The sequence below is a fragment of the Haemorhous mexicanus genome, chromosome 1 (genome assembly GCF_027477595.1).
Source record: "Haemorhous mexicanus isolate bHaeMex1 chromosome 1, bHaeMex1.pri, whole genome shotgun sequence".
In the NCBI taxonomy this organism is placed as follows: domain Eukaryota; kingdom Metazoa; phylum Chordata; class Aves; order Passeriformes; family Fringillidae; genus Haemorhous; species Haemorhous mexicanus.
This window is the reverse complement of record NC_082341.1, coordinates 107,223,846-107,351,798: the sequence shown is the minus strand read 5'-3', so window position 1 is coordinate 107,351,798 and position 127,953 is coordinate 107,223,846. Positions and strand designations below refer to the sequence as shown.

Below are 127,953 nucleotides of genomic sequence, written 5' to 3'. Positions count from 1 at the left end.
TATAGGAAGAGAATCTAAATGCCAAAAGTGAACCTCCCCTTTTATCGTCTTTTTGTGTTTCATACAGTCACATCAGCACAATAGATTTTCATCTGGACCACAGGATCCATTGATAACTTTTTCATCTCTTCATGGGTCTGTTAAAATAGTGCATGGCTTTGCCTCCTGAAATAGTGAACTCTTGTCTTAAATGGAAAAAGGATGGTGTACTGACCCCAAAATTAAAGCAACTAAAGGGAGCTTTAAAGTTACAAAATGTGATAAACTTAAAAATAATCAGCAACAATTACAGGTTTAATAGGTATTGCAAATCCTTCTTGGCCTTTAGTGAAGAACAGGGGTTTTATAAAAACAGATAAACATCTCTGGAATGTGGAGAAAACAGCTTTTTAGTACAAAAGTCCAAAAGAAATGAGAAGGCAACCTGTTGTGTGGCTTACAGAGGCACTGCCACATCCAAATGAATTGCTGTTGACAGGCAGCAAAAAGGATGAGTCAGGTGTGTATTCTTCGTTCAGGTGATGGCTGTCATGCCATAATGTTTTACATTATTCTTCACTGTTTATTGCTAAAGGGAATTGTCCCAGTTTTAATACCAGCACTTTGCCTGAATAAATCCCACATGCCTGTTTTTTGGGAAAAGTAATATTGATTCATGTAGAGCAGGTGCCTAAGAGCAAAGCAGAATATCAGGGAAAAAAGATAAAAATAATGAATCCATAGTGTTCCTTTGCAGGAAAGGCTCTAGTTATGATGCAAATGATACAAAATTAATGTATTCATGAATTAGAAATGAGAGGTGGCACAAACACGAACTCATTGTTGTTGAAATGGAATTGCACTGCCATGTTCCTCATGAATTGCCACGTTATGCTGCGACTCCTTGGAGCAAAGCTGCTCCCCCTCAGAGGGGTGAAAGGCCTCTGCATGGCTGAACCCAGAAAACAGAGGGACATCCTCCTGCAAGGAAGGTCTGTGGGGTGGATTTGTTGGAGGGAGGCACAGCCAGCGGGTGTTGTACACAGCCACAGTGTCTCATGGAGCCTCCACCAGTCCCTTCCTCCTCCCTACCCTCCATATTCTTCATCCACTTGGAAAGGGTGTGTGACACGTGGAACAGAGGGAGGTACAAGCCATTGTCAGGCTGCACTGGGATGGTTTTCCAAATATGCTGTAACAGGAAGTATGTCTTAGACCTAGGGGTATTTTATTAATCATTGGGAGGTAATTTTATCTGTAACTTTGCTTTTCTTTTTCTCCTCACCCATATTTTGTCTCCTCCCCCCCCAAATTTTCCACTATGCTTTGTGATGATGATAAATTTTCAGAATTCCAGGTGTGCAATGTAACTTACAATCTGATGCTAGTTATCTGTGAGGTGTGCCAAAACAGGCTCAGCACAGATCTTCTTAAAATGATGAAAGGTTCATCCAGTTCTCATCTCTGAGTTGTTCTCAGCACACACAGCTACAATGCCCACTGGCTGGGGCTTCAGATAATGTTGACCAACACATTTCTTACTTTTAACCCACAGAGTAAATCCTTTTCAAAGCAAACTAAAGTTATGTTTTTAACTTTAGTTTAAATATTTCTTGACTGTCCTAATAAAGAGAAAACTTTAGAGATGTTCCTGTGATAATCAAGTGATCATTTTGAGTCTACAAACTCTCCGAGCTTCTCTACTGACCTTCTATCATTTTCCCCCATTCTGTATTTACTCCTGTTGTTATCCCAAACTTCATTTTATATTTGTTAGCTTAGTTTTTCTTATTGCTGATAAGCTATGATGCAGAATATGTGTTTTTGCTTATATTTTAAAAATCCTGTAGAGTTCCCTCTTATACAAAACTGGTGAAGAAAAGCTCATCCCCATTCTGGGTTCCACTGTCACATTTCAACTCTAATGTACATTTCTTTTTCATGTCACTCAATTAAGTGGATTCTAAACTTTTGGAAACCTCTCTTTATCATATTCACATAAATGTCTTCAGCATTTCTCAAACACATACAAAACCTATATATGCTGAATTCGTCTTAGAAAGAATTATTTGCTCATCTCAAGTTCCCAGTCTTGCATGGGTCTAAATTTAGTTGACCATAAAATTTTCTATTATGTAATTTAATTAAGGTTTTCCTAGAGTCTGTCACAGTCTTGAGACACCAGAATAGTGTTTTGCTATGTGCAAATTGCTAATAAACAGGTTGAAAATGCCAATTGTATTGTGATATTCCTTGTCAAGCTCAATGATTAACAGCTTTCCATCTTTTCCAGTTATCCCTACATACTTTCCACATTGCAGCAAACTGTTTGCTCATTACAAGATGAACCATCAAGAACCCCCAAAGTCAGATTTTATCAAAACTCTTCAGAAATTTTTTAACTAAATGGTTTATTGTGCACTTCATAAGGCACTTGGTGTTTAGAAGACTCTTAGATTTACTACAGAATGGCTTCATTTTATTATTTTTAATTAATGTCTATGCTGCATCCAATGCTGAATCATCTTCCGCACTCACACAGAGCGGCAGCTGGTTTGTGATTTCACTTCTGTGCTGACATCCCCTTTTGGAAGGCACATCTTCCTACTCTTTTTTTTTCCTCTGGGCTTAATCTAGTCTTACACAAGCAGTCACAAGCTGTGCTGCCATAGTCAGTGGATTTAGCTTTCTCCAGGGAAACGAGCAGCAGAGGCAGCACGTGCAGGGCTCCAGCCCACGCCCCAAACCACGCAGCTCCCAGCCTCTCCCTGGGGATGAAGAACACGAGCCCTTGGGACAGAGAGCCAAGCCCATGGCAGCACAGATGGGAGAAAGGCTGGAAAACCAAACCCAGGTCCCATCTCCTCTCAGCACAGGGCTGAGGGGCTGGGGTCAGATGTGAGCAACACTCCAGGGACACTCACTGCTGTGGCACCCCTCCAACAAGTGCCTGTTCTGAACAAGGGGCAGGATCAAATTAATTTAGGAAGCTGCAGCATCAGTGTAAGGACAGCAGTGTGAACTTGTAATCACTCCCAGACCAAGACACATATCCAGTAAGCAGAGGTTTTGGGTTATCTTTTCTTTAATGTAAAAAGATCTTCATATGACTGTTTGACTAATTTTTACACAGGTGAGGCATTTAAATACATTTAAAATCACAGGACTGGTCAGTGCTAGCACCATGATGTCATTTCACAATTTTAAATAAATAAATAAAGATTAGCAGAGCTGTAGTTTCATTGCCAGGTAAGAAGTTGACAAAGAAATATTTCTTCCCTCAGAAACTGGAGTACAGACTCTAAGCTTTTTTACACAATAAGATAGCTAGAAAACTTTACCTCTTCCTTGTTTCTCCTACCCTGTCAAGAAACTTCAACTCCTTTCAGGGCTCCACTCTACAAGCTGAATTGCAGTAAATCAATTAGTTATCAGGTTGAATGTTATTCTTTATAAATACCATCATTTCTGATACTAAATTATATGAACTGCTTTCATCTAGCTTCAAAAAGAAAAACCCCTAAAGTGTCTTAAAGATGCATGTCAAAATTTTTATCCTCTTTTGAAATTTAGTAATTCAGTGCTAAGGACACCTCTTCAATGTGCTACAAGTGTCTGCTGATCTAAAAATATTTTTCTGTGAATATTAACTCCCTGAATCAGGGAACATCTTTATTGTTGAACCTTCTGTTACAGATGGAGGGAACCACCAGTCTCCGTTCTGCTGCTGATAAGAAACAAACTGTAATACCCTATAAGACAAGAAAGTAAGCAAAGCTGCTTCTTTGACTTCTGAATAAGAGGTGCTAGCATATTTAAATTCAAAAATTAAAGTCAATGACTTACACACTTAAAGAACATTGAACCCCAAACATACCCTAATACCATTCTTGGTGAGTTATATTGTGCTGAGGTTGTAGGTATTGTATTCTTCCATGTTTCCCACCATCAATGGTCCGTCTTCCAAACATTCCTCCAGTGAATGGAAATCAGTCTTACTTGCTAATACTTCTCCTTATGTCAGAACAATGCATTCCTGCTCATTGGCTCTGCTTCTTCTGAGCCTTTAATTTTGGTCCTTAAACACTGTTTGCATGTTCCTTGAAAATCCCTGATTCCTCAACTCATTGTGGAACCTTCTCAGCTGAGTCTAAACTGCAGGAGCTGTGTTCTTGCCTCAAAGGCGCTGCAAAACTGAGAGTTTGTGTGTCACGTGGGAAAGCAATGACATGCCCCAAATTTGGATGGGAGCGTCGGAGGGGAAATTCCATGTGGAAACACAGGAATTGTGAAGCAGACTTTGGCAATCAGCTTTTCTGAAACCTAAGAGAACAGCAGATGCACTGAGGACAAAGGAACTCCTAAACCATCACAGTCAGAGTATTTGTAAGAAGCAATTGTTTGGGATCTTCAGAGACAGGGAAAAAACTAAGAAGCAGCTCTCTCAAAAAACAGTCTTAGATCAAAATGGCTACAGCTTTGAAAGGAACTGGCACTAAAGCCAGTGGTCCTAAATGTTTGGGATAAAATGGAGGTAGATTTATAGAAATTACTGAAAAGGGGTAAAACAAAAAATACAGTATGTCTGCCCTGCATCTTAAGAGGAAATCGAAGGGTCAATGAATGAAAATTTGGGGATTGTTTTCTTCTGGGAACTTAGTCATGGTCAAAAGTCACTTAGTCTCCTTAGTTATGGTCAAAAAAAAATTGTTGAAGAGGTGGTAAGGGTAGGAGGAAATAATACAGTGGGAATGAAGCACTGTGGAAAAATACTGACTCTAATTGCTAAATTTGGCACAGATATATCTAGGAAGTTGATCCTACTGAATGTTTGCTATTTTGGGGTATCGGTTACTTATCAGAGGTATGTGTGTGTGCAGAATTATATTTTCTGTAGCTTTCTTTGGCCAACTGTACCATTAGAAATGGATAATTTCTAATATTCTAAGACTGATGTTTTGCTCAGTGTAAGGTGACACTTTCCTTGCCAGATATCCAAACTAATACTGCCAACCAACAGGCATCTTATTAGTCTGGCTCCTTGGCTTTTAAAATGTCTCATCTCATAATACTGTGAAATATTTCTGGTGTTGAGATTCTATCAAACTGTATCTCACAAACAATGTATCCTGTAATGCATATCAATTTCAATAACCAGAAACTGTGAAAAGCATCCATCTTCAGTAAGTAACAAGGATATGACCCATCTTTCTTTTTTCTCATTGAACACCTGATAAATTAATGCTACCTTTCTGTGCCAGCTGCACCCTGTCTATGGAGGAAGACCCAAAATGAGCTGTTCCTCTTCTGGTGCCTATGAGTAGAGACAGCCTTTGATTCTCAGTGATTCTTATTTGGTCTCTCCCTGTTGCATCTCATCAAACATAAGTGATCCTTTGGAAGTTAAGGAGCTGGAAAATGAGTGGCACACATTGGTGTGCTGCAGACAATAGCAGATCCCAAGTCCTTGTGCCCACAATGAGAAGCAGATGATAAACTTTTAAGTGTGCATGTGGGTGTTTATTGATATCACAGGTGGTTTGTAAGGATAAAAAGTACCAATTCATTAATACTGGAAACCACATTTTCTTTGTTTAGTTCTAAAAGAGGCAATAGCTCTAACAGCAAGGTGTATGCTCCTTGGTACAATAGCTTGATGTATAATTTTGGAGGTGACTTTCCCACTGGAAATGACACTGGCTGTACTCTGCAGAGATGGGACCGTGGGTAACAGACCAAGTCAGTCCTCAGCATGAACTTTGTGACTCTCAAGCAGGCACCAGACTGGAAAACTGCTTTTGTGGTGCTGAACATAAAGGACTTTACATTCTGGCTCTTTGACATTTCCTTGGATATTGAAAGAGGAACAGCGCACACTTGGGAACACCCACCTGTAACATAGTTGTAGATTTCAGCCTGGGCAGCAGTGACTAACCCAGAGCAGGAGGAACTGTGAGAGGTAGATCCTTCTTTGGGAAGAGTAAGAATGGCTTCACTTCACATGGCAACCACCTGCTGCTTGGAGAGGGAGGCACAAGCTCCTCTCCAGCAAGGGTGCAGGAACCATGTTTGCTTCCCAGCCTGATCCCAGGATGTTTCTCACATGCACAAACAAAGGCTCAGCACCAGCAGGAATTACTGACAGCAGCCAGCAAGCCCCATCAGCCTCTTGGTGTTTAAGGGTTTGGTCTTTAATTCCTGCAGTCTGAGGAAGCTTCAAAGTCAGACTTCTCCCTTGCTGCCCTGACACATGGCCACTTCTGCAAGAGGTGAGGTGCTGCTGTTCTCTCATCCAAGCTGGTTGCCTCTGTGTTTAGTGTGGACCCCAAAAATCCCCTTAGAAAACATTGGTGATAACTGCACAATGTCCAGGAGCTCTATTGCTGGCTCTGAATGAGCAGACATGGATAAGGAAAAAGCTCTGGTTATGCATGGAGTTTTATGGCCAAAATGAAGTTTAGCACTGGAGTTAGGAGACTGTGAGTTTGGCTGAATGGGTTTTGGGAATCACAGTTTTGGATGAAAGTGCCTAACATCTGCTCATGTTCTTCTTGTACTGCTAAAGTCCCTTACAGGAGCTGGCCATGCAATTATTTCCATTCCCTGATTGAGCTATGGCAATTAGTAATATCATTACTGTAGTAGAGAAGCTCCAGTGAAGAACTGAGACCTCTAATAATCAGATTTTGTACAAATAAAGAGCAAGAAGTGACAATCTAGATATGACTCCTGGGAGCAGGAGTAAATCTTTAGAAAAAGGTCTTTGGGGCTTTGAATCAATCCCTCAGGGAGAGAGAGCAGTTGAGGGAGAGCTTGCAAAAATAAAAAAAAAAAAAAGATTTGTGAATTTGTGAACTTGAAAACGTCACACATTTTTCTGTTGAAGCTATGCCTCATTGCTGTTGTTAACATGTCACTGTAACACCTGCTGGCCCTGATTAGGATTCCTCTGGGATGGTATAATCACAGAGCACAATGTGGCCACAAAGAAATTACAGCTCATGATCTGCAACATATAAAGGGGGAATAATAATAGACTCAACCAGATTTATGCTGGGTTATCCATACATATGGCCTGTATGGGTGCTTTTGTGTCTTCATTTACTATTTTGATTTAGCTCTGTAAACACTAGTGCTCCCTCATAACTCTGAGCCTGGCCATTAGAAGGTGGCTGCTCTTGTGGTGTCATGGAAGAAGATCTCAAATAGGGATTTGAAATAGGAGAAAATAACAGCTTAGATTTAGGCTACTGTAAACTGGGCTGGCTGAGGGGCAAATTTACATTTAGATTGAGCCTCTTCACATCTTCTCTAAGTAATTGTAAACTCTCTTGTGCCTCAGCCCAAGAAAAGAATTTAGGCAGTCCTACACTGCCAAAAACTGTCTTATGCTTAGTAAGATGTCTGATAGCTAATCTAAGTAGTCAGGCTTAGCATCTACTTTTCATAATTATTTGTGCAAATACAGCTCAGTTATCAAATGTCAGCATTAATCAGACAAAGGATATCAGCATTGCCAAAATAAACATGTTGTAAAAGTGTTGTGTCTGATTATTTGTATTATTCAACAAACACCCAGATGTCCTATTATGTTAAGAGCTACACAAGCATATAAGCAACCATTCCACCAGGAGGGAGTGCATGACTAATTTACGATAAGAGAAAACAATTGGACATTACAAGCAAATAAAAAGAAAGAGAGAGGAGAATTAAGGGCTCATGGTTGCCTGTGACTGTGTTTTCCTATAAGACCCAATAATGAGTCTTAAGTAAAGGAAAAAAAATGGTTTGATATAAATAAATAAGTAATATAATACCAGTAATTCTTACCAGGCATTTGCCTAGCCCAGTGGAGATTTCTGTGGTATGTACTTAGCTTTCATATTAGGGTCTTATCCTCATCCAAGCCACGCCTGTTTACACCATCCTCATAAGGGTCTCCAATAGGCATTGCACGACAGCAGAGGACAGAGGAACACAGCCAAAATCTTACAGCTGGCCTCATACCACACACATCTGCCATCTGCACCCAGCCAGGCACATGCCCAGGGAGGGCTACAGGGGCTGCATTTCTTTGTTATTAAACGCCTTATACTGCCAGCCCAGCATAAAGGGATCTCGATGTGACTGATCATTCGTCTCCCTCTAACGTGTTCTGCTGCAGCCCGTTTCCAGTGCCACAGCCCCACTTTGTTTGAGCATTAATGCAAATAAATCACTTTATTAAGGTGCCTGGTTGAACTGGTGCTGCCCAGGACAGAGAACATCACTGTATGCTTCAATGAGAAGGTGCACAGAATGCAAAGATACACAGAGTTTACAGAGATATCTGCTCTCCAGTCTCCTTTCCGATCTGAGGTCACCCTGCCTTGTCATGGGCTTTTCATTACTCTCAGTCTCTGTTTGTCAAGGGCACCTCCTCAGAAGTCAGGATGAGTTTTAGTCCTCTTTGCCTGCAGGAGCTTGTGGTCGGTGATGCACAGCGATACGAAAGACAATCTTAAAGGTAAAACATTTAGCAGTTGAAACAAAGTGTTTAGTGGGGGAGAAAAAGATAAGTAAGACAGAAAAAAAAATATATTTATTCAGGTATTTGCAATGTAAAATTTACACGGTAACCACAGGAAAGTGGGCTCTGTCAGGCACTTCAGTGTCTCAGATTAATTCTCCCAGAAAATTCCCAGCCTTTTGTGAATGTGCTCCTTTTTTCACATCCCTAATTCTTTTCCCCTCCAGTGCAAAGAAGCCTGGCAGTGTCCCTCAGCTATTGTTTGCAGAAAAGTGGCTTATCTTGAGCCATACTTTTCCTTTCATTTTCTTTTTGAATTGAACCATTCTGTTCATGGGGCAAAGTCAAAACAGGCTACTCATAAATTATCACAGAGCAGTTCCTCTTTCATCATAGGCATAAACACTTTGCAAATCTAGTTGGTGAAGCTGGAATTCCCATCTATTCTTGGAATTTATAGCCAAAACCAAGTGAGAGGGGTGACATAGTAGTGATAAACAACCATTCTGATATCTCCTATGTAGGGCAACATCTATAATATTTAATGTTTCCATAATAATTACTATTTCTCATTATGAAATACAGCACTTGCCATCTCTTCCACTCTCTTTCACATTCCCATAAAAAAGAATTCCGTGAACTGCTCAGCAGTGTACTGACCAAAAAAAAATTAAAATAAAAATTTTAAAAAACCCAACACCAGCTCCGTAGGGAACACTGATAATATGTGATGGCCTGACAGAAATGCAATGTTATTAAAATGTAACAGTAGTTTGTATTTTATAAGCCATTTTTCTAGATCAACTGAGCCACTTCATGTTGCTTCCATACACTGATTGTCTCACCCAAACAAGTAAATTACTAATGTTTTACACCGAGGGAGAATAAGGGGACTTACACCTGCGAGTGGGTTTGTTGTGTTTGACTCTCCCCAAACTGTTTTCTATGTTTTTTTAAGGACTCGGCCCCACGAAGCCCTGCCGGCTATAGTAGATGGACATACCAGCCGCAGCCAGTGCCATCTTTGCCACAATAGGTACTTTGCCGTGTGACCTGGAAGGCACATTTGGATGATGGAACACAGCCGTCTGGCAGCGAGGCCAACGGGTGGAAAAAAAAGGGCACCAACAGAAGTGGAATTTTCAAGAGATTAAAAAAAACCATCCAACACAGCTTGGCATCACCTCTGGGTGCCCCGGAGCAGAGCTTTCATCGCCTGCCCACTCGCGGAAGGACCGCACCGCCCTGTCGAGAGGACCTGGCCTCCTCTCCCCCTCTGCTGCCGCTCCAAGTCCCGGCTGTCTCCCGGGGCTGGAGCCGCCCGCCCTCGCCCCCTGCCCCGCCGGCATCCCGCCCATCACCGCTCTCCCGGCTGGCGCTGCCCACGCCGCCTGCCCAGGGCGCTGTCGTGGAGCTGCTCCCAATTCCTGGAGACCTGTAAATACAGCTCTGATTTGAATGATTTTTTTTTGTTGTTTCACCTTCACAGCTTTTACAAAGTAAGGACTACCTGTTGCATACTCATGCGGCAGCGCTATTCCTCAGGATATGTCAGTGTTCCCCTCATTTATCAGGAGAAAGGACCGGGGATGCCCGAGCGGTCCCCTCTCTTCCCCGGGCAACGTGGCCTGGCCCCGGCCCCGGCCTGGCACTGCCAGAAGCGGCTGTCCGGTCTCGCCTTGGCCACCCGCCCCATTGTGCCCGCTGCCCTCAGGCTCCAGCAAACCTTGGGACTTTTGCCTTTAGGGATAATGCCTTGAGCCCAGAGGAGCGTGGCGGGGGACCTGGAGCGCCGCAGGGTGATGCCCACGCTCCCATGCCCCCCAAAACTTCCGGGACTGTCCTCTCCCGAGCGCGCTGCAGTCCCTGACATCCAGACGTGGGTGATCCGCGCCTCCCAAGGACTTCAGAAGCTAAGCACGCATATGCTTTCGTCTGACAGATAAGGCAGCCACCGCGGCTACTCCAAGGTCCGCTGTGTCCCAGCGGAATAATCGGAAACATCCCGGATGGTGCTGCTCTGCTCTCCCCATTAAGGCTGTGCCTATTTCCCACGCCCGAGCCCCTCCTCCCTTTCATTTACTCTCCGGGTGCTTTGCAAATGTAAAGGCTGCAATTTCATATCCCCGTACTCCAAAAGGACGGGTCCGTGCCTTTTGTAGTTCAGCCACAGCCAGGAAGTTGCTGATATCCTCGGATACTCGGCTCTGCCTCTAGGTGAACCTGTATCTGCCTTGAGCAGGGAGATAATGCGGTGGCTGTTGTTTTGCTGCTGCCAGTCCCTGGAGAGACCGTTTCCATGAAGTCTAAGCTCGGGGGGAAAAAACCAAAACAACCGAAACGGGCAACGCTATATAGCTCATGACTGGGAAATCAAAATTTCTCCCTAAATGAGGCTTTCTGATAGGACGAGGCTAGCAGAGGCGTCCCTATAATAAAGCGTGAGAGGAAAGTAGTTTGCCGGGCGGGAGGAGAGCTGCCTGGCTGGTTGTCAGAGGGGGCGGATCCTGCGCACGGGCGGGCAGCGCCGAGTCGGAGCGGCCCCGGCAGCCGCGGGGCTATTTCAGGAGCCGGGCGGAGGCGGCGGCTGGAGCCGGGGCTGTGATGGGGTTAGCGGTGCCGGTGGGCTGAGTGGGGGGCTTGCAAGCGGAGGCGAAGGCAGCCGGGAAAATACGCCTTTGCCTCGGATTGAGGGGAAAAAGATCGGGTTTTTGGGCTGCATCACAACTTAAGCAGCATCAAGCTGAGCTAGGCGGAGAGGGGAGCGGGAGGGGAAGAAGGAGGAGAAGAAGGAGGAGGAGGAGGAGGAGGAGACGGCTGCCACCGGGGGATTTGGGCTCGATTTATTGAAACAAATCAGTGCTCGGGAGAGAGCGGCGAGGAGGAGGAGGAGGAGAAGGTGGGGGTGGGGGGGTAGGAAGAGGGGGATCGAGAAAGAAAAGTGTGAGGACTGTGGCTGGGAGAAACAGAAGTGATGAGAGAGCGAGCAGGGAGGCTGGAGGAGGCTGCCCGTCCTGTCGCTGCGCCCCGCGGGGACCGCCGCTCCTGCCGCCGCCGGGTGCCCCCGCGGCCGCCGCTGCCGCCCCGCCGCCCCCGGCCCGCGCCATGGAGGCGCTGAACGGCCCCGGACCGGGGCCCGGCGACGCGCTGCGGCCGCAGCCGGCTTCGCCCGGCCACCACCACCCGCACGCCGAGAAGAAGCGGCTGCACCGCGCCCCGTCGCCCGCCAGACCCTTCCTCAAGGACCTGCACGCCCGCGCCGCCGCCAAGCCTCCGCCCGCGCCCCCCAAGTCCCCCGGCCTCCCCGCTCGGGCGCCCTCGTCGCCGCACCCGGGCGTCCACCAGCCCTCCGCGGGGCTCCTGGCGGCGCCGGGCCGCCTCTCCCGCCGCCCCGCCGCCCCGGGGAGCAAGGCGGCCGCCGCCGCCGTCACCGCCGTCGGCAGGGCGGGCGCCAAGGCCGCCCCCTGCGCTAAGCGGGCAGCCCGCGGTCCAGAGCCGGGGCCCGGCGGCCGGGGCGCGGGGCGGCAGCCCGGAGGGGAGGCGGCCCCGCCGCCCGGCAAGGGCAGGAAGGCGAAGCGGGGAGCCGCGGCGGGCAGCGGCCATGCGGCTGCGGCGCTGGCCCGCGTGGGCCACACGGACAGCAGCTCCGACCTCTCCGACTGCCCCTCCGAGCCGCTTTCCGACGAGCAGCGCCTGGCCCCGGCCGCCAGCAGCGACGCCGAGTCCGGCACCGGCTCAAGCGACCGGGAGCGTGAGCCGCTCGCCGCTCATGCCGCCGCTCATCCCGCCGCCGAGCAGCTCCGCGCCGGCCACGGCCCCGGCCCCGGGCGCGGAGCTCCGGCGGCCCTCGGCTCCCGCGGGGATGCGCTACCTGCGGCCACGGGCGGGGGGAGAGCCCCGAGCCGCGGGGAGCCGCCGCCGGCAGCCCCGGAGGAGCTGCAGCGGGAGGTGGAGGAGCTGCGCTCGGAGAACGAGTACCTCAAGGTGAGCATCGCCCTCGGCGGGGAAGGGAAGGGAAGGGCAGGAGGCGGCAGCGGTAGAAACGCGGCCCCCTCCTGCCCGGGAATGTGGGACCGCGCTTGGAAGGGGGGAAGAATATTCGCGCTGCCTGGAGTTACCTCCCATGGGACCCCGGCCCCCGCTGGACCAAATGCCAAATTTTACCCGCAGGAGAGAAATAGGGGCAGGGAGAGCCAGCCGGGCGCCTCCTCCCCCTCCTCCCCCGCCCCCACGAAGTGGGACCGCGGCGCGGCTTAAGGACAGTTAAGGGACCTGAGCGTATGATCGCGGCTCCCTGCAAAGCCCGATTTGTGGGCGCTGGATGAGCGTCAGTCCGATGCAACACGTACCGTGGCAATGTTGCGTTTGGTTGACGTGGCGGTAGCTCAGCAAACCCCGACTCTTTCTAAAGCACCGCAAACACTCTACTGGTTAGCAGAACTTTGCTTTCCAGGAACTGTTTTCCTCAGCATCACCCTTTAGGAAAAGCCAAAGGAACAGGTTCCCTCATTTGATGTGGAAAGTATGACAGCATTATATGCTCTGATTATTGTGTTACTTTTTCACTGGAAAGTGAAGCCACTCGCTGTGAAGTACTAAAAGAACAACAAGAGCAGCAAGAAAAGTGTCATTGCATCCTTGTACAGGTAGAAAAGTATATCAGTAGGAATCCATCCTCGGAGAAACAGGAAAGCTAAATTCAGGCGAGCTCTGAGCTGCGTTGACCTGTGGGAACCTTTAGTTGGACTTGTACTTACAATCTGATCTTTTGGCAGAGTAAAGAAGCTACATCCATAAAGATCTATAAATAAGATAAACTGAGATAATCCTGTAACCACAGCCACTGTTTGACTCTGCCTCTGGTGAAAACAATCTTTGTTCCCTGATATTTGGAACTCCCTGTTGTCAAGCAAAATAACCATGGAAATCCATGTAAATCTAGGATTCTTACTCAAATAAGAACTGCACTTTTGTGTGTAACCTTGGGAAACAAGAGTGATAAAGATATAGGCTAGGCTCGTTAAGGGGTTTTGGCTAAGGTACATGAACCAATATTCAGCATAGCAAAAGGGTAACAGCAGGGGTGCTGCAAGGTTCTTTGCCAGGTCTGGTGCTGCTTAGTGAACTGGAAAAAGGAATGAGCAATGATACAGCAAAATTTTCAGATGACATTAAGTTTTTCTAGCTTAAGTCAAGTCCAGCAAAGATCAGACAGAACTTAATCATAAAGTTAACCCCTGAGGAACGTGTGAAAAATGAAGGCAGAGGATGGTAAATAAATCTTAATATTCAAAATCTTAAGAACTTGGAGGGAATAATTATGCACTTTTCTGTTTAAGTGTGTTGTGTTAACTTGGGAGCGTCATGAGAGAAGGAGAAATGAAAATCTGCAAAAAATTGTTAGTCTCTGTTCAGTTCCCACTGTAATCTAACTCAAAGTGTGGCAATATTTTATAGAACTGTAGCTGTTACAAAGGTCAGTGAGTGTACCTGAAATACTGTGGGCACTGCTGGTCATCTAGAAAAGGATAATACAGAACCAGACCAATAAAAATTATTGGCTTGTAGCAAAGCTTTTATAGCACTCATTGCATGGGAAACTCGAGTGTGGTAGGGAAATGTAATAGTCTATAAAAAGATGAGCAGCACAGAGAACCTTTATCACAAGCTTCTGTTTTATTTGACAGCCTAGAAGCAAGAGGAGATGTAGTGAAATCAGAATTGATAATGAGAATTGCTTAAGGAGTAGCTAATTGGCACTGCCATTAGAAGTCATGAAGTCCAAGAGCATCCCTTTGCATTACAGGATTTGAACAAGTATATGAGTATTATATACTTAAACCCATTACAAAGTGTGCGTCAAGCTCTCTTTCTTTTAACTATGGGAAACTGGGGGGGGGAAGTGTGTTTGAATTGTCTAGGACATACCCTTGTTTGCGTGTCCCCCCTGTGACCATGGGACCTAGTTGACAATGGCAAGTCTTAGGTGAAGAACTCTATTCTGCTTCATTCCAAATTTTTCACCCTGCGCAACGTCTTCAGATCTTTCACCTTGATGTCTTCATCATCTACAGCAGTTGTTTCCTCTTTTTCCACTTTTTTTGATTCAGATTGTGACTTTATCATGTTGAAAGTATTTCTGAGTCTGGTAGGATAATACAGACTGGTTTCTTTGGTGGGCATGTCTTGGTGCCTGGAAAGCCATGAGCTAACACCATTGCCCCTTCTGAGAGAAATGAGTCCATTGTCTGCTTTGCTGGGCCACCTTGGGGTGTGAGGTCTTAGTTCTGGTCCTCTCTCAAAATGGCTGGAAACAGCCCAGTGGTGCAAAAATTATCAAGAGAATTCCCAAACCTCATTCGCCTTTCCTAGGAAAACCTATAAAAAAGTCTACAAATTAAAACCACATCACTGTCTGAGTTGTTTACTTGTGGGTTTGTTCCATGTGTTTTTTACAATGCAGTTCTCTTGGTTGGCATTGGAGTGAGCTGTGTTTCTCCAGAGGAGTCTAAGGGATAACAGGGATGCTGTCAACTGTAAATAGACAAATGATTAGATAAATCCCAGAAGAAACTGTTAATTTCCTGAGCATGGCCACAAGCCAAATTTTGTGGTTTTCACTCCTCCTTATCCCTCCCTGCAGCTGGAGTGCAGCCCTAAGTGCACATAATAAAGTCTTTTTCGGGGAATTTTAACTTTCAGGTTGGAAGGTCTTTCATGTATCTTTCATGTGTCTGTTACATGTTATAGAAGATACACACACAGAGAGAGACTTAGTGCTAAAGATTACTAGAGATTAAAGTGTTATCAGAAATAAAAAACAAAAACAAACACAATAATTTGTTTTGGTTTCTACACATTAAGTACTAGAAAGTCTCCCACAATGCAGAGCAAGCTGCTGCTTCTGCAAACATCTCAGACTTCTTATACCATGAGCCAGATTTTAACTTGGTATCAAGTTTCCACCTTATGTATTTTGCCCTAGATAAGAATTTGGCTCTAGCCATAGCTAACTAGCTGCAAAGCTAAGCCTGTAGGTGAAGTGCATGAGGAGATGTGTTTACACTGAGAAGCCTCTCATCTACTACCGCTTGTGAAATTTCACCATTGATTTCAGTTTCATGTATTCCTTGCATGACCTTATTTCAGCTACCTGTGGGGGAAGACTGTAATACTACAGCAGCATTTTGAAATATATAACTTAGTTGTTGATGTCTAAAAAGAGAAATTTTGTCATGGTGCCTGACTCTGCCGGACCAGGAAATCCTTGGTAACTGCTGGTAGTAGATAAAGTTTTAGTTATTGCTCATCAGTCCTGCTAGTAGTAGCAAAACACTGCCCACACAAGTGGTTGATTTTCAAGTTTTCTTTAAAGTGTCCAGCACATGGAGAAGTGTCATTCACCATGCAAGTCCTTGGGAAACTTGGAAAGAAACCCTTTGTGGTGTAGAGTCCTCTGAAGGGTGGGGAATCTTTAGGAAAGGGGCCCAAATTTTAGCAATTAGAGATGTTTTTTCTTTGTCTCAGCCAAACTTTAGTTGAGACTGTGTTAATTAAACGAATGTGCTAGCAGAAACAGCAGCGGTGTTTTAGTCACAACACACGCCCCTTTTCTCTTTGCACCCTTCATGGCCGTAATGTGAAAGCCGCCTCCTACATGAGGCGTGACACTTCCTACAGCCCTTAAAATAAACCTGGTGCTTGCTGTGCTTTTTTTTTACCTGCCCTTCTCTTTGTGCCTGTGTTGCTACAAGTTCAATATGCTGAAAATTCTGCTGCAGCGTGGATTAGCACAGACAATGTACTATCTTGGATTTATTAGATGACTGTCTTTTTTGTCTTGCTTTGTCTTTTTTTCTTTCTGCATTCATTTGTTACTGTGACATATTCTGGATATAAATTGACCAAGGGACCACTGCAGGCCCTGTATTCCACTCTGATCCATCTAAACTAGGTTCATTTTTGTTGAAAATCACAATGTGTGTCATAAGGGGCTACATTGTGTTTCTTTACTCACTTGAAAATGTAGCTCTTTGAGTTGCAGCCTTGCCCTGAACTCAGGGGAAGTAATTCCACCACTTCTTTTATTAACCTGCAGGGATTTGTGGATGTCAAAGGGTTTTGCAGAGCAAAAATGATGCACAGTGACGGCACCAGTTTTTTCCCGTTTAGTGAGGGTTGCCAGGGTTAGCAGGGTTAGCTCATCGCGCATCCCTGCTCGACGTGCTGCTTTTCCCACCGGAGAGTGGCGGCCGGAGCGAATGGAAGGTGACAACCCTGCCCGGGGCACGAACCCCAGGTGCTGGTCTCAGCCGGAGGGACGGTCAGCTGCAGGAGGATGTCACTTTGGGGGAAGAATAACGAGGCCATGTGCCTCGCTACTCCAGCTGAGTCCGGGCAGCCGCCACCCTGCCTGGAGGGGATGAGCTCTGTGATGCAGCGGGCAATAGTTTGCCCCGGTGGCCGTCAAGAAATGCTATCGATGTTGCCATTGATGAGTGCTCCAACAGCTTCAGCAGCCCCAGTCTGGGATATGTGTGGAAACAATACTGTGGCTAATGCCTGAATGAAGCAGAAAAGCTGCCAGATGCTGCTCTCAGATCCTGCAAAGTTAAACCAGCCCTGAAGTCAACAGGTGTTCACGGTCCTATGACTTTTCAGTTCACATCTTGGTTTGTGCACAAGCTGCAGACCCCGTTGGATTGGTGCATGACTTGTAAAGCAGTCTGATTTGAGAGCTAAATAATAACATCAGGGGCCCAGGGACTTTGGGTTCATTAACATATTTTGCAAGAGGCAGAAATAATGGTTGTTGCTTTCTTCCCAATCAAAGCCTTTCAGAGCATATTTATCCCTGCTGCAGTTCTGCTGTGAAGTGCTGTGGGGGATGTGTATATTCCTTAGCAGCAGCAGAAGCAGCATCTCCTACATATAGACAGTTTGAGATATTTAAAACATGAAAACAGAGATTATGTAAAATCTTAGTTCATGAATCTTAGATTTAGCAAGGATTTTCTAGAAGCTCTGGATTCACTAGTGCAACAGCAGCTACCCCCTGTAATTGCCACTCTTCCTTCCTTCCCCACTGTCCCCTCATTTGATTTAATTTATATTAAATAACATTCTACTTAGAAAATGGTACGGACAAAATCTATAAATATGACTTTTGGGTAAATTAATAAACATAATTTTTACATAGACAATTGGATTTCCTGATTCATTTGCATTTTCTTAAATACTACACAATTGATTGATTTTGTGTGGTTTTGTCTTTGTACTTTGCAGGTATTTTCAACTTAATATATCACTTCTGCATACTGATGTGTTTTAACTCACTGAAACCTAAAAACTTTGCCAGTGTGTATAGCTGTATTCACAGAGTAATTAATTCAGTATTTATGTGTCTTTTATGCAGGTTTTTTGCATGTAATTTCTCCCTAATAATAATTTTCAAGTTGTCTTTGACTCATGGTTGAGTTCCACCATTTAGTGGCTCTGAGATAAGAGCTTTTTTATTTTAGGCAGTAATTCATCTCAGTGAAGGTAGATCAGCAGGCTGACCTAAATGCAAGTGGTGAAGATAACCCTTCCTCTGTATTTATATGCAGTTTAGTGGTCTTGCTTTGGACTGCATTTAGTCTGGCCCCTTGCCCTTGAACAAAATATCCCCATCATGCATATGTTTTAAAGCTGTCCAGAGGACTGAAATAATGGAGTGCATTTGAGGCATGCTTGGAGCACATCTTGATGCACCTACAGAGTGTAGGTCTCTGTTTTATTTCAGAAAGAATCTGTTTCTTGCATGCTCTGTGGAGAGAATGAGTGTGCAGTTGGTGGAGATGATTGGAAAATTCATTTTCAAATCTTGTTACAGATCATAACCAGACTGGCTGGGTAGACAGAGCCCATAAGTTATGCAAGTATTCCTGGTCATTTCAGTGGAAATGACTCAGATGAGTATGGGTTACTCAGTGTAATAGCTGCATGGCCTGACCTTTTCTCTCTCTTTCTCTCTCTCTCTCTCTCTCCTTTTTTAAAGAATCATAAACAAGGCATATTCCTATAATTTGTTCTTAATTATACTTCATTGTAATTAAATCAATAATAAACAAGCATGACATCAGTAAAGGTATTAATGAGATAATGGCTTCTCTTCTGGCAGGCAAGTGTTTAATTTGCACAGTACAGACAGAAAATGACCTATCAGTATGTATTTGGGCTACACAGTGATGGAAGTTGCACACAAGGCTTTCCCCTTCTCAGCCAGGTCACACTGGCTTGGCACACTGACAGGCAAATGGGGAATCCTGGTTCTGTTGCTTTTGCACTGTGCTCTCGGGGACTCCTGCAAGCAGAGAGGCTGTTTGCATTGTTTTCATGTGGCCCTGTGTCCATACAGCCACCCTGTGACCCTCAGATGGCTGGTTCCTATTAGACCCCAAAGAGCTGCCTTTAGGAACTCATTTGGGCCAAGTGAAACCACGAGCTGAAAGGCTCAGGAGCTGGGACAACTTGGATTTCTACTGCAAGTTTGGAAAGAGCTGCCAGTTAGAAAACAGACTTCCATTTATTTTTTCTGATGACCAGAGCGACATAGGGAAAGAAAAGCAGTTAACTTTTCCTAAACAATATTCCTTCTTGCAGGACTCTGCCTCGTGCTTTTCTTGCTGAAAGTAATAGCATAATTACCATTAAATTAAAAGGGATGGAGAGGAGGCTTTCATCCCCTTCAGGAATGTAGAGCAAAGTGAAGCTTCTGATGCCAGCATTTAACCTCCCAACTTCAACTGCCACTTTGGAGTGCTGGAGCAGGTCCTCCCTGTTTAAGGAAGGGAGCAGCTCTCCATTTGTAGATGAACAAAGAGGGATGGCTGCTTTCTTGCCTGTTTGTTTTAATTACTTTCAAGTGCCTATTCTGATCTCTTTCTTCAGTTTTACAATATTAAAGTCTACAGTATGAAGCTCAATACTTCCTGAGAGAAAGAGCTTTAATTCTAACTCACAATAATAAGAGTGGTAAGAACAATAGATTTTAATAAAGTCAAGGGTTTGGATTATCTGTTATTTCCATCTGCCTTGCAGCCAGGGCATCCCTTTTTTGCAAACCACCACACTGAGAAGTTTGGCTTTGCTGCATTTACCTTTGATTTCACAAATGGTTGACATGTTTTCCTTCAAAGCAGTAGTTTGCCAGTTTAGTAAGTAGGACCATCATAGTTTCAGTTGTAATTTCCCCTTCCATGGGTCTTTAACTTAACTTCCTTCATTTTCTGTACATGGATCACTTTAGAGGAGGAGTTAAAGCTGTCCTGGTTTTCCAGGTGCAATTGTAACTTTTCTGACTTAGGATCTGTTACCATGCAGTTTCAGTGTCCACAGCAGAATCACAAGTACCTGCCAAAGAGAATAAACTGTTAAGAAATGAAAGCATCTACACCCTTGTCAGTGGCCTTGTGGCCAATATTGAAAGCAAGATTGTGTCTTTATTGTAACTAAAGTTAAACTTTTACGGTTTAGTAAAGGTTATCCCAGGATCTATAATTGTGTGCTGACTGACATAAAAAATCTGAGCCAGATTTTCCAGAGATGACATATTCCTCTCTATATATTTGTTATATAATGATAGGACTTCATGTTGCTATTCCAAAAGATTTAATCTGTCTGATTTAATCTGGTTCTTGTTCTCTCTGGGCTGGACAGACTACATGGGTTCAAGCCCCGAGCACTGCAACAATACAGCAGAATATGGGCTGAAGCTGCATGCAGCCTGTACAGTGAGGTTTCTGCTCCTTATACAGTCAAAACTGTTTGTGGCCTCACCTTGCCTTGTTTTAAGGCTCATCCAAAGGGTGCTGTATCTCTAAATATAAGAAGTCAGGATACAGTTTGATTTCTATGTGAAAATTTTGGGAGTAGAAAAGAAATTTTTTGTGGAAAAGAAACTGAGTCAGTCAAAAAATATCTGAGAGGAGAACTGTGTGAGATTTTAAAGTACAGCCTCCTTCATTGTATTCTAAATTTCAATTTATCTGCAAAATTACAATTACACTAGAGAAAAACAAACTTTGTATTTATAACCAAAACCAGAGGCAAGCATAGAGCCAAAAAAAAAAAAAAAACCCAAAACAAAAACACAAAAACAAACAAACCCCAAAAAAATACCGAAGCCCCCCAAAAAATCAAACCAGAAATACAACCAAAATAAAACACCTCAACACTGACTTGCAAAGTCGTAGTTGTGCTGGTAAGAGAGATTGAGAAAACTTTGGTTTACCAGGAGATTAAAGACAGTCCTATCTCCTAAAACATAACTCATGCCAATGCTTGCAACTCTTTGAGGAACTTCTTTGTTGTGAGGAAAGACATTGGATTGAAGTCTCCAGCATACACAGAGTGACTTTTACAGCTGGGAGAACTCCCATGCCCACAGATGTGATTTGGAAATATTCAGTTTCAGTGGGATGAGTGTTTCAGGGATTTGGTTGTTTAAAATTATGTGAGGTTCACTTTCCAAATTTGATTGCAATAAATGCTTTGAAATCAAATATTGTTTTTTATTTGCCTTTAGAAACCAACGAAATTTCCTACCAACAAAACCTGATAAAGATAAGAAGGAAGTTTAAGAGATGAGCAATGACATTATGATTGCAGGCTACTTTATGCATGAAAGCCATTGCTTAGTTCTTAAATGTAAACAGCAGATTATCAACCAGATCCCATTAATTTGTTGATGACAGTTGTTTTTCTTTATTGTGGATTTGTGTTTCAAAATTTTAATTTACAACCTAATTACTAATCTAATATTAGCATTCTGAAGATGACATTAAAAAGTTAATTGAACTTAAATCTAGTTGAGGTGAATTCAACACCTGAGTCTGCAGACAACCCTTAAGAAATAACTCTGGTCCTGTTCATTCCTTAGGGCTGTGTCAGCTCTGACTGGTAAAGACTCTACTTTTGGTATGAGTACCTTAGCCAAAATACCTCAATAATAAGCTGATAATGCACAAGTGTACTCCTTTTCTTAGGTTCAAAAGCCACTGCTACTCTCTAATCAGTTTCTGAAACCTTGATATTTTCTTCTGCATCTCCTATCTTCACTGGCTAAACTTTTACTTCACCTCTTCAAAGTGTCTATAAATGTGAAGTGTAGTGATAAGTGTGTACACAGAAAAGAAAAGCAGGTCTTGTTCCCACTCCAATCAAGCATGCATTGCTATGTTTTTCTTTTTAAAAATATACATCATGTATCAAAACTTCACCAGTACATCGGCAGTAAACTGGCCAGAGTATTTGGCTGTGTCCTGAGGAGGGGTAGATAGAGCCTGGATCCTAAATTGTTTGAAATACATCCTGCTGAGTTTGGTCTGCAGAGCTCATTTGCTTCGTTGAAGTCAGCTGTTTGTGCTTAATTAATGTATTTGGAACTAGAGAGGATGTTATTGCTGCAAGGGTAACCTCAATGACTGTGCTTACACTACTCCTTTTCAGACAGTGTATGGTGTGAGCAGGATCCAGCTCACTGGGGAGTAACCCTTGAGTTTATCCATCCACACAAATATTCTGATCCTGCCCCTGTCCCACAGAGGCTGTGGGACTGGATGCTCCTGCAGCAGAAATCTGAACATATTGGGAATGTACAGTGACATAGTGGGCTTGTGAGAAAACTCCTCTGTCGTTTCAGAGCATCCTGGGAGAAGGGTGTAGGGTCCTGAGTGGGCTGTGCTGGTGGAGCAAAGCCTCACTGTGAGCCCAGAGCTGTAATTTTGGAAAAAACAGGCCTTGTGTGTACCCAAAATTTATGCTGGCTCAACTAATCGAAATTAAACCATGGCTGTATAAATACTGGAGTATTTATACAGGGATGGGATTTTGGTAAGGATAATGCTGTAATTCTAACATAACTGACAAGGCTAAAGAACCCATCTACCCATCCTCATTTGGTCAGGACTGTGCTCAGGGACAAGATCTGCCCTGCACTGGTTATCAAAGCTCCAATGAAGCAAGATTAATATGTCAGTCTGGTTATGTCATGGGAGGGGTGAAAGGAGAGTATGGGCAGATGTGTTCTTGCAGGGACTGGACAGGGATAGTTCAGCCAGAGGCAGGAGGGCCTTTGTCAAGGGTACTGACTTCATAGCAGTGCCCTCTCCACCTGAGACAAGTGGGAAATATTCTCTGGCCACCTTTGGAATTTCAAGTGTGAAATAATCTCCAGCCATCCTTGGTATTTCAGGAGTGGTTTACAGATCTGAAGTGGGGTCACAGTGCAGCCAGCCCCAGTACAAGTTCTCCTGGAATCTTATTTAAGCAAAATTTTCCACAGAAAATTTTGTTTTTGTAACATCAAATACAATTTTATGGAAACCAATTAAAAATAATTAGTTAATTTCAAATATTCTCCTCCTGCCTCTTCTTCTTGATTCCCTTCCACCAACTTTGTTCAGTTTGTAGAATAATTTTTTTTCTCTCATGCAGTAGTTTAATACTTTGTACTCCTCTACCTGGAAGACCTTGACAACAGTTCTAGCTTTGGAGCTTCAGTCACACAGGCATTAAACAAATGACAGGGATAGAGCTTATCCTGTTCAACTGTAAATCTTTAATCTGACTTTAGAGAGCAAGTGCTACACACAGTACAACGTGGAACTGGGACAGTTCATCATGCCCAGAAAAGAACCAGCAGGTTATTCCCACGGGCACAGGTTTTGTTTTGTTCCTGTGGTCCTGTTATTGAGATGTGTGTGCACACAACAAAACCCCACTTTCTCCTGCACACGTCCATTAAGCCAGTGCACAGTGTTAGGCTCAGATGGGACAGCATTTCCATATGGAGCATTTCATCATTTCATTTAAGGGACTCTTTTTCTCCTAAGAATTTCATTTTTAGGAGATGTTGGTTGTTAAAAAGGCACACCACGCAGAGTTGTTGAGGTGCTTGGTTAAGTAGGTTTACTGCAGTCTAAGTAAAGCAAGGAATTGGTTCACATGGTGGTAAAGTATTGTGCAGTTTTAATTTTAACTTGAGATGGTAAAATGAAGGTTACCAGTTTCAAGAGATATGAGCATCTGGTTTGTTTTTAATTATCAAAGCAGTTGAAAGAAATATGACAAGTATTCATGAATTTAGTTCAGCATAATTACTCATTGTTGGGTTAGAACTTCTGTTCCTGTGGCTTCTGGAGCTGTGTGTTGCAATCTGTATCATTTCATTAATGTGGTATCCTAGTGAGCATGTTTCCTATTTTGCTCCCATGGGTGAGATTTAGAGGTATGATGGAGCACTGTTTTGACTTCTCACAGGATGAGCTGGATGAACTTCGGGCTGAAATGGAAGAAATGCGTGACAGCTATTTAGAGGAAGATGTTTACCAGCTGCAGGAGCTCCGGCGAGAGCTGGACCGGGCGAACAAGAATTGCCGCATTCTGCAATATCGTCTCAGGAAAGCAGAACAGAAAAGCTTGAAAGTTGCACAAACAGGCCATGTGGATGGAGAGCTCATTAGGAGCCTGGAACAAGATTTAAAGGTGGGTTGTGAGATTCATAATCACAGCAAAAGAGAGCAGACTGTGATGTGGCTCTCTGCAATGGAAGTGAGGGTGACACATGAAACAAGCAGTAGTTCTCCAAATGTCACAACCAATTTCCTTCTGCTGTGGTGGAGAGCAAATATTCTGCTCATTGCCATAAAAAGATGTGTCTGTGAGTAAAAAAACATGTGTTCAGATTCAAAATGAAAGAAATAAAGTCAAATTACATTTCTGCATTTGAAAGATTTAAAGGGTCTTGATTTACTGGTTTTACTGAAAACCTTAGCTTTGCAATACTGTGTAAACAAAACCTGATATGCCTTTTCCAGTTCATGCTGTTTCCTTCCTTTTCACTTCTTGCTTATGCAAAGTAACTGGAAAAAAAATAGTCTAAATCGCATTTCTTGGTGTCTAGTGAGTTACTTGTAACAGGAACAGAGTGTTATAATATTTTTGCAGGGCAGATAGAGAATCAGCATGCTGATTCCCTACAAACACAAATACCTGTCAAAATTGTATTCATACTGAAGCAGTTTTTGTATCTTTCAGAAATGCTTCCATCAAGACCAAGTAAAGCTTTATGTAGACATGATGTTATCTAGCTTTACTCATCTTTCTTCATATTGCTATCTTGTAGCTGTTTTTAGAATATCTTCTGTAGGGAGGACTGCTTCTAACTAGAATTATTAAGAATATTGTACTTATAAATGCAAAACATAAAACCTTCTGAAAGCAGAATGATTTGTTGTCAGCAGTGGAAATGAGAGTAACATATCAAGTCATCAAACCTTTTAAAATGTCAGATCTAATTTTTTCTTTTATGATGAAAACCAAATTATAACCTTATAACAATAGCAATGATACATTACTCTGTAAAGATCTTGTACCTAGATTTCAATGAAAGAGATACTGAGTGTTTTTATTACTGACTGCTTGTAATTCCACAATTCCTCATGTTGTATGATGAATCACCTTAACAAATGTTTTTGGAGTAAATATCTATTCTTGTTAGGCTGGACTCAGAAAACCTAAGCTAGTATATATTTCTTTGCTTTCATATCACTGTTGCCTAGTTGTGATTTCTGCTAGAGCAGCAAGTTTGTGTGGCTTTGATCGATAGCCCATCAGATTTACAGCACAATTCCTTTTCTTTGGCTTTATCTGTGTGATGTGCTGGGACTTTGATGGGCAGCTTTGGTGCCTGCTTGTTTCCTCCTGCTGTTCATGACATTGCCTTAGCATAATGTGGAGAGGGAGCTGGAGCTGGGTAATCAAATATATTTTCATTCTGGATTCCTTTATTAGAAATGAATATTCATTTTGGTACTTGGAAGGCTTGGAGTGTTCCATCAACAGTGTCATAATTGAATTAAAAATCTCTTGGCTATCTCAGGCTGTGATATGCTTCTTACTGTAGGAGACATACCGTAGCTGTTGCTCCTCATGGATGGTCCTCATGGATTTGTGCTCTTTTGACCAGGTAGCCAAAGATGTTTCTGTCAGACTGCACCATGAGCTGGAGAGCGTGGAGGAGAAGCGAGTTAAAGCAGAAGATGAAAATGAAGTCCTTCGGCAGCAAATCATTGAGGTGGAAGTATCCAAGCAGACGCTGCAAAATGAGCTGGACAAGTTAAAAGAGGTAAGCAACTGTCAGAAAAGCCATGCAGAGCAGTATTGCATGGGTTAGAATGGAAATTTGGCATGCAGGTGTCTTAGACTAATTCTTACATGAAGTGCTTGCTGATATTGCTTGTACAATTGCCCCAAAGGTCTCCTTTGTTGTATGTCCCAGATACGTCATCGGTAATTTAGAATCAATAGAGATGTAGATGAGTGATGCTCCACTTTTTGTCCGGGGCTTCTCACGGGGCTTCTGTGCCATTTTAAACTGTCTCCTTAAGAACTCTCTTCCTGCTGGAGCAAAACTCTTTCTGATTTGACTCCAGCTAGCTCTGGCTGTTCTTTACACAGACTGGGACTTCCACCTACTTGAAAGTCAAATGAAGTGTGCATGACTTGTCCCTGAGAGCAGGGCTCAGATAGGCAAGCCGCTGGTTTGGCTGGTACTCCTCAGTGGTGGTGGTGGAGCCATCAGCATGAGCTGGGCAGCCGGAATGTGGTCTGTAATGTATAAATAACATTGCACTTCAGGCACAGAAATGCTGTCTCTTGAGAAAAGGGATCATTTCAACTGGCGCTGACACACAGTCATACTGGGTGAAGTGATGATCCTTGGAAGCAAGTGAGCTGAGGAGCAGGGGACTGTAAAGGGAAGCCAAATACTAAGAACAGCTCTTTGCTGGAGCCTACATCCCAATCTGCAGTGGTATTTCTGTTCCCTTAACAGTACAGCAGATTGGCAGTTCACAGCCCCTGCTCTGTTTTAAACCAGATTGAGATAGAGCATTTAAAAGTAATGAGGTAAGACATTTATCCTCTGAGCTCTGGTCAGATTTAGAGAGCTGGTGCAATTATGTGTTATTTTAATCTTTCCAACATTACTTGTGAGTCAACTGGCACAAAGCCTGGCTCAGTTTTATAAGGACAGCCCTTATTTAATTTCTCTGTGCGTTTTGAGTTATGAGTAGCCCAGTTCAGGGGTTTTGGAGTGTTTGTACCTAACAGAGCAGATCATCAGCTGGTACACATATCAGTGTTGCTTAGATTACTTGTGAACCTGACACAAAATATAAAGTCTGCATGATGTTTTAGCTATTCTTCTCCTTTCTCAATGTTTTTGTGAATGCTGTTCTAAGTGGACATGATACAGTGGACGTGTTACAGGCTCTGCAGTCTCTGCTCTGTAAAAAAATGCCATCTCATCAACAGTACCTAATTTATTGTTTGTTGTAGATTAACATGCAGGTCCACTGGGTACTGCTTGATAGTCTTGGGGTTCAAGCAGAAACTAAATTGTGGGTGAGAAGCGAGGGAAAAATGGTCCAGCAGTGCTGAAGGCTCAAGCTCTAACCAGGCCGAATTTACCTTGCTACTTAGATTGCAGCAGCCCAGCTGTGCTGGGAAGTGCTGCTAAGTCAGCTGTCTCTCTGCTGGATTGCAAGATGAGGTGAATGCACCCTTACTTTGTATGCATTCCTTGCCAGTAAGAGGCAAAAGCTGGAGGGGAGCTAGGGAAAGGGAGAGATAGCAGGTAGAATGATGGGATGTATTCACGCTGATCTGGAGATAAAGCTGGGCATAAGAGGGATCATGAGATGTAGTAGTAGTAGTAGTAGTAGAAGAAGAGATAGTCTGGTTTTGCAAGCCATGAGTTGTGGTTTCTCTGGCAGTCACAATTTCACAAGGTCACTGGAGGTGAGAAGACAAGGTTGGAGTCCTTTGCAGGTCGCACAAGGACAGATGAGCCAAAAGCTGGAGAAACACAGCTACGCATGTGTCAGATAAGTGTGTTTGCAGTGTTGTTGACATTGCTAAAAAAAAAAAAAATATTCTTCACTCAAGATGTGTTCAAATAACTACCAGAAGTGGTGCCTCCTTAGGAACATTTAATGTGTGCAAAGAATGTATTATAGGCATGCCAGTGGAAAGCTAGTGCTTTATATATCAGGATAAAAGTGACCCCAAAGCCATGTAGCTTCTTCCCAATCCATCCTGACTCTGCATCTTGTCTCTATCTAAGGGCCAACAGTTACAAGGATCATTTTCCTATCTGGTCCTGGAGCGTTGCCTGAGACCCAGTTAGACAGTATTCACCCTCTGATATAGCTTCCTGCAACCATATGCTCATTCTCTGCAATATCTTTGACTATTCTCTATCACTGGATTAACAGAAAGGTTTTCTCCCATCTATGTTCATATTTATTGCTTAATTCAGTGCTCGCCCAGCTTTGGCGTGCCGTGCAATTCCCTCGGCTCCCATTTCTCACTGCAGTAGATGGCATATATGTTGATTAACTTTAATGTATTTTGCATGCTGAAATACCTTTAGGAATTGTACATGTCTCTGAAAGCACTCTTTCTTCAACGCCACCTTTGGTGTTTATCATAATCTTTTGAAGAATTTCTAACATTTATCATGTTTAGTGCTGGTTTTGGGGTTTTTTTTGCACCAATACCTGTTTTGATCTCCTGTGATATTTTCAATAGGACTACTTAGGTATATGGGCATGTTCTATTCAAATAAAAATTTTATTTCCTTAAGAAAGAAGCAGTACAGTTTTAACTGGCAATTTTTTTTGCCTCCTACTGACCATGTAATTTCAAGTTGTTTTATTAAGTACATATGAGAGGGACTTTCCTCTCTTGTCACTAAATAATATTTCTCAGTGTGTCTTATTGTGAAAATAATCCTTCACAGTCCTCTCCTCTCCTCTCCTCTCCTCTCCTCTCCTCTCCTCTCCTCTCCTCTCCTCTCCTCTCCTCTCCTCTCCTCTCCTCTCCTCTCCGAACCTCTCCGAACCTCTCCGAACCTCTCCTCTCCTCTCCGAACCTCTCCGAACCTCTCCGAACCTCTCCTCTCCGAACCTCTCCTCTCCGAACCTCTCCGAACCTCTCCGAACCTCTCCTCTCCTCTCCGAACCTCTCCGAACCTCTCCGAACCTCTCCTCTCCGAACCTCTCCTCTCCGAACCTCTCCTCTCCTCTCCGAACCTCTCCTCTCCTCTCCGAACCTCTCCGAACCTCTTCGAACCTCTCCAAACCTATCCGAACCTCTCCGAACCTCTCCAAACCTCCCCTCCCCTCCCCTCTCCTATCCGAACCTCCCCTCCCCTCCCCTCCCCTCCTCTCCCCTCCCCTCCCCTTCCCTCCCCTCCCTGTGAATTGCTACTAACTTCCCCCCTAGTCCCAGGTGCTTCTGGATTCCCATTCCATGACACAGTTTCTTTTGCATAATCAAAACAGCATCTAGGCCCTTGTTCTGTTCTAGTATCTGCCAAATGCTCCCCATCAAAAAAATATTCTGATTTTCACTGATTGTATCATTAAGGAGCTCTCAGATAACTGGTGAGTCACTTGCAGGTTTTTAGGATGCCACCTCCTTCTTTCCTTTTGTCTTTTTCTTTTTTTCATAAATGTGCTCCATCCCGCCAGCCTTTTGCTGCATTTCCTGTGTTTTCAGCTAAGATATGAGTTGATAAGGATATTTAATGAATGCCTGTGAATTTTGTCCAATTCCAATGTCTTCCAGTTAGACATCATTCTTTTCTGAATGTCTTCATCAGTATCCTGGCACTCACTTTGCTTACTCATGCCACTGTACTTCCTTTTTTGCTTTCAGTTCTCTTAGTCAAAAGATAATATAGTTCTTTCCCTTCCCATAATACTTCCTAAATTTTTCAGATTTTATTCGTTTATCACTGTTCATCATCTGCTACTCTTGCCTGAAATACTGTCACTGATTCTTTTGAAGATACTTCTTTCACAGGCTAAAAATGTTTTCTCGCTGAATGCTTTTTAACTTTACTGACGGTAGCAAGGTTTTTTTGTGTCAGTCTTCTCTATCTGCTGAAGCACTGTGGTTAGTTGATTTTTCCCATGATTACACTCACCTACTTTTTCAGTTTTCATTTCTCAAATCTTCCCTTTCTGTCCTTTTTACTGTGAACATTTCAACCGGTTTTGCAGCACCCTCTGATACATTTTTCTGTGGCATTCTCCATCAGAGCTGCAGAGTTTTCCTACTGCTGTGAACACTTCTTTGTAGCATATCCTGGGATGTTTGAGAGAACAGTCCCTTCTAGGAATTTGCAAGGATTTTCTCTGACTTAACAAAGCTGCTTCCTCCTTACAGCTTTGGAAGCAAAGGCAGTGTGCCCTCACAGATTTGATAAGAACACATATCCCTGCCAAGGCTTGCTTGCTTTTTCCTCGTGTTGTCTGGGTTATTAACATTGCCATTTGAGTCAGCAGGCTGCCAGGACAGAAAAAAAATGACTCCATCACTAACAAATTACCTCAGCAACATCCCTGCAGCTGTCATTTCCCCCTTCCTAATATCCTAATGCACCTCATGAGAAATATCGATGTGTATTAAGAATTTTTCTCAATCAATCAACCAGAAAGCATTCAGAACAGTTTTTTTCCAAAGTTTCCTTTCCTTTGCTGCAGCGCAAAGCCCTTACCAATTCTCTTCTGAGCATCTGCAAATCAGAACTTTTCTCAAAGGCTTGACAATAGCAAGTGGATTTTCTTTGAGAACTCAACATCTCCACTCGACATCTAATTCACCCCAAACTTCATTTCTTTGGAGCCACCAGGGCATCTTTAAGGAACTTCTTCCTTATACTTTCCCAGGAAAGATACTTCACAAAAGGATGATCTATTTTTATTCTAAGTGTAAACAACAAGGAAATCATGCTTGGCAAATGTTGGGTGTCTTTATGTACAGCAATCACTAATTCCCCTGCCAGCAGTACCTTTCAGAGCAATCCTGTCTCTGAAAGCTCCATACCTGGGGAAGAGCAAACCATTTTTGCTGCTTATTGAAGAAAAGCACTGAGATGGCATGGGACCAGCTCCCGGGTCCCCTGAGGAGAATGAGTTGGTTGCTTGTTTGCAGCTGCTAGATGTGTATTTTCCTGTGTCCTTTGTCTGGGTTTGGCGTGGTGAGCCAGGGTGGTGGATGAGGCAGAGCTGTGGCAGCACTGACACTGCTGGGGATGGGCAGCCCCATCAGAGCAGACAAAGAGAGGGGAGGAATAAGGTCAGGGGCAGCAGCTGCTGGGAGATTTGGTGTGAGTACTGTGAAATGGGCTAGCAAGAAGTGAATGAGAATTGTGTAACTGGGAGGAAAGGGGTTCACTGGGAAGAAATTGACTGATTGTGTTGGCCGTATTGAGCAGGTGACAGTCTTTCTTATGGCCACTGAAAGCAGAAGGAGCAGAGGGGGAGCAACCAGAGGTGTTCCTTTCTGTCTTGCAAGGACCTCTGCTGTAGCAGCAGTCTCGCATGCGACGCTGAAGTTTTCTTGGCCAGCTCCTAACTTCACTTGAAATGCTTCAAACCCTTCAGGTTGCTGGGACTATCAGAGATGCAGATGCTGTTCCCTGGGCATCTTCACTCAGAAAACCACTTCCAGGTGACAGAGGGCCATGGCTGCAGCTCAAGTTCAGCAGTGTTTTTACAAATAAGTAGAGGCAAAAGGCAAGAAATCCTATTTCCATTCATTTCTGCTTAAGGAAAGAAGTACAGGTCCTCTGGCCCATAGTAATGCCTCCAACATGTCTCTTCAGGACACAGGCTGAGATGAGAACCAGCACCTACTGTAAATGGGCTTTCCCAGGTCACCTGTGGGCTTTTTAGGACAGTGACTTCTATAAATTCTCTTTCATCCAAGAGCTTTTCTTGCTTTGGATGGTGTAATGCCTAAGCTTATTCTCTGCTCCTCCCCTGCAGCACCTTATTTTTGAGGCACTGTTCAAGAACTGCTGCGTGTAACAGTCAAAGCAAATTTTCCATTAAATATTTGCATAACAGAGTGAAAGCCTACATTCAGAACCTCATAAAAATGGTAGAAATGCACAAGATAAGTTGAAAAGTCTTTCAGACATATTATTTTGAGACAAGTTTTGCTCCAAAGTGCAAGTGCAATACTCTGTTTAACATCAATAGAAGTGGAGTGCATTTTGCTCACAGAAGAATTACCTCTATAAGTATAACATAGCAAATGAAATCTGGAGGCTGCTGTGTGTGAAATCTGGAGCTGAGTGTGACAGTGATTTTCATTGCCACGAACCTTGTGAGTAGGGCAAAACTCATGCTGCTACACATGTGTGTAAACTGTGATTATCTCAAGCTGAAATCAGATTTCCCTCTTTTTTGCTCTGATATAAATACAGATCTGGTGCAAAGTGGTACACAAGTGCTAAGGAAATTATTTTTGGTGAAAACACACTTGTTTGCATAAAACATTACCCCATGTTTTCATTAGCTAGGAATTTATACATATTTATTAAAGTGGCACATAATGTTTTTCAGACATTTTTCAAAGGAGATTTACTCACAGAAGTAGGGATATACTGTGAAAATTCCTTGATTTTTGTAATACATTACCTTTTTTAGCTATCAGTGAGTTTACCTGAAGGGAAATTTATGAGAAACAGGACAGGATTCAAGTAACACTAAAAGGACGAAGCAAGAACAATATATTGACTCAATAACCCTGTTTAGAATTTAGTGCTTGTGACAGTTTTAAGGAATAAAGTCCTATGCAATAATCATAACTAAACCCATTAACTGAATGAAAGTTTTACTGCAGAACCATTTTGTCTCCAATATCTTTTTTTTTTCACTGTGATAAATAATAAATTGGTACCTACCAACAGTGAATGATTTATACTTGTTATGGCATTTCAGGAACTGTAGAGAGAGTGAAATGTTCTGCTCCTTCTTAGGAGGAGGCCATGCATGGGAATGGATCTCTCTGGACTCAAAAAAACACAGTAGTTAGGAAGCAAACTCAGTAGCATGATTTTTTTTTTTTTAAGTTATTGCATTATACATCTTCTAATGCACTGTCCACATTTATTTTTAGAAATTTAAAAATATTTTTAAACCAAAGGACCTCTCACATTTTCCAAATATTTTGTGCCACTCTCTTATGTTATAAATGCCCTCCCTGAGCTGTATCTGCATCTGAAATTAAGATTTATGATTTAGCAAATAAGTTGCCACCAAGCTCTGATTTGTCTTTGTTCTCTAGTTATTTGCTATTTGTCCAGACTGGCCAGCAATCATCTGACATTACTTCCAAATCCTATTATAATTTTTGAAGTGAGTGATTTTGAGATAAAGTAACAGTGATTCTGTTGATCAGATCCAGAGATCTGTCTCCTGCAAAATCTCTTCTCTTCTGTTACTCAGCCTGAGTTTCTCATTCCAGGCAAGGGCTTCTGCTGACTCACCTCCTTCATTACTCCCAAATACTTAAAAGAACCACAACTGGCCTTTGCATATGGAGAAATTATGTTTAGGTGATGGCATTTACAGCAGGAAAAATGACCTTCCATAGCTGCATGACTGTCTAGATACCGGTTACTTATAAGGAAACCTTCTCTGTATGATAAAATAAATTTCTCTGTGCTCCATTGATAATTAATTTTTCTTACTACATAGCAGAAGTCTTTTAGTAACTTTTTCAATAGCAGAGGCTGGCATGGAAAAGTTCAAATAGTGTATCAGTCTCCCCATCCTCCACCCAGTTACCAAAAATAATCCTGCTGTCACATGGGCTTCAGCAGTGACAGTGCAAACAAACTGTAGTCCCTGTGACATTTTCATTTGAAAAATACCTTCTTTTCTTTTCATTCCTTCTCTTAATATATCCTAACATAATTAAAGGTTTTCTTCAGCAAGCCTTTGCAAAATATTGGTAGAAAATCCTTCAAGTGCTGTTCTGGGGGGAAAAATAAGTGCACGCTCTCCATATTCTAAATCGTGTTTCAATTGGGGCATAGGTCCTTGGTGAAGACAGTACCCTTTGTTTTCCTTGCCAAGGTGTGGACAAGACTTTGTTTCAGGAGAAGCAAACTGTCACAGCATGCTGCTGTTTCTGTGAACAGAAGCTGTGATTTAAAGCTGGAGTATCCACAGCTAAATGCATGCTGAAGTTGATTAGGCATATCCCTTGCCATTCCACTCTCCGGTGAAACTAAATCAGATCAGCAACCATCTGACAACTGTTCCTGTGGGAAGTGTCATGCGGTGTTTGGGGTGGAGGTGGATACCAGGGCATTGTAGTTTCAGAGATATCTCGTGCCCTGCCCTCCCTGCTTTCCTCCCAGGGCTCAGAGGACCCAGCACAGATCCCAAGTGAATGCAGCCTTGTGCAAATCAGGGAGTTCCAGCTGAAGGAGAAATGGTGTGCAAACCTGTAAAGAAGCTCCCTTCATTTGGTGCTCAGTGCAGAGCTGGCATCAGTGGGCAGCTCAGTGCCACCACTCCTGGGAGGCACAGCTTCCCTGCCCTTTGGCTGGCTCCAGGTGAGTGGGTGCCAACTGTTTTCCTCTCACATCACCGGTAATTTCATCCCAGCATCTGGAGCGCTGGGTAGCAGGATGGAAAAGAGGGAGAGACAGTCTGTCAGGGTGAGAAGAGCAGCTTTGTGAGATGCATAGATTCTAAACAAATTTTGCAGATTGCCTGTAGTTTTTGTCGTGATGATGCTGCACTTAGGAATATGTGTCACACCGGGGCATTGTCATCCATGGGGACGGTATTTTCCGGAAATGCTTAGCAAGGTGAAAAAAAGTCAGAGCTATTGATTTTTGTCCTTCTTTGAAAGGGTTGCTTGATTGTTTTTCTTCTGAAATTAATTATTTAGACTTGCTTCTCTAGCTCTATTTTTAAAAGGAGAACGTAACTTATTGCAGAGATAACTTATGAATTATTAACATTGCACTACTCAAGCTGTCAGAGGATGAATGAGGGGCAGAGATCTGACTGTCTTGGCAAGTTTTCCATTGCCACATGCCACAGCACTGGACTTTCCTCCTTCTCCATGCCTGGCACTGTGCAGGTAAGCCTGGCTCTACTGCTCAAAGCCTTGCTGGCTGAAAGGCAGCCCAGCTCGGCAGAGTGCCACACATTGCCTGGATCTGTCAAGAAGTTCTCCATTCCTCTGAAAGGGAAAAATGGAGTCAGCTGGTGCAAGTAGGTCAGGAAAAGGGTTTAGTGGTAAAGAGGTGGAATTACGCAGTTGTGGCTCTTCAAGCAATTTCTAATCAGCACGTTTTGCTGCTCTTGGTAAATAACCTGCTTCTTTGGGCCACAGATGAGGATATTTTCACCTATCTTGCTCTTTTTGCAAACCCAGTCCATGCTAAAGCCATGGTGTGTGCAGTATTTCAGGCTCTTTCTCATCCCTACAGGAGTGATCCCCACACCCCCATTGGTTTTGCCAGCAGTTATCTCAGCTGGGACCTTGCTGCAAGGTTAGGATGTTTTTTCACCCTGTTCCTATACTCAACCTGTTGAAAAATACCTGATGAGGAGACAGTATCTGTTCTGTGGGAGGAGGCATGGCAAAGCCTTCACTTGATTTGGGTTTGGATTTGATGTGACTTGATCTGAGAAAGTCTGAATTTTCTTTAAGTGCCCACCATGGTGGTTCATTCATTTTAGAAAAATGACACAGTCTGCCCTTAATGGGTACACGACTTGGGATTTCTCTGTTTCCTTTTCTCTTTACTGTGTATTTTGTCACAAGATGGAAGCTCTAGCCGAAATGAATACAAAAATTACAAGATATTCGTACCCAAATTTTAGGTCTTGCACCATCAATAGTAGCCAGAGCTGGGGAGGGTAAGCTGTGCTGATATTTAGGGACATCAGCATAATGCCTACGTGGGCAGAAGAAGCACAACGATCCATCTGAGACTGACAGATGTACGTATTGGTCTATTTAGGGCCTCTTTCTCAGGGATCACTCCAAAATAGTTACAGTCCAATCTCTTCAGCGTGCTCTTGCCTCAGTCAGCTGTGCCAAGAGAAAGTGGGTCTTGTGCAGAGATTGGTGAAGGCAGCTCACCTCATTGTTGCTGCATGAGGAGTTCAGGATAAATTCCCATCCTGAGTTCTGTGGTGTTAAATAAAAAAAGACTTTGAAGGGATGGAGGAGAGAATAAAGCTATTAAATGATATGATAAAACAGTTCTAAAGCAGATGCAAATCTGCAAACCTTTTAATTGTTTTCCTTGTTAATGTTTTTAATATATTTTTTTATTAAAAATAATTAGGGATTTGTTTTCTTCTTTCAGTTATCAAGAATCTGGTCCGTCATAGAATAGAGGGATCTTTAAATGTCAACTAGTCCAACCCACATTCAATAAACAGGGACATCTTCAACTAGATCAGGTTGTTCAGAGCCCCAGTCTGATCTTGAATGTTTCTAGGAATGGGGCATCTACCACCTCTGTGGGTGTCCTGGTTTAGGGCAAATTTGGGAGGAAACCTCCAAATGGGGTCCCTCTAGAAAGCAAACTCGAGCAGCCCCTCCCCCCCACCAGTTTGGGAAAGAGTTCCTTGGAGAAAATGCACAGGTTATCATTTTTGCAGGTTATAAACTGGGCTAACCCTTCCCTTGCCCACTTATGGAATCAGTGGAAGACCATCAGGATGCTCAGGCAGGACTTGCTCTTGGTGAAGCCGTGCTGGATATCTCAAATCACTTCCCTGTCCTCTGTGTGCCCTAGCATAGCTTCTGGGTGGATCTGTTCCATGGTCTTCCCAGGCACACAGGTGAGGCTGACAGGTTGGTCATTCCCAAAGTCCTCCTTTCTATAGGAATCCTTCTGCTTTTCCATTGCACGCTCATGTGTCTTTTATGATTAATTTACAAATTTGTTGATTATTCCCAAACCAGAAGTTGTAGTGCATACAGCCAAAGGTATCATAAACTATGGGCAATTATAGGGGAAGGTTCCCACAACAGCTTGGGGAGGAACTGAAATGTAGGCCCTACATAACTTATAAGGATGTGAAAGGGTGGGAATCACTTGTTGGATTGGTGGTTTTAATACACTGTTGACCATTGTATTAAAACCACCAATTGTTGTACCTTGACCATCATGAATTAAAATTACAGAATGATAGTTACTATGTTCTCCGCTGTGGCGGTGATCTGTCAGGGTATGTGACCACAGTTTCTGAATTACCTTCACAAGAGAAAGGAAAAAGAAATTAGGGTTGGTTTCCTTAAAAAAGGAAAAAAAAATCCCTCTTGGTGTCCTCCATCCCCTCCAATGGCAAACAGATCAGCTTTGCTCTCTCTCCTTCTACAGGGTCCTCCTTGGTGGGATTCTCTCACCTTCTGTTCCTTCCTTTTCTTCTTCACCTTAGGTTTTTCCTCAGCATTTTTCAGATACAGATGTTAAGTTGAACACAAAATTCTCCAGTATGTGCAAACCAGCCCTCGAGGTTAGGGGCAGCTGAGATGTGCAGGACTGCAGACACACCTTGGGACAGCAGTCTCTGCTGCTGAGGGCTGAGCTACACTGTTTGGAAAGTTACTTCACAGCTGCTGCCAAAAGCTGCTCCCCTAGGTCAGGACTTCAGGCAAGGAAAAAAAATCTTTAAACAGGAAGCTTTTTCTGCTATTTGTGGCTCCACCTGCTCCCAATCTCCCCGAAAATACTGTGAGAACATTCCCGTGGTGGGATAACTTGTCCACTTCCATTCTGGGCCTGACTGTATTGAGTGCAAAAAACAAAATGAAATGGAAAACAATATGTCAGTGAATATTAAAGGCAGGGTGGTTTTTATCCTACAGTGTTGATTTCACTCTGGGGTGAAGTTTTACATCTGTTCAGTTTTGTTTGAATGAATAGTCCACCAGTTCACACAGCCATAGAGGAGACTGTAAGTTAAATAACACAAATTCAGAGATGTCTCTTGCTTCTCTTGGACACAACTCTTACAAAAATAACCATATGTAAGAAATTGTGTATTCTTTTGGGGGGAGAATGTAAAAAATAGAAAGAGTTCTTGTGGTTCTGCACAGAAAGATGAGCCATTGGCACTCCTGCAGCTGCCTTTCATTGAACATGGTTTTGTGCTCTCAGGCTGTTGGGAAAAACAGAAACATTGCATGAATTGCTGTCCTTCTGAGCTGGCATGAATAAACACCGTGGACAACTTCAGCATTGTTGCTTCTGTGCTACAAGATGATCAGGAGAAAATTTGACAGTAATTTTCTTAGTCAAAAGGAAGGAAGAGGGAGCCTTTGGGGGTTGAGCAATTTGGATATGGACATTTCACACATGCTTTGTGTCTTCACGGATGCTTTCCTTAAAAGGAGGAGGAAGAGGAAGGATTTGGACACAATATACCACAGGTATCCACGATGTAACGCTCCACAAGAAGTACCACACCTCTTCAAAGAATCTGGTATTGAAAGAAAGGTCTTTGTAATGCTACTACATGATTTTTCACTGTGAATACAATTCAAGAGAGAGGGAAAAAAGAAAGCTTTCCTGAAGGCTTCAGTTTCCTCAAGCAACCAGCATGTAATTCTCAGTGTATAAAGAGTGACAGTGCTTTCCAAGGATTCGCTAAAACCAGTTACTAATAAAGGCATTTTCACAACTAAACCTGACAGTCTGTTAACTGGTTTTAAATGGGGGTGTTGATCGGATCCTGGCACCTTTACTCTGGGTCATCAGCCAGCACAACTGAAGGAGACAAGAGCACTAATTAAATGCACAGATTCTTGTCATGTTATAATCTGGGCTTTAAAATCTAAGCCATCTTTTCTTCCCTTTCCTGGTCTACAACTGATTTAGTTTCTTACTTGGACCCTCTAGCTCTTGCTCTGAGGTCCTGGAGATGGGTTTTTCTTGGCAGCTCAGTGAGGAGAAGGGGAAGAATATGAGATTTCCTCTTGGGCATTCAGGAGACGAAATAGTTTGGATAAATCGCCCACCACCAAAGGCTCATTTTACTTCTGTTTCACATGAAGACCTGCTGGGTGAGGAGGATGTGGCAGTAACCACTTGGAGCCTTATGATGGGGAATGAGGAACAGAAAGCCTTGGGATAATGTTGATTTAGCTTTAATTTTCTATTCAGGGGCTTCTTGTGTTGCAAGAATCTGCTGCTCATACCTGATTATCCATAATCAAGACATTTCAAACAAAGCCATTAACAGAAATATTTCTAGTCTACCTCTGAAATTCATAACAAAGGTTCAAAACCTTAAACCAGATTGGCAGGTTGACATTTCCAAGAATTGTTTTTGCCATGTAAAACTGCTAGCATAAAAGAGACTAGGCATCATTAAGGATTTATTGAGCTTCTATTTTCTCCGTTAAAGTACTGACTATTATTTTCAAATGGAAGATGTACCACAATGAAATCATTAGTGACTGTGCTGCATTTAGGGATTTTTTTGACAGCACTCCTAACTATTATAGCCAGGAAGTCAGCCTCTCCCAGTATGACATGGATAGCAGTGACAACTTATCTTTTCCTCTGTCACAGGAGATGGAGAATTTGACCAGAAGTGAGCAGATATCAAAATGTAATAATAATTATAGCTACCTGTGCTTCTTTTTTTTTTTTTTTTTTAACCTCATGGGGTAATAACTTTGGCTTTTTACTTTGTTTTCATTTTTTAATTAGAATTATTTTTTTTAATCATGGCTGAATGTGTGTTACAAATACAGCCTTGGGGAGTGAGACAATGAAACAAAAAGTAAAATATCCCATTACTGCCCAGGTAGGGAAAAATATGTCCATGTTAAGCTTTCTAGGAGTTTAGCATTCAGTTCATAGGAATTTTTAAATATGGGAGAAGCTGATGACAATTCTTACATATTTAAAAGGGAATTGGACCTTGAGAGGAATCAAAGCTCTGATTTCTGCATGTAGTTTTGAAAGAGAAGCTGGCTATGTGGTGAGGCCAAGTCAAGCCTTCACAGGTAACAGTGGCTATCTCCAGAGGCAAACTTCCAGGCAAATGGATTTTTTTCTGTCTCAAATCATTCTTGCAGACCTAATTAATCCTTTAGACTAATACGTATACATCAAAGCACCCAATATTTTGGTTTGATGTCCTCCAGCAAACAAGTGCCTGAGGTTTAATGAAGTGTTTTGGATACAGCCAAATAAAATTTGAAGGCTTCAGTGTCTTGCAACTGTGGATACTCTCAAAAGTTAGCTAAAAAACCTTTTGATTGGAGTCTTATGGTGCAGTGCCTACTCCTGCCCACAGGGTGTAGGATCCAGCAACCACGCTGTCCCTTTCCCCTTATGTGGTAGCATTTTGTCAGCTCCAGACTGTCAGTTCAGCACTGTGGCAGCAGGTAATGAACTAAAGTCTCAACTAGGTGAAGCTGAGAAGTTAAAAGTTTAAAAGGTATTTCTGTTCTTGCAAATGGTGTTTGAAGCAGCATCTGGGGCTTGCTGTTTGGTCAATCAAAGCTTCAACGTAAATCTGTTTAGTTTACCTTTTGATTGCCAGCGCTGAAATCTCAGCATGGAATGAGGTTTGTTTGTAAACAGCAGTAACAAAAATGATCTGCTGACAGACTTGGCATGGGTTGGCTGCTCTCTGTTATCATAAGCAGAGGTAGCCTCTTGCAGCTGCACATCTGAGGGCACCAGCCAACCCACCAGCTTCTGCCTTTTGTAGGGGATAATTCGTTCATCTTCCAGGAGGAATGGAAAAGAACATGTCTCCTTTCCTTTCTTTGCCAAGCTACATCTACAAATATTCCTCCTGCAGAGCAGTCACCTGATCTGCTGTGCACTTGGGGCAGCTGCTTGCCTACTTACAGATACACCAGCTGCAGGTAGCTGTCTCTCTTCTGCTCTTCTTTGGAGCATTTGCTGGATGAGGGACACTGGAGCTAAAGACTCAAAGTGGAATTTCACCTGTGGCAGTGAAAGTATCTCTTAATTCTCAGGGGATTTAATAGTTATCTGAGATTGTGTGCATGCTCTGTATTTTGTCTCACAATTGTCAGCAGAGTTTTCATGAAAGAGAAGCAGAAGGAGGAAGGAAATTATAATGCCCAAATTTTTAGAGAGTGATGGTACAAAGGCTAGGATTGTGGAAAGAGAACAGCTCTTTCAGACATCAAGCATGATAAATTGCTTCAGCATAATGATGCTCATCAGAAGCAAGTGAGTAGCAGAAAAAGAATGTCATTTCAATTATGCCGTAAATTCACTTTTGGCTGGCACAAACAGCTATCAGAGGGCCGACAGAATTTCCTTTCTAACCTTAATGAAATACAAGCACTCTGATTTTAATTTGCAATTGGGGTTTCTTTGGTGCAGCAGAGGTTGGAAAACACTGTCCCTCTTTTTTTATTTTGCATGAAGTCCATTTGCTTGGAAGTATTCCTCTGTTTGTCTTGTTAATTCCCTGGTTTTTTACCATGTGAATTTCCTGTGATGATCTCATTATGTTTACAGCATTTCTTGCAGTGTTGTAAACAGTGACTGATGCCTTGTTTTCGTGTTTGGGCGTGGCAGGGAGTAGCCACATGCAAACTGCAGGTGAGCCACATCCAGGGAGCCCTATCTAATGTCAGCCTGGGACTCGTTTCAGGCAAGGCAGATTCGCTGCTAATGCCATCGAGCTTGAGAACTGTTTCCACTGAATTCCAGGGGGATTTAAACAGTAGTGAGGAAATATAAATAAAGAAAAGACTATGCTAAAATTTAATTTAAAATATTACTGGTTACTATTACAGATACAAGAAAGAAAACCGTCCTTGACAAAAAAAATCATGAATGTGCACTGCTGTTGTATATGCAAGGATTTTGAGTAATCTTAAACAAATTTTTAGCCAATATAACTGCTTCAAGTTAGTAACTTTTCCATAATCACAAAAATGAAAAGAGTTAGTAGCCCCTTCATAATCACAAAAATTAAAAGAAGACATTTCAGAGTATTTACTGACATTTAGTAATGTGTTTGGGGCCATCTAAATGTTTTTAGCCTGAGACCCTCACTGTAATTTCAGAAAATTACATCATGGAGTTATTTTATCTGTGTGATTTACTCCAGGTCTACTGATGGGAGAAAGCAAGGTACAGGATAGTTTAAAACATATACTACCTTTTGTCTGTTTATTCCTGATCTCTTGAGTAGGATTGGCCATTGGGCCTCAAGGTCTAACTACTATGCAATGGATTCTTATTCTTTAACTGCTAGTACAGTAGTATCTTCAGGAATATGTTTGAAAGCAATTTTGTATTTTATTTTGTTTTTCTGATTAGAATTGTAATATATGCATGTGCCTAAAGAGTTACTGTCTGTGTTGGGTATCCTTTCACTGGCTGCTCTCCAAATCACAGCTCTTGACAGCAATCTTTAAACCCCCATCATTTCTCCTTGGTGTTTACTGTAGGAAAAATGTTTTGGCTGCTGACTTTGCTTCCCCAGTCTAAGACAAAGTGACTTTTATACTGGCACAGAGAGGTGCCGGAGGCAGAAGCTATTACAGAATAACTTGTTGGGTAGACAGCGTAAACAAGTTACCAGTCTGTGAATCTCACTGCTGCATGATTATCACTGAAGGGCAAGGATTTAGGAAGACTCAAAGGAGACTAGGCATGCATCTGTATAAAGTGAGCAACCAGACCTGTCATACAAGTGCAAATATTACCACCAGTTTTAGGAATGAAGGCAACACTTGATTTAGAATTTGAGAATGCATTTAATTTGAGATTTACTGGGGGTCCCATTAGCTTGAAGAGATTTTCTGCAGAACCTCCTTCTTTCAGGCACTGTCAATGATCAGCCTCAGCCTGCTTCCCGAAGGGAACATGCAGGTGTCTGCCAGTCTGACATACATAACCTTGAGAAAAGCATACTCGTTGAAGTTGAGAAGCTTCACAGCCCCAAATCCCTAACAGAAGGGATTATATTTGAATGGGCCCTAAATTGAAACTCCAGTTTCATATTCTTCCTTCCTCTGAGCTATTAGAAATTCTCATTCAAATGTCAAATGTCCATTTCTCTATGTGTTTTGGCTTTTCATTTTTTTATTCTCAGTATAGCTTCCAGACATGGGTGGCTTTTCTTAGTTGATGCCTATCTTCTCCTCAGGAACTTTAATTAAAAATAGTCCATCATAATAATGCAGTTGCTTGTGCAATTTTTCTCTGACAAAATAAATTACAGTAGGCTATATCATCTTGCTGCTTACTTGTGGAATTTTTTTTAATGGAAATTGCCAGATCAACATCTACTCAGTAATTCAACTGAAAGGCCTTTACTTTTGATATTTTCTCCCAAAGGCAGGTGAAGGAAAGAAAATATTACAGATTTTCTGAGAAACCTGAGATTCCAGTTTTTAGATGGTGCATGATTTTAAGAAGTTTTTTGCAAGGTTTACAGTGCCATCATGGATGAGTAAACTTAATCCTGACTGTAATAAAATAGGATTTAGTGGTGCTCTGTGCCTTCCCAGCAAAGTTGGAGCACCAGGATTTGTGTGGGTAGGTATGTGAGAGGAACAGCTGCATAGCAGATCTGTAGTCACTTGTGGGCTGCAGCATTGTTGGGAGATTTGGGCTCTGGGTTGGTGCAGGGGAAGAGCTGCCTCTCCATGCCAGACTCAGGCAGCCTCCTTCTCCAGGCCATGAAGGGAGGGACACGGTGGGGCAGAGCTCAGCACAGCCCGTTGGGCATCGCTTTTCGTGCTGGAATTGGAGAAGGTGAATCTAGCAAGGATCCAGCTCCATGCAGGAATTTGTGCAGTCCTTTTCTTTGTTCACTGAAACATATTTAAAAATGTCCTCCAAGATTTCCCATCCTTTGGCCAGGAGTTATAAAAAATCTATTGGTGCCCTTTTATCAATACATTGTAGAAAAAACTGGAGCAGTAAGTATGACCAGGGCATAGGAGTTGTTCTCACGCAGGTGGGAATAGGAAGGAAGGAAGGGATTCTACAGACCAAGTGCTAAACTGGAAGGAAGGAATTTGACAGGTGCTGTGTGTGCAGCTTGGTGCCACTGCTGAGGAGCTGAGATGAGTACAAGAACTAATCCCATGCCACCTCAGCACTGCTGGGAAAGTTCAACCCAGGAGATTTTTTAGAACTTATTTTATAGCATTCAGGAGATGCTACTGACCTACTTTCCTACCTCTCAGTGCCTGTACACATGTTCCTGCTCCTGCTGGGAGCCAGAGTCCCTCACCCAGGTTCACTGGGATGGTGCCTGTGTGGGACTAAACACCTGGTGGGTTGGGAACAGGGATTTGAGAACCCTGTGGCCCAAAGCCACCCCTGAGCCCAAACTGTGTGGCACCCCTGGAAATCAGCTAGGCACCCATCCCTACAAAGGCAGCATCCATCGTGTCCTTCTTCTAATGCTGCTCTTCCTGAAGGATTGCTCTGTTAGCCTAGCAGCACCAGGCTTGGAGCAGCACTGCTGTTTGCACCCAAAACAGCCCCAAGCCCAGGCAGGAACCACTTCTCTTAGTACTAGATGGGGACTTGGGAACAATGGCAGTCTTGAAATTAGCCTTGTGGCCATCTTTGGAGGTAGGACTGATTTAGGAGCCCTTGCACATGTCATAGGACAGGGGATGCCATGAATGACCTGGAAGTTGAAATCTACCTGAGAAGAAAGTGTGTCCCTCCCATCACACACACCCATTTGAGTCTAGTCAGATGAAGGGGGTTTAATCTCTGATTTGCAAAGATTCATCAGGTCAGTGGTGAGATGCAATTTTTGTTGTTCCTCAGGAATTTGGTATGCTTTGTGTGTGTACTTCTGACTCACGTTCATTGTGTTCTGTGGGAATTGAACTGCTAGATGCAAAAGGTGATATGGGGAGTTCTTCACCAAAATGTTGAGAAAGGCAGAAAAATGGAAGGTTTGAACTTCCTTGGAGGCTGAGCCAATATTCAAGGATATGGAATAGCAGGAAATTACTGATATCAACCACAAGGCTCTTTTGATCCACTGCACAGATTCTGGCTGTGTGCAGAGAAGTTACATGTGGTCTTCTCTGGGTGAATACTGAGGTGTGTATTAGAGGCACACAGAAACTCCAGGGAGAACTGTCTGGAGCTGCTAACAAGCTTGTCTTTCTGGCATGCCCATCTCGTAGACCTTTGCAAACACACAGAGCATTCATCGGAGGATGCAGAGATGCGTATTCCAGCAAATCTCTTATAGTCTGCAGTGGATACTAAACAAGAAATTCTTGAACAACTGGAGGTGGGAGGTCTTCAACATTTTCCATTGTAAATGTTAATGTATGTAGCAGACAGAAGGAGTATTATATAAAAACTGAAGACTTTCACATTTTTCTGGTTCTGACCTATGGCAAGGAGGCTGACATTTGCATTATTTCCATGGCATTTTTGTCATAAGGGAGAGTTGAAAGCAAAGGCTTAGAAGATTTAAACTTGAAGCAATTTTTTCCTCTGAAGGTCTGATTTAAAGTGAAAACCTGTTTAAAAGTAGAAAGGGGTGAAATCAAGAAGTGTCAAAGTAGAAACATTTTTTTATTATAATTAAAACTTCTAGTTAGAGGCAGGTATGTCCAAACTTTTCGGAAACATTTTTTCAATAAGAGACACCATTATAAAATACCAAGTTTCGTTACCTTGATTGTGAGAGTGTTATTATAATTTTATGAGGCCCAAAATTATCCCAAATACTACACAGAAAAGGCAGAATACAAGTTCTCTGTCATAAAGAATGTACAGTTTAAGAGTGAGGCTTACATTAACTGTTTTAAAAGATAATGTATAATTTTCTGAGTCATTGGCTGCAGTATATCTGAAATTTTAGCACTGATAAACCCTCTAGTGTTTTCCTGAGACATGCATTGGAGCATAAATATAATGTAAAAGACTTATGCCAGGAGACAAACTTGTTTATGGGCATGCACTGAAAGAGATTGTAATAAGGTCTTACTGGGAAGCTCCTGCTTAGACTTAGACTGTGGGCAGGTCTCCTACATATGCATGAGTCAGGAGGAGATATTGCCACCTGTGAAAAGACAAGCAACGTTTGCAGTCTCTTCACTTCCAGTTTTCTCCTGTAGCATGGCTGCAGCATTGTTCTCCTTAAGACTCTCTTAATTTAGTGATGATGATGTAGCAAGAAGTTTCAAACCAAAAAGTTTCATGCTGGCCTCCTGCTCAGTGGTAATGAGATCTAAAAAGAAAAAAAACTGGTTTTTGTCTTCTGTTCAGTTGCTTTTTGCATTCTGGTAGAGGTTGTTCGAGACATTTTCCATTTGCACTTGGTGCTCTGCATTGAAAGTGTAATTTCAAGCCAGAATGGGTTAAGTTCCTGTGATTCTTCATGTTCTGACTATACTGGTGAATTATATGAAGAGAGATCCAATTAGTCCTTTGAAGCTGTGTATTTTCTTAATCCATTGGAACAATTCATGATTCACAGTCCCTCTGCAAGCTGACATTCATGGCTTGAAGTAATCTTAGATTTTGTTGAGTTCCTGTCCAGAATATCAGAAGCTTCAGGATGGGGTTTCCAGTTTTGGAAACCAGCAGGTGATTTTCCCATTCATCCTTTTTCTCTGAACGAATTCTTATTCCTGGAAACTTACATGTTGAGGTCTTTTGCTCAATGTGAGCATGGAATAGGTGAGCCTGATTACAGCCCATTAATGTCAAAAAGAGATGCTGAAGTGAAATTGAACACAGCCAGTAAAGACTGTAATCAATAAGTAAAAGCATTTGTGCTGATTTATTCAGACTTATAAATAAAATATGCAGGTGTATGGTATATACAGGACATACAGCCGTTACGTACTTTATGACTTTGTGGGCATATGCATGAAGATATATAAGCAATACCAACTAGAAAAAGAAAATAAGTGTAAGGACTGTCTAGTTGCACCATCTCTCTCCCTAATTTTATTTCTCTGCCCACTTTAACCAGATCTGCAAAATACAGCATTTCCTACAGTGACAGACTTGCCAACTGGATAAGTTTTACACCAGTCACAAATTTCCTTCCTCCTACATTCCATAGTTAGTCCTATGTCCCTTTAGGCAGTAACCCTCATATTCTGCATGGAAGTCCAAGAAGGAAGTTTCTTTCCCTCAGCTCTTCATGGGTTTCATTCTAGGGAGAACAGTTTAATAATAACCTTTCTCATGCTCTGATTTCACTGATTTGGTCACTTGGGTTCCTCCACCCCTTGTCCTTTCTCTGATCCTCTCCAGGTGTCTATGCTTATTGTGATAAAGCCTTTAGTCAGACAACATTGTAGCCTCATTTTTTGTCCTTTAATTTTTTTCATTTTTTGAGGTGTAGCTTTTTAATTGCAATAGCATTTATATTCCCAGGTCAGTCACTCTCAGACCGAATAAAATGAGCAATCTGGTAGTGGATGCAGTAGGCTGTCTTAAGTCTTCCTCCTCATGTCACAATGCCATCAATTATACTTGGGTTCATCACTTAATGCAAATAAAAATAAACCAAATTATTATGTTTTTTATGTTCCCAGAAGGAAAAACCCAGAATAGAGGCATTGAGACATACTCTGACTTACTGTAGAGGTTTTAGGCCTTTAGCATCTCCTACTAGATTGTAAAACCAGAAGTATGTGTCCTGTTGTTTGATGAACACATGGCCCTGGAGCAGTCACTTTTCATAGAAGAGCAGGAAAATCTGCTTTACCAGTTCACTCTTGAAATTCTTCCTCTTGAAAAAAGTGTAGCACCATGCTCTGGTTATTCCAGCATCGCTACTGTATATGCAGCATATTTGTAGCTTCCAGTATTCCAGCTGATTGTTCACGCCTTCAGCTGCATTTTCAGGACTTGGAAAGACAATAAGGAGGAAAAAAATGTCTGTGTAGGAGGTACAATTTTCCAGATCTGTTCAGATTTAATATTGTCTTGGAGTAATGAAGAACAGATGAATGCTAACAGCATGTTTTTCGAAGTCCCCTTTTAGTGAAGCAGCTTTGCTGGGAGCTGTTTGTCCACAGCTTTAGAGACCACTGGGCGTACTCAGGGTGATTTAGATTAACCACCAGATAAACAGGAATCACTCAATCTTTACCATCAGAAGAGAAGTTTGTTCAAGTTTGATTGCCTATAAGAGTTCCTTTTTTGTATGTCTTTTGTTGATTGATTTAAGAAAGATTTTGCTTATTGTTAACTTCATGCAGTGCTTTAGCACATTGTACAAGCCAGACATGACCAGCTTCTTCCTCTTAGGATGGCCCTCATTAAAGAGAAATCATTAAAAGAGATATAGCTCTTTTACTACCTTGATTTGTACATTCTGCTGTTATTTAGTTACTCTGTTATTCTGCTGCTGATCTCTGGTGGCTGGTGTGCACCCCAAAGGTGTGAGGTTAGTACTAGCTCAGGGCTCATTATCCCTCTTTTTGTTGTATGTCAGAGGCATCTCAAAGTCTGATGGGAGTGGCATCAGGCTGAAGAAAGTGGGGTCACATGTAATTATCAGTTGTGTATGCTTGCAAGACCTTCATGGAAGCAGGATGTATCAGTCCTTTCTCAATAAATCTCTCCTTTCAGTCCCTAAGTCTGGCAAACTTCAGTTTCAGTATCAGAAATTGCTGCTGCTGACAAATCTCCTTAGCAAAGTGTTCATGCGGGGTAAATTCTTGCCTCCCCAAAAGTCAAAATGTGAGTCCAAATGCAGTGTTCTTCACCTGGCATGAAACCATGCACAAAGAAATACCGGGTCAGCTGAGATTAAAATTAATATCAAAAAGTGGTTGGAGAGATACTATCAAGTTCTACCTGCCCCTCCAAAGAAACTGCCTCCCCTGTGACTCCATTTTTGAGGTCTCAATTAGCCCATGCTTGCTGATTTGAGCCAGGAGATAAAAGGGAGAATAACCACTCACATGAGCTGCGATGTCATTTTAAAGTTTGGTATACTCGGGGTGTTTTACATTTTAGAACGTTCTTGTTTACTAGAAGTACCTAAGCAATGCCTAGATGCTCAGATTTAGGATTGTAATGGCGCTGCTTGAAAACAGGCCAAAAGGCACCAAAAAACAACTGTGAAGGGCAGTCCTGAAAGGGCCACAAAATTTCATAACTGAGTTCTGAAACTAATCTATAGCTGGTAAGAATAAGGAGGAGACTGCCTGGCTAGGAAGACTATCCCTATTAACTTGCCATCAGGCTTTTTGCCCATTTCTGTGAAACAGCTGGTGGTGTCTGCAGCAGAGATGTGATGCCAGAAGATGGATGGACAACTCGATTAGTCGCTGTATCCTCGGCTTACATTTCTGCTGAAGTGGTGTTCACATTTAGAGGCATTCAAGGGCAGTCTGCAGTCCTGAAATGGACACATTCCTTTGAGAGACATAAATTGGGTAAGGCAGACCAGGGAGAGTCCATCTTAGCTTATGTATTTATGTTAAGCTTTCGCCAACAGTGAGTCTTTTTTGTTGTTGTTGTTGTATTCAGAATCTTTTTTCATTTGTAATGGAAGAGTGATCCCATACGAAAAATTCAGTGTTGGTCACTCATTTCACAGCTGGCCATGGTTTTCTTTCTGAATAATGAGTATAATTATCACTAGTGAGGCTTGTTTGTGGTGGGACTTTTACCTTTTCTCTCAGAGGCATCATACATTTTTATTTTTCTGTTCGCTAAGATAGCTGCAGTTATCATTATTGCTTTTTCAAATAATTCTGACACGTAGTAGCATTAAAATTAGATTACATTACTTTAAAATAATAAGGTCATCAGCAGAAAAACTGTTTGGGGAAAAGAAAATGTCAGAATAAATAGCCAATTTTCACAAAGAAGACAGACAGATGGTTCACTCATTAGCAATAGGTTCCTGAAATGCCCTCTCCTGCTTCTCCTTTATTCTGTAGCTGAGCACCCTACTGTTTCGTAGATCAGTGTCTGAGGAGCCAATTGCTTGTCCTTAGAAACTTTAAATTGAATCCTGTGATTGCACAGTATACAGGAGAGCAGGGAGTGAGCTGGTGACCTTCTGTTAGATGGATGGGGATTAATCAATCATCTCTCGGGCACAAAACCCCTGGGAATCCAGCAAGAGCTTCAAGGGCCCAGGCCAGCATGGGACTAATGTCAGACTTTGGTCTGCAGATAAGATGGGAGAGTGTTTTACTATTCTTGTGATGTGGAGATTACAGACAGACAGGACTGTGCATTTCCCTACCAAATGATGTGATTGACTAACACACTCTCTTGCTTTTCCAGAAGCGGCTTGGAAGAACTGGTAAGACATGGAAAAGTGAATTTAGTTATGGACTAGATCAAGAGCAGCTGGGATGGGCTTTAGCCTCATTAATTGCTAGAAACATAGAGTATCTTGGGTTGTAAGGGATCTATAAGGATCATCAGGTCCTACTCCCAGTTCCTCACAGGACCACCTAAATCTAAATTTTATTACTAAAAGTATTATCCAGATGCTCCTTGATCTCTGACAGGCTTGGTGCCATGACCACTTCCCTAGGGAGTTTGTTCCAGGGGTCAACCACTATCTCCATGAAAAACCTTATCCCAGTGTCCAATCTGAACTTCTCCTGATGCAGCTTGATTCCGTGGTTGGTCGTAGTGTTACTTCCAAGTATAAATGTGATTTAAGTGTTATTTTCTCTTAGTGCCAAGTAGTCCCCACTGCTGTCATGCCATTCTTCCCACTGACACAAAGCCCTGGTTGTTCTTGCTTTTGTCGCTTGGTTTGCCTTACAACTGATCTCTTCTTGGGGGTTTCCCTTATGGGGGTTTCCAGACTGCAGACCTTTTATTTCCTGTGCTACACCTTTGCCATGCATGAAGAGCTGGGGGTTTTTTTTGTGGGTGCCCTAACCTTTGCAGCCCATCCAGCCCTGGGAGTTGGACACTACAAGCTGTTGGGAAGCCACTGGTAATAAGTAAAAGAAGTGACTTGAAAAAAAATCCTCCACCCAAATCAGCCTTTATGGTCTCACATTGAAAAGTGGAGGTCACCAAGGATGCAGAGTTCCCAGTGAGAACATGCTCCTTTTCCACTGTGGCTTGGCTGTTTTTCTGCCGGAGTCTTCATACCAGTTCCTACCTCTTTTAATGGCCTCAACATACTGCTCTTTTTGAAGATCCTTGTCTTTTTTCAGAGCTTAAAACAGGGAGAGCTGAGCAGTTCTGACCTCAGAGCCACAGCTGAGAAATAGGCCCTCAGAGCTATAAAAAAGTTGTATTTTGTGGCAAGCTTCTTATCTATACTGCCACTTTTTTACTTTTCTCTTTGATTTAATGGTTCACATTCAAGAAGACAGCAGTAATCAATTACATAGAGGAGGAGAACTGCACACACTGACCAGAAAGGTGCAAACCTGGCACATTCCCAGTTTAACCCAATGAACTCCTTCCCTGTGGCAGCAGCTGTGCATATCATGCCTGGCTTGTGCCAGGTTGGGCCTTAACACCGATGCTGAGCTTGGCTCATTCCCAGGATACCCATCACACTGCCACAACATGAAGTAACATACCTGCTTGCAGTGTGGTGGAACATCAAATGGAATCAAAGAATAAGTTGTGACTGTTGTTTGTGGAACTGTGGAACTGTCTAAAGTATATTTATTTTCAATACTTGCGGTTTTTTTGATTCATGACAAATTATATGCAGGTTTTATCCCAGGATAATGAGAGAATTTTTCTAAATGCAGCATAAGATAATTACACAACAGTTTATCTTTTAATTCCTATTGCCTGGCAAGTTATCAAGTGACCTTAACTCTAGCTGTTATTCTAAATATGATATGCAGATCTTTTCAAAACACAGATTTAAAGATTAATCCTTGCAAAAATTCTGTGAGATACATACATGAGCAAACTGCACTCTGGAAGTTAGACCCTACAGAAATTGGTGTTAAACAAAAGCTCAGCCTTCTTGTTTACCACATCCGTGTTTGCATCTGCTGCTTTGGGGGGCAGCAAAGAAATCTTAAATTGTGACCTCTCTTGCAGAATAAACTGCTTGTTCTTCTCCAAAGTGTGTGTAGTCCCAGGATATTTTTCCTTTTTCTATGTGTCTGCCTGACCTTTGCAGCTGAATTTTGAGATTCTGCTGACTGTGCAGCCTCTCCAAGGCTCTTCAAGAAAGCCTATGTATTTTAGGGGTTGTTTGCATCATAAATATCCAATTGTAGGAAGAGAGAAAAATCAATATCACTTTTCTTCATTTAGCAGCTTTTTACAACCGTGCACAAAGACCCAGACACATTTGCACAAACATCCAAGCATAATGAGGTTTAAAGCTCATGATTTGAAGAATTTTACATCAGCAGTGTGGGCTCTAGGGCTACTTTGTTGCTAGTTGCCCTTTTTTGTTTGTCAATATTCAGCTACTGTGTCATGCGGGAGAGGACAAAGAGGCTTCAATGGACTCTGAAATTTCAATTAATCTCTCTGAGGTGAAACACTGACAGACAGGAAATCAACAGAAAGAGCATAAGGAAATAAAACAGTAAAAAATTGCCAGAAAAGCTGAAAATACCACCCTGTCTCTGATGTGGGAGTAGCCATCTGACTGTATACTACCAAGCCAGTATCCTAAGAAACACCTCAAAACTGCATTTTTTGTGCTATTTTATTTTTTATTTTAAAAAGACTGAAATAACAAAGTAACAATGTAAGAGCTAGTGATGCTCCTAAAAACTGTAACCCCTTAGCTGACATTATTGCACTGTTCTACCCAGAATATTGATTCAGAAAAGGACTGATTGGGTTTTAGATTCTGCTCTCACGATTAGTGTTTGAGAGAAAAAGGCTTTTGAATCAAAAGATTTGAACAGAAACATTCAGACTATGAAAGCCTATATGCACTCACATTCTTTGTTAAAATCCAGCCAAAAGGAAAATACTGCCTTTGGAGCTTATTCCCACATAAGGCCCCATGTAGTTTCTTGCTGTGAAATATATCCAGAAGTGCTGTTCTGTGTTGGGAATGTGTTAATGCAACAGCAGCACTGGGGACGTTGCTCTCTGCATGCAGTGTGCAGGGACACCTGGCATCCTTCTAATCTCCAATCTTCTGGTGTTAAAGCCTTGTTATTCTTAAGGAAACCAGAGCCCCCTGGCATCTATGGAGAAGACTCTTTCCAGAAAAAAGAATAGGAAGAAGAGCAGTTGGTTCAGGGGTAATCTTGTCAAAGCTGTTTTTAAAAATATTTAGTGTAACTACAAGGAGTTGGTGGCCTGGAGTATTTTCTGCAGACTATTTGCAGACAGTAATTGCAAAGTTTTAAAAGTCTTCCACTCCCTCAGCCCTTACCCTGGGCTGAGCTCCTTAGCATTGGCTGGCCTCACAGGTTTATTGTGTGACTGAATATTTCAGCCTAGGGTCACAATGAACAGGTCCAGAGCTGCTTGTGAGAGCTGAACAGTCCTACATGTGAGCTTGTGGGGAGGCTCCCTGGTTAAATTCACACTTACTATGAAAAGCCACACAGAAGTTAGAGGGCAGAGGAAAGAAAGAAGAGCCTAAAGAGAAGAAAGGCAGGACCAGAGGAGAGCATGTCATTCAGAGGAGCTGTGTGAAATCTGACAAGTGTGCATAAATATTGGGCCTGCCCACAATAGGGCTGTGATTCTGCAGTTCCTGCAGAGGTGAGGTCAGTGGGATGCCTTGCCTGGCGAATAATGAACCGCTCCCATCAATACGTGCAGCCCCACTTTGGAGCATGAATAGCTGCAGTGAATGCTAGAGATTCACTTTGCTCTGCAGAAATTGAAAGGGGTATTGAATTTCAGTTGTGGGTGGATCAGGGTTTTTAGTTTTATTTTTATATTATTTTTCTCTCATTTCGGGCCAAAACCCTTTTTATGTTTCAGTGTTCCTGAATGGTGTTCAAGAAGTTTTGTTTTTAAGCAGAATCCCTGCTAAACCATTTGGAAATCATGTAGAGACTACTTTTTTCATCTTGCAGTGTCTGCAAGGCACTGCTGCAATCATAGCAACAAGTGATAGGGTTGCTCTGCTCTACAGCCCAGAGTGTACACTGGGCTGTAGAGAGCCCAGTGGCAGAAGGTGAGGTTAAAAACCTTAAGTATTTTCTTTAAGCACCAGTCAGAATCAATCCTTGGCTATTTCTAAAGTGTAGTTGTGTTATTATTATCTGAAAAATGAGGAGGGGATTTCAGATAAGTATATGCCTTCTAACAAAAGTGATAATTTGTTCCTCTTAGAATTTAAGGCTGCAACAAACCTTCATTCTATTTCTTTCATTTCGAATCTATTTTCTTATAAGGCTAGAGTATTTGGCTAAAACCTGCCATTTTTATGTTGACAGTTAGGGAAATTAATATGCAAAATCTGAAGGGGATTCAGCCAAATGAGTTTCAGTTCCAAGTCATTAACAATAATTATGCCAAGGAGAGTTTTATTTTGTGTAATTCTAGATCTACATTTACTTCAAGTTTCTTTGTCTCCTTCTGGAGCACAAACTGCTTTCTCCAGTTTTCCCATGTAAATGAAAACATGTTATAAATTCATACTCTAGTTATATGCAAAATAAGGAGAAAATAACAAAGCCAGATTAGGAAATTGGGTGTCATTCAGGGCATTTGGTGTGGCCAGGAAGAGCTTTTCCTGCATTGACAGGTGAGCCAAGTAGCATGGGGACATATTTGTGAATGGGACAGGAAAAGTGCTGTGTGCCTGTCTGAGATCCCTTTGATTTTTAATTTAACTTCATGTCCCTTTAGTGAATTTGAAGACACACAGGTGTTGAACAGTCAATATTTTTCCATGCTGTTTTTGTGTATGCTGCAAACTTTTCCCTCATTTATTTCCTTCACCTTCTATTTCACCTTCTTCTATTTTTTTTCCCCTGGTTTTGGGCTCTTTTTCAAAGAGCTGCTGTGGATCTCTGAGGGCTTTCACTCCTCACTCGTTGATCCCAATAAGCAGAGTCCAATGTCCCCCTCAGGACAAGAGTACTCTACTCCCTGCTTTGCACTAAGAGGCAAAACTCTGCCAAAGATGGGGGAGAATCAGTGTCTGGAGAGAGACACCTGGGCTTTGCCACACTTTAGAGATTTACAGGGAGAAAAAGTGGGTTCTTCTCTATTTTTCTTATCTCATGGGTGGTTCTCCATTTCTCTTTATATCAGAGCTCCCTTCAGGAGCCTGGCAAGGTAGGGCAGCCAAGGAAGGAGAAGTAAGTAGTGAAAGTGATGCCAGCTGCTAATTGCCTGTGGTTTTGTTTTGTCTGTCCCTCACTATATTTTAGGTGACACAACTGGTAGGATCTTAGAAAAGAGCTTACAAAAGGATCCAGGCACTTCAGGTTTCTCAAACAAGCAAAAAAATCACCCCACTGAGACTTCCAAGAACAGACTAGAAATGAGCATTTTATCAAAATCCTCCATAAACCTATAACCATGTAAAGTTTGCCCTGTTTATGAGCAGGCACATGGGAAGATCAGTCCCACAAGCAGTTTTATTCCCCTTACTTCTTGGTCAGTAGGCAGAGCATGTACCCAGGTAGCAACCTTAAAATGCCTGTTTTAGCACCACCAAGAATTGAAATGATGTGGTTGTTTTGCTGTGGAAATCCTTAACACCACTATTTTTGCCCTCACTTTAAGCACTGACACAGCAGTAAACTTTGAGGTTGGGCCATCAGCTAAGAAAAGTTTACCTATGAGGAGATACTTTTTCTAGGTGGCCAAAGAGGCAGGAAAAAAGAGCCAGCAATGAATTACGTGGTAGAGAGAAAGAGTTTTTGTGTTTTAATTAGAAAAATGAAAAGTGAAATAATTTCCTCATGGTAATAGTTTCTGTCATCTGAGAAATAATGATCTAAAAAAAATTGTTGGTTTCTGCCAGTCCTTCTTCAGGGCTGTCATTATTCACTCTAATGCATACATATTATTCATAGTCATTATTCTCCTGCAGCCAGCCCGGTATAAAGCCTATTCTGCTATTAGCTGCCATGTTTCAGTTCAAAAGCTCTTCCACTGCTCTAGCCCAGGCATTTCCATTTTGTTATTCCTGGGAGAGTAAAAGCTTTTTGTGAATTCTTGCATTGACCAGTGGTAGAGAAAGAATATTTAGCTCATGGATTGAAGTTTTCCTTCTTCTTTTCCCTTTTTGTTTTGCTTTGCTAGTCAGAGAAAAAAGGTGAAGATTTATCAAGTCCCTTACCAAATCTGCACTTGCTTTTTCTTCAGGCTTTGTAGAATAATCCTAGATTTGTGTCCTCGCCTGTCAGACCTTGGTGGGACTTCAGGATGTGACCTGATCACCTCCTTTCATCAGGCATCCCTGCTGCCTCACTTTTAATCACAGCAGAACAACAGTAATCGTGGATTACTTGTTCCTAATTAGATACCTCTCTGCAGCAGCCCCTGAATGATGCCTGGTCTCCTACAAACTCCTGTTTCAGTGGAGACAATGAGGGCCTTATGTCGCCTGAGGCCTTAGTCCAAGCCTCACTGAAGTTAATGAAAATGTGAGATTTATATTTTTTTTAAAGGCATTAGAGAAGTACAAATGGGTATGATTTTGGCACAGAATTAATTTCCACTCTAGTATCTGGTATTTAGCCATTTGTATATAGTAAAATCCTGTACTTAATATGCTGATTTATAGAAAGAAATTCAAAGTGCTACTTTATGTTTTGGTTAAGAAGTGTAATAAAAGGGTATTTCCCCTGATTATCTTCCAGCCTGCAGTCCCCAGCAGGAGCTGCTTTGCTCTACCTGAATGCTTTGCAAAGCTTTCCACATGTGAAGCGGTTCCTAGGCAAATCAAATACAAAGCACATCAGGATGTTCCTGCTCTGGTGTGCTTCAGCATGAGAAGTGCACAGAGATTAGAAGGTCTTTGGAGTTGCAGTCTAAAAATGACTTTTCAGAAGCTGGTTTGCAAATCATCTTCAGAAACTTCTTTTACTAGGCAGCAGCAACAGCAAGGTCTGCAAAGGGATCCGTAAGCTCTCCCCACGTGTTTGGGTGTGTGGTTACAACCAAGGGCACCCTAACTGGCATCATTTTCAGGCACTGGTGAAGTCAACAGCACTGCTCACCTTTTTCATATTTTATCCTATACTTGGGGTTGGAACCATAAGCTGTGAGTCTCCACTTGTTATCATAATAATTTCATAATAAAAGTACCATGTGCAGTGTGACTAGGGTTACAGATTCATCCCCTCAAAAGAAGAGGAATGGTACAAGTTTCCCAAGCTGCCTGACAGTGCAGACATGGTCTCCTCCTGCTCAGTCTTGGGACTGGTCATGGCTGTGGTGACCTTGCACTGCTCTGGTGGATCCTACAGTTTCTGGAGGGAGGAAGGCTTCTTATCCAGAAGTGGCTCCTGAAACCAGCCCTGGATGTGTGACTGCTGCTCACCCCACACAAGAGCATGCAAATGTGGTATGATTATTTTTTGGTTGGTTGGTTGGTTTTGGTTTTTTTTTAAGTGCACCCATGTTACTATTTTAGGCTTCTTATGTTTATTTTGCTATTAGCAAGAAAGGCAGAGAGGAAGACAGTGGGATAAGTTCTCAGATAAGTCTGGAAACTAATTCTTTTCCTTATTTAAGGGACTACAAATGGGTCATCCTCTTTTTCCTTCTGTTCTGCACTGAAAAAGAAAACAGATAAAACATTGTCATTTGTAATAAATTTGTATCAAAACAAAGTACAGGACTTAGGCCCCCAGTCTGATGCATTTAGAGAGGGATGAATGCAACAAAGTTGAAGCTGTGAATTCCTCCTTTGGGCAAGAGCACCATTGCTTCCTCAGACACCAGCTCTTTGAAGTACTGAGGCAGTGAAATGGGGAGGCTCAGGGCAGTCAGCTCCCATGTCAAGGCATGGAAAAGCTGTCTGTCCTTCCCAGGAGCTACAGAGCAAACCAAGGAGCATTGTCCCAAGCCCTGCTTTAACCCATCTCTCAGATGTCTGAGACCTTTGAGACCCTCTCTTGGGTCTGGCTTCCTCACATAACACCCAGTAATGCACAATTTTGTTTTAATTTTTGCTTTTGTCCACAGACTCAGTGCATCCTTCTGTATCCAGAGGCAGAGACCCTGAATCCCAGCAAGGAGCTTGAGGCAGCTCATTTTAAGCTTCAAAGCAGCAGTAGCATCAGAGAGTGCAGCCCCTGCACACTTACAGAGCCACCCCAGGTCCCCCTAGGCAATCAGAAGAGATTCCCAGGCAATCACAGTGCAGCCCCAGGAGCTGGCAAAATAGTTAAGGGTAACTCAAATACCTGCATGGGTTGAGGTCTCCTCAGAATCATGCTTCAGAACAGATTATTTCACTGTTAGCATCTATGGAATATTTATAATTTTTCTGTGCATTTTTAATTTTAATGTTTGAAGCACTGTTTTCCTACTTGGGCTTGTCATACTCCTTTCTAAGCACATTTTTGTGAAGTTACATCAATCATGTAGAGTTTTTCATTTGATATTTACAGGGTTGCTGCTGACACATTTTCGTAGACTGTTTTCACTAAGGAACTGCAGATTTTGCAATTATATGCTCTCCTTTCTTTCCCTCCTATCCATTTCCAGATGCAGTCTGGCACACAGGTAGCCTAGCACTTTTCTCCCATGAATGCAAATCTTCCTTCACAGAATATGCTGGGACAGGGGGTGGACATTGCACTGACATGCTTGGAGGAGCTCTGTCCCCTTCTTGTCTCTTGTGCGTGCCCTGCTTTCACTGTTTCTTAGTTACAAATGCTACACTCTGGCTTGAATTTCATCCCTGTAATTGATGGCCTTGTACTTTGTAGCAGAACTGTCTTTATTTGGGCTTGAACTGTGACTCCTATGGCTTGCTGCATATGAATGGCTTGGGGGTGACCCATTACCTGGCAGTAAATTGGTGTATGCTTTGAATGATCTATAGGAAAGTGCACCACAGGTAGCAGCTATCCAAAGTTCAAAAGTGTCAACAGCTATCCAAATGCGAATTTACTGTCTTTTTGCTCTATTTTTATAACCCCCTTTTTCAGAGTGCAATGTCCTTAAAATTGTGAAATAATGGATGGGCAACCGAGGATTACAAAGACTGTCTGGGATATGTTTGTTGGGATCATTGAAGTTGGCCTTTAATCTCTCTGCTTCTTTAGAATTTCATTTAATACTTCATACAAACAGCAAAATGCCCTCATCCAGGGGAGATTGAAGATGCTTGTATTCATAGTTTTCTGCTCAAGGAAAATTTTCCTTTCCATCCCCAATGTAAAGAACAACCCTGTGGCTGTTGATCTATTAGTGTGGACAGCCCAGCTGTTGTGCAGGTGTGAATATCTTTCTCTGCAAAAAAACTTCCAAAAATATTATTTTTTTCTAGATTCTGTGAAATTTGCTCTTTAGGCCCATACCTTGAACACTACAGAGGTTGCAGAGCTGTGTGTTTTCTCCCTCTCCCAGTTTTGTAAATGGTTGCAGTAACCTCCTGACCTAGTATGGGCTTGGAGCTTTACTCAGCTCCTCTCCTCCCCTTTATCAACACTGCCCAAATCATGTCTAGCTCTGCTTTGTCCCCTCACTGTCAAACTCTCCAGTTTGTTCCTACAGTCCTCAGGAAGCCTGTCCTGATAATGGGACTGCCAGCTAGACAGTATTACTTTCTGAAAGGTTTTGGTGCAGAGAATTAGCAGACTCTGCGACTGGACAGCAGGTGTCTATTCCCTGTGTATATACTGCTTACTTACCCTTCTTCTGGAAAAAAACAACCAAACAACCAACATTTATGCTTGTGATAGGTCAGGTGTGCCACAGGGTGTGCAGTGACCAGCAACAGATGCTCCCATACTGTGTTCCTTTGGGAATGCAAACTCCCAATCCCATCTCTGAGCACTACCTGGCCTGCAGTCCCATTCAGTAAAGCATTCTGGGGAAGCATTTTTTCATGGAGAACAGGAGGGAAGGACAGTCAGCCTCTGGTGTTGGGGCAGTTTACCTTTAGCACTGGTGGGTGATGCAGGTGATGCCAAGCAGTGCGCTGTGGATGGTGGGTGGCAGGGCAGGTGTGTCAGGGGTGGCTTGTTCTAGCAGTTGTCCATTTTGCTCAGACTACTGCAGTGAGAATCATCGCAAGAGAGAAGAAGAAGGCTTTAAAATGGTTTTACAAGTTGTTTCATCTTCTCAGCGACTTTTACAATGCCTGTTTTCTCTAGAGAGGTGGAGAAGGGAGCCCAAACTGCCACTGCTGGCCAAGGGGCTGGCAGGGTGCTGCCCTCACAGTGGGAGATGCTGTTTCCCTCTGGGCATGCTGAAGTGTTGCCTGGGCTGTGAGCACCAGGCGTGTGTCTTTCTGTGGGGTTTCGTGGCTGACGAAGAGCACCATTCCTGTTGCCAAGTTGTTTCAGGACAGGTCTGTTTCTGTGTGTACATAGTGCCCAGCACATTGTTCACGGGCTGTCTGCTGGGGGATTACACTAACGAGGTAATTAGAGGGCTCAGGCAGTGTCAGCGCAGCACATACCACTCGGATTAAGCCAGACTCTTCCACAAGTTCTTTCCCAAAGGGGTGCAGGTTGACATGGCTCCCTTTTGCAGGCTGGTGCTCAGTCACTGCAGCTCAGCTGATGTAGAGGAATTTGGGGTGCTGCTCCTGCCTCTGTGCCAGTGGGAGGAGAGGGCGGGTGGTCCTAGCCATGGTTACCATGGGCATTACAGGCACAATGTGGTGGGAGCTGGAGCAGCAGAGGGCTGGCAGCAGCCCCCTGCTGTGGTTGGCGTGGATGCCGCTCCTGCCTGGCAGGATTGTGAGGGATGTGGTGGCAGTGGTTTCCTCCTCAGGCTCAGGAGGTGCCCAGGCAGAGCGTTAGCACATGTGCCTGTGGTGCGGGGTGAAGGAACGGGCACAGTGTGCTGTGCAGAGCCCCCATTTAACTGCTGCACAAGTGGAAGGGTGACAAGGTTCATCCCCATTCAGAGGGATGTTTGCTCCTGGCACATCAGTGTCACTCTAGTAGGGTAGCAGGAGGGGAAAAAGCAGCACTGTCTGCAATCATCTGCCTGACTTTCTGCTCTCCTTCACCTGAAATAAGACTCCTCCCTAAGAAAGAGAAGTCTGATCTCAGTGTGTTTTAATTTTTTTTTATGTATTGTGACAAAAGTAATAAAATTGTAATAAAATTGCATCTTAACAACATGGGACAGACAGGGACTTTTAAAATATATTTTAATGAATTTAACAATTTACTAGAAAATGTTTGGGCAGAAGAACTGTGTAAGACAGTGATACACGTTAGTGGTTAGGATCTCAGCTGTCTCTTGCAGGACTTATTATATTGATAACAATTATCTTTACTATATCTTTTACCAATTATTTCTGTAATTATTTAGTAATTATTTTATTAATAAGAATTATTATATTGGTTTATGGTCCCCATATCAGCCTCCACTGACCAAATATTAGGTGAAATGGCTCAGTGTTGTGAGCTGAACACAGAGCCAGCCCAGCTGTCTCCCATCCTCCCAAGAGCTGCTGTCTAACCTTCCAGGACTTCGAGCAGCAGGTGCAACCCTGCTGATTCCCTCCCCAGCATGCTCCCAGACCTGTCACACCACATTATTTGTAAACACCAAGGCAGCTAATATCACAGCCTGCATGTGAAGGGCACCAGGAAGCCACATGAGACAGACAGTGCGGTGTGTTCATAGCAAGAGGCAAAAGAAAGAGGCTCCTATTCATAAGCTTAGCACAATAGAGTAATGCAGCGTTAGGGAAATTGAAGCTGGCGCTGAAAGCTAGTGTGCTTTGCTGCTCTTTTACTCAAGGGATGTCTTTTATCCTGAATTGTAATGCTTATGATATTTCAGACATAGCTGGCTTTGCTAGGTCATGTGAATGATGAATATCGTGGTATTTAGAGGTTTCTAGCAAAGGAAACGTACACGGGAATGAATGGAGATACAGATCACTTGCGTCAAGCCCAGCTTTATCAGGGGCTGGTGAGATATCTTTTTCAAGGGCCTACAGCAATTGAAAAGCAATTAGAATTTCATTGTGCTTTCCAGTTCCATTAACCATCCTGTAGATATGTACAAGAGTTCACAATGAAAAAGCTGTACTTTCACTGCGCAGCTGGTGAAATACAGAAGAATGGGATGGCAGCAAAGCAGATCTTCAGTCGAATACTTGAGACTTAGAGACACTTCAGGCTTAAAGAAAGAATGGAAAGTCACCCTGTCCTACCTGAAATAAAGGATATTGCTACAGAAATGGGAAACGCTTCCTTTTCCCAAATGGGCTGGTAACAATAAAGGACAGTGTCGTGTGATAGTTGAAATCTGCCCCTTCCAAAGAAACAGATTTTGGTCATTGTCCAGGGCATGTTTTTTCTTCTTAGAAGAGTTTATTCATCACTGGTTTAAGAGTGTCAGACCTCTGCACAAAGGGTTTTTCCCTTTATCTGCAAGACTGGACAAACGGGAGAGCTCTGAAAGTGAGATGAAGGAGAATCGTGCACGTCCTCAGTGTCAGGGTCTGGCAAGTCCAAATCTGCAAAAAGTTAAGAGGGAAACAGCCTTCAGTGGCCAGCAGAGTACCATTTGTGTGGATGGGGTTTGCTGGAGAAGGAACATGGAGATCCCCATCCTTTTTCATCTCCTGACAGAATCTTCCTATGCAGTCCTGCACAGTGCCTGGAAAATGCTCACAGTGAAGTGCTCCTGATTAGTGGTGCAGTTAATGAACACTGGTTTACATCTCTTGGGGATAAATCCACCCTCTGACCATCTGTTAACAAGAGGGTCTGGTTTTCTTCTGATTCACATAGATGCCAAGCAGAATTACCTTCATTTAAACCACTGGTGTTTCTTGGAGAGGAAGTGCTATGAAAAAGTCGGTCCATTGGCAGGATCTCTTGATGAGTCACATTCTGTGGGGCAGAGATTATGTCTCTCTGGATGGTTTGTTCATTCTTGAACATGAGAGGCCCCAACAGCTAGCAAGAATTTAGCTCTTGTTATGAAATGCCAGTGTGCAGCTCTGAAGCTGTTGGCCTTGCAGTTACTGGTAATCTGCGAGTGGTCTGCTTCACCTGCTGCTGGATTTGGAGCAAGTGGATTCGGTCAATTGTGCATAATTTTTTAAAATACTGTCAGGTCCCTCACGGGCAGTATCTTCTAATGCATGCAAATGAAGATTGTGATTATCCATTTCAAAGCAATCAGTAGCAAGCCATCATTGGCACAGAACATTATTTATACAGCTCATAAGTGCCAGTGAAGCTGGTGTATAATTCCTCACACATCCCAGTAACAGAAACTGCCTTCAGGGCTGGACTTTCCAATCCAGCCTCTCTGTTTTTGAGTTGCAGACATTGTCACTTCAGTGACTGACTACTGAATTTGCAGGTTCAGTTTGATGCACATATGATAGCAAGCCCATGCTTGCCTGCAGATGTCAGACTGCCACCCAAATTACTTGCAGCAGTGAATAAAGTGACAGGATGGCAGCTCTTAGGGACTCTTGGTTCTCTCATTTTCCAAATCCTTCTCTATCAACGCCCGTTTGCAGCTCTATTCTCATCCTACTCTGCACCTGCTTCAGTATGAAATTTGGAGTCTATCACATGTTTACATATGATTGCTCTTAACTTAAATTTTATTTCCATATTTTGCTCAACCTCCAATTCTAGTGCATTGACTCCTGCTTGCTGACCCCCACGTGAGTTTGAGTTTCACTGGTCAAGTTTGCAGGACTCCTCTTTGACCTATTAAAAATGGAATTCACCAGAAAATGCAAATTACCTCTTCTCATCCCTGCTAGGCTCCTAGGGAAAGTAAAAATCATTGTGTGTCTTCTCACTGTTAATACTGTAGTCCCTACAGCCAATAATCTTTTGGGAAGTTTAACTTTTAAAACATTGGGCCTCCATACTTTAGCTCTCTTTGGTAGCCAAGAGGTCCATCAACATATTGTAGTGAAACTGTAGAGGTAGGAAATGTCTGCACAAGTAACCACTTTCTTAGGAGACTCTGTTAACCAAAGGACTAATAAAATCTTGTTTAACCATCATTGAAAGACTTTTTGGTAGACAGTCAACCCTGGCTGTTCTCTTGAGTATAGAAAGTAGTATAGAAATGTTCCTTCTAGCATTAATTCATATCAGCTTCTGATGCCAATCTCCTGTACATCACAGAGAAATGCTCATTTATTGGACCATTTTGAATTTTAAATAATTTAAGCTTGTAGCACATTCCCCTACTTTTAGCAGCAGCAGCCTCTGCCCCTAGCCCAGCTAAAAGAGCAGCTGTATTGGTTGGTGTTTCATACACAAGTGCAGCCTGGTCCCACAGTCCTGAATTAGAGATAGTGCCTTGTTTTCATATAGGGCTTAGGGGGTTATGGGCAGGCAGTGCCTTGCTGCTGTGCTTGTGTTCAAGTCCTCCACTGACAGATGGGAGGGAAGTGTCTCCCTGTAATCCACTGGCAGTCCCCAAAGGCAAATGTTCCTGTCTTTTTCTTACACCAGGGACAGACTCAGCCTAAGGTTGAGTCTCTGCCGTATGGAAATACAAAGCTCCCACCTGAGCACTGATGACAAAGTTTTTCTTATGCAAATCCAAATGGCACAGGGTGAAAATGTTTAAAATGAGGCCTCATCTAGGGTAATATGTCACAAACCTGTTAGTCTGGATCTGTGAAATTAATTGTTTCAGTGAGGAGTGGAGCTTACAGTTTTCAAAGCCGGATTGCTACCTACCTGTTTCTCAGCCTGTCATCCATGTCATCTACCTTAATTTTAATTCCCTTCCCCTTGTTTTCCAAGTATTATCCTATACTACACAGCAAAGTCTTTATTACTTTATCTTGCACACCATAGTCCATGTGTTTAAATCCCCTAGCTTCTCAAGCTGGATGTGTCTAAGTGTAACCTTTTGCCTACAGGTAAGAGCAAGAGGTTTTCAACATTTGGCACAAGGCTTTCCATTTCTAGCATGATGAGCAGCTGTTTGCTACAACTGGGCATTGAGGCCTCTACAAAAGTTGATAGCCTTATCCCTGACTCTAAGGGCTTACAAATTAAATGCAGTATCAAGATAACCTCCTTTCACTCAAGTTTTTCTTGCTTGAAGTCACATGGAAAAGAAGTCACATGTGTGGACCAGGGCAATGCCCCATCTCTCTTCAGCCAGAATGACCTCTCTTGTGTGCCCGGGAGTGATGCTGCTGACTGGTGATTCCTTTCTGTTACATATCTGCTTCTAGAATAACACCACACTAAAAAAAAAAAAAAAAAGAAAGAAAAAAAGGGGAGGGAAAACAGTAACTGTTTATCCTGCCTAAGGGTTTTCAGATGATGATTTTAGTGTTTAAAGTCTTTTTTTATTGAACTGTTTCAGTATCCAGAAAAAGACATTTCTCTTACTCATCTTCATTAGTTATAGGAAATCACTGGATTAGAGAGCAGATTAACAAAAATAAACTGTAGTAGGTCTTGGGCATATGGTGCTGCGTATGAATGGGTTTTAACTACTTATCTGTGTATAACAAAGAGTAGAGGGAGAGATTTGTCTTAGTGTGCAATAATTATAACATGCAGTAGCTGCATAGCTGAACAGACAGAAGCCCCAAAGCCAGGGAAAGATTTTGGTTCAGATTTGTGTGTGGTGTGTGTGCTGGTCCCCGAGCTCACAGTGTGTTTTCTGCCAGCTCATGGCTGGGCACAAGGCTGAAATTAGCTGATTAACAGGATGCCTCTCCCTCCTGTCCCTTCCTCTTAGCTCCTGGTTTGCAGTGCTGGGTCAGTGTGGGTTACAGAGACTGGAATTTAGCCCACCTGACATGGGAGCAGGTGCTGGTTCAGGGACACTGCTCCATCTTGCCAACCGTGGGCAACCCATGACAGCCCAGGTTTTACTTGACCTGGAAATTGTCCTCCACAGAGCGAATATAAACAGAAGTAATAAATAAAAGAGGCCAGAATATCGGGGTGACCTGGGGGAGTATCAAACTTCAGGCTCTGGGCACAGACAGAGTAACACAGCCTGCTTTGAATTCAAACTCTGCAGTTTCCAACTTTTCGCCTTTTTTTCTCTGATATAACTATTGATCATCTCAACCTGATAAGTGTCAAATTGATGCCTTTTCTAAGTAGGCCCAGCTCACACTAGTTTGGAAACCAGTGTTGACACACAAGTAAACATTGGTAACATCCTGATGGTGCTCTGCCTCTCACTTCTCAGGAAAACTGCTTTTCCATTTGGGAAATGAGAGGTTTCTCAGTGAAGCACTGATGATGACATCATTTCCGTGTCTTAAAAATATTTGCTTAGAAAGGGATATAAAGATTTGCAAAACCAATAAAATCTGGTTTATGAAGTAAATTCAAAAATACCTGGAGAATTATCTGGTCTTTATCTGGGCTCCTCAGTATGTTTGCTAGCACGGATTAGCAAGTAATGTTATGCCACATAGCTTAAACATGCAGGTCTTTGCCTATTTTTTGGGGGGTTGCTTTTCTCTGAGGTTTCCACCACGTGTTTCACATCAACTGTGAGTAAGATTTTTGGACTTCTGCCCTGGATTAATCAAACATGAATCATGCCCCATGCAAAAAGAAAATTTAGCCAAAAATTGTGGTGGTCCATAGAAGAAAAGGGGGGGTATGTTACCCCCTCTGTGAAGTTTTAACTAATTTTATTCCTAGTTTTGGTGGGAAATTTTGGGCATTAAAAGATTCTTCGTCAAGGACCAGATCATCTCGTTCTTTTAAGGATTATTATGAAAAATTAAATCCCCATTTGTTCAGGAGAATATTCTTTCTTTCTTTCTCTCTCCTTAATTAATGGTGTAGTGGTGAAACCTGCCAAACTTGCAGTCTTTGTATTTAGCTTATCAATAACACAGCGTTGCTTCTGTTGCAGAGTTCCCTGAAGAGGAGAGGCAGCAGAGAAATCCACAAAGAAAAAAAGACGTTTACCCAGGTATGGTTTCCATGAACATGCAACTTTGAGCAAAAATCACATGGTACAACTCGAAATTTATTTTTATGGGTTTTGACAGGGCCATCAGGTATATTAACTTGAGTGCAATTAGGCTTTTATCTTCTGAGACCTCCCAGAGATAATGTAGAAGCAATTTAGGACAAAAGTGCAGTCTCTAAACTGTGCAGCTTCTCAGGCTCATTGTGCTTGTATCCACTGACTGAGGCTGCAGGTTTGCTACAAGAGGAGCAAATCACCTTGCCTCACAAAATAATTGGATCACAGCTTAGGGACTAACTAAATTTATACACTGTGCCAAAGGTTTTGTGCTAATGAGTGTCTTGGCAGGAAGGCAGTTCACACACTGCAGTGACACCTCTTGAGCTCTCGTCTCCTTTGATCTCCCTGATGTTGCAGGAACTTGTGCTCCCAAAGCTGAGGTACCTCAGAGAGCCCAAGCTGCCCACTCAGTCTCTCTTTGGACACGGGTTTTATTGGGATCTCGTTGGTCAGTCCTTCTCAGGAAAGCAGTCTGCCCGGTTTCCTCTGCTTTTTGTGCTGACTGTAGGAGTTAAAGCTTTTCCCAGCACCCGCACAGTTACTGTTTATAGCCAGGGAGATGGGGATAGTATTTCACCTTGCTGGGAAAGGAGCCAGGAGAGACATTGTGCCTTCATTAGAGAAGGGATGCACTTCCCCTGCTGCCCCCTCGGCAGGCTCAGCGTACACAGCCGAGACCCAAGGGCTGTCTAGTCTTAAAGTCCATTGATTTGTAATAGAAACCATAATAAATCACTACAATATGTTGAACTTGAGGGGGTAGGGCAGGCAGCTGAGTGGGCATACTGGGGGACTGGCCAGTGGCCAGGGCACTTCAGCCTGCTTTCCCAGGCCACAGCAGACTGAGCATCCTGGCCAAGATGACACAAGCATGGCTTAGTCATACCTTAAAATGAGGCTCTTGCTATGGAGAATTATTTAAGTCGTCAGTCAGGTCAGAGTTTGTTTTTCTGCAAGTATGTAAAATATATGGATGAAGTATATACACATGCCCACACACATGCAAATTACAGATGAAGCTACACGAAGGCACAATTGTGTCCATAGGGGTTTGTGAGCAGCACTGTCCTTCCTTTCTTCATTCCTGGAAATACAGAACTGTGCAAAGAGAATGGATTCTCATGCTTGCTTCCTCCGCCCAAATCCAGGCATTGAGAGCAGCTACAGTTTACTTTGGAAAACCTTAAAAAGGACTTCACAAAATTAACAAAATTAACTTCACCAAATGAACTGAGTAACCAAATGTGAGCTCAGCACCACTCAGAACTAAGGGAAGTGATCCCAGAAGCCACACGGGGAGAAAATCTTTTACCCACTGCACACTCATCACAACTCTTGCAGGCAAAGGACTTGGGGTTGGAAATGAAAACCATTGTATCAGCACTCTGCAAGGTGGCCATTCAGTTTTCTTCACCAACACTTTAGGGTAAAAAAGACCAAAAAGTAACCTTAAATACTAACATAGCCTAGCCTATATGTACATGTCCTGGCTTTCTCCCAGATCTAGGATATTACCTATAGCTGTCTCCAAACCCAGGCATCCATCAGAGGTTTTTGCTGGTTGAGATCAAGGCACATCACAGCACATGCCTGACCTGGTCAAACAGCAGCCAGGTCCTGGGCATGGCCTACAAGGGTTGGTACAGACACAGCTCAGGAGGTTCAAAATGCTGCTCTTCAGGGACACATACCTTAAATACCTAGAATGAACACCCATTATATATTTTGTGACTGAGAAGGCCTCAAGCTTAGAGTCTGTGCATCCACCTGTGTACAGATACATCCAGCATGTGGCAAGACTGGTGTTTTTACTTACAGCAAGCTCATGATGAAAGTTAGCTGGAACTTCACACTCACCACAGGGCACTCCGAGTAAATAATACCCATGACGTTGATTGTCTTGAAGTTGTGTAAAAGCAGAATTTGTAGTAGCACTCTCCCACCTCTAGCAGTATTGAAGAAAAAAAGTTTTTATTCAGCAGAATTGCAAAACGGAGCTTCTTGGAAAATACCAGGCACCAGGCAAAACACAAAGAAAAGTGGTTCTCCAGCGCAAGGTAGGAGTGCTGGCACTCAGCCAGATGCTTGGGTGCTGGTTGTACTGCCTTGTCATCAGACTTGCAACCCCAAAATTGCTTGCCAGTCTTCTGCCTGGCAGTTCCCTTGAGCTGGTGATGGTGGTAGAGGAGATGGTGTTGGCCTCTATCTAGCTTTGTGTCTTCTTGCCAGAAAAGAAATATTGTGTTGGGGAATTTTTGATCAGCTCTTCATTCTCATCACATCTCTCACACATTATGCATTTACATTGCATAATTAAGTTAATTTATTTCCTATACATTTCATTTCTTTATCTCCACATTCTACATTTGTTTAAATTAGACAGCAGACTCTGTGGGGAAGGATCTGGGCTTTTTTCTTCTGCTTTTTTTACCCATTAACATCCTTCTGAAGTGCAATACAGAGCTGAAGTGCAATTGCATGCAAATTATCACCATCGGTAATCATTAACTCCCATTCATCCTTAATGATCTCTCAAAGTCCATGACAGAGCACCGTGACTGTCACATCATTGCATTGCTGCTCCTTCTTTTCTTTCTATGTGGTTTGCCCTATGTACACATTTTAGGAAAGCATCCGCATACTGGATTTTTAATACAGTCAGGAGGCCATTGCCCATATTCAGCCCCTGGGATTTGAGCCTCTTGTTCCTCCAAAACCATGGAAAGGCTATTCTCCCTCTTTTTTCTTTTTTCCCCTCTCCTGTCTTTTCATTCACAATTTAACTAATAATGAGCTATTCTTCGTTTCAGTGATTTGGCCTCTCTTTAGTTTGCCTTATATGTCAAAATTCTGCTTTGCCTATGTGGGTGTCTCACTCTCTCACTGTTTCTACTTGGTTTCAACTGATCAAGAAATCAGTGATATTTCTGTACACAAAGTTTCAGAGGGACAGATGCATGAAGGTTGGAGTCCTACCCTTCTGGCATGCTTAGATCTGGCTGATGAATCTCTCCTGACCATTCTTTTCCTTTGGAAAAAATGCTGTCAGGGGAATGGGATGTTCCCTGGCAGGGAAGTGAGGAAGATCTAGAGCTTTCTCACCTTTCCAGATGGGATCCATATTTAGTAGGCAAGATTAACATCCATCAGCTCTGTTGTTTTGTATGAGGCTTGTGTTTGTTTAATGAAAAAAATCTTGCTTGTTTCAGCTCTTGAGAAAAAACAAAACTTGAAAATTTGATCCTTTTAAGAAAAAAAAAATTAGCTAAGACAAAACCTGGCATTAAAATGGTGCCATTAAAGGAGTTAAAAGTGGTTTTGTCCTGCAGTAGTAACACACTAACTCCACAGATGCACTGAGTCGTGCAGTGATGCTGAGCAAAAACATTGGGGCCGTGACCCTAAACCCATCGAAGCCTTTCCCTTTTCTTCAAAAGCTTCAAAGCTCTGAGTGTGTTGTCCCAAGTGCTGTTATTTGTGCTGTCTGAAGGGCAGTGGGTGTCTGGCTGGAGGTCCCTCTGAGCCCAGGGTGGGAGCAGGCCCCTGGAGCTCCCAGGCAGAGCAGAGGAATGGGGCAGGCTGCCCCTTCGCTGGCATCGCTCCAGCAGCCTGCAGCCGGGGAGGTGCAAGGCACCAGCTACTGCCACAGACAGCTGGGCTCTTGGAGCCACAGGCAGACAAGGACTTGGGTAAAGAATGCAGGATTATAAACACAGAATAAAGAAAATGTCAGACCAGCTATTAACAGATAAATAAATAAATGACCAGGAGTAATCATCCCACCTGTGGGTTCTGATGTGCAGCACTAGTCTGGCTGTAACTTTCCTTGTGATCTTTGTATTTCCCTAAAAGCAAAACCTTGAGCTCTGGGGTTAAACTGATTCACCATGACAGTAAAAAGAGAGGTAATGTGTTGCACAGCCCTGGAAAAAGATGATGCTTTAATCATACAGCCTGATCCAGCCAGAGCAATCAAAATTCAGAGTGACTGTGGTAGAGGCTGCATAGGATTTTGCCAGGTTTTAATTTGATTCTTAATTTGCACTTTTGAGTTATAAAGAGAAAAGCAATTTATAAAAATATGTGTAAAAAAGAGAAATGTATATGGAAGGAGACAATAGAGAGGCTAGAAAGTCTATCTTCTAGAGGCTCTGCTGCTAATCAATCATAAGTATCTTCCTTGAGTTAATTTAAAAGTTATATTTTTGATGCCAGAAACATGGTGACCAAAATTTTAATCAACCCATGGTTGCAGTTGTGTTTGGCTCTTGGTTGTCAATTAAAACCACATATTAACAGAAAGTTTGACTAATTTTTACCTCTATCATGTTTTTAATGTATAAGTTAACTTTTTTTTCTATTAAGCATTTTAAAGTCACAACCTGCAGCAGGCAGCATCAATCAGAAAGCTAACTGGGTTCAGAAGTATACAACCAATCACTTTTGTGTCTGTTCAGTTATTAACAGCTGAAATTAAGTCATAATTAGTATTTGTGTAAATAGAATGTGGCAAAATTAATCTAGGTAACATAGAAGACCAGTGTGCTAGGATCTGTGCTATAGAAATTAAATTATTTCCTCACATTACTGAGCCATAATTAGTTTCATAATTTTTTTTTTTCATAGCCTGATCTGGGCGAACAATTAAAGTCAGTCATGTTTTCCTCTGAATTTGGTTTCCATTATTAGGAATTAAAACAAAATGGTGCTTGTGAAAGATAACAGTGCTCCGGAGACCGAAATGAAGTTTCCATATATAATTGCATATATGTCCACATGGCCTACCAACAACGATAAAATCTGCTGTCTCAGGAGATCATCTTTCAAAGCCTGCCTTCCATTATACTGCTAATGCTGATAAATGTGTCTCTTTTGAGGCCAAGTGCCTGTATCTCCATGACAATTCATGAAAGGGATTCATGCAAAGAAATTGTTCATTGGCTTAGAATTTACTTAACCTTGTCTCTTATTTCAGCACAATACACACTGGAGTTTTCATTTGAGATGAGATGCAGTACTCTTTAATGCCCAACACACACAAAAAACCCCAAACAGTCATTCAATACCCTGGTACTTCCTGAAAAATGCAGGTTTTCACATGGGATGGATTTGGATGTAAACACGATTTAATCAATTTTTCTTCCCTTTTTCATGTGTTTTCACCGATCTCCCTTGTGAACAGTTGTTTATCCCAGAAACAGAGATCACAATCTGCTCTGTCCTAATAATAACAGCAATAGAGACAACAGTGTGTTTTCTATTTGGAAAGTAAGTTAGGAACTTCATTTATTTCACAGCAATGTGAGATCACAGTAATTAAAGTCTTCACTTTTCAAGGCAACCACGCAGTTTAGTACACCTTTGTTGTGCTTTCTAGCTGAATGAGCCCAAAATTTGAGATTATGATTAGCAAATTCATCTGAGTAGTCTTTGTTTCATGGTGCCTAAGGGGAACAAGCGTGACATTAAAGGTAAATGGAACAAAAAGTGAATGGAACAAAAAGTGCCAGCAAATCATGGAACCTTTTGATTTGAGTCATTATTTTCCACAAAGTTTGCTCAGCATTTGAGAAAAAAGATTGTGCTGGCACTCTTGCATCACTGAACACTTGCACAGGCACACTTTTTTTTTTTCCTCCCTCTTTAACTCTGGTCAAACTGCTTTGCCAATTTAACCAAGAGCAAGCCATGAAATGTGCCTACTATGTGGTTTGCGCAGCTCTGTCTGTGAATTGTTTGCATACTTAACAGATACAGCTCAGAGGATGGGGAGGTGGACATTTTGGAAAAGAAGCTGCTGGTTGTTCTTCTATTGTAATATAATCTTGGGCTGGGGGGGTGATTATTCTTGGCAGGAGGACAGTGCTGATTTGAAGTGCCAGCTGCAGTTTGCCAAAGAGGAGGCAGCGCTGATGCGTAAGAAGATGGCCAAACTGGGGAGGGAGAAGGACGAACTGGAGCAGGAGCTCCAGAAGTACAAGTCCATCTATGGAGATGTGGACAGTCCCCTGCCTACTGGGGAAGCAGGGGGCCCACCTAGCACCAGGGAGGCTGAGCTGAAGCTTCGTTTGAAGCTGGTGGAGGAGGAAGCCAACATACTGGGCAGAAAAATAGTGGAACTGGAGGTGGAGAACAGGGGGATTAAAGCTGAGATGGAGGACATGAGGTGCCAGTATGAAAAAGAGTGTCTCAGCAGGGACCACATTTCAAGCATTCCTACCTCGCCCTACGGAGACTCTGTGGAATCAGCCACAGAGCTGCGCAGGCACCTGCAGTTTGTGGAAGAGGAAGCAGAGCTGCTGAGGAGGTCAATCTCTGAAATTGAGGATCACAACAAGCAGCTAACGAATGAGCTGAACAAATTCAAGTTCGAGCCAGGCCAGGAGCCAGGCTGGTTGGATGACGCAGCATCCAAGGGTGGTGGGACCTTGCAAGAGGAGCTGAAGTCGGCCAGGTCACAAATCAATGAGCTGAGTGGGAAAGTGATGAAGCTCCAGTATGAGAACAGGGTCCTGATGTCCAACGTCCAGCGTTACGATCTTGCCTCTCACCTGGGCCTGCGCACTTCCAGCCCCAGGGACAGCGATGCCGACAGCGATGCTGGGAAAAAAGAGAGTGATAGTGAAGATGGTCGTCCGCCACAGCCAAAGAGAGAGGGGCCCATTGGGGGCGAGAGTGACTCTGAAGAAGTATATGAGAAGACGTCAGGTTTTGGAAGTGGGAAGCCGTCAGAAGTCAGTGACCTGTGCTCCACCGAGCTCATGAGAGTGAAAGAGGACACCGAGTCATTAATTAACATCAAACGTGAGGCTGAGCGACTTGAGAGGACTGTGGAGCGCCTTATCACCGATACGGACAGCTTGATTTATGATGCGAAGGTGCACGTAACCAGCAGCCCATCCACCGAGCAGGATTTCAGAAGTGCTGAGGAAAGGGGAGAAGATAAGCATGAACCAGAGCTTCTGGACACTGTCAACTCCAGGATGAAAGCTTTCCGGAAGGAGCTTCAGACCTTCCTGGAAAAGGTCGACCACATTGGAGAGGGCCTTAAGGAGCAGATGGAGGACCTCTCCCCTCTTCCCCATCTCACAGAGTCTTCCAGTTTCCTATCCACAATGACGTCCATGTCCCGAGACTCTCCCATTGGTAACCTGGGGAAGGAATTAATCACTGACTTCCAGGTAGGTCAGCCTCTTATTTGCCTTCATTCTCTTTATCGTTTCTCTTTCTTTCTGGCAATTGCTACCCTAGAGCTAATTTTCCTCACAGCTGCTTTGTTATGATTTCAGACCCGCAGTGTATTAAGTGTGTAATGTTAAGCACTTTATAGTTTTTTTTTCTTTTATTTATTTGCACAACTCCTTTGATTCAGAGGCGGTTCCTCGTGGCAAAAAGGCTAATCCATTGGTGTTAAAGAGATCTGTCTTGTTTTTGTCTGTAACAGCAGTGTTTCCCCATGAAAAAAAGGAGATTAATTTAAAAAAAAATAAATCTGGTGAATGTAAATTAGAAGCCTTGCTAAGAAATGTGAGGAGGTCTTTATTATGCTCTCTTGTAAAAGGGTCAGGCATGTTCTCAAGAGCCCTGCCAAAAGAACCCAACCAAATGCAGTTTTCTAAGTGATGTGTTTTGAAAAGCCTGCTTACAGCTCACTCCCCTAAGCGAGCAGCGAGTGAGAAGCTCTGTAGCCAGCGAAGGACTGCCTTGCCTAAAGCGTTGCCCATGGGCGCATGTCTAAACTGCCACAACTGCCACACTGGATATGGCTTTTCTGCACCGCACAAGTAAGGAAGGAAGAGCCTTGTGTCCCATATCCTTCATGATTTGTATGCTTGCTGTTGGTTTGACTCATGCATCCTCATTGCATGCGCCTCATAACCAGTGTTTGCATTCTTTTTTCCTCTCTTTCTCTTTTTTGCTTTTCAGATGTTTCAGCCCATCATTTTGCTCATCCTCATTTTGGTTTTGTTCTCTTCACTTTCTTATGCCACTGTATTTAAGTTGTTTTTTCTGTTCACGCTTTTCTTTGTCTTGTAGTTTTTCAGTCGTCTACCTTACCCATTTTTGTTTTCTTTATTCCCTCCTGTCCTTTTGTTTTTTTGTTATAAACCGCCCATGCATCTAACAGTCCAAACTGAGGGATCAGATGGAGTGGCAGCTCAAACAAGATCGTGGAGAGGAGCAAGAGATTCGCCACCAGCGAGCCACCACCGACCCACACCGCAGAGCTGATGGAGACATTAAACTCTACAGGCCAGGAGACAAGGGCTGTTTCAGTCTAGAGGTCAGCAAAGCAGCCCGTCTTACTCACTGCCTCCTGCTGCCTTAGCCAGGAGATGAGTAACAGAAGCCAGGGGTTGGGGGAGTAAATTAGACAAACACGGCACCCCTGTTGTGAAATTTGTGATTGATCTCATTTGCCCCGTGCAGTTTCAGAGGAGCAAATTTGTCCTAACTTACAAGCCATCACCCTGCTCCAAGTAGCATTGCAAAGGGGGAAAGTACAGCTCAGGGACCCTTTACAACTGAGTAAAGAAATGAAAGATCTCCAGAAGAGGTTACAACCCCTGATATTTTATCATGCTTTCATGTTTTACTTTGTTGGATGTTTTAAATCTGGAAAGGTTACAGACAGAGAATGCTTTGCTTTTTGCCCATCAGTAGATGCTGGTGGGCATGTTGATTCTCAACACCATGCAGGAATATAGCACCCTGCAGCTTCCAAAAAAGCTTATTTAAAGCATAGGTCTCCATTGTTTGGGTTGTTGAGTACTTTTCCATTTGTCAAAAGCATCAATCAGTTTTTATTTGAATCTTCATTCATGCAGAGGCCATATCTGCCTCAGTAAACATCTCCTTAGCTGCTTTCTCATGAACACAGATTGTCCGGACAATGCAACTGGTCATGAAGAAAACAACTTCGAATCTGTCTCCATAAAGGTGGGCTTGGAGTAGTGAGAAACTTTTCTGCTGGCCACTGGGAAGCCAGTTCTTGAAACTGTATGGTTAGAGTAGCTTCTAGTGAGGGATGAGTTTTAACATGCTTTTAATTCTATAGACACATGAAGAAGAGTTAATATATCGGAAATCCTAACTCAGTCTGGAGAACGGGGACTGCTGGCTAGGACAGCTGGGTTAGTGAGTAAGCAATTGCAAGGCCTAGAAAGCAGGGGTAGGAAAACAAAAACTTCAGGGCAGCTGGTAGCAAAACAGCATGATGAAGTGAATATGAAAGGGAAAGTGGTCCTTCATCTTAACACAGGTAATTCTTGGCTGGTTTTGTTTGGTTTGGTTTAAAATATCCTGACAGCACAGACCTTTGGTAGGATTAGAACAGTAAATTTGATCAGCGGCGTCTCTTCCAACTTTTCACTTGCAACAGTGAAATAGACCACAGGAAGGATATCTGATAAATCCAGAGCACCATAAGCCTCTCAGTGAAAGGTAAAGTAATTCTTCAGCTGTGAAAGGGGCCAATGAGGTAGAGAAATCTTGTTCAGCATGGATCCCTTTGCAATCAGAAACTGATATTGCTCAACAGTTATGGTAGATAGGGTCAGAAAATTACTCCAGCAATATTTCAATATTACAATATTTCTGTTCAAATTCTGTCATATTTATTGGTTGCCCCTTATCTTAGATCAGTGTTGTTATTACGTAAAGACCTGTATATCAATGCCCTCTGTTAGGATTAGGGATTTGGCTAATTTTGGCACAATACCTTTTTTTTTCCTCTCCCAGGATGGGATGAGGTATAAAATATATACAGAAAACTGAACTTGAGCAGAGAAGGGAAAGTTTTCACACCATAGCCTGGCAAGGAACAAACCAGTAATTATAATCAAAGGTAGAGAATAAACAGTTTAGCACCAGATGTGCTCAAAATATGACCTAGGCTGGGGCTCAAATAGTCTAACTTGAGAAAATGTGGAAGACTAAAATGTTTTTACAGTCATGATCACTTAAGCAAAAAAGAATATTACACTGCTTTATGCTAAAATTTTTCAGTGGGAAGGCAGCCCACTGAAATCTTAAAATCTTAAAATCTGTAGTAGTCAAGTGAAGGAGAAGAGTTCTCAAAATAATTTTGGAAGGTATCATTTTATTATTTCATTATTCAATTTAATTTTATTATTCACTTTAAGTATTTTAATTTATTTTAAATTGTTTTTTACAAATTTCATAGACTGCACTAGCAAAAACTGGGTTTTTTTTTTTTTTTTTTTTGTTCCAGATGAATGAGCAGGAAAGCATACTATTCAAATACCAAAGGTGTCTTTTTATTACCACAGAAATTTCAAATGGAGACTCAAATGCCCACAGTGGGTATGGCTATACATGAGTCTTTATCTGCTTTGACTGAAGTTGTGAAAATATATGCACTGGCCTTTCATTTCACTGAGGAAAATGTTTTCTTTTTATTCCGGCAAGCTCGTTTGTCTAAATTTATTTTTACCAAGCTGAATTTTAAATTAAAATTTTACAAGCAAAGCCGCACAGCTTCCATTTAGCGATTCCTTATAGTTTTAAAAATGAGCACCATGGGAGCTTAATGGTTTTATTAAACACAATAAATGCAGACAGACATGTGCTTGAAACTACCCTGTGGCCTAACTGTAAACATGTGTCCTTGTTTGGGCTTTGCACTTTAGCTGTTAGTGCAACAGGATTATTAGAATGCATTTGCATGTTAAAGAGGTGGGTTAGAGTCCCAGTCCAAGGGAAATTATATCTTGAAATTGCTTTAAGAGCAGGGCTTTGTTTTCTTGCTGAAACAAGTCTTGCAGCTGCTGTTGTGGGAGGCTGGAGCCCACTGGGGTGGATTTTCAATCCATTATTCATGATTTTAGCAGAGCTCTGTTGTGGTGGGATGGGGAAATCACTCTTTACTATCCAAAGAAAAAGCAGGTGAACTAGTAAGAATTGCCCTGGCTAAAACAAACAGGAAAGCTAAAACAGGTAACATGGAGCAAACATCTTATGGCAACAAATGGAAACCAATGGGAAGAATGTTAAATAATTTTTTACCTGGCGATTTCCGCCAATGGAATGTCCATAAATGAAAGGCAGTTTTCTCAAGCAATTGCTTCCTGTTTATTAAGAAGCAAGAAGACATTCAGAAGAAGGAAAATTTCACTCTTTCAAATGACCAGATATGACTTGGTACATTTGATACCTGATGCTCTAAATTTGAGCTGTTCTGCTAGTTCTCTTCCTTCAGAGGATCTCAGTTCTGCCTTTTTCTGAACAAGTGTATATCAAACGCAAAAGCACTTTGCATTTCAGGTTTTGATTGTTTTCATACATGGCTTTTAAAGACTTACACATTTAGTTCTGTGTAGAAAAATGCCATAAAATCTCTGACACTTATAAGTTATGGAAAAAGAACCATGAAGGGAATTCATGCAAAAGGAGTGAATTGTCACCAGATATTTAAAATAAAAGCAACTAGGCTGGAGAAGGTGAGAGCATGTCTTTAACAACATGTTTCCCACAAGGTCTAGTAATAAAATAGGAATAGCATATAAGCCACTTTTAATATGTTTATCCATTCTCCTTACTTATCATGCCAATAAGGAATGTATTAATTACTAAGTTAATTACTGGGTTAAGTGTGGACCAACCATATACAGTGATGTGCAACTTAGGTAAGTCAATTTACCACCTGCTTTGAATCAAAACTTCTGTATGGATCCATTTTGGACGTATGAGGAGAATCTTGATCTATATTTTGACAGTTCTGGTTTTTAACTGGTGCTGTTTCTGTGCAATTTTCGTAACTCCATGTGAGTGTTTTTCAGCTGGATGGTTTTTACAGCAGCTCCCAGCCATGTGCTGAAAATTTGCACATGCATTTCTCTGGTTAAAGGTTTTGATTTTCCAGAAAGGAAACAGTGAACGGTTTAGACATTATGATTTTTTTTTAATTCTGGTAAAAAAAGCAAAAAAACCCGAAAACAACAACCAAGGACCACATAGAAAGTTGTATGTCTTATGTCCACTATTCCTCCAATGCAAAGCTGTGGGAAGAAGAAAGATAAACTGATGCTGTGATTATTCCTTCCCACCAAGATTAGGGGATGCAAGAATAATTTACTTTGATGTATTGTATTCTTTCTTGCTATGTAAGATTCTGCAGAGGTTGACAGTGTAATGGCTTAAAAGACCCTTTATGATGTAAATCTGGATATTTAAGTCCTAACTGAACTTGGTGAGACTTTGTGTACTATCCATACAATGAGATGGATTTTTAAAGACTTGGAGTGAAGTGTTCTGTGTTTTCCCAAACTCAGAAGCTTTTCATATAAGCGCAGACAAACAACCACACAGCTGCTTGTTCTATACTAGCAAATGAAATATATGTCATCTATTTTTAAGGGGTGAGAAGAAGAGTACATCTTCAGAAGCAGCCTCTGTGAATTCAGTTAGATGTGAATTGCATGTAAAAGGTATAACAAAAGGCACTGGAACTTTCTGACATATGCAATAGCCAGCTGTCAATCTGTGAAAAAGTAGCAATTTCTATGTGTTTGAATGTAAGGTCCAAATATCAAAGCATTATAATGTACCTTTAGAGGAGCAGCATAAAATATTTGTCTTCTAACTTGCTTCGAATTGCACGCAAATGCTGGAGAGCATCATTCTACCCTGCCTCCTCAGGCCTTATTTAGTTTGATCATTTCTGAGGGGGGGAAAAAAAAAGCTTAAGAGAAAAATTCCATGAAATTTCATGTTCACGGTTGTTGCATATAAATTGTTTAAGTTTTTAGGCTAATTGAAGTTGCAATTAGCGATGGTAAAATGGAGAAAGCAGACAAAAAAAAAAACCCCAGTCATACCTTGTCTTGGATGGCAATCTTGTAAAAACAAGTCATGGCAGATATGTGGGATTCTGTGAGCTGCAAAGCAACCTAAAAAGCTGTCAAAGCTCTGAGGGGGGGAACTCTGAGGGATCGGTACAGTGGGGGAGCAGTGGTGAAGTCCCCAGGATGACTTTTCTCTGTGCATCCTCTTGAGGTAAAGACATCAGCATGGATTAGCTTGTTCTGGAGTGATAACAGGTGAGATAAAAGGACTGAGCAGAAGGATTTGGCTGTGCCTGTCTGAGGGGACAGGAGTGGAAGTGTGTCTGGTAATGCAATAAGTGGGATACATGGGAAACTGTTAGTCGGTGTTGAGCTGTGGATGAAGTGCAGCTGTTCCTGTGGTGCTATGGCAGAGTAGTACTAGCTCGTAGTCCCCACGGTATCGTGTTTGTTGTAGTGAGTGTGTGTCTGTTCTGTGATGTCAGCACATTGTGCAGTGGCTGTCGTATTCGGGGTGTCTTCTGTTCCTCGTGTAGCACATTCCTTCCCGAGAACAAAGGAAGCAAAGAATGGAATATAACAGGTTATCAACTGTTGTGTCCATTTTGTAGTAATGTTCCTTTTCAAAACAAAACAAAACCACAGTTGTGCCACAGACTACAGCCTGCTGGTTGTATGGTCGGGGACCGATTTCTACAAATAGGCATCCAGACATCCATCAGGTACCTGAACTTCTTACACAAATATTACATGATACATTTATAAGTATTATTTATCCACAATCCTAATAGATTGTTATAGCAGCAGTCTATTAGGCACTTAAACAGCCTTACATCCCGTGATTGGAGCAGTGGAGCTATCCCAACACCTCTGGTAGAAATGACATTATAAACCATTATAGACTATGAAGAGTTCTCAGGTTGCATTGGAAGGGAAAAAGTGTGCAGCTCTTCATTCATGCACTAGCTGCTTTCCAACTTAAATTTACTTCAGGACTTACAAAAATATATTGTCCTTAAAGAGACAAAGCAGTTGTGATGTGATTTTGCCTTGGCATGCATGTAATACTGCATCTGCCTTCATAATTCTTTTCAGTAATTCCAACAGTTCCAGCATAATCCTAGCAGTGATGTTTCCTGAAATTTGGCTTTTCATGGGCTCCATATTTGTAAAAAAATTGGATGGATTAATAATTTTGAATTTATAAAGGGAAGGAACATATTTTTTAAAATTATACATTAGTGAACTGATACATTTGTTTTTGTTTGCCATATTCCTAAAAAAGCCTGATCAGAATAAAATAAGGCAGAAATTCCTGATGAAAGTAATTTTTCTTTTATAGCATGAGAGAATTAAATAAAGAATTTACAAATGATTGTGCAAAACTGACAAATCCCATCACAAGCAGTTCTTTTCAAATCCAAATTTTGACATTATGCCCTATAAAATGTCTGCAGACACATTACAGAGACCCATGAAATTGATAAGGCAGGCAATGTTCTCTTAGTCACTTTATGTGTACCTTTCAGAGGGATGGAAGTGTCTTTTCCTCAGGTACAAAACAAGCATGCACAAGTCAATAAATGGCTCAAGTAAAGAAGGAACTGCTAGGGCCCAGAAAGTCTATGTAGCTCCACTTTGTTTTTCAGCAGAGTGTGGTCCTGCAGGTAGTTTTTGGGATACTTCCATTTGCTTTACCTCATTTTTCCCAAGAAGAGGTGTCTGTTCCAGGGAGAAATAAATTTTGAATAACCAAAAGGGAGGAGTGGCAAGGAGGTGGATGCAGGGCCGACACTGGCGGGGAAATGGTAACACAGCCCATGAGAGCAGTCCCACGACCTTTGTTGTGTCCTTGCAGCTGCTGTCCTCCTCTGCTGCTGGACATGGGCCAGCTGAGAACTTGGGATTGCACTTTGAAGCCTGAAGCAACGCTGTCATTAAGTACATTTTTGCTCTGGGGAGTAGGAGTTTGGTGCCGTAGTGCTTTCTGTGGTCACACACGTGAAGAGGATGGCATCCAGCTGAGCATCACTTTTGTACAGATAAATCAGTTTTGGCACCAATGTGAGACACAAAGTGAAGGGCTCAGAAAGTTCTGATCAAGTATATAAGTGCCACAAGATTAATTACTGCAGTAGAAATAATGAGATCTGACTCTGCCTTCTTGGGTCTTTATTTTTGAGTTAAGTAACTTTCAGGAGAAAGTTGATGGGATGCCAAACTTAATGAGAACATAAAATTGAAGATATTAAGCATAAAACAGTATTGGACCTGAAAGTGGGGAAACTTAATTATTTTGGTCAGATCTCAGGCTCACACAGCTTAACACCGTGACATTTTTGTTGTAATTATTTTGAGTAGAAATCACAGAATGAATTTGACTTGTGCAAAGAACTGTCTTGTATCTGAAGAAAGGGATCTTTTGTATACTTGGTTTAATAAATGCTATCCCCTAACTGCCCTATCAAAACTGTTGCAAGTGAATAAATAGGTTTAATATGCATGCATTAGATTCATCTTGTGCAGAAGTGTTAAAATTTTACAGCTTTGATTATGATGAAGAAATGCACCACCAAATACATAATCCTGCAAACAGGAGTTTCAGCTATTCAAGTGCAAATCCAGAGCAGAGGCCTGAAGAGAATATCCAATATGTAGCATCAGCATTCCAGCTTTAGTTTCCAGAAGAAGCCACACAGGAAATTCCCACACCGATTTAGGACATTGTTATTTATTTGCACACTGTGCTTTGGTTTTAACTATTGATAATCTTGCATTGTGCAGATGTCTGTCTGTGGCTCTTTTCTTTTTCATTTTTTTTACACCCCCAAGACACATTTTCTGCTAAACCTTCCCCTTTGTCCTGCTGATCAGCTCAGGGATTCCCATGTTTTACCTGTACAGAATGTATCGATACAGGAGCTTCAGGCTCAGCTTGAGCAGGAGACAAGACTTCACCGAGAGGAGCAAGAAAAGTTTTCAGAGAGGATCATCCAGGTAAATACAAAACCCACCTGGGAGAGACGCATGACCGTGATGTGTGAGCCTTGTTTGTCAGGACTGTGGGAACTCGTGTCCTGATGGCTGTGCCTGTGTGACCTCATCTGAGTAAATGAAGAATCTGGAATCTGGGGAAATCTAAACTCAAGCCCATTTTGCCACTGCGAATCTGGCTTCTCCGCTTGGTGGAGAGAATTTTTGTCCCCCCCCCTCTGCAGGGGAAATTGTGGTAGAGGCATGGAATACTGCATGGAGAATTCTGTCACCCTTCAGCTCTTTGTCAGCTGGGGAAGGGTGTGTTTGATCCCTGGGAGCTACGTTTGGCTCCATACCTTATTCTGCCTCCTCCTAGCCGAAAGAAAATCCAGCACCTCTCTGAAGTCAGAGGAGTTGCTATGTGCACATAGCAGAAACACATCAGGACATTCATTCTCATATTTCTCAGTACTTAGTGCTTCCAATCTTCTTATTAATAGCTGGTGAATAAATAATATTTTTTTTACACAAGCTCTCCCTGCTCTTTTGAAGGCTGGAACAGATTAGTCAATCGTTTTCTGATCTCTAGCTCCTAGAGCAAAAAAAATCTGTTGCTAATTTCTGCAGGCTGTTTGGCTCTTAACTGAAGTTTTCTTTTAAAATTTACTTCATGGACTAAATTCAGCATAATTGTTGCATACTGTAAAGAATTTTTCCTTGTGCCAACTAATCTCTTTATGCCCAAGTGGTATCTCTTGTTTTTTCATAACTAGCTTTAATTTCCAGTTGATCTCCACAGCAGATTTCCACTGGAGCTTTTGAAGGCAACCAGTCAATTGATTTCCTTCCTAGTTGCCTCAGCTGTGAAAGCTTTTTGGAAGCTATGCCTGTCTCTTAAAGTTCTTTTCTTTTGCAATTGCTATCCATTGAAAAGGCATAGCAGTCTATGAATCTACCTCCACTAGGGTCTTCTGCAAGAATTCATGACGATAGGGATTTGAAATACAACATCTTGTCAAAATGATAAAAAATGCACCAAAATCATAGCTAGCTGTTCATGTTGATAGCCAGCAGAAATAGAAGAATAAAAGCATCTTCTGGATTCTTCTTTTTTTTTTTCCAGATTACGCCCATTCTGTTGATAATGTTCCTTTTTTATCACCTTCCAGGATTTCTGGTGGAAATTACTCAGATTTTTGCTGTATTTAACCATAACTTTATTTGGTGGAAGAATGGTCCTCAACATCAAATCTACTTTTTTCTTCCCTTAAAAACTAAATTTAAAATCAGCCCTTCTTTTACTTTTTCATTTTTAGGAACATTTAATGACATCAAATTGATGTGTGCTAGCAGTGTATAATATCCATGAGTGTTTTTAGGAGTTGTGTGTATGTTTTTTTGGGCCATTATGGCTAATTTTGTTCCAGACTACTTTTAAACTTTATTTTAAACACATTTAAGCTAGCCACTACTGTAAATAATTTCAATTTAATCGGGAACTTTTTAAGGCATAGTAGCATAGATGCTAAAAATTTGCATTATACTGGAGCACTTCATTTAGAAGGCAGGCAAGTCCTTAGGAAACTATCTCATATGGGCTGGTAGCCTATTTCAGAAGCATCTGAATGTTGCCATGAAAATCAAACATATATTTCTCAGCAGTATTTATTGCTAGGGAGTCCTAGTCCCTGAAATATTCTTTATTCTTATGTGAGCATTGTTTGTTGCAGGACGTGTTCCACTGGTTTGGGTTGTTGGTCATAAGTGTACTGTGGCTTTCATAGATTTTATCTATGGAGCTGGTTGGGAAAAGGAGAGGCTGTTGTTCTGCAGAATGGAAAATAGAAGCTGGCACCTGTAAACAGTCTCTGTACTCATTTTCCATCTGCATTTTCTTCATCTGTGAAGAAGCCACAGCTTGGCTGAAGTGGAAACACTTTCTCATCTATGCACAATATGGAGATATTGTGCAACTAAGTTGTACAAGTTCTGTTGGGTTCAGGTCATGCCATGGTTTGATTTTTTAATATATTGAGGGAGAGGTCACGTTTAAAGAATGATGTTTCAGGTGGCCTTGCATTGAAACAGGTGTAGTTACACATGTCCTCTAAAGAATGAGCTTTTCTTGGTGATTTTAGTACTAAGGCTGAGACATGTCAAATGCTGGGTTGCAATCTGTTCTGGTCTCCTCAGTTCCTGCTTGTGTCCCAGATAAAGTCATGCCAGAATGAGAGACTGTTTGCTGTGGTATCATTCAGATGCCTTCAAGTATGAACTGCAAGAAGTGAGGGACCAGTAGTGCTATCTGAGGTGCTGGAGGTGTTTTCCAAAGCATTGCCCTCCCAGAGGCAGAGGGAGATGTTGCAACTGTGGAAAGATTGAACCTGTGCCTGTGGGGGGAAGTAGCAAGGCAAATATTCCTGGTTGTCTGAAGGGCAGCTGTGGTCCCACCTTGTACAAATGGCTGCAAATACATTTAATAGGTGTGATATATGCAGCAGTGTGGGCTGGTGCCTCTGCTGGGAACCTACTGCAGAGATACAATCAAGAGAGGGAGGAAAATATGAGTGGTGTAGAATGTTTAACCAGCTACAAAGCTCTTGTGCATCTTTGAAGTAAATATCCACTTCCACAGCAGGTTACTTTCATATGGTTATCTAAGAAAAGCTTATCATCTGCTATCCTCTAATTTCCTCAGCAGTCATAACTGCTGAAGAACTTTTTGAGCCAAACTCAATAGCAGCTCACTACTGATAAAAATTAGAGATTTCAGTTTGTCTCACCCAGTGAAGTACAACTCCTGGAGACTGCCCCAGGACACCACCCTGTTGACATGTTGCCTGTTATTCCATTAAAGCTGGAGGAAGAGCATATGCAGACCCTGCGGAGAAAAGACTTGGAAGTGCAGAGCTTGACTTTGCAGAACAAACTGGAGGAGAAGACCTGGAGTCAGGAGAAAAATCTGCTGCAGCAGGAACTCAGGCATTTCAAGAAGGACACATTTCTCCTGTACGTCAAACTGAAGTGGCTGCTGAAACACTGGCGGCAAGGCAAGCGAATGGAGGAGGAAGGGGAGGACACATTAGAGGTAACTGTCCCACCTTAATAACCCAGATGAGTACTGGGATGTCCCTTCTTTAAGTGTAGACTTGAAATATGGTGTGGCACCAGCGGCTTTCAAATTGCTCATATGTTGAAAGGGGATTCAAATTAAACATGAAAGCTGGTGTTGGCTTGTGCTGAGCTATATTCTGCATGATATGTTACAGATCACCCATCGTTAAAGCAAAACCCTTAGCTGGTACAAACAGCTGGTCCGAAAATACTCTCACAGAGTAAATGAAAAATTAATTAGGTCTCAAAGATATGACTCCTGAGTAATTTTTTGAAAGAATAAAAAGCACATTAGCAAGGTGAGGGAGTCAAATCTGTTTAGATGGATTGAGTGCTGTTGTTTTTCTCATCCTGCGCACAGTGTGTTCCTTACAAAGCCTTCAGCAATACAGATGGAGGGAAGCTCTGTTTCTGTGTTGGCAGGAGAATTGTACAGCTTCATGTGGGAACTTACAGTGAATCATCCTTATTTGTTCCCCTTCTCCATACACACGTCTGTCGCCGTCAGCAACAGTACATCAGTCGTCATCATGGTGCTTTTCTAAGTAGAGGCTAAATCAAGATCAGGAATTTCAGAAGTACATAACAACCTGGAATCCCCAAGCTGACACATCTCAGCAGGGGTGTGGTTGCCAGCCAACAGGCACTGTGAAGGAAGTGTTGAGTTGCACACCCAGGATTACCATTTGCTTCTTAGCTAGAGAAAAAAAAAATAAAATGTTTTCCCATTCTGACATTCTTCACTAAATTCTTGAGAGCCATAGATTTGTTTTGCAGGTTCATGCAATTCTGAAGCCATTTGGTAAGCAACAGAGTAATTTTTCTCAATATTTCTGGTCCTTTTATACCTAGTGTTTTTCGAGGTTTGCTGCATTTGGCAGTACAAGTAACCTTTCAGGTCTGGTCAGAGTGTGCTTAAGCTGAATACTCCAATGTTTTGTATTCTTAGATAAAGGTGGAGGAACATCTTCAGATTCATCTGCTGTGGTAATATGAGTCAGAAACAAGAGATGAGTAGCTATTTAAAAATAATTTGCTTCTACTTTACTTTAGCTGTGTTAATTTGCTTCTGTGTAAATTAGCTCATCTTCTAATACCTAAAAGCTTTCATTTATTGACTGGATTTTTTAACTGGTTAATTTGTTACCAGCCCAGTTTTATTGGAGCCTTGTTTTGCTCAGACTTTGTAGAAAATAAAATTACAGATTTGGATACTTCCTAATCTCCATTACTTCATCACACAATACAGCAGTGTCCTGTATAGTTCTTGATTAATGTGTGATGGATTATATCCATCATGTGACATTAGACCCACCCCAGCTGCATAAATCCTCTGTGCTGGTGCCTGCATAGTGGTGTGTTCACATATGCAGTAGGTGATGTACCACCCAAAGATCAGTTCTGTGGCCTGAGCTGAGGTCAATATATGCCACCACAGAGATGCAGTCCCTTCCCTTAGTACTTCAGGAGATTTCTGGCCCCAGAGGTAAATGGGAAAATCGTGTTCCTATGTTCCTGCATTCCTGTGTTCCTGCATTCCTGTGTTCTTGCATTCTAGATCGAGCACCCTGAGGCCCTCCCAGACTTCAGCATTCAGCCTGAGCAGAAGGCGAATGATGCAGAGCGAGAGGAGGAGGAAGAGGATGTTGTGTTTGCACTGACAGATTTCTCCCAGCACCCCACCTCGGAGAGCACTGATCATGGACCACAGCTGCAGACTGCAGAGTTACTGCAGCAGCAGAAGCAGGTACTGCACCATTTATATATCTTTCCCTGGCAATGGCAACTGTGGATTTTCCGAGAGAGTTCTGTGCTGCTGTGTCAAATCACCTAGAATCATACTTGTGTAAATACTTCTAGCTACACAGCAATTACAGTGGATTTCATCCATTATATTTATATTTAAATTTAATCACGAGCCACGTGATTACTGCTCTTCTGTTGACAGATGCTATCAGTGAAAAATCCTATTTCCTCTTGTGGCTGTTTGCCCAGAAACATCTATCAGTATGTGATGGTTTGCAGAATTTACAGGCTCCTCTTGTCTGAGCACATCTATTGTACTCTACTGTCAAGCTTTTAGCAAGAACATGTGATTTTGTTTCCTTTAAATAATTTAAGAAACCAGCACATGTATTTAATGTTTCCCTTAGAGATGATGGGAAAACAATGTAAGAGTTCCTTCCTGTCACTGGGCTTGTTTTTGAAAGCCTGAAATCAAATCATATTAACTTTTCCCTGGCATCTCCTGTACCCTGACTGTGTGTCAAAGCACTGCCATGTGTCCTAGCTTTTTCCTTTGTACATTTAATATACTAACTATTCTAATCTATTTGTAACAATACAAATAGAAAAAGAAGACAGATTTATTATATTTTTAAAATGAAAACCATTCGTATGAGACCATCTTGTTACATGGATTTATTTGCAATCATAAATAGAATGGAGCAAGAATTCTATGTGAAAAACAAATCCAGGGGGAAAAAAGTCTTCAGTCTTTGTGCCTGATGTCCCCTCTCTATCCAAGGCTTTCCTGCTCCACAGTGACAGCTCTCAGGCAAACGTGTGCTCCCTATGATCACAAAGCTTAGCTGGAGTCACTGCAGGCCTGGGGATTGTCTCTGCATCTGAGCTCTTCACCTTGAATTCCCCAGACCCTCATGATTATGGACAACCTGTTTACTAACTGCCTATGTGCTGCAGCAGGCAACAGGAAGTCTCTATCCTGTAAAAAGGATATTCTCTAACTCTTATTTTCTATGAAATGTGCTACCAAGTTAGTATTCATTTGAATAGTTTGGCATTTGGAAAGGTTCTACCTTGCTGATCACCCAGACCCATCACTGTCTTCCTCTCAGCAAGCTCTTTGCTGGTAAAAGGCTGTAGAAGGCCATGCAAGAGATGCTCTTGAACACATCATCTGACTGCATTCCATCTGTAGACTGATTTATTCTGGAATTAGTAAAATAAATATACACCAAAATGTTGTTTCTTTACAAACTCTGTCATGTACTAACTGTCCATATAGAGCTCTTAAAATAACCAAGAACATTCAAATGAATTATGTACTCTTTGAAATAATCATTGCTTAGACATTAATCTCAGTAAAGGTGGCAGAAATGGCCAGTAAATTGATTATAACTCATTTTTATATACATCACAGCAGTTCCAGCTAATCTTGCTTGAAGAACTGATCCATAGGAACTGACCACATCTTGGTACTCCCCATGATGATAAATAGTGCATGATATCCCAATGAACTTGTCAGGATAAAACACATTCCTTGCTCCGCAGCCGAAAAAAAAAAAAAAAAAGTGTTATTTCAACACGGCAGGAATGAATAAGTTCACTAAATATTTCTCATTTTAAGCACTATTATTTCTTTTGCTTGCACACACTAGGGTATCTTCTCACAAGCACTGCTGTGCTGAAAAACACACTGAGTTTTGAGGGGTTTTCTGCAGGTTCCTTACGCCCACAACTGGAAAAAACACCTTTTATACAGGGAATTTTGAATGACTGGTGCAGCTGGAAGTCTCCAAGGTTTGCACCTGCCCAGAAGAACCCAAAGCTGCTGGATCTGCCTGACAAGCTCCAAGATGAAATGCATCAGCACATTCTTCACATAGGGAATGAAACTTTTACTTAGTCTAGGAGTGGCTGAGATAACTAGGTCAGAAAAAAGAAAGAGCTTATGGTAACCTGAGGTTACCCATATTTATTTTTAACATTTAATGTTAATATTTAATGACTTGTGTTTTCAGACTGCACTCTTGCTGCCGACTTTCTTACCCTGCCTGGAAAGTGGAATTGTTTTGAGAAATATTATAAACCCGAAGGCCATAATTTCAACATGCAACTTTTAATTTTATTTTGCTATGATCTGAAAAATAGCCCAGTCTGGCTTGTCTGGGATTTTTATTTGGACAGTGTGTGGAGGGATATAGACAAGGCAGAGCGGAAAAAAGTTAAGCTGATAAGAAGCAGAGTAGATCTGAGAGGGGTCAGTTCATCTTTTCCTGCATGACATTGTCCCTTGGCTGGTAGCTGAGGGACACAGCAGGAAGTGTCAGGCAAGGTTAAGAGCCAGGCTGGAAGTTTGTTTATATTTAGGAGATAATCAAGCAAGTTGGACTGGTAGCACAGCAGAGGAGAACAGCCTGTGGATAAAGGAAGAGATTTGTTTCAGTTGAGTATGAAGGGTGAGATGCCTGTTGGATGGTGTAAGATAAGGGAATAAGGAGTAGAGTTTATCTGTGGTCCAGTGGAAAAAGCATTAAAAAACAATACAGTAGTGTTGTTGCTGGAAGGGGTGTCAAGAAAATCCCCAATTAATCTCTTTTCTTTCATACAATGTTTGTTTTCAAAGCTTAGCTAAGAGAAAAGCCCAAAGGAATAGTCATTAAGCCCTGAGTATACTGAAATGGGTTGCACCAAGATCCAGCTTATCTTTTGCCTACATCTGTGATCAGACAGAAAAAATACACGGTTCTGGTTTGCTGTTTAGGCTCCTGACCTTGTGTTTTTAATTGACTTCTCTACTAAACTGCTTGTAATACCAGCTTGTGGCTGAAGTCTTCAGTGAAATTCTCAAGGGAAATTCTCAGAGAAAAATGAATTGTGATTGAAAGCAGAACCAAACTGCTCTTGTCCAAAACTTTTCTAGAGCTGGATGCTCCTGTTTCTGTGGTTGACTCAGAAAATGCTCCAGTGTTCTGGAATTTAACTGGAATTTGCTACATAAAAGTTTTGTTTGTTGTCAGCTGTTTTTCTTTAAATCCAGAGATATGGATACAAGTCTTTAAACTTTTGTAAAGCCTTTTTAATTACCTTGTTTTAGCCTTTGTAATTATCTTGTCTTAGATCAGTTGTGAATCAGTGAGATTCCTCTAAGCTTTAAATTTTAGAAACAGCTAAGGTGCTAAAGAGCCACCTCCTTGCATGGAAGGCTGTCCAGGGAATCACAGCCATGCCAAATTTCTGCTGTGCAACATGTCTGAAAGGAAGGGGAAGACTATAACAATACTTGTTGAGTATTTACAGGACTTAGTCTTATGAATAAGCTGCTTTGCCAACAAAGTCTACAGCACGGCTAGATGTAAACATATTTCAGAGCACATTCTATCAAAAGTACTTCCTCTGTTCTCCAAAACCACTCCAGTTTGGCAAAAGAGAAGAAAATAATTTCACAGATTTCTCCAGCTTCAGACTGTAAATACAGAGTCATGCAGAAGAGACTCCTCTGCAGGAGTACAAAGCATGTAACCAAAATTGGATTTATATTGGCTAGGTAATTAAAATCCCAGCAAGCCAGGGGGCACCTGGGGTACTTGTCTCATAACAGTGACATTGATGTAATGCCTCTAGAAATAAGAAATGCCCTCAACACAGTAGGCTGCAAACCTGCAATGAGGCTCTTTTGAGTCCTCTGTGTACTAGTCCATATCTTATTCTTTGCAAACCAAATTTTATAGGACTTTAAAATTATCAAATGTATGCACAGGAATGAGAGTTGTAACTTGCTTTGGTGTCATTTGGTTTTGCTTTTCTTCTGCCTCATTTCTCTTGTGGAGCCTTTTGACTGCTTTGCCAGAGAAAGGTTTGTACAGCATACCAGAAAACAGAGAATGTGGCTCTTGAATGAAAACACTTCACAGACATTTGGAGTCAGGGTTTTCAAAGAGGATGAGACCAGATTTTGATGCCTCCAATACCCAGCAGCTCCTGTTGTGACATTAAGGGCAAAACTTCAAAGGAGTTCTTATTCTGATTATTACACAAGGGGCTTGAAATGTTTGGAGAATTTAGCCTTAATTAGGTGGTAGAATAAAAATGCATAGTGGAAACATAAAATCTCATTGCATATTGAATAGTAGGTGATCTTATATGCATGATGGAGACTGCTGCTGGATAGCAGGAAACTGCTAATTGGCATTAAATGTTAATGGAATTAATTCTGCTTCTGTGGGTGCGTTTCTTGCAAAGCCCCACCTTGTACACCATCACTTTTCATTAGCCCAACCAGACAGGTCAGTCAGTGAGCACCTGCAGTCATTTCCCTACATCTAGCATATTTTTGCTGATGCATTAAATGGCTTGGAAAAAGTAGACCACGTTTGCTTGTTTTTTAAAGAAAAATGGCACCTTGGCATGTATAATTAGTGAATACAAAAATGGGTGAGGTGGGTTCAGTAATGCCAAAAATCTGATGAGCAAATGAAGTCAGCTTAGTTGTCTGCACAAAATTTTATAAGTATTGCCATTGAAAAAAGCACATGACAATTATTTAGATTTTTGCATACTTCTGTTTACCTGACTTGTCTTCAAAGAAGCCTCCATGTAGTTACTTCATGAAATACCAGATAAGAGGGAATGCAGGAAGCCTTCATTTCAGAAAACAAATTTTAAAAAAAATTTGATTAGACTATCATGCAAGGATGGAGACAACTAATTTGAGTTAGGCCTTCCCAATGGAGTTAACACATTCCTGAGAACCAGGTAATTAAATGCTGAATTTTTTGAGTAATCTTTCCCATTTTTCTGCCCCTTGCTGTGTCTGCTAGTCAAGTATAATTTCATTAAAGTATTTTCTAGTTGGGATAACTTGTCAGATACAATCTCTGGCTACTCCCTGGTGTTTAAGAGACTCATTAGGAATATTTGATTTAAATTTTTGGCAAATAAATAATATATTTCTGTTTTTTGATTCAGTGACTGTAAAAAAAAAAATCATGGGAAACCTTTTATTTTACTAATCCAGAATGAATATTTAGAAAATGTTTTTTGATATTTAACATAAAAATGGCAGATTTTGCAAGTGCCCAGAGAATGTGCAGAAGGTAAATTCCAAAACTAAGGAAAAATAAATAAGATTTGAGTAAGAATATGTGATGTCAGCTCTTGGCTAGACTTTCAGCTTACCTCAACTCTTGGTTTATGGCTACCACAAGAGCTCTGACAGCATTTTCAGCATGGCCATGACGCTCTCAACAAGACATGAATGGGGGTTTGCTCTTTGATCCCTTCTGCAAGAGGGAAAGTAGCCTCCCTGGCCTTCAAGCCTTTGGTACCCAGAAGGTGCTGCTGCAAAGCTAACCTGGGTGCAACTGCCTGGTGTGGAGCAGGAATATGAAGTACAGACTACTGAAGTACCTTAGCAGAGATACTCTGCTCAAAGCCTCACTGTATTTCCCAAACCAATTTTATCTGATAATACAAAAGCATTGAAAAGTTATCCCCTTTCTTTTTATGTAGTTTACAAATATTTGGCATTTGATACAGAGCAACAACTGTATGTGTGAGACAGACATATAACTATCCTACAAACCTCAGGAATGATACTCTAGCTTTGGTTTACAGTATTTTAAAAAAGTTATTAATTATGTCCTCAGTCCAGAAAGATGCTTAGTGCCTTTTTCAGAGTAACTTAAGTATCTTTGGCTTTCAGGAAGCATCAGCCCTAGGGCTAACGAGAAGAGAATCCACAGAATCATTTAGGTTGGAAAAGATCATCAAGTCCAACTGTAAACGTAACACTGCCAATTCCACCACTAAACCACATCCCAAAATGTCACATCCACACGTCTTTTAAATACCTCCAGGGATGGTGACTCAACCACTTCCTGAGCAGCCTTTAGACAGAGAAGATTGCTATTCTTAGTTTTCTCATGCAAAAGTTAGCCCAGGCACTTTCTCTTCCATGCAGTGGACACACAGTCATTTTTCATCCTACAAAAAATGAAACTGGGGATTAAAGCCATCATCCAATGACAGCACTTTGTCTGCTTTGTTGTGTCAGGCGAGTGAAAGCCGGAAGCTCCTGAACGCTCTGAAGGGTTTGCTGGATGACTTCCGCTCGGAGCTGCGGGACGAGGAGCGGGAGCGCCAGGGCCTCCAGCAGCAGTATGCCCTGCACAAGGCAGCCTGGGAGGTGGAAACCACTGAACTCAAGTGCCGCCTCCAACAGGTAACGTGCCCCAAGTCCAACACCTGCAAAGGACAGCTGAGGTGCTTAATGAAACAGGAAATTTACGACAAACTGAAAAGGGGCTTTAGTCATGCATTTTATCCTGGTGTCTGAAAGCTCTCACCTGAAGCCTGATCAAAGCTTTGCTGCTTGAGTTGCCTCTTGGATTTCCAGTTGTCCCAGTACAAGGGCCCATGCAGTGGGCACTGTGTGGCATAGGTGAGAACAAAGGAACTGAACCTCTTGCTGTATTTTCTCAGCAGAGTTGGGTGGCGATGTATCAGCTGTGGTAATGAGACATGTGGGTGTCTGTATTTATTGGAGAGAAAAATGTCTTGTGGTTGGCACGCTCACAATTAGTTCATCACTGTGCCTTGGTGTGTAACAACTGCAGTATTTGATTTATAGCAGAGAAAAGAGTGAGTCAACAACACTGAAGTGATAGATCAATATATTGATATTAAACCAGCCATTCAAAGCTCCTGGTTAGTGATGGAAGAGAAAGCTCTCGCTACCTGCCACGGGATACTGTTAGAAGTATTTGTATAAAACCTGGCTCCAGGTGCTTCGGTGTCATGTGTGGCAGTTCACAGAAGATGTACTGTTTCTGAAGCAGCATAAAAACAAATCAGCAAAAAAACCACAAGAATTTATTTCCAGAGCTGATGACATAAAAGCTCTTATTTTACACATTGAAGAGGGAAGGGGTGGGAGAATTAGTACATTCGGATCTTGAGAAAAATCATAGAGCTTCTCTGCAGAAGTAAAATATAATAAAAATATTCACTGTTGGAAGGGTGGTACATTTAGAAGGATTTACTAAATTTTAGAGGCTCGCTGTGACACACAGAGCTGAGATGGGAGTGCTGCTTTTCCTGCCCAGGTACTGCAGGCTGCTTTCCCAGAATGAAGGAGGCAGCTTTCATTTTTAGCAGAATCTTCTCCCAGAAGATTCAAATTCTTAGTTCCACTGCTTCTCAGTGCACCAGCATTTCTCAACACTGTATCACTTGAAAAAGGAAACAAAATCAGTTCCTGTTTTGGATCCTTCCGAAATATTTTGGTGACAGATTTACCTTGAGCTCGAGATGGCAACAAAGACTTGGAGAAATTCTGACCACAGAACTGCCAAGCTTTCCTACTTTGCCTTTGCATGGGCAATAAACTTCCAGGCTGCCACTTTGGCTGGTGTTTGGCACCAGGATGGTGCTGCAACTCCTGTTCAGGGTTTACACCCTTCCTTCTGGGGCTTTTACCAGGCTCTTTGCTACCTCCACTACTATGCTGGAAATAATATATAACATTTGGTAATTACTGGGCAATGGGTGTTACTTGTTAGGGACTTAGTGTTAGGGGCCAAACCCTGTGTATGCTTTGAGAATTTGCACTGAGGACATGGTACCCATTAAGGATATGGGAGTCCCTCACTAGGACTCTGACCAATGGTCCGGCTTCAGGATGCCTGGGGGGAATATAAGATATCATCATATCATATCATATCATATCATATCATATCATATCATATCATATCATATCATATATCATATCATGTGGTACACAGGTGTGAGAAAGATGATGGCATGCTGACTTTGTTAAAGTAGGATGCTGCTCCTTCAAAATTGATTTTTTTTGTTTGGTTGTTTGGTCATTTGAAAGAAACAACTGGACTCTGAAAATCAGTGGTAGAAGATGACGGTGTTTTTAAGATTCCCCTGTCACTGCAAGTGGATGTAACAGGATGTTCCCTGCAGCTCTGTACAATTTAAGCAACTTAAGCAATAATCTCTCAGTCAATTGTTTGGGAAGGCTGTTCCAGAAACTAGTAAGCATCACTCCTGGGTTTTTTTGCTCAGAGAGTTTGGGCTTATTTTCCACGTGGTGCAAGGTGAAGGTGTTGTCCTTCTCTTTTGCTAGAGGAATATGCTTCCCAGCAGACCTGCTGCCTCTCATTTTTGAGGACAACGTTAACTCCAGAGGCGGAAATGAGTTTTTGCTGCTTTTCACTCCATTTCACCTGCAGAGCCAGGGGATGGAGATATATCTCATTCTGAGTCACACACACATCTACTGAGCTGTCAACAGAAGGTCCAATTCCAAGGATAAATTCTTCACTCACTTGAACTTACACAAAACAATTGAGCACTTTTTCCCTCTGACAACAACACTGCCCCAGCTTGACCAGAGAGGTTGTGCAATCTCTACACTTGGAGGTTTTTCAGGATCCATCTGAACAAAGTCCTCTACCACCCATTCTGACCTCAGAGTGTACCATGATGGAAGGAGAGGGTTCAACTGGAGACTTCCTGACACCCCATGAAGCTCATATTTTCCTATGAATCTATTACCTTGGGCCAGCTCTTCTGATCTGTTTAAGCTAACCCCTGATCATGAAATTGAAGAAGGGAGGGAAGGTGGCATCAGATAATTGCCCTTAAAATCAGTTCAGGGTCCAGAACCTCAGAGATGGGGGGGGTGATACTGGTGCACCTGCTGCTGATGCTAGCACCTTCTCTTGTTGGAAGGCAGGAGAGTCATACAAGAGCACCACTGCTGAGGGTTGTTGTGGGATAGGCCTCTTCAGAAGTTGAATTCACTCTCCTTAGGTTTCAGGTGCACTGAGCAAAAGCACAAAAGCAGAGCAGTAGCTGAGGACATTGTCCTGGAAATTGTCTCAGAGATAATGATGAGGTTGGAGTTTATCTCCATGTTTCCTTCATTACTGGTACCTATATTCCCATCAGAAAGATCATAACTGGTGCCTTAACAGCATGAACTGGTAGATCTTGAGAAGTTATCCTCTGCAGTTTTCACTGTCTTGCTCTTAAAACTTTTCCCACTCTGAACATATTTGATCATTTATTGAGGTCCTGAGATGCAATAATTGCTATTATTCTGCCATTACCTTTGTAAAGTTAGGTCTTTAACTCTAATCCATTGTCAGGCACAGGTTTTTATTGCAGAAAGTTTAACATCCTTGTAACGTTTGACTTTATTGCCAGCTGGAAGGGAAGAGTGAGAACATCTCCGGAGAAACAGGTTCAGATGCAAAGGGAGCTTTTAAAAGGGAAAGAGAGGAGCACAAGAAGCTTCTGGCTGACAGTCACAGTGTGGTGATGGACCTCCGCTGGCAAATCCAGCACAGTGAGAAGAACTGGAACAGGGAAAAGGTGGAGCTCTTGGACAGGCTCGATAGAGACCGGCGAGAGTGGGACCGCCAAAAGAAGGAGCTGCTCAGGAGGATAGAGCAGGTAAGGAGCCATCAGGTAAGGAGTCATCCTGGGTCAGCAGTGCCTGTCTGAAAGAATGAGGCCATTGTACCATTACTGCACTCAGGGCAAGCTCAAGGGATGGCATAAAGAAGCAGCACAGGAATGATTTTTCTTCCTTGGCTACATCAATGTTTCTCATGTTATGAAACAATTTATATACACAAGGGAGTAAAAGGAAAATGCTCATAATCCTATAAAAGACCACTTATGAGAAATCAGCTCTAGGTTAGAGGTCATTTCCTCATTTCAGTTACCCTGGACAAGCATGGTCACATTCTGTTTGAAAGCTTTAGTGCATCTCTGTGCTAGAACACTCAACCCACAGAGTTACTCAGGGTTTGGTGCACAGCTTCTTGCCAAAGGAGGCTGCTTGTCTATGGATTAGCCACCAAAGATTCACCTGCTGCAACTATTCAGTCTCAGCTGAACTCTTTTTCTCTGGCAAAGGAACACAGAGGTTAACATGAAGAGCCCTGACTGATAACAAACACAGTTAACAGTACTAAATATTCACAAGAATATTGGTCACATGAATTTTGGGCAAACATCTGTTATCATTTGCCAATTTGGAAATGCATACCTACCCCTTTGTTTTCATGCCTATCTGTATTTTCATCTGCTTAGTATTAGAGACAAATAATACATAATGAATATATTATCAGCCTGGAAGCCACACAAAAAATGAAGTTTTATGTGGGGGAGTTAAAACATTGCTTTTGACTGAACATTGTTCATCTCTGAGTCATGCATTCCAGGAAAAGCAAGGGAAACAACTGAAATTGTGGGTCCTCAACTAACTGAATGCTTTCTGTCCTTAGGACATCAGAAATGGAACCACACCAGACCTGTGCATGCCCTTTAGAGAGCATTATACTTGAGAAAAGCACAGAGTGGCCTCACAGGTTTCAATCCATGACAGCCCAGTGTAATTTCATGATCAATTTTTGAAAAAGATTCATTGTCTGTGTCTCGTGTTCCCATGTCAGGGCTGCAACAAGAAGCTAAAGAAAAGACACCAGGCTGGAAATATAATGGGAACAAGACTAAACCTTGCTTTGAGCTGTGGCTATTAAACCCACAGAGAGACATTTAGGAAAATCCCATGCTCACGTGGGTATTTCTAAAATCAATGCTAAAAGTGTAGGCCTGGGTGGGCAGTGCCAAACATGAAGATTTTATAGACCAAGAAAAGTGTTTTTTGAGCTTCTAAATTTCAAAATATCAACAAACTATAATCTGATTTGTTCAATCTCCTATATATCTGAGGGGCTTTGGGTGTATTTCATGCAGCTTTTTGAGCTAGTCCTTATAATGCAACACAGCAGTGCTAAGTTAAAACCCGAGTTAATCTCCTAAGTTAAAATCATCAGGCCCCATGAGCCTTATAGCAAAGCTCGTCATGCAAAGTTCCTGGCTTGCAGGGTTCAGTGGCAGAAGGTGCTTAGTTAGTTCTCCATGAACTGGGCTGGTTTTTAACTGTTGGGGTGTAGTGGCCAAACTACCTCCTGAGGATTCTTCATGCACAATGGGAATTAAATAACCCTCAGAAGATTTTGCAGCATTCTAAGAACATAGACAGAAACTTTTCTTTGAAGAGTCACTGGTACCTCTTTGGATGTTTCTTTTCCTGTCCTTATAAATTGTGGGGGTTTAGGTACATCCTCAATAGCTTGAGGGACTTAACCTGGTTAAAGACTGCTTTTTCCATTCCCTGGGAATAGGGCACATTGAAGGAAGCCACAGAAAAATCCCTGTTAATGTTACCTAGCTTTTAATTCTCTTAAAACCTGACATAACCTCTCAGTGTCATCCTGGGAGAGCCTACAAAATAGCTCTTAGCTAGTGCTGGAACTGATTCCTTTTGTTCTGTTTCTGAAACCTCTGGGCTTTAACTATATATTTACTGCGCCAACAGAGTTGTACACAGAATTGGCCATGAATAGGGGAAATAAAAATATTATATTGAGTTAACTTCAGAGGACTAAATGACCAGAAATAGCATTTGAAGTCTTGGCTACCTGCCTACAAAACTTCATAACTCTGTCTTTGCTTATAACCAAACATTTCCCTGTGTGACAGGAAGCTTCCAAATATTTGCAAGCTTTTAGTTGAATATCCTCTCAGATTGCAGCCATGCCCTGCTTTATATGGAAACAATTAGTATATCTCTGAAGTCCTACTCCCCAGGGTTTTGGTGTGTGTATTCCATGTATGGCAATACACAGAGGATGAGGAGACTACACCACTATGTATGTTTGAAACAAAGTCTAAGAGATAGCAGAAGTGTGTGTGCCACATTTCATTCTAATGCTTTATGCCAGTCTGCTTTCACACAGCTCCTGAATAATACATGTATGATAAGAGGGAAGTCACACCAATGTATAAAATATATAGAGTTCTTTACTCTGGATGGTGGTGGGAATACTGCTGGCATAGAAAAAACATGATGACCTACTTTCTTCAGAGCTCACAGTTGTTGTTTTTTCTTTTTAAGTACTCTGTCACTTCCCTTAGAGACTCTCCCTCTCCTGTACTTCTAAAAGTAATTGTGCACAGAGCACACTGACAATTATTTCAACCCACAAGATCACCTGTATGAAAAGTTGTATATTTAAAGGTATAAACACATGGGGACTCAAAATTATTAGCAGTTATTAAAAAGTTAGGACAATATTTGTTACTTTAATTCTCCTGTCAGCTCTCTGAGGTTCAGAGAGTAAGGCAGTATCGGTATTGTTCTCTCATAGAGGTTTCCAGAACATTGTCCTTATAGGATCCCAAAAACTCTGAAGGACTTGTAATTGGTGCTAGCTATAAAGAAAGCATGTAATTACCATTTCTCCTTCCTTTGAATCTTGCTCATATGCTCAGGAATGGCCTCCAGGATTTCTTGATATATACCTTCCAGGCCCTGCCTTTACAGGACACCTCCTTTTAATAAAACTGTTCCAGGTTTTGTATATCATGAGCAAAACACTAAAGATGCATTTCCCTTTTTGTAGACCTGAATCAAGAAAAAATCTCACTGTTTTTAGCTCAAGTGTAAATTTAATAATTTGAGACCTAAAGTGGTCTAAATTAAGCAATATGATGTCTGTTTATTTTTCCAAACACAAGCAGCAAGATGAATATGTTTTATAGGTTTTCAGTTTCCAGGGCCCTAGTGAATGACTTGCATTTTCAGTTTATTGTCACTAACCTTAACATGATGCTCTAGCAAAACATCAGAGTTCTTATCAGATTCCTGCAGTCATTTATCATGTTTGAAATTATCACTTACTTCATCCATCCTGTTGTATTTACAATTAAAAGATAACTTGATCACATAATCTAATTTTAATATTGGCAATTTCACTAATGGTTCATTTTTTTGAAAAGTGTAGAGTTAATGGCTTTGATGTCCCTTCTATAAATACACATTTTCCTTGAACGTGTTCTGCAGGCCTAATTCTTCCCTTTGACAATGTTGTTCTGTACAAATACTCAACTTTCCAGCCATGCATTCAGGCTAGGCCATTTATAAAACAAAGCTTTTGGGGTTTTTAAGCATAATTTTCCACTTCTGGAAACAAGTGATATACATAAAAGTCCAATCTTTGTGTTCCTGACCAGAAGAAAAATGTCTTTGTTTTGATGAGAAGGCAATTCACTCACCCTTCCATCAGCTTCTACTTGTACTGCTGTCAAGGTTGCTTTTAAATAACAGTCTGTGTTGATTTGTTTCTTTAAAAACCAGATTACAGACAGATGCATTATTTTGTATATACACATATACTCAGTGTGTATGTATGTATACATACATATGTAAATAAGCAAAACTGTGCATATACACATTTAGTCCCCCAAAATCCCATGAGTAATGGCATCAAAGTTCTGGAGAAGTCTCCCTTTGTGGAACGACCAGTAGAGCAAGGCCAGTGTCCCCTGGAGGTGCACCCCTGGGGCAGGGCTGTTATCCCCAGGTCATGGGTGCCTTGCTCCTGGGGGAGTATGAGTCCTGCCAAACGCCATACACTGCAGAAGTAATTGCTGTTCCTTTTGATCTGCCTTGTCTCCAGCTCCAGAAGGAAGCGAGCCCGCGGAGAGGAGGAGGTTTGATGTGTGACCCGAGCGAGAGCAGCCGCCGGCCGCTGGCACCGCAGGGGAACCTCCGCGTGCCCCGCTCCATGGGCTCCAGGTCCTACTCTGACTCCGACACCATTCAGTTCGACGAGCGGGCGCTGTCCAAGCTGAAGGAGAGTGACCGGTGCAGTGGCACGGAAAACCTCTTTCTGGAATCACTGTCCCTCGACTCCCCCGACGAGCCTGATGAGCATCGCTCTCGGCAGCTGGAGAGGGAGAAATTCTTAACTGGACTAACAGAAGTATGAGCTCTTCTACATTTTATCATGCTGGCATGTTATCTCTTCTGTCAGAATCAGTACTGCTTCCCTGCTGTAGGAAGTGAGATATTGTGTCACAGGCACTGCTTACAGTTACCCAGTAGTAAATTTGGTATGGACAAGTTTTCATTCCTTCCTATAAGCTGATTAGACCAGTGTCAGTCACTTGACAACTGGGAGCCAGCCTGAAGGTCCCAAAGATTAATTCATCTTGTGGCTATTTATGTTATGTATGAGAACTATATTTGACACAACATATTGGCTTAGAAGGTCTTAAATCTTTTCCAATTATAAGTAGATACATATTTATGAAGAAACATGGGCTTTACTTTGTTAGTAAAGCAGTAGGTGCTGTAGAGAGGCACTTCTGATTGTTCTGCCATGGTTGCCTTCTGAGCAGATCAGCATGAGTGAGATGTTAAAAAAATAAAGTTATTTATCAGCAAAGTACCTACCCTGAAGTCACACCTTAAAGCTATAAAGATATAAAACACAGTGCTAAAAGATGACACCAGGAAATGGTGAATGAAGTCTGTGTCCTCCACCGTGGCAGGCTTATTTTCATCAGTTCCAGGTCTTCACAGTTTGTTTATACTGTTTCTGAGTGAAACCAAGCGTCCCTGTCCCCAGATGCTGGTATAAAACTAAAGGATTGAGAAATCAAGTTCTTTGAGAGGAAGAAGAGAAAAAAAGATTTACAGAGGAAAGAAATGTGACTGTCCTTGTTACATAGCTGTAGGTAGTTCTGTGTTCCAGTTAGATTTTCTTCCCTCAGTGCCATAAGTGTATTGCTGGCAGTGTGGGATCCCATATTTATTATTTCTTAGCCTTTTTTTCCTACATGTCCAAGTACTCAGCAAAGAATGTTGGTAACACTATCAGGGAACTAAGTTTTGTGCTTAATTTTGATTGCTGTTCCCATTCCTTCAAATTCAGTCTGATTTTCAGAGAAAATCTCTCTTCCCTTTTCTGTTTTTCAGATATCACCACCATTAACAAAAGGGTGGGCAACAAAATTTGTCCTTGGTGATATTTGCATAGCTTCTTTTCTTCAAAGCATGTTTTGGGGAAACCTGGGCAAAGTAATTTTCCCTCAGAGGGTTTGCTGAAGCGAGACTGATTGGAGTTTAATGAGTAGCTTAACTGAGGATGCACAGAGGCAACTGCAGCTTGCTGACTCTACCTTCCACTTTATTTTCTTTCTGGTACTGACTGCAGTAGAAGTCAATCCAGCCTTCACCCTGATGAAGCATTCAGTTAGGTCAGATTTACTCTGCAGTAACTCCACTGAAGTTACCGACGTTATTCCAGAATTATACCACAGTGAATGCAAGGAGGATCAGTTTACTACTATTTTTTTTCCCTGACCCGGGATAAATACCAGAAAGGTATTTGCTGAGTTAAGCAGTGCTGTTTTTAAACAGTCCCAATTTAAAATGGACTTTTGGTAATGTTCTTGATTTCATGAGGTCAAATAAAATATGTACCATACCAATGCTCTTTTTTCCCCCAATCCTATTTTGCTTTCCCTGTAGTTTACTAGAAATATAAGTAAACAGTTAGAATAACTGTAGAGCAAATGCTTCAGAAGTAGCAGTTTAAAACCCCAACTCATTATGGGAATTGTCACAGGGAAATAGCTGCCATAAAAAACATTTTAATGCTGTTAGCGAGCTGTAGGTATTCCGTCTAGGAAACAAGCAAGTCTTCCCACACATTTAATATATCAAGCTTGAGGAATTTCAACTGGTGCCACTTGTTGGTTCCTAGAAAATGTATAATGAAATATTATGTCAAAGAAACTCAGTTGTTCTTTTATTTCTGCACAGCTAGGCCTCTAGCATAAAGTAGATTGCCTCTACAGAAAAAAGTCACTCAAAAATCTATAGTCTGAATCAATATATTGTGGAAAAAGCACCTTTTTTGGTCTACATCTATTTGTGATTGCATGGGAATATAAAAGTTCAAAGCTGTTGTAGATTTGGCATACAGGCTTTACCTATGCAGTGTGTTGTCCTGATGGCATTACCACTCTCCTGCCTATGTACAAAGTGAAGAGTATTCCCACTGGCACTGTAAGAATCTATATCAGAGAGAAAATCAGACACTTTTTAGAGACAAACATACCTGGTGCAACTAATGGGAAATGAATTACTAAATACCCATTAGCTAACGCCACCAATGCCTTTCGAAATAACTTATCCTGCTTGTTTCTGTTTTCATTCAGGAGGAAGAAACACACAAAGGAAATCTTCAAAGGTGAGTAAAACTTGCAGGGGAAAGCCCAGCAAATACCCAGTTGCTGGAGGTATGATTCTCTGCACCCAAGCCACAGGCCCAGGACATAGCCATGTCACCTCCTAAACAGCCTGCAAGCCAGATTAATAGATTCACCCAGGGATTAATTTGTCTCAGTATGCTTCAGTTCTACTCTGATTAACTTGGGCCCCATTCAACTGTCATGCACAAAGATCAAACTCTATGAAAGCACATGAAGCTGCAGCTTACACTGAAATCTACACCTGCCTTAGCCAGCAGTGCAGTACACACTGCAGACATCCATAGGTAAAGGAAAACCCTTGGTGCTGAGGACATGGTATGCTGCTGCATGTCAGGGATATTTTGCTTTGGATTGGTTCTGGTCTTATCCCATGGGTTGAATACCCACCTAAGCCTCGAATGCATAAGTTGTGCTTCTGGAGAGCATCTTCCAGCTCATTTTCATCCCAAAGGAATGAAGCCTGTGCTCTCTGAGATTGCCCTCCTGATGCAGACCAGAGCATCAGACTAGGAGATCCATTTAGAAACCATACTCACCTGAATCCCTAACAGAGACACACCCAAACTGCAGCAGGAGCTCTTGATTAAAAACTCACAGTGTGACTTGCCTGTATCCTTTGGATCACTGATCCATGAAAACCACTGCTTGCTGACTTCTCAATGTGTTACCTCATTTACACTCATTTGCATTTTTATTTAGTCCCATTCAAAATTTTTGTTGTTAAAATAAAGCAGTAGGATAACTCATCTGAATGGCTGTGATTTGTACAAATTAGTAAAATGTGGGAGAGCCAAGAATTCAGCATTATCACTTAAAGAGATTCCCTTGGTTAAATTTCAGCAGGAGCTCAACTCACCAAGCCAGTTCAATGTAGCAGCATTTCTGCTGGATGTCCCACATCACTGCACACCAGCTGTGCAGCCTGGGAGTCTCAGGAGTGGGAGCAGACTTAATGATTTCCCAGAAAGTCAGAAATACTCTATACTTGCTTTGAAAAGTGTGCCTCGTATTGTGACAAACACTCATTTCCTGTGAACGGTGTAATTCTGAGATGCATCCTACTGCTCCATATTACAGATATTTGCCTAGCAGTAATCCATGAAAAAGCAGCAAATTAAGAACCTCTACTAAACCATTTGGTACTTTTAATGGCACATCACAGGTGTTTGTGTTCACAGCTATTTCAAAGATAATAAAAGGGGACTTCAATGAAAGAAAGGGCTAAAGGACAGAAGACTAGGAAAAGGTTTTTCATGCAGAGGGTACCTGGGCACAGGAACAGGCTCCCCAGGGAAGTGGTCATGGTATCAAGCCTGCCAGAGTTCAGAAAGTGTTAGGATAATTGTCTCAGGCACATGGTGTCATTTTTGGGGTATCCTGTGCAGGACCAAAAGTTAGACTTGAATGATCCTTGTGTGTCCCTTCCAACTCAGGACAGTCCATGATTCAATGATTGAAGTGGTTTTATATGTAAGCAGATGGTGAGTGTTGGGTTTCCAGAGTTTGCTGGTGAAAATAAGTTACTCTGGAACAATTTCCAGGCTCATGAGTGACTTTCTTGTGTTCCTCTCTCCAGGGCAATGTCTGTTTCTTCCATGTCCGAATTTCAGCGCCTGATGGATATTTCTCCATTTCTACCTGAAAAAAATTTGCCTTCATCTGGCAGCAAAGATGACATAACGCCTCCCTTGTCTCCTGATGATCTGAAATACATTGAGGAGTTCAACAAAAACTGGGATTACAGTGACACTAGGAGCCATGGTGGGGCAACTGAGAAGCCTGCAGAGGGTTGGGCAGAAAGGACAGAAATTGGAAAAGCCAGGAAGGATCCTGCTTCAGATCCATTCCAGGCATCCTCATGGCACCTCACCACCAGTGTCACTATGACCACCAACACCATGACCAGCCCAGAGCACTGCCAGAAGCAGCCAGCGAGGAGTCACAGTGTTACTGACAAAATGGGAGTGCGGGTATTCCACAGCCCGCCGGTTGTCCGTAGGTTCGATAACTCAGTGATAGCTGGCAGTGAAGGGAAAAGCCAGGCGGAGCCAGACTTCCTCTTTTCTGTGACCAAAGCTATGGGGAACGTCACTGAGACAAAAGGTGCTTCCTCGGACATGTTTGGAAGGTGGCCTTGTGACGTGGCCAAACACCATAAAGATTTTCTGGAGAACGGTCTTCATCCCATTGAACGTCCTATTTGCACTACTGTGGGCTTTGCCTCACCCTTGCACAGCTTGGAGATGTCCAAGAACATGAGTGATGACATGAAGGAGGTCGCTTTCTCGGTCCGGAACGCCATACGCTCCAACTCCACGGAGCCCCAGTTCAAGGACACGGCGTGCCAAACCAACGGCATGAGGACGACAGGGACACAGACCACCCAGACCATCAGCGTCGGCCTGCAGACGGAAACCCTGCGCAGTATCACCAGCAGTCCACACAAGTGTCTGACACCAAAGGGGGGGTCCACGCCTGTCTCCTCACCATCCAGAAGCCTAAGGAGCAGGCAGGTGACCCCCGTCATTGAAAAGGTCCAGGCTAAGTTTGAACGCACATGCTGCTCCCCCAAATACGGCTCTCCAAAGCTCCAAAGGAAAGCCCTTCCCAAATCAGAGCAGCCAAATAACCGGACTTTGCCTGGCACACCTCAGAAAGGATTCAGTGAGTCCGCTTGGGCTCGATCGACTACCACACGGGAGAGTCCTGTCCACACCACTATCAACGATGGCCTGTCCAGTTTGTTCAACATCATTGACCATAGCCCCATCTTTCATGAGACCTTCCAAAAATGCCCCAGATCTGGCAGCCGGTCCAGGTCAGCAGAACCCAGACCAGAGCTGGGCACGTTGCAGGAGCCATGTACAAATGCCCGTGGCAGATCACCCAGTCCTCTCCGTCTGGGGACAGAGACACAAAAGGAAGAAGGATCTGAGGTGACAAGTATTAGGCAGGACTTATCTGCTCCTCCAGGGTACACACTTGCAGAAAATGCTGCCAGGATCTTGAATAAGAAACTTTTGGAGCATGCCTTAAAGGAAGAGAGAAGGCTACCTTCACACAGCCCACCAAGTCTTAGCAATGACAACAGCACAGGAGAAATTGTCAAAGTAGATCCAGGGTCCATAGAGGTAATGAATTTGCTTGTTTTTCCTCCTATAGCTAAGTGCACTCTTCTTTGAGCAAATGTATTATGAGATCTCTAGCAGTCCTACTGAGTATTTACCATGAATATTCTAGTCCTGTCCTGGTGCCAACAGCAATTTCCAGTCATGAAACTTTGGATTAGTCACTGAAGAATGCATGAAAGAATTGAATTTCTATCCTGGCAGCTTACTTGGCTTGAAAGCATCAGAAGAGTTTTATCCTTTATGGGATAAAAAATGGTTCTTCCATGAACAGCTGGGATAAGGGTTTTCTGTCACAAAATACACCACATGTTACAGATGCTCTAGGAGCACTAGGTTTGAATAAATTTTTTATGCTGGATGGAAAGGTAGATTCTTTCTCCTACAGAAGAATGGGCCTTAACAAGTTTGTGTGAAAAATGGTCTCTACAGTACTCTGGAGCAAAACTTCAGGGCCTTCAGCATATCTTTTCTGAATGTATCCGATTAGGTTTGGCTCAGGTCTGTGAATGTGATTGAATGGCATGATGCTTGGTACTGACTGCTGCTGCTGCCTCACAAAAATAACAAAAAGGAAAACAGACACATATAATCAACTAATCTAGACATATACCTATTTAGTGTTTAAGAACTCCTTGCTGATATTTTGTCAAGTCATCATCTGTCTCAGCAAGTGTGCCCAGATGTTGGGGGTCAGTCTCAGGTGCAACAGCAATCAACAAAAAAAAGAAGGTGTAATGATGGATGAAAGCTTTCAGTTACCAGTATTTAGGCCTCATGCTTCTGGTGAACCTTTGAGAGCCCTTGAGATTCTAACTCTTAAGAAAAGCCAAATTATGCCCAGCTCTTGCAGGCAAATGTTGCCTTTCTGGTACAGCCATGAAAAGGGGTTTGTACTGCTGGTTAGTGACAGTCTCCAGGGCAGAGGCAAACGCTCCTCATCCTCTCTGCCCTGTGCTGCCCCTTTAGCATCCTAGTCTTGTGGTGAGCCCTGGCTCCAGGGAAGCAGCTCCTTGACCCCTGCACACCCCATACACCCCTGCACACCCCAAATATCACCTTGCCTTCGCTGGGCAGACTCCTACTACCCCTGCCTCAGATACCTCAAAAGGAAAGCTTCAAACCCCACTTTCTAACTCAACATTTGGTGTGAAGGATTTCCGAGAGCCTGAGTGCTGAAACCTTTGGTCTGTAGTTTGCCTTGCCCTAGTGGGTGGTTCTCAATGTACAGTCAGTTCCTTTTTTTAGGTCTTGCTCAGAGGATGTAATTGTTTTTTCCCAACGGACAATGCAAATTAAGGATTTATTCCCTATGTGCCGTTTAAACAGATATAAGCAGGGAAGTTTTTCAATTAAAAAAGGAAAAGAAAAGAAACCACATGCACATTAAAAATACTAGTGAGTGAAAGTGGTTTTTGTGGACAACCCTCAGAGTGAATAAAGGTGGGAAGCAGCCTCATTTGTTTGACTTTTTCCAGCTATCTCTGTATTTTGTCCTTAGTTGGAAATACTGGGAATACACTACTGGTCTGTATTAGGAAGTGTGGTGTACTCTGACAAGTTTAATTCAGCTTTGCCTTCAAGGTAGCCCTGGAAACTCTTGATTTCCTCCTGTATCTTTTAACTGCCTCAGTAGATATCAAATATAGGTAGATGGATGTCATCCCACATCATCACAAATTGCTGTTACCAAAACACAAACAAGCAACAGTACCTGAGTTTGATGCACAGAGAGATTTGGGTCAATGCTATTTAGCAAAAACTCATTGACCATAAAACTGGCAGAAAACTGCTCCTTTTTGTGAATTCTCAGTATCTTTTGCCTAATTTTTTGAGTTATGAGCCCTAGAGCTAAGACTTGTTTTTCCTTGCACCTCCTACGTGACTATTATGGCTGTAGTCTAGGTGCACAGGTTTTGTTCTTTGGCTGGTCCTAGCATTTCTCAGGAATGTGGATTGAAAAGGAAACTGGTGGGCATTCACACAATGAGCTTAGCTTTTCCTAGCTGAGGTGGTGCTCTGGAAGATGTACTCAAGGGAAGCATGGGTTTGCTGCTGAAAAAAACGAAGTTTAGACTCCCCAGGTGCCTTGGGTTATTTGTGGATTACCCTGACCACACAAATTACACTTTGTACAAATTCACTTAGCACATTTTGTACAAAGCCAGACACAGCTGTTCAGGGAGTTATGATCTTGAAGGAGCAGGTTTGTGCTTGGGGCAGTGCTGACACAATGCTTCCACCCTCCAGTAGATCCCTGCTCTGCTTCCCTCTGACCTGTTGGTTTCTGGCCAAGTCAAGTGCCCTTTTTACCACCAAACGCCTTCTGGGTTCTGCAGCCATAGAATATTAATGACTTTTAAACTTGCATGCAGCACCTGTTGGTGACTTTTTCTCAATCTGACCTTCTGAGTTGTTTAGTTACATAATTTTGTTTTATAATCCTGCTGCAAATATGAAATCTAGTTCATATATTTATCTGTTTATGTACAAGTGCATGTGCCTGTGAGTGAATATGCATACAGAGCAGCAATAACTTTGTGTTTTCTGACTTGTCCAGAGCTGCTTACAGGCAAATTCATAATCCACACAGTGTGGCCTACTAGTGTTTTATCCTGCTAATTAACTAAACCCCTATCTTACATGTGTATCATAGGATTGATACATTTTACTATTAAAAACGCAGATTAGCATTACCTAACTATCAACTTAAGAGCTTTAGGAACATTTTGCTTTTATGACTAGCAAGGGTGTAGAACATGGAGGTTACACAACAGTCCTGGACTGGGAGTCAGGCTCATTTCTGGAGACAACACTGTGAAAGGAGCATCCACACAGACCCACAGATGAGAGAGCAGGTGCTGCATCCTCTGCTCCCCAGGGCAAAGCAATTGCCACGGGCTTGCCACTGAACCATTCAGTATGGGAGGGGGAATGTTGAAAATCAGGGAAGGTGTTGACAGAATTAAAGGGCTTTTGGTTAATCTTGAGTTTCCCATCCAGCATCACTGCTGAAGAGAAACAACGGAGAAAGGTGAGGCAAAGAGTTGTCATGAAACCTGAGCAATAGAAGTGTAAGCAACAAACAATAACAGCCATTTTCTTGCTTGTTAAAGATTTCCTAAGCAGAAACTCTCTCTTGAAATTGCATTAAGGGAAAAAAAGAATACAGCTTTATTCCTCTCATAGTAATGTGGTTTTTCCCTAGCCCCAGTCAAGGTTGGCAAAGAAAAACAGATATCTTTCTCTGATGAGTAGAAATGTTTGGTTTGTTTATTGGTATGTCCACTTCTGAAACTGTGCTAGGATTGTAAAAGGTTGGTTTGTTTGCTTCCTTTCTTTCTAAGTCTTTTTCTTCTAGTGGCTTGGCTTTTATTTTTGATTATTAGTTTCCCTGTGGTAACACTGGTAACATGATCTGAATGAGTAGTAACATCGGGAGACTTCTTCCTTGCTGACATGAAATCTTCACTTTAAAAAAATAATCAATTAAAACAGTTCTTTCCAACCTACTTGCTTTCTTTTTCTTTTCTGTCTGTTCTGTCCAGAACCAAACTGTCTTATTAACTACCCCCTGGGGACTCTAACCCTGCCTGCCTCACTGCTGTAAGTCCTTTCTACCTTGTTTCCAGAGCTTTCCGAAAGCGGTCATTCTTGAACACGGGGGTTGACAGAGGGAAATAAATGGCCACAACCCCAGAGGTATCAGCACACACCTGACATCCCTGTGGGGTCTTTGTATGGGACAGCCAGGAAGAGCTCAGGATAGAAGCTCATCTGCTGTGTCCTGTCCTGCAGCAGCACAGGCTGGGAAGATGTCACACTTCAGTCAAAATTTGTATGCAAAAATGCTGGGGAGGAATTCAGATTTGTGATAATTTTTTTTTTTTTTTTTTTTTTTTTTTTTTTTTTTTTTTTTTTTTTTTTTTTTTTTGACATGAAGAGCACAGCGAAGGTTTTCTGGCTGCCCCAGAATGCCTTCCCTACAGTTCTGGCTACAGCAGCAGGTGGAGAGGGCTGGGAAGGGGCTTCAGTACCAGCCTGGGGCTAAAGGCTAAAGTCACCTTCGCTCATTAAGCAGTTCTGGGCCCAATTCTGTCCAGTGGCTGCAGTTGCCACAGTAGAGGGAAGACACTGTGCAGACATAAGCTGTGACCATCCACTCTCCCTCAGAGAGGGAGAAAACTGGTTTTTTTATTTATTAATGTAGACATAGCCATGGTGGCTGACAGCTTGTTTTAGGAAATAGCTAGAAACTGAAGCTGAAATGATCTTTCCCATTTTCAGTGTTCAGGCTAAGAAATGCTGCCTATCCACCCACACCCCTGAGCAGCTACCCAGCTAAATTACCCACAGGTTATTTATTTTTTTAAAAACCATTTCTAGCTATGACAGCTACATATAGGAAAGGAGGAGGGGTTTTCACAAATCATCTGCAGAGTTTCCTTGTCATGGTTGGATTTCCACACTGCAGGTGGGGGTGACTGACTCAGCAGCCAGCACTTTATAAGATTATGCTGCCAGTCACTTTTGGCCCTGGAGCAACATCCATCACCAGCACAGCCTTGTGTGCTGCTGGGCATGTGTACATCACAGATAAGATGAGCTTAACCTTGCTGTTTGGTAAAAGTTGACCAACATCTGCAGCCGTGCTAGAGAGAGGCTTTTGAACGGAGAGGCAGCAGTGGAAATAGATTTTGTTATCGCTGTGCTAACTCTGATTTACTGCTCCAAAACTAGGATAAAGCAGCCTGGAGCAAGCAGCACTATAAAGATATCATTTTAAGCCTCCTCTTTGAAAGAGGCTAAGACAAAACCCACAAATCTCATAGCCTCAATTCACTGTGTTGTGCTGCCCATGACTGTTGCTGCGCAGATGGATTTCTCTTCGCAAATCTGAGTCTAGTGGCAGCTTTCACAGACCATATGCTGCCCCAGGCACAATGGGATAAGGTGAAGTAAGGACACAGAGTCAATCTTTTTGTTAGCACCAATTTCCATTTCAGCCTTACTGCACTTTTAGCAAGGGTTCTGAAGTTAATGGCAGAGAGATGGGGTGGGGAGTGAGGATGCAGAGAGGAGGGGGTGCAGGCTGAGGTGCTCTGCGAGTGCTGAGGGCCGCTGGCCATAGTTCTTTCTCAGGCACTGGTGTGCAGCTGTAGATCATCCCATTGGCTGCATGCTGCCCAAAAAACCTGGGTTGACCCTTCACTGAGGCTTTCCCGAGTCCAACAATGCACTCTCTCCAAAACAGGTGTCACCAGCTCCATTTCTCATACCTCAGCTCTCTGTCTTCAAAACTGGTCTTTCTGTCCTATGACATTCATGTTTGGTCTTCCACTCAGCTGAGAAGTTCAATGTTGTATCACCTTGTTTGTTCACTGTCAATCACATCATGTTACCTACTCCAAATTTTTCCACCTTTAGTCACTATTCTCCTTCTCCATCAGAAACAGTGTGCTGAATCCTGGTCTCCCTGCTGCCTTGGTATCCCTGCGTCTTACTGTACCACAGCTTTTCCTTTGCATTGTATCATTTCTGGTCTCTCTCTTCGATTATCACCAGTTTGCACTCTGGCTTTGATTTTTATTGAACTCCCCCTGTGTGTGTTCCAGTGACTGCTGCTTGGTGTACGCATTGCTAGATGTTGGCAAATTGCTCTGATTTGCTTTTATAAGTTCCAAAGTATGCAGTGAAATTCAGAAGTTTGGCTTTGGCCCTCTGAGACAGACTTGCTTCCACAGTCACTCATTTTGATGTAGGCAGCATTCAGAGCAAGGTAGGAAGAGCAACTGTGCTTTGAACAAAGTCCATGAATATTAGAGGCATTACCAACTTAGTGCCAGGGTGAAAAATCACAGCTGCAGATTGTTTCTAATTGCAAAGGCAAGCTAACCAAACCAGAACAGTGGAAACTTGGTGAAGGAACAAAATTTCCAATTTCTTCCTTTTCTGTGAATTGTTGCCTTTAACAAAGAGTACCTCTGAATCCTGTAATTCAGGCTTCAGCAGCTGGCAGTTAGCAGTGGTGTTCCAGAAAATGAAATCTGTAGCTAAGCCTCATCTTTAACCCAGCTGCAGATCATAACTACCCCTGTAGTCGTTATTCTGTGCTAAGAAGTCTCCTGCATGTCAAGTCTGAATTCTGAAGGCAAAAAAAAGGAGACAGTGGTTGATTTTTCACCTGTCTTGCAAATGCCAAACCTAGCCTTTCTATGCCAGGTCAGCACTCAAAGTGTTGAATAGTGGATTTTCCTGAATCATTATGCAAATGTACTTTTCAGCTCTTCTCTTTCTAGCACAGGGACAAATAGCAATTGAAAGTGTTTCAGCTATTCCAACTCACCCTCTTTCTTTCATTGTCTCCTTACCTGTCCCATCAATCACGGACACACATGCAGATGCCTGGAGCCCTCACGCAGCCGGGTGTTCGCTGCTTGCTTTTCTCTCATGCCACGACACACGCTTAGCTTTAGTCTGGCGGTTTTGTTTCGCAATTCTTCGCGCATCCCGACGGTCTCTAACGCGAGTCACTAACCGCTGTTTTGCTCTCTTGGCTGCCAAGGAACTGCCTTGTTCTGCACTAGCCCCGTCCCTCCAACCCTGCTTCTCCCGGCCAGAGAGACCAGCGAAGCGGCGCCCACCGTCACGATGGGCCTCACATTCCCCTACTGCCTCACAGTCGCAGTCCACCGGAGACCTGGCGTCCTCAGAGGAGCGTGGAAGCGAGGAGCTGCTGGCAGAGACCCCCAGCCAGGGAGGCGAGCCGGCCTGACTGCGCGCAGGAACAGGGCTGGCCACCACTCGCCTCCTCCAAGTCGCCCGCCAGCCGTCTCTGCCACGAAGGAGGGAGGCCCGCTTGGAGAGGTCAAAGAATGTTCTCAGACACAGCTGCTGAATGTGCAACCTGGGAAACAAGAGGTGTTTCTAGAATGAAACAGTTAATGTGCCTGTAATAACTTAATTTTTTTCATAGCTGAGAAAACTATTTTTGTCTCCATCTTTTCTACATACAGTATATTAACAAAAACAAACAAAAAAAGGGTTAAAATGATATAAAGTAAGATTTAAAATAAAATGTAAATTAAGTTTTAAGGGAATTTGAATACATGCTCGCGCTCTCTCCAAATACTGACTGCCTTTTGGTTATATTTGCACTGTTACGTTTTCAGTTTTGGTTTTGGGTATTTTGGGTTGGTTTTTTTTAATTTCATGTAAAACTAGGGTCTTAAGTTAATTTTATTCTATTTTAATGTCAGTGTTATCAGTTTTTAAAGGTAAGGTTCTTAAAGATGCTTCAACTGTCTGAAGCGATACCTTTTAAGTAGTGAAGAAAGCCATTAAGCTCGTTCACTAGACTTGTAATTATTTGAGATGGAGGGGAATACAGGTAAACACAAGTAAATGTGTAAAAAACAAAGAAAAGAATGCCTCAGAAAGTCTTACAGAGTTAGCTGTAAAATACACCTACAATACTTGACTTGCATGCCTCTGGGTCCTCGCACTTTAGTGCATGTACATACTGCTACTGTACCATCACATAAATGTGAGTCAATCTGTTTCACTGTAATATTGTTGTGAATTTACCTGTACTGTACTTTTATCGTTGGTATTCTTGCATTGACTATACAAAAAAGAGTTTTTAAATTATTGTTAGCGGTTCAACTGGCTATGTACAGCGTTTACTGAGAACTTCCTTTGTTTTGGAAAAACCATGGAAATCTCTGGGCATACTAAATTGTAACTGGTCTTGTTTAAGAGTCTGTTTGAGACCATGTGAAGTGGAAATAAAACCCTCAGTATTTACAAGCTGCTCGAGTACTTCATAATGTTTTTTTTATGATGGTACTTCCCAGTTTCATTTAACTGGGCGACATAAAAGCCCCTGAGCTCCTCCTTTATTCATAAGGGAAGAAAAAAGCTTCCTTATATGAAATAAATCACAGCAAACCCAAATTTTATGCTGTGCTCTGTAGGCGAGACTGGGGGTAGCACGGTCGGGACGGACAGAGACGAGAGATCTCTGAAGCCAAGTCGTGGTACTTGCGGTTTATTGCAAAGGGCGTGGGTACAGAGCCCTGCTGGGAGCTGCCAGCTGCAGCTCGGAGCAGGCCCGAGAGAAGAGAAAGGATGAGAGGGTAATAACGTAAAAAGGCAAGAGCTAAGAGCATAGAAAAGTAAGAGCGCAAGAGTAAAAGTAAGAGAACAAGAGCAAAAGCAAGAGCATAAGAGCAAAAGCAAGAGCATAAGAGCAAAAGCAAGAGCATAAGAGAGCGAAGTTCCCGTTACAATACAATAAATCATCTTCTGTGTTGAATATTCTGATTCTCACTAACCAATCTAGTACAGCATACAAATCCTATAGCATTTACATACAGCCTATAAGAATCACTACATTACCATATTGTGCTACATTTTAAACCCAAAAAACTACTCTTCAGACCCCTTCTGCCAAGCTGGCAGGGTCTGCTCTGACCCTTGGACCTGCCTGCTTGCAGAGGGTATTGTTTCATCAAAAGGGGATTACCTTCAGCCGGCCACACCATTGTTTTCCTGTTGTTCAGTAACTAAGGGATGTCAAAGTTTGCTTTCATTTTAATCTCGCTTATAGTTTCTATATTCTCAAAATCTTTTGCCAGGCAATCATATTTGTAAGGCTTTCTTGTTTCATCTTCCCCAACAGTGCTCCACGTACTCTTGTGAGCACTGGATCAGACCATGGGAAGGTTTCTAAATTCCCTCCCTGACCTCCACAAGACATCTACGCACACGGATTGTAGGACCCATCTTCTCAGTTTCTCTGTGGCCCTATAGCTTGTTGTTTTCTCACTCATGGGAGTGAAAACCAGCCAGCTAAATGGAACACCAGAAATATGACATGTCCAGTATTAATCTAAGCTTATGTACCATCTGCATTATGTACAGAGACCAATAAACAGGGCTTTTGTAAAACTGAAGGCTAACAATGAGAAGTAAATGCAGCCAAGAATTCACACTTCTGAGAGGTGGAAACCTCTCAAGCTACTTTGCCTAAGACCATCTGTTTGGCCACATGCTTTCTCTGGAGCCCCAGAACTGCTCTGACTAGTTATCCCATTGCTGAACTGGCTTGTTCCCATTCTGTTTCCTTAGCTGAGGTTTTCTGAGGCTCATTTGTTGAAGAGCACCATCTGGGCTCCCTAGAAGCCTTCCTGGTTAGCTCTATCAAGAAATAAGCCCTTCACATCCTGTCCTGCTGTGTCACAGCCGGCTTTCTAGGAAGTCTAATTCAGCTGTTGGATAAGAACAAGCTCCCTGTCTCCCAAATCACAGCCAATTTAGGTCTGATTTCTTCCATATCAGGTGGGGCTGTGGCTATTGACCCAGGGTCAAAATGTCCACCTGTGGGTCATCATTGCAAAACTGGGCAGTGAATTAACAGTACTGTTGTGTGATGGCTCCCTGGTGCCACAGTCAGAGCAAGGAGTGTCCAGGGCCAGCGCAGAGCAGCAATAGTCATCTTAGTGATAGCTGCCTTCCCAGCTGTCTCAAAGCCTCACTGCTAGGCTTTTTCATGAGTTTAGTCAATCCCCAAGTCTGAATGCCTAAAATTGTCCGTGGTGGCCACCCTGTTTTCCTGAAAATCCTCCTTCTGCAGCACATTGCTGAATTGTTGCACTAATTTTGGTTTGGGAGTGGAAGGAGGAGTACGTGCAAAAAGTGTTTTGAAGGTGAACCACAAGAGTCACAATGATTATTGGAGAAGACTAAGCCACAACTGAAAAAAATCCTTGTTTCTTTTCAAAGTAGCTTTGCAGGAATAAGGGGAAGGTTGCTGCTTCCTCAAAAGCTATTTCTCCTTCATGAAGCAATTGGAAGTTGCAAATGAACGAGCAATGTTGACAACCAGCAAGTTGTCAACAAAATTGTGTTCCATTTCTTGTGACAGCTGTAATTTTTTTTTTTTTTTTAATGATGCACCAGAAGATTCAGGGCACTAATCTGTTACTTTGATGCCAGAGGATTGTATTTGCCTTTCAAGTCAAGGATATCCCAGTTTGCAGAAATAGCTCCTGGCCATCCTGAAGATCTGTGAGGATAAGCAGCTGCCTGTGGCTTGACGGGTAAAGTGCTTCTGGAACAGCAGGAATCACTGAAACAAAAGCGAGAGAGCAAGCAATAGCAAGAAGGAGAAGGTTAAGCACAAACAGAGATTCTGTGGGCAATCTTAAAAGAATGACATTAATTAAACATAATCTTCTTTCTAGTCTAATTAGTGAATGCAGTGACATGGAGAAATATCCCATGTTTCTACTGGCTCTGGAAACAACAAGGCTTTTCTCTTCCACTATAGCTGCTGGTGGGTTTGGGACATTCCTACCCACCTTCACATTATTTCATCATGCTCCATCATTACCTACATAAATTATAAAACAAATTACAAGTCTCTAGTCCATCTGAAGTCCTTTTACAATCTTCTGAGAGAAAATAGAAAGCCTTTTTAGAAAGTCTGCAGCTCAGTGTCAATGAGGTATCTCAATTATTGCCTCATTAATTATCAGGGCAGGAGAAGCCTCACAGATTAGCACACAAGTTAGTGTAAGGGGATGTGAATATATGTGTCCCAGCTTTGTTTAGTAAGGCTGAAATAGCTGGATTTCACCCAGGGCTTTGTGGTGCCAGAGATGATGGCCTTGGGATATCACCTGCTCCTTCAATTCAGAGGGGATCAGGAGCAGGACTGTGACCTGTGGCATCCCTCCCAGCCCAGACAGCTTTTGGGGTGGCTGTGGCACCCCAGGGTGATGGTGTATCCCTCATGTCACAGCACTGATGTGTATGTGGGGGTGCCATGGGGAGGAGAAGTCCCCCCTTTCTCCCACTTTACTTCCTGCCTCTTCACAGTCACCTGCCCGTGCTGTGCTCCACTTTGCACACCAGGGACACATGGATATACACCAGTGGCAATGGTATATGGCCTCTCAACTCACCGACCCAAAACACACCACACTTGTGTGGTGCATCAGTGCCTGGAAAATGACCAGGCTTGGACCTTCCTTCCCCATTACCCTTTTCCCTTCACATCCTCCTCTGCACAGAGGGAATTCCATGACCATACAGTACCCCAAGGTATGTATTTTCCCCTGATCCCTTCCTTTCCTGAGTATCTGAACCACCAAGCTCCTGCATGGTCTCTTTGGAGGTATCCCATTTCTCGCTCACTCCCTGTTCCCCAGTTTTTACTTTGTTATATGTAAATCATTGTAACCTGCTGGAGTATTATTAAGCTGCTGAGTACATATAATTTTCATACAAAATGACAGCTAATGTCTTCAGTCTCCACATAGCCCAGCCTGATTCACAGAGAGGCTTAATAGCTTTGAGCAAAGTCTGCTTCCCTTCCCTGTTATCATCCCCTTATCCATCATGCAGGAATATGAGACATTGTGCCTTCAGTTTTGGGTGAGAGAGATTACTGCCTTACCATAGAAGTCTCTAGAATAAAAGTCTAGCACCTGTCACAGAAAGCCACTTTTTATTCCCTATCAGAGCAGATTTAGTACTTCTCTCATTATTCAATCTTCTTTTTTTGGCATACCAACACTTTCTGGAGGCCAGTGTTGTCATCCTCTGAAAAGATACGTTTGAAATCCTGAAAGCACTTGGTGATTTGGGCAGGATTTCACCACTGAGGGAGGGATCAACGGGCTGCTCAGCAAAGGCAGTGCAGACTCTCATCCTGAAGCTGGCCTGAAGAAAGGTGATGCTCCATATTGAGCAAGCGTTTGGAGGTGAAGCTGGGGCTGGGGCTGCACAGGCCCAAGTAGCTCCTCAGAAGCCCCCAGTTTGACAGACATCACTTACAGGTTAGAGCTGCAGGAGGTCAAGAGGTGGGTGGCAGAATGTTCTCTTTCTGGGGACAGGGCAGGGGAGCCCAGGGTGGTAGACTGAGATCTGAGGAGAGAAGGCCATAGAAAAAGAAAAAAAATCCATGTACTTGGCAGCTGCAAGTAGATGGATATCTCAATGAGGAGAAGAAAGAAGGTGGTTTGGATATTGAGTTTTATATGATTCTCTAGATGGCAACAAGCCTGGCTGAGCAATGCAGGCAGATACAGCACTAAAAGGGAAGAGTGGTGTTAGGCTATGAAATGTGAGTCCTGTTAAACCTCAACAATAGCAAATAACAAATTTTGGTTTCTACTTTTAAAACCTTAGGTTGTTTGCTTGGGGTTTGAGTTTTTTTATATACCATAATTATATTTTATCATTTCTACAGTAAGTCTTTAGAATGCATTTAGAGACAAAAATATCATGGACTCAGGTACTCTCCTAATCCTCCTCCTGCTCCTGTCTCCCACTGTGATCCGTCTGGATTAGCCTGCAGAGGAGAGAGCTGAGTGCAAATGGATAGGCTCATCCCACAGGTTTTGCTCAGCAGGTACTGCTTTCTCACCGAGCTGTTGGAACCCACCTGGCTCAAAAATATCAAGCCCTAACATAATGGAATAGGGCATCATTCTGGGGTCAAAAAAATTACCCCTTTAAAATAGGAGATGAGTAGTCCATACATTTTAGCTATTAAGAATTGCAATGTTAAGTGCTTAGCAATTTAGAACATAAATCTCATTGATTTTCTGCTCAGGGAAGAGACTTAAGCAACTTAAGACATTTGGAGAACTTTTATCATCAATCTTTGACTACAGCTTCAGCATGTTTGTCTTTAAAATACAGCCTCAATTCCTGATGTTGTCTGGAGAAGACATGTATTGTGTTTTTCCTCATTGCATTTTCTGCACTCTGCATTGTCAGGATTGAAAAAAAATCCACTTTGCATATATGAATGAGAGGAAGAACAATAAAGGCCATGGTTTTGTCACAGCTATTTCCATGACAAAACCAAAGACTTTTGAGAGGGAGTTTTCTTACTACAATGTCACTGTAGTTTGTCATGGAAATCACATTTCAAACCAAAAACAAAGCCCTGGCTCCACAAATTATCTATTAGTCTGTGATGCTTCTGACAACACCTCTGCTTCATAATGTACACATAAAAATGTAAGTTAAATATGTTGCACAGGCATCTTAGATATATTACAAGTAGGTTCTGATGTGTTCTCAAACAAAATAATTTTTTTTTTTTGAGTAATAGGACCATTAAATAGTTGGAAGGAAAACAGCAATAAGAAGTAGGGAAAGACAGAGCCCCTGGAAACCAATGCCTTGAACTGTGTTTGGTAAACAATGAGTCTCATTCTGATTTCCTGGAGAGCAGCCCCAGACCTGTGCCTTGGCTTCAGCAAACCTTGAGTGGTGTCACTTTCATGGGAGGACACACAAAGGGACAAACCTTGCCTGTCTATAACACTGACAGCATCTCTCAGCAGCAGTCTACATTTGAGTGACAGGGAAACTCCAGCTGATGAGCTGCACTGTGCTGTGCTTTCCTCAAAAAAACCCCAGGGTCTTCAGCAGGACAGACTGCCTTGCCAAGCCGTGAGTCCTGAAGAACACAGTGACACTCAGTGGAGTGGGACACTATTCCCCGAATTGCGCAACATTTTTCACATCAAGAACAGAAGCAAGATTATTCAGAAACTGCAGGACTATGGGATGACACCGCCTCAGGTATGTAGGTTACTTTTACTCAGCAATTAGTGCATCTTCCTAGCACAGAGCTGAATAATTTAGCACTTAGAATTTCCCCACTTAGAAGAGTCTGCCTGAGCTCTTGGTGAGCAGGCCTGGTTTAGGTGACCAGCAGCCCCCCTGACCAACATCAATCCTGCATGAAGAACTGGGAAAACCTCCACTTGCTATGGATCCCCTCCCACAAGCACCACAAGCCCCTGCCAGCCCCCAGAACCAGAACTGGTTTATTTAGCTAGTCCCACTACCAGGGTTTCCCTGAGAGGAGTTAGTTACACAGAAATCATCCCAGCACAAGCACAGAATATTCTTCTGCTGCTGGTTCTTCAGGTTAGGCAGAGGCAACTCTGAAACTCCAATGGAGCCAGGATGGAGAATGGAGTGAGGAACTAGACCATTGTTACCTGAGGCCACTTCTGACCTGAATGGAGAAAAGAAAACACACCAACCTACACCAAAATTAAATTATCATTTGAGCCACTTAGCAAGTTAACTAAATTGATTGTGACCTACATACTAGAAAGCTTTGGATATGTGGAAAGGCTTCTTTCCATGGGAGTCAGGTAACTCAGTAAAATCTTGTTTAAAAATCCACACATATTTTCTCTGAAGCCTTCATTGATCTTGCAGCAGAAACAGTCAATCTGAAGAAGCAGTAGGACATGTTTAAACCTTGGCATCTATTAGGTCAGGCCTGCAATGGTTTTAGTCTTTTGTCAGCGGAGCAGACAATGCTGACAGATGAACTGATTAAGCTTGGTGCATATTGCAGAGCAGACACAGTAATTACAGCCTAGAAACAATCATTTAAACAGAAAATAATGTATTACATGCAGAAAGGTTCATTGCCAGCTGCCTAGAGGCAGCACCTCCACAGCTACTATGCAAAAGTAAAACACATCAGGCAGCACATTGGGTATTAAATCTTTCTAAAAGTACATCAGCTAAAGACCAACAGCTGATATAGACACAGAAGGTAACACAATTAAATATATATATTGAAAACAGTCTCCTAAAGGAAGATGGAAAAAGAAGCATCAATTTGTCTGTCTGTCTGTAAAACAGAAAGCCTCTTTTCTTTTTATACCTAGCAATGCATATGTGTATATACAGGGGTAGCACCAGACCCCTAATAACAGACACTTTGCAAGGTCTATGAAGTGGCCCTTTCCACATCAAGGTGTAAGAGATGTTCTTTAGACCAAATAGACTTTCCCAGCCCTCTTAATATTGTCTTTTATCCCATATCAGCATCACACAACTTTTAACCACAGACTGCTGCAAACCTGGTCTTTGGAAATAGTCACCACATAGTATTTGCTCTGCTGTTTTTAAACAGTACTTGTGGGCAAAAGCTCAGCTCAGATTAAGAAGAGAAATACAATACAGAGCTTTAAAGATAAGTTAAATGGACAGTGAAAACTGGCCTTTAATCTGCTTAGGAAGTCTTTGTGATTAAAGTCTAGCAATTTTTTCTGTGCTAATGAGGGACTAGGCAAGATGGTCACTGAAGAAATGTCTGGGGAATAGCACATAAGCCATGGCTGGTGTTGTTGTTTTCTCTTTTCCTTGTAAATAATTTACTTTGATAAATTTTGGTTTCTCTTCTGTATCAGTTTGATCAGATGGAGCATACAGACACAATCAAAAGATCCATACGTAGCCTTTCAGCCTCCATCACGGTGAGTTCCCTTTTTCCAGCAGGCTTCTGAATGTGCTACCACGTAAGCAAACCTCCTTCTGATGCATGTTTTATGCAAACAAGCCTTTGCTTTAGGGAGCAGCAGGCCATGAGCTGGCACACACATCAAACAGCATGCAAATCCTTCCCCACCAAAGACATGGTTTATAGCGTGCCATCAGATTGTAAAGATGTAAAACATCTGACAAATTCTGTAGGGCTATGGCACAATGGCTCCTTAGAACAGACAGGCATTGCTTTCACAGAGCAGATGTTTTGCAAAACCTTCCCTGGAGCACCTATGCCCTCAGCTGTATATTCAAAAGCCATATGTAACAGCAATTAAATGTCCCAACGCTTTATGGATTTGAAAGCAGAGGGAATGGGCATATATCTCAGATTAAACCAGGTTAACTGGAGTTTAGATTATTGACTGATTTTCTAGCAACTAGTTTTAGCAGCAAGATAAAAATAATATTAAGAAGGCACTAGTGTTCACTGGGATGTTTTGGAAAGTTCAAGGGGCACCTGATGGGAACAACTGCATTGCATGGGAAGGTACCACTTGAGGTAGAGCTGCCCTCAGTTACCCCAGTGTTTTCCAAAGGAGCAATGGGAATGGAACATTATGTCCCAAACAAAATCAAAGCGGTTTTGTGTGCTTGCCCCCTCTGAAAATGTTGTTATTAGAAACAGACACCTGAAAATAATTTTCCCTCTTGTATTCAGTCCTGCCACTCTTACCACTTCAGAATTTGAACACTGCCATGCCGTGGTTTAATAAGCAGCATGACTAACATCTGTCTCATCTGTCTCATAATGTATTTGCTCGTCATCTCCCTCAGGAAAGACCCGTGTGCACTGGAGACTGCTTTTCTTATGCATGCACACTGAAAAATAGGCAATTACACAAGCACACACACGTCCATGTGGGCTTGTCAGAGAGGGGGAGACGAAAGCAAACGTGGCTCATACCTCAGGCAGGGGGTGCTGGGGCTCACTCTGAAACAGTGGGAAGGCTGAGGCTTAGGAGGGCCCCCAGAAGGGGCTGCCCAGACACATCTCATCCTTCTCCTGGACACACCACAGCTGTGTCAGGAAGGTGTCCATTGTCTTTAGCAGTGTAAACAACCAGACGCTCCTGGTGACCAGTGTGACTGAGTGGTTACAGAAAATCATGAGTTTTAGCTGTAGCTGGTACATACAGTACCTGGTAATGTGGACCCAAAGAGCTTGGACAATTATTATATACCAGTTTCCAGTTTTGAGGAGTTTCCTCTATATTACAGAATTTTTCTGGGAATTTGTTTTTGTAGTAGTGTCTGTTGTGCTGGAGTGACCTGGAGAAGAAGCCATTTCCTTAGTACAGAAAGAAATTTAGGTACTAATTAAATTTAAGCAAGTAGAGGCAGAAAAAAGGAATTTCTTTGTCTCTCTGTTTTTGGCAGTGAGAGAAACATATTTACAGGGAGCTTTTTGGAACGTGGCCTCTTTGAATAGGGAATATCCATAGCCATTCAGGAAATATATTAATGCAGTAGCCGTGCTATGCAAGAAATTACCAGCTTCTAGTTATTGTCCTAATGCAGGCTGTGTGCCCTTTAGCTGGCTGTGTCCCATGACTGAAGACAGGAATGCTCTTGCCCATTTTTTCTAGATGTGTGTGCTCTCTGTGAAGAAGAATTTGTATTTTTTTAACTTGGATGGAAAATCCAGCAGTGGAAAGGGTGCTAATCCAGAGAGCTCAGCAAGTCTGAGCAGGAGGAGTCGGGCAGCATCACAGAGAAAATAAGTGACAGCAGATGTAAGAAACTACAGCTCTTCATCTGAATTCCAGGGGCCAAGGTGAAGAACTCAGCAGGACTGTGTCTGACTGTCAGCCTGCTCTGCATGTACCTACCTGAATTTTGATACTGGCTTCTCTGCTCAGATTCTGTATGAGCTCAGGCAGTGCTTACACAGCCATTTGCTTCTTGGGGACGCATGGAAGTTTGTTTGCTGTCCTGTGATGGTTGCTCTTCTTCCAGCTGAGAAACTGAGGCATCTAGATGTTAAATTATTTATTTAAGGGGGTGCTGTGGGGTTTGGAAAACACCCAGTTCCTGTTCCTTACTAGGCTGCATTGAGTACACCAGGCTGCCTTTCCAGCAGGTCAATGGCAAGGTTTAATAAAAGTTTCCAAAAAGTTATCCTGTGAGTTTTTCCAAGCAAGAAGGGGCCATCAGGCTAGAGAAGGTGAGCCTGCAGGGGGAGAGCATCCTCTGGTGTTATGGAGCTGGTGCCTTAGCATTGATAAATAATTTAGTTGGTAAGTTCCTTAAGGAAGTTACTGAGCCTCATCTCATACTGCCTAAAGCTTCACCAGTGAGAGCAGACAGAGTATTACATGACCTCCAGTTGCTGTGGACCTGGACTGGATTCCTCTGGGCTGCACCATCCTGTTCAAGGCAAAACCGTCCAGAGACCAGCTCTGGGTGCTGCTGGGCTTTCTCCATGAAGAGAGCAGCTCTGGATGCAAGGATCCTGGCCATGGGCTTTCACTGCTGCCTCTCTCGAGTCCCAGAGGCAGAGGAGAGAACCTGCCTCCCACCAGGCTGCTGTGCTGCATGGTTGGCACACAAGGGAGAGTGAAGCAGGATAAGCAGGGCAGCTTGAGTGGGTGCATCCACAGATCCAGCTCCATTTATGTTTCCCGTTTTTGCCAAAAAGGGCAGCACAAAACAGCAGCACCATAAATACCACATTTTAACTGTTTTCCTAGCACCCAGAGTGTGAAATATGCACATGCCTTAATTACCATCATGGAAAACACCTTTCAGTTCATCCGACATTTTTGAGGATTTCCTGGGAGTTGCAGGTGGCACTCTGCCATATAGAGGGATTTAAACCCAAATGAGAACTGGTCTCAGTGGTGAGTGAGGATCATGCATCCTTACAAAATATGCTGCTTGCAGGCATGTCACAGACTGGCAGTGACATCAGTCTCAAAGGTGGTGCTGGCCTCCTGCCACCGCTCAGCACATCTAAAGGCCAATTTGGCAAGGAGCAGGACATTGTGTGGAGCTGTTTGTACAGCAAGTACAGTGCTGCAGGCTGGGAAAATGAAATCTGGTATCACCTTGAACCATTTCTTTATTCTTCCTGCACTGAGAGTGAGACCTGAGTTTAAAGCAGAAAGAAGGGGAAAACCAAAAAGGTCAGCTTTGTTTAATGTCCCTTTTAGCTCTAGGGATAGCACCAGGTTTTTGTCTGTGCCCAGAAGCTTTGTTTATACTGTTTTGTGGTGGGAACCAGCATAGCAAAGCAGTTGGGACAGGCTTTTATTGAGCTGCTGAAAGAGCCCTCAGTACCTGCAGAGCCCTCATTCCCAGCTCTGTCCTTACTCATCACATCAGGGCCTGGTATGTAAAAGGAGGATTCATGTAGTGCCTGTTGTCTGCTGAGCACAGTGAAAGCAATCCAGCATCGATTCTCTGGGCACTGGCTTCCTCTAGAGGGAAATGTGGCAAAACTGTTCCTGGAAATCCAGTGCTGGTCTCGGAAATGAGTAAGGTTTGCTGCTAGCAGTGTCAAAGCATCAAACAATTCCTTCACACATTCTCAATAAGATCAGGGCACAATTTTAAAAGACAAAGTGTTCTAAATAATCCTGGTATGTTTATGGCTGAGCAGCTCGGCTATGACATTCCAACCTTATGCTCCTTTAGTATCAAGAAGAGAAGCCTATTTTTTGCCTTGAAATTTGAGGAGGGCAGAAATATCATGGGATTAGAACACTGTTCATCATTATATATAATTTTGCTCTGTTTATTAAAGTTGGATTTTCTCCACTCCTCTCAAATGTCACCCTCATATTTCTTCATAATTCTTTATTGAAGTCTTAAGCATTCAGATTATAGATAGAAACCAATGCAGACATGGAATATTATAGATATCTTCCTCTCCTTGTGTAATTCAGTAACTCTGGCCAGTTTCTCTGATTGGACTCTGGAAGTTCTGTAATTTCTTCACAGAATTCAGCTTCCCTTTTTCCCATGGTCTTGGGCCCCAATTCTCCATTCCCCATATACACAAAGCACACTAGGGATTTTGCAAGGAAGAGGATATGGGATCAGGCCCTGGCAGCATGTGGAGTACAAAGAAATTGGCTCCCACTGGGCCCTCAGCTGGCAGCATTTACAGCTCTGTGGCTCTCACAGCAAATCAATCCCTGTGCCAGAGCCCAGAAACAGAACTCACTCCCTGCTCCTCCCTGAGCAGCAGTGTAAGGGCAGGACACAAAGCTGCTCAGGCCTAAAGGATGGCATTTCATGGTGCCTTTGAGATTGGCATCCAAACTACTCATCAAGGGTGTCATACTCCATTTTACATTACATTTGAAAAGCTATGCTAAGTGTCCAGGTAAAAAGCCAAACTGAACATCCTATGTGTGGGTGCATCTGAAGCCTGCAGTTTAACTGGCATGACTTGATAAAGATGAACAGCACAAGGATTATGGTGATGGAGGAGTACTTCTGCCTGTCCCAGGCTGTGCAGACAGCTGAGGAAGCTAAGAACTTAGCAGATACCTTCATCAGGACCTGTTCTTCCTCCCAGAGACCACCCTCTGTCCATCCACAGGTGTGTTCATCTCTCACATTCTGACAGAAGATCAATGACTCTCATTCTAAGCATCTTCTTATTTCCAGCCAAAGTTTCAGTTGTTGCTCTATTTCATTCTTTACCAAAACACAGATGTTTCAGACCCAGACCAAGGCCCTGGCTCTTGGCAGACATTTTTTACTGATTTTAAAACTTTGGCCAGAAAATATATTGCAAGGCTTGCTTGATCCTCCTGGCAACTTGTGAAGACATTTATATCTATGTAAAATAGCCCATGGATGAAACTCTTTGCAGAAATTACTCTGCTAGTTGCACTGAGAGTCACCAAAGTGACTCAGGCAGAAAGTACAACTCACATACTTTGACTCAGTGCCATTTCTGTGCTCCCTCTGAATAGGAAAATGAAGGCACAGAGACCAGGGCACTGCCAGCCACGTCTGCAGGAGCCCCCTTACAGATAGAGAGCAGAGATCGCCCAGGGGTCTCTTTTCTTCCATTCCATTTCAAAATGTACCCCTAGGTACAATTCTTCCCCTGATTTTCATTATACTGAAAATCTTGGATTTCAGAATCAACTTTTCTGGCTTTTAAGGCTTCTTGTTCCTGCCTCCTACACTGTTCAATGTGCAACAGCCTAGCAGTGTGTCAGTCATGTTAGACTACAGATAGCAATAAAAATGAGGATAATGGTAAGGATATGTGATACTACACTGCGACAGTAACAGAGCTTTTCTATGGCTGGGCCATTAGAACAGTAAATATTTGCTGCCTTGGGGATGGAAGGTTTTCTCTCTAGGACACAATCTCCACCCTTTTATACTGAGTAGTGAATTTTATTTTATTTTCCACTGGAAAACAAAATAGTTCAAACTGTTCTTGCCATCAAGGATAATTGAGAAAATGCTTTGAGGAGCAGTATTGGTTCTAAACCTCTTAAACAGGGGTAAATAGCAATCCTGGTTTTGCAACCAGCTTTTCCAAGAGTTTTCGTGGGCACTCACTCATCCTGATCCCGTTACAGCAGTGTGGTTTCAAGTCAAGAGAACTACACAGAATTACCAGGGAAAATACTGTTAAAACCAAAAATGCTTCAATTTTTGTTAATACTAGCTAAGAGTCAATACATTATCAGTTTCCCACTGTAAAATAAGGGATATTTTTAAATATTAAGATGCCACAGAGGTTCCATGAGCTGAGAATATCAAACCCATAAATTACCATCAAATCAAAAATAATGCATCTAACTATGATAGGAGCTTTCCCCTGTGTACCAGAGAGAGGAGAGTGCTTAGACCAATGTGGGTAATGTCTGGGAAAGCATTCAAATTACAGAATCCACAAATGACTGGCAGCCCCCATTAAATTCGTTGTCTTGAATCAACTGGGAGTGGTGTAGGGGGTCCCACAAGGGGTATTATCCTGTTTGGCCTTAAGCCACTCACTGAAAATATGCATATTGGAGGTGAAATTGAATTGCATAGATTTGTTCTCTAAATATTCACCATATGTTCTCATAAAAGTAAGTGCCAGACACATCTTTAAAATGAATTGTGTATTGTGTGGCTGTATTCTTTAGGCTTTGCTTCAAATCCCTAGTATACAACAGGAGCTCTGTAAACATTTGAGTCATATACAAGATGCAAAATGAGTTTATTCCAAATTTTTAGAAAGGGAGGTTTGACAGTCTGAATGTTTGTTTACATGTGGATTTCTCTGCTTTG

The 127,953-nt window shown here is 42.4% G+C and overlaps 1 protein-coding gene across 8 annotated transcripts; it reads left to right on the top strand.

Moving 5' to 3' along the window:
* The first annotated feature begins 12,312 nt into the window (after positions 1-12,312).
* Positions 12,313-114,129, top strand: MTCL1 (microtubule crosslinking factor 1). Of its 8 annotated transcripts, XM_059858287.1 has the most exons (17): positions 12,340-12,472; positions 23,792-24,016; positions 25,500-25,658; positions 66,279-66,338; positions 68,378-68,455; positions 72,254-73,579; positions 74,527-74,682; positions 82,109-82,201; positions 85,038-85,268; positions 86,853-87,041; positions 93,093-93,260; positions 96,260-96,508; positions 100,588-100,893; positions 103,139-103,170; positions 104,769-106,323; positions 109,869-109,926; positions 112,886-112,973. In XM_059858287.1, the coding sequence occupies exons 2-16, from the start codon at positions 23,819-23,821 to the stop codon at positions 109,905-109,907; spliced, it is 4,839 nt and encodes a 1,612-aa protein (XP_059714270.1). In that variant the 5' UTR covers positions 12,340-12,472; positions 23,792-23,818; the 3' UTR covers positions 109,908-109,926; positions 112,886-112,973. The 8 variants fall into 8 exon arrangements, with proteins under 8 accessions (XP_059714243.1, XP_059714291.1, XP_059714299.1 ...); XM_059858260.1 differs by lacking the exon at positions 109,869-109,926 and having other exon boundaries at positions 12,313-12,472; positions 112,886-114,129; XM_059858308.1 differs by lacking the exon at positions 68,378-68,455 and having other exon boundaries at positions 12,313-12,472.
* The last annotated feature ends 13,824 nt before the right edge of the window (positions 114,130-127,953 follow it).

Excerpts from the sequence above, each read along its gene's own strand:
- MTCL1 (XM_059858260.1), top strand. The coding sequence starts at position 23,819 with ATGGAAGAAATGCGTGACAGCTATTTAGAGGAAGATGTTTACCAGCTG. Across the intron at positions 74,683-82,108 it reads AGGGCTGTTTCAGTCTAGAG|AATGTATCGATACAGGAGCT; the intron begins GTCAGCAAAGCA and ends TTACCTGTACAG. Across the intron at positions 103,171-104,768 it reads CACAAAGGAAATCTTCAAAG|GGCAATGTCTGTTTCTTCCA; the intron begins GTGAGTAAAACT and ends TCCTCTCTCCAG.